The sequence below is a fragment of the Aptenodytes patagonicus genome, chromosome 8 (assembly GCF_965638725.1).
Source record: "Aptenodytes patagonicus chromosome 8, bAptPat1.pri.cur, whole genome shotgun sequence".
NCBI classification, from domain to species: domain Eukaryota; kingdom Metazoa; phylum Chordata; class Aves; order Sphenisciformes; family Spheniscidae; genus Aptenodytes; species Aptenodytes patagonicus.
The window spans coordinates 23,463,048-23,606,815 of record NC_134956.1 but is presented as its reverse complement, the minus strand read 5'-3'; the positions used below and the strand labels follow the sequence as shown (position 1 = coordinate 23,606,815).

Genomic DNA, 143,768 nt, shown 5'->3' with positions numbered 1-143,768 from the left:
AGCACCCAAAAGGATACAATTCAATCAAAAGAAGTTCAAAACTGTACACTTCGGGGCTCATACGGGGCAGTACCCCCCTGCTTGCCAGAGCAACCCCAAAGAGCTGATCACGAATCTGCTGACTTCAATAGCCCCGAGGCTGTCACCGGCAGTGCTCCTCTTCCCAGACAGACTTGTTTCCCATATGATATACCAGAGGTCTCGCACGAGCCTGAAACAGCCAACATTTTCCCAGTTTCCACCTCCATCACAAAAGCTGTTGGTTAAAATCACTTTTACCTCACAGGCAATAAGCTCTGCAGCCACTGTCATTAGCGTTAATGCAATCTTGATTACCAAGCCCTGTCCTGTGGGATGCCTGCTGTTTCTCAATATTTCTGTCTCGTAATGCCACCCCAGGAAAAGTTTGCCTTAATAAACGCTTACTACGACAGTTAAGAATAAGAAATCATACATCTCATCTCCCTCAGCCTCACACATGCATTGATTATAACCTGATGAAGTTTATAAAAATCAAGCTATGTGGTTAAAAATACTGACTAGGAAAACTCTCTGGAGTAATGATAAATCATGCTTCTAATGTCCTCATTTGTTTGCAAAAAAGAAATCATTCCATTAGTTGGGTAGCTCAATCCTGATCAGTCAAAGCTTCAGTAATAAAATCTGAAATTTTAAAGGCAATTAGATTATCTACTTTTTAAGAGTTATGCTGGTAAAACTGAACTTAACCTTAGGAGAGGAATGATTAATAAAAAAGTGAGGTTCTGTATTTTTTCCACAGATATTTGCCAAATCATTTCTCCAACCTTTAATCCCTGTGTCACAAAGCTAAGAAATAGAATTGCTATTTAATTAAATCTGTGTTAGGAAGGGAAGACCTGCTTTCAAATTAAAACTGGGGTATGCACTGGTAACTAGGACATGTATCCTGAAGCAGATGGATCGTGGTTTGCTTGAACAGGCTCATAGACTTATGTTGGCGGCATGAAGCTTTTCAATTTTAGGTGGCATCACAGTAATAAGAGCTAAGCATGAGGACAAACCATCGTTGCATCAAGCCTTGCTGTAGCACAGGGAATGCTAACCTCGTAACAACCGCTGCCTCTCAGCATATTTTGTCTGCGAGCCTTGTGCACGCTTCACGTATCACTCAGACAGCCCTAGCCACAGGACCCGTACATATATCACCTGGAGCCTCTGCCAGAAGATGCTGCTCCATAGCAGAGCTGCAAAAACAGACATCTGAGAAACACTGCCAAGTGTTGCTGAGAATGAGTGGAAAAGAAGGAAGGTTTGCAAAGGATAAACAGTGATTTCTTAAGTGCTAGAAAAGGAGATGTTGGAAGCCGTGTACTAATTGAGTATTTTACCTGGAAAAATATGAGAATAAATAATAAAATAGGATAGAGGCATGTTCAGAGTCAGGGAAGAGATAATAACCTCCTTACTTAAAATGTATAAATTAAATTAGAAAGCATAATAGCAAATGTATTTCACACTGAGTAGAAGAAACATGGATTATTGAGGACCACATAACTAATTATTTGTTTGTATGATGTGTGACTTTCTAATATTAGTTTTATAAAATATTTTGGTTAGGGACATTTGTACTGCGTCAGTCTGATCATTTCTAACACCGATAATAGCCAACAGAGGATATTCTGAGAGGGGGGGGAATCTGTTAAAAAAGAAAGCAAATATGATTTGGAGTGGTACCAGTATAATCTTTGATATCAAGCCAAAAAGGAATCACAGGGGTGAGCGGGATCTCAGGCAGTAAGAGCGGGCACGGCTGACTCCCTTCTCTCTGTCTCTGCCATTTCTCAGCTGAGCTGGTCTCGCTCAGGAGCCAGGACCCACACCCAGCATCCCTCCCTGTGGCTGAGGGTGCCCGATGCACACGGAGCGATGGAGCCTTCTCAAGTCCCTCTTTCCTCCACTCGTTCCCATTTTCCCAGACAACCCGTATACGCGTGCTTTTGGCATTTGGCTGGGGAGGGAAAAGGGCAAGAACATGCACCATCGCCCCCTTAGACCACCAAATAGAAAATTATACCAACCTAATGCTTCACGTGAGAGCCAGATCCACCTTCTGCTGAAGACACCTGCCTGTGCGAGCCATGATGCCGGAGTCATAAACAGGTGGGTGAAGGCTGGCTGCTGGTGCACAAATGTTGAGTAATTCAGGTCACACACATAAAGGTCCTGATCAATAAAGTCTTTAAAGAATACTGGAACACCACCTACGCTTTTCGTCCTCTAGGTAAGACAAAGACATCCCGTGTCTATGGTAGGATTTTCCTTCCCACTTTGGAGTTACATCAGTGCGGGGAATTTTCATTGGCATTTACTTGGACAACTTCACAGCAGAAAGATCTCGGGAGCTTTCTCCAGTGTTTTTTCTGAAATCATCTCCTGCTGTACTCATCACGACCAATTGTATATCACTTCCCCATGAGCAATAAAGCAATTCACTTCAGCCAGGCTTCCAAATTATATGGGAATCATGTTTATAACAAGTTTCTATTATTTGCATGCTTTTATTGGAACAAGAATATCACCAATGAAGAACACAGTGTTCCTTTAAAATCCTGCTTTCAGAGCAGCAAACTTTGAAGGCAATCTCTGAAATATGTAGCTTACAAAATTACTGTAATTGATGTAACTGTTATATTGAGAGGTGTATAAGTTCAGAAGCTTCCTATGTAACACATTGCTGTTTTAAAAATGCTATCTTCTCTTGAATAATGGAGCATAGCTAATAACCTGTCTTTCACCAACAACCCAAGTCAAGCAAGCGGCAGGGCCAAGTTGCAGAGCTTGTTGAACTTGTCATTTTCTCATTTGACAAGTAGATAGATGAAATTATTCAAATGAAATAAAAACTAGACCAAACCTTCATGCAGTCACCAGCCTCTTTGGAGGTGTGAAATTGCACTTGCCTTGGAGTAAAATGTTATGTTTCAGCTACCTGAAAGACCAAATAAGTGCTACAAATGGATAGAGATTTTCTGTGGTCAGGTGATACAAATTTATTTCTTTTAAGGAGGAAGCTCAGCACTCTTTCCATCATGCCTCCGGGAAGCGTGAAGAGCAAAGAGACCTCTGTTGCTACTACATCACTCTTAAATGGTTAAGGTTTAACAAATGTTAGTATGTGTCAGTAAAGAAGTGGCCACCATTATAATAAAAATTGTACCAGGCACATAGCATACACGCATAACAAACATTTTTATTTGATTTTTTTTGGAAACTACAGTCATACCTTTAAAACATTTAGTGAACTGGCAGATTTCTACTGTCAGCACTGTCTTAAAGATTGTTCAAAAACCTCTGCTGTTTGAAATGGCTGTTGTTCATTGACTTCTGTAAAATAATTGGCACTATAATTTTATACCTGTCAAAAATCTAATATACAGCATTGACTAATTGCTATTTTGTGTGCTCAGAAAGGTATAAAATCAATTTAACCACTCTGGAAACCAACAAATTCTTTGGTGAAGCTGCAGAACAGTAAACATAATTATGTTTACTACCGCCAGTCTTCATTTTTAGTCTTTGGGGGGGGACGAGATTTGCTTGTATCATATACAATCTTATAACAATTCTGAGGCCAATCTTGTGAAGTGCTTAAACCATGCTTACATTGCCAAGAGCCCTCGAAGCCTATTAGCTTCTACAAGAGTTTATGGGTTGCATGACTTCTGAAATGATGTAACCTCTCACCCCACTGAATCCCCAGTGATTTGCATTTTCCTCTCCTGGCCTTCATATCCTATGTCTAAATCAAAGAACTTCAAAAAACTGTAAGCTTTTTAGGATTTGTATGTGTGAGTATGTGGCACGATGCATACAAAGCGTGTGATTTGACAGGCTACTGAAAGAGATGCAAAAAATACTGAAAAATACTCCATACTTCTCGTGCCTCACATTAAACAGCCTCATTCAGTCTCACCAGCTGGCAGGTACAGAGCATGAAATGACGTTATTTTCTTCTTCCTGTGCCTCCTGTTGCCGTGCTCTAATACTGCTCCCACTGAAACAAGTAACAAAACTTCTCCTCCGAAAACATTTTCCATTAATGCCACTTTTATCAGAGCCTGGAAAGAAATGAAGGAAGCTTGAAGTGCTGCATGGAATTTCATGTCTTTGTTTCAAAAAACAATGCATCTGTCCTAATTTTACAACGTATTTGGGCAGAATGTTTTCATCTGTGAAAATAATGTTTCCAACGCTACTGACTGTGGGTTTTATTGGCAATTGAAGTGGATTCTTGTAGATGCAAGAAATAAAGGCAAAGAAAAAATAGTTACAAACTGAAATAAAAATGTTGTTATCAACAGGTAAAAAGAGGAAGGATGCCGTTCGCTCCAGAAAATGTTTGCACTGAGCAGCTGTGCAAACACAGATCTCCACAGCTTGCAATAATAATTTTGCAATAAAAGAAACGAGCAAGGGCACTAATGATCTGATAGCTGAGGAAAATAAATGATATGTACATTCTTAAATAAATTTTAAATAAAAAGCCCTTGCTGCTTCACTACCCAGTGCTATATATTTTTTAATATAAAGAAAGCATTTTACTGAAATGAACTCGAATTGCAAGGGCATAAACATACCTTGATAATGGAGGCCAAAGGATGCACCATATAATTGCTTTTGCCTAGATGTAACATCCAGCTTCATCAGTGGTCCCACTTGCTAAGAGACATTACCTGTTCCAGAAGGACCGGTCTTTAAGTAGAAAACCACATCCTTTTCTACTCTTTGCTATAACACAAAGTAATCTCTTCTCCTTGTATTTGCTGTCTTAATACATTTAAGCAATTAATCCATAACTTGACAGAGGCAGCATGAAAACAGACTTACAGCTTAGTTTTAATAAGCATTAATGCATTTATGCTGGTTTTGGCAGACCAGCCTTCTACTAATACTTGGCTTCCCAGATTACATCCATGAAAATTAATGATCTGTCACCAGACTTGGCTATGTTCTGATGAAGTAGTTAGCCAAGTACGAGTAAAGTCAGGTGTAAGAAGCTGCCTCTTCCCATTTGCCATAAAGCCTTTCTCCCTATTTTGCTAACAAATTAAAATAATTGAGAGTAAAAATTTAATTACTGTCATGCACCATCTTTGGTTTTGTGATCAAATAAGCGCATCTCTGTGAGCTTTGTAGTCCCTTGCTCTACTGAAATGGGAGAGAAGTAAGATAAACCTAGCTGAATATCAGAAAGGGTTTGTAATGATTGTTTTCTCCAAGAAAAAAAAAATATTGGGAAAAAAGTTTTATTTCTTTCATTTAAATAAAAAAGATTCTTTTAGCAGTCTGATAGCAGCATTGCCACTTCATGTCTAAAGCAGAGGAACACAATTATATCTGGCTAACATACTGTCCTTGAGCCGAACAGAGGGACAATGACTTAATAACAGAGGTCACCTTTCTGCAGAGGTCCACACTCCTAAGGATGTACTGTAGGAGAGCACGGGAGGATCGCAAGGGCAGTAACCTGCTGCTTAACACAGCCGTCATGCAACACCTGCAGCAACTGGACAGCAAGAAGACAGGGTGAAAACACGTCAAACAAAACAATCTGCAAAAAATATCTCCTCATCCGTGTCACCACAAATGTCTTACCTGCTGCTAATCAATTCCAGTCCAAATCTGAGTTGGTTTTAGGATTTATTCTACGACAGCTTTTCACTCACCAGCTATTTCTGTCCCTTACGAGACTTGCACCCCTTTCTTTCCCTGCCTGGGTTAGGGCTGTTTTGCTGACACCATTTCAGTGGCCAGATTAGAGCTCCTGACTCTGAAACTGCAGCAGCTCCATGTGATGTGAGCACAGAGAGGCGACTGAGCCTGTGAGAAGGGCTTGCATTTTCCAAGTGCAAAACGTAGAATGGAGATATTTGAATTATGCAGGAAAAGACTGAGTCTTGTTGAGGGACTGAGGGAAGTATGTCGGAATTAGACCTAACCATGGGCTAGTACACACGTTTCAGAGTAAGAGATCTTTACAATATAACTCATGCCTCAGGAGATTTCTGGGACATGCTAAAGTGCAGGAGAGAGGGGTTTTGGAGCACACCTGCTCAGGGCTAACGCGTTCAGTAACTGCTCTGAGGCAGAAATCATGCAGTGAGCCTGTCGTCTGCACCGTACCATCCAGCCGTTGAGGACTCTCACTGCCTGTACACTGACAGTATCCTAGCTGTTCATTATTTTGATATCAAAGCCAAAAAAACGTCCCCGAGGATCAAGAATAGCATCATGAAAGAGAAAATAATGTTCAGTCCTGTGCTGGGAAAAGAAGATAGAAAAATAGGTCTGAAAAGGGTCTGAAGAGGCCATCCTGCCCATGATGGTCTTGATTGGTTCATGTCAACTGGCAAGAAGCTCCAGCGATTGAGAGCTTGGCTTCCCCAGGATGCACAATCCGCACTTCTCTTGCAGAATGACATCAGCTGCATTACATACCGTCACTGCTGAATGCATCCTACCTACTCCAATTAAAAAGACTGGGACTAACGTTAAAAAAACTGACGTTAAACTGACGTTTAACTTACTTAAACTGACGTTTAAACGTTAACTGACGTTAAAACTGACGTTCAGTTTTGGGCCCCTCACTACAAGAAGGACGTTGAGGTGCTGGAGCATGTCCAGAGAAGGGCAACGAGGCTGGTGAGGGGTCTGGAGAACAAGTCTGATGAGGAGCGGCTGAGGGAACTGGGGTTGTTCAGCCTGGAGAAGAGGAGGCTGAGGGGAGACCTCATCGCTCTCTACAACCACCTGAAAGGAGGTTGTAGCGAGGTGGGGGTCGGTCTCTTCTCCCAAGGAACAAGCGATAGGACGAGAGGAAATGGCCTCAAGTTGCGCCAGGGGAGGTTTAGATTGGACATGAGGAAAAATGTCTTTACTGAAAGAGTGGTGAAACATTGGAACAGGCTGCCCAGGGAAGTGGTGGAGTCCCCATCCCTGGAGGTATTTAAAAGACGTGTAGATGAGGCGCTGAGGGACATGGTTTAGTGGGCATGGTGGTGTTGGGTTGACGGTTGGACTCGATGATCTTAGAGGTCTTTTCCAACCTCAATGATTCTATTCTATTCTATTCTATTCTAAAACAGAAATGAAGTATTTACTGCCTAAACACAGTACTCAAGAGAAAGCTTCTAAAAATATATTATTTGATCACAGAAATATAAATGCTCTAAACTTCTCAATAGCTCTAATACAATCACGTACAATACTAAAATACGGGCACTCCAATATAACATGCATGGTATCAGAAAGTCAGAATAAGCCAAATACACTCTACTTACTGTACGTTAAAATACATTATACTTTTCTTCATAATGAAGGGAGCATTTTGCACTCTTTTGTACCATTTTCCTAGCAATCTCACTTCAAAAAAAAAGTCCAAGCAAATCTAAAACCTTTAATTTCTTGCTCTATAATCCTGTGAAAATATTTTCTTTAAATCTGGTTTTCAGTCACATCTCTTAAACAGTCCCTGAAATCTCAGTCAAGACTTGTTTCCTGTGCTATGAGGATATATATGTAGCATAAATATATGCATGCCTTGAAGACCTCGTAGTTTAAACAGTTATGACAATCTGTTATTAACTTCCCTGCAATTGAAATCAGAACTGTTGAACTGTGCTGGAGCTAATAACAGCACTTTGCTGACAGACAGCATCCACAAATCAGCTAATCATGTAAACACTTTGCTTCCTAATTGTTTATGGGTGATAACACTTCTGCACACACAGAAAGATTGTCGCATATTAACCCTGATCCAAGACGTTTTCTTACAAATTTTGCTAATAAGTCTAAGGGCAATGCTAAGCTAAATTAACTTGTCACCTTAGCACAAAGAGCTATAGAGATGGGCTATGCCTTTCCCCTGCAGGAAGGGAGACGGCCACAGGTCACTGCGGGGTTTGCATCCCCTCCCACTGGTCCTGGTGGGAATGGGGACGTGCTGGGGACCTTCTCCCCCGCTGGGTGCCACCCTCATGTAAAAGCATGACACCCCTCAAACCTTCACGGCCGTGCTAATACCAGACCAAGTATGATGATAAACTCTATCCATTCAGCTTGTTGTATTTTCATAATCAATTTTTCAACTTATAATATGGCAGAAAATCTTCATGGCCCATGCACAGCTTTCAGGAAAAGTAGGGAAAATAAAAGGGATGTTGCATTACAGTCCTGGTAACTGATACTGAAGCTGCCAACCTACAGTGCATCAATTAACACAGAGTTTCTGCCTCCTGTTGCCGTTGGCAGGAGCTCACCGAACCCCTGCAGCATGGGCACAGCCGCAGGCAGGACTCGTGCAGTGTCACCACAGGTTGACCATGAAATGCTGGCCAGGGATGGTGACCACGCTCGGGGAGAAGGGCCGCGTGCCAGCAAGTGAAGTCGCAGGGGGAAGGCGAGGAGGGTGTCCTGCAGACCACAGACCTCTTCCAGTAACAGAAGGAAAGATGGCCTGATGGGCAGCACATGTTTTGAAAGCAAAACATGCGGGACCCACAGAGATCCCACCACATCCCGCTCCTGCAACTTCCCGGCTCCCATTACAGATAAACTCTTGAATTATTGGGCTACGGTCCACTGTGCTCAAAATCTAAAGCATTTCTCTCTACCTGACTACTCCCAGTCAGATCATACATCAAATAAATCCCCAGGGACAATCCAAACCCCATCAGCCTCCAAGAAGCTTTTTTTTCATCTGTAACAGCAAGATATTTCTGAAAGCTGGAAAAACAGTTACGCACTTCTCTGCACTTTTCCTCGCTCTGCTGTGATGGCTATCATTATGTTAATGATTTCTTTTTCTTTTTTTTTCCCCCAGTACTGATATGTTTAGCATTCCTCAAATCCTCTCTGCAGCACTAAGTGCCGTTTCGGATGGCAGAACTGAACTAACATACAACGGAGGAGACTTGGCGCGTTCTCTTCTGAAGCCTGTAATTTTATTTCCTTGCTTTCTTCATTATTTGTACTGGAAATGAAAAGTCTGGGCTGAGATTTGTGGGTTCTTCACATCAACGGTAACCCAGACATCACCATCTATGCGTCTTGATAATTAAAATAAATAAATAACAAATAGGGACTTTCGCCCTACTAGGCCATTGGAGGTTAGGTGCAAGAGAGTCTTCGGCAGCTGGGGGAGTTTCTTTTTCCTTAAATCCTGGATATTTTCAATACTTTGCTAAAATACATTAACAAAGGGCCCTTTTGTTCCTCATCTCACATGTCTACTTACCTCTTGACAACTCCAAGAAGTGCCTAATGACTTCAGTGGGCAGCTGGATGCACATCAGCAACAAAGCTCCAAAGCTTTTCCTCCGAGCCCTACGGTGAGCCAAACACTAAGCTTTTGGGCACTAAAATTCAAAACGTGCTCTGTTCTCATTGACTGCAGCCCGGATAATCCTGTTACCATTTATGTCTGTGATAATCAGCTCACCTGGTGACTGAAAATCAAAGATAGTCGAGTGCAGCAGAATAAGCAGATATGCAAAGTCCTGCTCCATCCCCACGGCTCAGCACCTGCTCCGGAGCTTTCCTTACGGTACGTGTCGTTCTAGCCATGCTCTGAATTCGTATTTTCCTCACGGACCTTTTTCTATGGCACTGATCATGACGTCATCTGAGTGTTTCATTTGCCAATACTACGTTTATTTGCACAACCACTCTGTGTGGTAAGGTAATAAATAGTATTGCCCCCACCAAAGCCCAGAATAAAAGGTCAAAAATACCCCCAAAGTTGGGTGATGAGTCTAAGGTTTTAACATACGATTTTTCAGAGTACTTATCATTTTGTAGTATGCCACAAGCAGAGTGCAGCATGCAGGTGTTTTAACTGAAGCTGTTGTGTGGAGGAGAGGACCGAGATAAACGAGTACCCGTTGCACAGACTCCCAGCATCGGGGTATTTTTCATTAGAGCCAATAGTAAAAATTACAGAGAACAATTTGAAATCAGCTTCTATTTCACCAATTCCTAGGGGAAGAAAACAGTCCAAAACCATCTCTTTTTTTAAAAACACCTCTCCTACCTTGAACAAACATCAGTTAATCCCAACAGGACAGCAAACACTCGGTGTTTACACAGCAGCAGAAGTGAAGCAGTAGGAAAAATGGGATTTTTAATATTCTCCTCTACCTCCAGCAGCAAAAGCACAGCAGTATATTTTTCAAAACTGCTTCTGTGTGAATATGCATGAAACGTATAGCAGTGTGGAATGAGCTCTTCTTTCAACGGGTAGCTCATTTTTCACACACAAAAGAAAAAAACAACATTATTTTTTTCAAATAGCCATAGTGCATACCATTGTCTTTTAAATTCAGGCAGAGTATATTGCCAAATATTAAACTTTGAAATCCTTAAATTCAGATAACCCTACCAAAGGTCATAGTTCCCACAAAGCCAAACAGCAATCCAGCAAACCGAAAAGTTAGGGCTAGATAATAGTATAAAATACACAACTTCAGAAATGGACATTTTTTTTCCCAGAATCTTCATCTTCAGGTCTCGCATGCCTGCATCCCTCTCACTCCCCTGGCCCTGGGTCTCTCGCCCGCTCGGGAGGAATGGTAGCCCAAGCCAAAGCAATGGGAGAGAGAGGAACCAGCTCAGATCATCACACTGCAAATCTTGGTGTGCCATTCAGAAATTCACAGGTTAGGTGACATAATTTGTTTGTAAGATGTCATGCGGTTCTTCCAGCTTTTTGCTGTTTCTAGGCACAGGACTACAGCTGCTCGAAGAAGACGTCCTAAATGATGCCCTGCCTAAGCTGTAATCATGTCACCAGGGTGAATGACACAATGATAGGTAACCTGTTGTTGCTTCAAGAAATATGCTTTATTAGCTGGATAGCATCAACAGCTCTGTTCCAGGCATGTGTTGGGGTTAGAAACTTCATTCTGTGATTTATAACAGTCATTACATCTAAAGCAAATAGTTGCCTGGATACATAAGGAAAAAAATCACATATCCATCGTAGTTCAATTATCTACTTTGCCTAAAGGACTCTTACTTTTCGCAATTTTCCTGGCCCCTCCCCAAGAGTTCTCCATTTAGCGTCCCACAAATTGCTTATTCCTTATACATTGTCATCCTGGACCACCGCTGGCTACATGACTTGGGGTTTTCCTTTCTCTTATTGTTCCTGCTGCTGTAAAATGGTGGGGGGTTTTAAAATTAATTTAAAATAAAAGTTCATAAAAAAATTGCAGGTCACCAGAACTCAGAAACTCAGATCTAAAATCTTTCACCTGTCATAGTACTGGACTCCCTGAAGCTTTCTCCTTCCCCTGCATTCGTGATTCCAGGCCAATCTTTACACCAAAGGTTCCTAAATACTACACCATTGAAGTCTCAGAGAATGGCATCCTGATGTTTTAATGTCTTCAACTTCTGCCTTTTCTGCTTCAGCCTCAAAGAAAGGTCTGTCCTTCAGCTCTGCCACAGGCCAGTTCCAAACCAAACTTAACTAACTGGGTACCTTCAAGGGTCCTCTGTCCTTCTCTTCGTACTCATCCTCATCATCACCACCCTCTAATACAAGAATGGTGTCCTTCAGCTCCCCAGAAGGTAAAGGTTGTGTCATCTGGTGGTTTTCCCCTTATCACAAGAATTTCTGGTAAGGAAGGAGAGCTCAGGAGAATAAACTCCACCAGTTTTATGAGTGTATGAGCTGTTTTCCTGAAAACTCTTTCTTTTTGTCACATGCATAAAAGAACATGCACAAATCAAACAAATAGGACATGAGTTTCAAGGAACATATTTTTAATGCCCTCTAATTTCAATCCCAGGTACCACATCAGGCAATTTAGCAGGAACTTACATAGTGTAAAGGGCCCTTAAATATTTCACTGCACATTCATACAGTGGAGTACATGGCCTTGATTTTTGGCCTTGATTTTCAGCTGGAATTGGCATAATGAGGGCAATGAACCAGTGTCTTTTCAGAAATAATCTCAGAAACTCTGGGAAATGACTTACTGGAAAGATTTTAGCCATTGTACTTTATCATATAAAGAAGCGTTCATGCGATTTTTAAATTCCATTTCATTTAACCGGTCATCTCTGAAAGGTGCTCTGAGCCTCTGCTGCCTGCCAGGGGGATGTGGTGTCAGTGTTGGCTGTTTAATCTACAGGAGCACAATCCTGGCTCTCTCCAGTGCCCAGGGAGGTGCAGCTCATGATGCCAGCCTTGTGTGCCATTTGCATGATCTTCTCAGTGTTCTGGAGGGAGAGGGGGGTGGTGGGGAGGATGTTCTGAAATGGCTTTAATGCTGGAAAGAAAATTAACCGGAACCACAGAACAAACGGTATGGAAGGAGCCGGGGGGGGAAAGCAGAGTAAGCTAACGGAGTCCTGCAGGCTTAAGTGCAAAACCCAGCTGTGATGCTCTGTCATGCCTCCCTGCACATGATCGTGGACTTTCTTAGTCACGGAGACTATTCTTCACGTGTCACATACTGGCACTTTGCAACCATGATGCAAAACCAAAATTTTTCCCTGATGTGGTTAAAAAAATCAGGCACGTCCATAAACCTGCAGCCCTCCCGCAGAGCTGCGGAACGTCCACGCCGACCACCCAGCCTGGCCAGCAGCACTTGAAATGGAGTCCTCCCACCCTGAAGATAACTATCATGTTTACCAGCAAAGTGACATATTTATAATCAAGACAGAACTGTTTTTTCTGTAATACACGCTAACCAGCGTGAACACCAGTGGGGAGCGGATTTTATTGAGGTAAGAGGTTTCAGGATGAGCTCTCAGCTGGTGACAAAAACCTCCTAGATCTCCTCCTCTGTAAGAAAACTTCCACATCTGCAGAAATCAAGTCATAGGTTTGGGATCTTGTATGGCCTCCCAAATAATACAGTTTCTCAGAAGGAAACTGCACTAAATCACAACGATTAGGCAACCAAATCAGAAATTTTTCAAAAGGATATTTTGACATGATTATTTAAACTTTGTTATTCATTTGTTAAGAAAGATGTTCAGTCGCTTTATATTTTGTAGAAAACAAATATTCCTTCATTGTTTCTTTTACTCAAACGGTGAAATGACATGTGGCAGTAATAAAGATCAATTTGTGCTACGTCTCACTGCTGTCGGCTGCTCCTCAGGGAGGAGCGAGGGGGGAGAGGGATGGGGTGTGGGAAAACATCCTGGAACATTTCAATAAATTAATTAACAATGGAATGCCAAAATCTAATTAAGAAACCATCAGCTCTGAATCTCATTTGTACTAATACTTACTTCTAGTACATTAAGAGATCTCAAATGAGTGGTGCCATTCAGGGTGATCCTGAATGTGGGCCCATGGTGTGCCCTCTCATTTAGTGACACATTTTTAGGATGCTGGTCCAGCCTACGATCAGGTCCTGTTGCTCTAAACTCTCACCCGCCCCTCGCAAGGCTCATCTCTCACAACAGGGATTAGGTGCAAGAAAAATAAACTTAATTATTGCTAAGCTGGGTGAATATTGAATTTCAGGCTGCGGATGCTGAAATGAGAATAAGGCACTTTTCAGAGCACAGACCCATGTGCTGTCAAGCTCTTGGGGGGTGAACTGGGCATCACAGCTGAACGGTACCCAAAACCATACCCAGGGTGTGGTCACTGCATCCCTGCTCAGAGGCCATGCAGCAGCCTGTCCCCTGTGCCGCCCGGCCCTGCAGCCCCAAGCCACAGGGAGAAGGAAAAGGGTTTCTTTCTGCTCATTGCGGGGGGGTTGGACTAGATGACCTGTAAAGGTTCCTTCCAATCCAAACCATTCTATGATTCTTTTATATATGGGCACCCATACCCACAGGGTCTGGATGTCTGCAGTCAGTGACCTGGTGATCCAAACCCAGCACCATCCTGGACCCTGCTCACACCTTACAGAGAACTCTGATTTTGGCATGTCCGGTGTGCCTCCTGATTTACACCAGAATATGCAAACAAGAATCAATTTCAGTGACACAAATTCAAACCAGGCAATGGAGGGACACACAGAGTTATGGGCACATGCTTTACACAGGGTTTGGCAAATCCAGAAATCCCCGTACAACACTAAAAAAGCCTTTCACTGCTGCTTCTGCTCCCCATTGCTGCATTGCATCACTCCCTCAGGAACTGATGCTTTTTATCTTGTATTCCTGTCTCGCACTCACTGGATTAACCTGCTCCCTTTGTTAAACACTAGACAGGTTATTGACAATCTGTATTAAATTTCTGAAAGTACCTCTTTTGTATCAAAAACCTTTGGCTTACTAACACAGAAAACATTTTAAAAAATCCTCTTCAGTAAATCTTAAATCTCATCAAAAAGACCAGAAGTATTTACTACCCCTGGTTTCAGCATTCAGTTCCTCCGGTGGCGATCTCAAATCTCCCAAGCCTTTTCAGTCTCACTCTCCTTCTTTCCAAGCACCGTAATTCCTTGCATTTGCTCTCCTCTCTTTCTGTGTTCTCAATGCCGCGGAGAGGAAAGCAAAGCAATCATTTTGCAAGAAAACTTTCCAACAGCTTAGGCCAAATGCTCCAGAGGTTTCTCTACAACATTGATGCAGTGTGGCTCGTTTGGAGGAGCATTATTCATCGTTTGGAGGTGATGACTCACCCCGGCTGGGGAGCCCCTGGCAGGAGATTCACAGCTGCTCTGTGGATGACGCCTCTATCGTGCAGCTTGCAGGGGAAGCTGTCTGCCTGTTTGCATAAGATACCTGCAAAGTTAGGGTCTGAGGTTCTTGGTAATAGGTATATGTAAGTGGAAATGGCTGCAGACAGGTGTATTAATAGAAGCCAGCACTTGCTTCTTTTTCGGATAACAAATAATAGTTGAGAAGCACGTACGCACCCCTGCTCCGGCGTCAGCAGCCCCCAGGACAGGGGAGCAGAGGACAGCTAGAAATGGTGTCCAGCGCACTATGGGAAGCCGGATTCATGATTAAACTCTCTTTTTGAGCATAGGGCATCACTGAGCGATCAATGGGAAATCCATCCCTCCTCACCTGAGGCTATCTACACACTCACCCGGCACCCACCACCCACCCCTGCACACACACACACTCTGCCACGCACATCCCCAGCTGGGCTCCCTGCGGCACGCCTGGCTCCATGGCCCAAGCAACACTTCTGAGGTCAATAACGTATCTGATTAAAACTCTGATACGAAAAAATTACTGGTGGATTTGTTGTATAAATTGTATAAAATTTATACAAGGAACGGAAATGTTGATTTATGCCTTTAAATAAAAATAAATGTGAAATCTAAGGCAGCCTTAAGCACATATCCTAGTCACCAGCTTTTTTCCAGTAAATAAACCGACAAAATCCTGCTGAATTTGAAGTGTTCAAATTGGTCGCAAGTTCCATGGAAACGCACAAAAGAAATGTCAAATTTAAAAGCATATTGAAATTGGGCATGACCTTCAGCCGTGCCTGTACTAGCAGCACTTGGACAAGACACACAAACTGGCATCTTGTACTCAAAAAGTACTCAAAATGTGGGTGCAAATACAAAGGCAAATACCACACCGCTACGTCCACACTCCTGCTGGGAATTCATTACAGTACTTGAGGCATTTCTTGACACCCCACTTCAAATCCGTGACCTACATGAGAGATGCAGGAGATAGATAGGTTGCAGACATGTCTGAATGCACACATGAATCGCAGCAATTAAGTAAATGAAATAAAAATGTTGCCCTTTTACGATCAGAAGCCATGGTTAGTTAGGAACTGTTGATTTCATTTCAATAAGGATTACATGTTTTTTAATTGAAATATTCATGCCTAAGTGGTCAAATGTTAATATTTTAGTAATCTTTACATACATTCCTACTTCCTCTGTGCTTTTTCAAGTCCACATTACCATCCATTTGGCCTCTTTTTTTTTCTATTATTTATCCTAAACACAAGTTATTCTGAAAGATCACCAGTAATTCACATAAAATATAGAGCTGTTACTTTTCTTTTCTTAAAAGAAACATAATAATTGCAAACTGTAACTACTGGAGCTGAAAATAACTCTCCAGACAGTTGCACATGCAGAATTAGATTAAAATGAGCTCATTTTTTTAAATGACCTGAAAATCTGTAGGAAAAAAAAATAAGTATCTAACTATTTTCATCAGTAGAGAATGCTACAACCCTTCGAGCAATGGAGAAGCGCCTTACTGCATGCAGATGAGGCAAACATGACCTAGAGCAGCCAGATCAAAATTAGAGGTTTGTAGACCATGTTGAAATAACCATAACTCTATTCTTCTATAAAAAAACAACAGAGGGGCAGAGAGTGAGACAGCTCATACCACTTGGTGGAGAAGAAATTCTAGAAAACCTGACACAAAACGTTAGGAGAAAAGGATGAGTACTTGAGGTTGCAAGCCAAGATCAGTCTTTTGTTCTCTCTCATCTTGCAAGAGCCTTGCAAACACCACAGCAGCTCGTGCGTGGCAGAAGCAGAAGACTGAAAAGTTTTCGGACCAATGCTTTTCTCTGACCAGGAGAGCAAATATGACCAAGATTTGAATTTGTTGGACAACTCCATCAAATTTCCCTCCACTAGCATCCTCAGAGCTCCTGCAGGTGCCATGAGAAATATCTGGTCAGCTGAAGGACAGAGCCCTCGCTTGTACAGCCTGTGTAAATCATGAACAAGAGCAGACAGGACCACCGTTATGTATATGAATGTCCTGATTACGCGAAAAGTATCAAATCACTCAGACCTCAGAAGACCTAGCTGGGACATAGCAGTGACTAGGAAGCCAGTTTTGTCAGTCATTAACAACTTGATGATTCTGGAGTGCCTGGTAAACCACAACATTATTTTGAGTAAATCTCCTAAAAGTACTTTGAACCAGGCTGGTGAGAAGAAACCCTTACTTTACTGAGCCAAGGAGCGCTTCCTGATATCTGGGAGACAATTTAAAAGCCAAATCCAGAATGAGAAGACAGACTGTTAAAATCTCAGTTTCCAGGTGTGCTGGTTTGGGCTGGGATGGAGTCAATTTTCTTCCCAGTAGCTAGTATGGGGCAATGTTTTGGGTTTGTGCTGAAAACAGTGTTGGTAACACAGGGATGTTTTCGTTACTGCTGAGCAGTGCTGACACACAGTCAAGGCCTTTTCTGCTCCTCACCCCACCCCACCAACGAGCAGGCTGGGGGGGCACAAGAAGTTGGGAGGGGACACAGCCGGGACAGCTGACCCCAGCTGACCACAGGGATATCCCACACCATATGGCGTCATGCTCAGCATAGAAAGCTGGGGGAAGCTGAAGGAGGGGACATTCGGAGTGATGGCGTTTGTCTTCCCAAGTCACCGTTAGGCGTGATGGAGCCCTGCTTTCCTGGGGATGGCTGAACACCTGCCTGCCCATGGGAAGGAGTGAATGAATTCCTTGTTCTGCTTTGCTTGCGTGCACAGCTTTTGCTTTGCCTGTTAAACTGTCTTTATCTCAACCCACGAGTTTTCTCACTTTTACCCTTCCGATTCTCTCCCCCATCCCACCGGGGGGGAGTGAGCGAGCGGCTGCGTGGGGCTTAGTTGCCAGCTGGGGTTAAACCACGACACCAGGGGTTAGGATAATGAATTACCATTGCAGCTAGGTACAACTGCTTGCAATAATTAATTCTGACTAGTTTTGTGGTTAACCTGTAGTATTGACAATTTACTAAAATTCCCTTGAGTAGGCTTTGCAGCTTTATAAATATATCCAATTATCATGTATTTGATGAGATTTAATTTCAATCTAGCAAAAAATATTCCCAAGTGAGTCATCTATTATTCATAACTCAGGATGAATTCAGCCTCCATATCCCAACTTTTCCTCCTCCTCCTTTTCCAGACCCATTGCTTCTACATAAATTAAATCATTCACTACATACATCCAAGTCAGATTTCCTTTTAGAAAGCCGTATTTTAGAGAAAGCAATTACATTTGGTCATTGATATATCACCCAAGCTTTCAAAGCCCCCAAAAAAGGAAGAGGGCTTCTGATGTTAATTTGAACAAATTTTACATTTTGATAATAGCTTGCTGTAGAAAAGAGGCTGCAATATCAGATGAGAAAATGGAGATCATCATCTGATGAAACGTAATTCTTTCAAGACACAATGATGAGAGGTTTGGGGCTGTAGAGTGAACAGGGCTGAGCTACAGACGGTGCCAGTTGCAACCACTCCCCATGACTGGAATGAATCATGAAAATTTGTGTCAGCAAAAGTTCCCACGTGAATCGTGAGCAACTCATTGCTCAACCTCTGAAGCATCCAGGTACGTCAGGGTGAACGGGCATAGCTCAGAGGTCTCCTGCTGACATTCAGGATCCTCCATGCACTGATCTCAGAGGTTTTATTAAAGGTGCAGCTCGAGAAGCCTTTGTTCTTCTGTAGAAATTCATATTTCACTTTGCAGCAGTAGCTCTTTTAGACAAAACCGCAATGTGTACAAATAACTTACAAGAAGTATCGTTACAGTACGGTCGCTGCAACGCCGTGAATTAAACTTTAGCACTACAGGAAAACACAACCGCATTTAATTGAGTTAGGGAAGAACTATTTATCAACTGGCTTAGAGGATACACACATCCAAATGAACAGGAAAACATGACTCATTTGAGAAGCTGCACAAAGCAGAAAATCCTGCTGATCTATAGCCTACAGGTTGGTTACATTAAATACATACTTTGCTGCACATATTTTGGGATGAAGAGACATATCATAGATGCAGGCTGCTTATCTGCAATCAGGCCAGAGGCAGGAGGAGGTGGTGTGAAGCCAGCAGCCCCACGTATCCTGAAGATCTGGCCTCACCTATGGAGGGGAGGGGGACAAGGAACAAAAAAGTGTTAGTTTTCAGTTAAATGCCGCAATACACCCCTGTCTTCCTCCTGAGACCTTTTCTTTCTCTTTTCCCTCTTCATTTCTTTGTGCTTTGCACATGCATTTCTCATTTTGCTGTTTCTGTGCCTTCTGTGACCTTGTTGTGGCTGCCTACACAGCCTCCACGGAGACTACAACACTTCTAATTTGCTTACCCTTGACTGTGGGGTTTTCTTGACTGAAGATCCCGTCTGCTTCAAACACCAGCCCAGAGCAAGTTAATTAACCCCAGTGCCCCTGGTTTTGTCTCTGTGATAAAGCTCACCTAAGCTGTGGGAGACGGATGGGTTGAGAGGATTTTTTATTATTATTATTTTTATTTTTATTATTATTTAAACATTGCTACAAATGCCTGGCCCTCAAGGAAAAGAATTGCTGTTGCATTCCTGCAGCCTGTGGTCACTCTGAATTTCATGCAAATACAAGGGGGAGGAAAGGGGGGAGAAAGGCAGGGGGCAGCCCCTCCTGCCCCTCAAGACAGCAGTGGGTTCAGCAGGACAAGCCCTGCAGTGGGGCTGAGGGGGACGATTCACCCACAGGAGATGGGGCAAATAAACACCTTGCTATTAAATTGTATTACAGTCTGTTTACTAATTCATTTTTCTGAGCTGGGAATAATTCTCACCTTTCCAGATTTCCAAATTCTTTGTTGCAAAAGTCCTTGCCAAATCCTCCATCGCCTCTCTGCGACAGAAGACTTCTCATGGCTCACTGTTCAGCTGTCCCACCGTCACGAGGGCCCCACATGGCCCCGTATGGACATGCAGAGCAAGGTACCATTTGAAAGGTTTATAGCCTTCACATAGCTGCACACAAAAGTCAGCGAGGAATGACTGTATAAGCGGGAGGAGTCCCTGCGGGTGCAATACGCAGGTTCCTGCCTCGGCATCCTCCAGCCCTGCTGCCGCTGGGAGAGGGGACAAGAGGAGTACCCATCAGCAGCGGTCACGTGAAATCTCACCACCGAGCTGCCGCAGCGCTGCTCTCCCCCCTGGCTCGCTCCCACGCAGGCTCTGCCCAGGGTGCGGGACCGTTGCGGCTCCGTCCCACCGGAGCCCCAGCAGACACGTATCCAGGCACATACAGGCAGCGGAGGGTTGTTCAACACAAGAAAACCACATTTCTAGCAACGTAACACAGTGACTCTTCCTTTAGTTGACTGTTTAAACCCAATATAGGTTTTTAAGTGTTAACAGCTGAAGTGATGCAGGGTTTCTCAGATGAACATCTGCATGGGGACGGACCTTATTCTGCAACCCATGGTGTCCAGACCACAGACCACATCGTGCTGCTCTCGGTAGACTTCAGCGCTCTGGTGATTTGCATGGGACATCGCCATCAGCAGAGATACACGATCACAGTGCACCGCAACTGGGTTCCACTGACTCAGATATAACCCAGACAAGTTCCATTTTAAAATATAAGAGCAGAGATACATGGATCTCATTAACATTAAATCACAAGTCAATTAAATAAAGGCAGAAACTATGTGCTTTTTGATGATCCTAAATCAGAGGTAATGATTCATTCTCAGGACCCTTCAGTGAGGATATTTAATGACATGATGGAAAATGAAGCCTTTTTGTATCGGGAGTGGAAACATTGCATTCTTTAGCAGTAGTTACTGAGTAATTAACCTGCACCCCTGTTATTACCTAAGAGTATTTGTCATTAACTCCAATAAGAGAGATCATATGAGGCATGGATGTGAAGAAGAATAATGAAAAAACTGTACTGCTTAGAGACCATATTACTGGTATAATACTCAAATTTCTGTCTGTGCCTAATATAGGATACATGGTTTGAATCATTTAACATAAACAGACAAAATTGTTTTATTGCTTATTTCAGCTTTGATTCTAGGGCTGAGAAGTTTGACATGCTAGTGCCGCCGTTAAAAGTCTAAAACAGGTGGCCTTCCACTTTTTAACTTTTTAACCATTAAGTTCAACTCATTTGCGCCACACTTGACCAGACACATTTTTTTTGTATGCTGCCAAGATTACAACCTTTTCATGGAAAGGAAAGCAAGAGCTAGGCGGGGAATGTCAAAGCAGTCAGTGATGATCGCTGACATATTGTAATAATGGCCCTTTGGAAGCAATCATCTCCTTCGGTCTGCAATTCACAAAATACACGTTAGTAGCTCGCTGGAGCAAAGGTGTCCTCTTCGCTTTTCCATAAACAAAGGAGTATTTTAAAATCACGCAAGAGACGACTTTGACTTATCTGGCCTTTTATCCACCAGAGCCTACAAGCCATCACAAGGAAAATTCTTTTTGTCATTGGACTCATTAATCTTTACTTGCTTGATTAAAAACAATTGAAAATCTTCCTGTCCTACTTATGCATTGCCTCAGTTTCAGGCTAAGACTTGGAGTTCAATACTACAGAACCATCTAAGAGTCAAACATTTTTCAATGTTTGCAGACTAAACTCAGTTATTATATAGAAACATACACGTGATTATTCAAAATAAAAATTAACAAATCCCATCAGTAATTATACTTCTACTTAAAAATGTATGCCAGGTATATCTTAGTGTGTTGTGTCATTCTGTGCAGTTAAGTGACCTTCAGTATCGCTGTTTAAGGTGGCCTGATAATTATTTGCTTATTATTTCATGCAAATTAAGAGTTACCGTTCCTAAAATAGCTGATTTTCAATTTCATCCTTACTTGCACACTGCATGAAACCATGACATTTTGGAGCTCTCCAGAGTCTTTTACACTGCCTGGCACTATTATATGTTGTTATCCAACTCTTTTTTCTTCTTAATTTATTTCCGAAATCATTCTTTGTTATTACCACAGCTGAATAGGTACATCACCTAAATGCACGCTATTTCATGCAACACAACGTTAGGAAGTGAATAGCGAAACTGCCCGGTCGCAGCAGACTCCTGGCCATCGCCTCTTTCCAACAGCAGCTCCAGGAGGGGGAAACAAAAGCGTTCTTGTAGAAATAACAAAACACCTTGAAAGAATGACAGCTGGCGACCGACCAGCACGGATGCACAAACACACGGACACACTCAGTTCATACCCTTTCCTCTCAGAGAAGTGCCCACGAGCTGGAGCATTACAATTTACATCAGTTCTCAAACTTGGAGCTTATTTTTAGAAATCTTTGGTTAGCTGCCTGTCCAGACCTCTCTTGTCTGCTGCAGAGCCTTCAAACAATCTTCTCACTGGACAAGATGAATACACGACCAAAGAAATATATCTGAGTTTTAATTATTTGAACATCTCCATGAGATCCTCTAGTAAAAATCACGTTTATCGTGTGTGTTAGGCTGCTGCACCTGACAGCAATTCAATAAGCAAACAAATTCTCAAATTCTTATGTCCATATTTTTTAAGACTTCTGTCACTTCTTATCACTTGCACTGTAAATAAAAGCTTTTCTCTTGTAATTCAGCCATTTCTCCTTATGGGTTTACTCCCCGATGCCTCTCACCTGCGTTCATGGCATTTTCCTTTTCCGTGTAGGAGAGTGGTACATCTCTGCAGAAGACTCCAGAGCCGCTTTGGGGGGCAGATGCACGGTCTTTGTACCAAGCTCCTTGGAGTTGTCCTTACGGAAATCACCAATTTGGAAGTTCAGGATCCACAAAATTTTAACTAAGTAAAACAGAAAACAAAGTAAACTAAATCTTTCTCCTCCCCTAACAGTAAGATCCACACGCAAACCTTCCCTGCCAAACTACTGCTCCTGCCTCGGAAAGCCACCGGTGCCAAGTGCTGATCAGGTTCTGGGGAGCACCAGGAGCGACTGAAGCTGAAGCTGCGGCAGGACTTGGAGATGTTCAGTATCCCAGTGAGACTCCAACGAGCAAGGCACTTAAACACGCAGTTACTACAAATAAAGTGCCCACTGCCTCGTCAGCAAAACTGAAATTGGTTCACCAAGAAAGCTGGCCCTGTAACCTCCATGCACATGGGGAAACAAATGCTCAGAGAGGTAGATGTAACCTGCCAAAAATTACCCAGCAAGGCCGTGGGAGAGCAGGGAAATCCCCGCCTCTGCTTTGATGCTCTAGCTTATCACCAAATTGTCTCAAAAGCCGTGAAATCTCATTTTTGAGAGAGCTAGTTAGGTAAAACCAGGGCTCACATTTGCTTTTCATAATTTTGAGAATAATCCTCTTGAAGAAGCACCAAAAGCCCACACTTACTCTTCACCAAATAAAGGTAAGAGAGAAAGCTTACTATAAGGACTACATAGAAACCTCTAGCATTAAAAGAGCTGGAAAACTGCAGAAAGAAAAAGTGGTGCAGGAGGTAGACAGTACTGTCCTTGATAATGCCCCTTCCTGAACATGATAATCCAAACAAAACAACGCAAATGGCAAGAGGTCCATCAAACAACACAGTGCAGATCTTCAGCAAAGCACTTAAACGCCGTCATCAACGTCTGTTTATGAAAAAGAAAGCCTTACTTTCCTACTCTTAAAAAAAAAGGATTAAGAGAGAGGCTGGGGGTCTCTGACAGTGCAAACAAAAACTGACTTTTCTGTACAAGGTCCCCAGAACTCAAAAGGAACGACTATTTAGGAAGTTACATCTTTTTCTCTAGGTTATTAGTATTTGCATAAGAATTCAAAATCAAGTAAAAGCTTCAAGGTCAACAATCTTTTTATAGAAGCAAAAGCCCATGAGGGGAATTTAAGCAATTACTCTTAGCCAAAGGAGCAGTCAGTTCAAATAAATCTATCAAAGCCTCCAAATTATCAGCAATAAAATCGTATGTCATCTAATAACGACAATGATGACAATAATTAGTAGGACAATGATTTAAAGCCCAGCATTTTTACAGTGCCTAATTTAACAAGTACAGGTTACTTATTTATGCCTTTCCAGACTAAAAAAGCATTTGTCTGGGTTTGTTTATTGTCTAAGATTAGAATTCTGGAAGACAAAGAATAGCTTCTAGAAATTACCACACAAAGTTCCTGCAGGAAGAGCTGCTGATGAAGGCACAATTTTAATAGGCAGAAAGTTTACGGATGTCAATCTGCATTTACAAAGAAAATGGAAGAAATAAGAGCAGAAGAGAGCAAACTTGTGGAAAACAAAGTCAGAATTTAGAAACCAGCTTTGTTTTCGGATCCACAACCAATCAAGTGGATTTCTTATGTGGAAGTCATTCAGATCCTCTCTCTGTGTCTCTCAGGCAGCAATATCTCCTCTGCCTTAGAGGAGAGAGCAGGGAAGCCTATTTACATGTGAGTAATACTAATATCTTTTACATCAAAGGAAATTCAGTGCTACAGCCCTTTTGTGGCTCTGAATGTACAAGCAAGATTCCTTAAGGGAAAGAGAGGAGGAACCGTGGCTTCAAACGCAGCTTGGTTCTCCCGGCTGTGAGCGTTCCCGGAGGACAGGACATTTCCCGGGGTAATTTCAGCATCTGAGAGATTGGTGCAGAGGAGAGAAGCACCATCCCATCTGCCCACGGCACCCGCACGGCCCCGCGGTGTCCGGCTAGCTCGGGCGCCTCGGTACAGCTGGTTTACAGCTAAGCGATCATTTAAGGCAACACCAATAAAATGCAACATCCCCCATACGTTTTGCTGGATCCAAACCGCAGCTTCAGGGGAACACCCAGAGCCCTGATTCTGTCCCCTGACGCCAGCCAGCCGCGTGGCACAGGAGCTGCGGCAGCAGGCATGGGGCTGTCGTGGGAGCAGCAAGTGCTCTTTCTTTTGATAGATCATCTGCTAATACCCTAACCCCCTTATTAAGTTTTACTCCCGATACGGACAAGAAATCTTTGAGACGTGGTCTAAGGCAGCAAGTCCGTGCCTTGACAGCAGCAAGCATTGCAGCAAGCCTGCAATAGTCTCAAAATCATGCCCAGGAAGTTTTTTTTCTCTGTTTTAATCTCTGCCATTTTTTAAATGAACCTCACTCAACAAACATGGACTTGAAAAGGCTTTCCCTTTTTTTTTGTTAAGCATGAGAAGTAAAACACGTTAAAAGCTGCAGAAGTTACCTCTTACTGTGGACAAGTAGAGAGCAAAGGAAGAATATTACTTTAGACCGATGCCGAAAGGTCAGCTTTTTGAAAAATCTGGAAAACACCATGCCCTCTGTATTAATCTGTGACCCACCAAAGCTCCTGGCACAAACCAGTGTTGTGATACCCATTAATCTTTCTCAAGTAAATTATTCCACCAACCTTTTGCAGTCAAATGATGAATCAACCAACTGTAAACTTCACTTCTCTCATCCACAGAAGAGACACGCTACGCAGGGGTGCATGTGTTCAGCTTTCCTCCAACTGTTCAGGGAAGGGGGAGGGCGTAGGCAGCTCTTATGTAAGGTCCTAAAATATAAACCAACATCACCTTAAGTTAATGAAGTCATCCCATTCACTTCAATAGGTTCTGGATGAGACTTTTTTCCCCCATGTAATTTAAAATAGCAAAAAGAATGAATGATACTGCATTTGTTGGGGTTTTTTAAGCCTGTGCACAGCGAGTCATGCCAAAGCTCCTAAAAGCTCTAATGCCATTTAATTATCATGAATTTCAAATTGCGTGCCTCACCCATTTTTAAGAGGGCTAACTAAAGCAAAATGTAACTGCACGTGCACACAGACCTCCCTAGCCCGCCTCGGTCTCACAACACGTGATGTAAATTTACACAGCAAACAAAAATATGAGGATCTATAACAAGAGCAGGAGAAAGTCTCTGTGATTATTAGGGAATCTTACTGTGTGCTACCATTTCCAGCGTGTCACATCACTGGGAGAAAAACTCACTTCTCCATGTACACAAGTGCACTGCGATTTGCTGGCAAGGACCAGATCCTGCATATTGCCATTTACCAGCTCCATAAAGTATACTGATTATTTGTTTACACCGATCATTTGTTTTCCATAGAACAAAAAGTTCAAGATGCGCTCTCTGATATTTGAGCTGAACTTGCAGACTCCTGTCCTCCTAAGGAGTTCGTAACAGCACAAACGTCTCGTTCATGCCAACAGAGATATTATTTTCTATGAATAATACTCACATCATAACAATTTGCAGGACAAGGCCTAACCCAGCCAATTTTTCAAAATATGAAGACTGCACCGTGGAGCACAGCTCTACCAGGAGATGTTGGTTCTCTTGTCTGAATCAGGACTGGATTCGACCTGTACCAACGTGGGAAGTGATCCCACTTTATGATTTACTGAACTAAAGGTTTACTTTTCCCCAGTAAAGCTGGAGTAGTGTATAACCTGCAATACCCACAGAGACAGACCTCTAACAAATTCTGTATAAATATTTGATACATTTTTAATATAAATCCACAACATGTATCTGATTGTGGGAATGAGCAAATCAGCACACCGTAGTACAGCCTGGGCATTTTCAAAGTGTCAGGTTGACACCTGTATATATATATTCAGTATGATGGCTGAACATGTACAGTTATTTTTCTGGCCAAGGAATTTAAGATTATTAACTGTATAGGTACCAAAATAAGGTGCTGTACAAAAAGAAGTTCCTAACTTGCCACTCGGCTTTCCTATTTCAATTGGGAAAAAAAAATAATAATAATAAATTCAGCTCTGTGTTTACATTTCTAAAATACTTGTGAGATGCTTGAAGTCAACGGAGCCTGCAGGTCACTCAGCATTTTTGCAAATCAGGCCACGGTGCCATATGTGAGAGACCAAATGAGTCATACGGTAACAGCATACATGGCCACAATTATTATAAAGGAAGGAAATGAATCTGTCATTGGGGAATTAATGCAGCGAACCGACTTTCTTTCACGAGAGCTATAAGCAACATTCCTGTAGTTACATTTGATATTAACAAAATTCATGCTGTCACCTAGTAGTTAATCTGAACAGTAATTTACCCGTCGCTCGTGGCCTTGAGCAGCCTCTCGTGGGTCCCGGCGTCAGGGAAGGGATGAGGACCGAGGGCAGAGCCTGGGTCCTTCTCTGCTCCGGGCGGTTCCAGACCTGCTTCCACCCATGTGAGTAAACGCAGAAAAATGAGAAATTATTTAATTACCATTAGTGGGATTGAACGTGTAGGGAACACAGCGCCTAAGGGGAGCTGCCCCGGAGCAGAGTGACCCGATGGAGCACCCAAGCATTTAACCTACCCGGCAGCCCACAGCAGCGTGGGATAGCACTCACCGGCATTTGCCGGCAGCTCCCAAAGCCTTTGGGGCTTACGCAGGTCCCCCCTGTGCAAATTGCCTCCAGGTGGGAAGCAGGTACGTTGCATTTTGTGACCAGAGCTGACAGCAAGGATGAGACAGCAGCAGGAAGGCGCCTGCACCGCCGCTGCGGGAAGGCACGGCCGGGAACCAGCCGTCCCCAACCTGCGGGTGAGCTGGAATAGCACTGGTGGGTTTTGCCTACCTGGGGCAGGTAAAATGCTGTTAGATTTATTTCATCCCATGGCAGGGTTGTTTCAACAAAGAAACAGGAGCAGAGTAGCGATGCTCTGTAACATCTGGGTTACGAGACGGCCGTTCTGGCGTGGGAATTCATACTGAATTTCACTGCAGAGGCACACAGCAACACATGTTCAGGAAGGATAACAGGCATAGGAAATTTAAAATAAAAAGTTAAACATTGTTATTACTAAAAAAGTAAGACACTGAGAAGTATGGCTATGAACTTCTGTAACGGTAAAAAAGGATTTTATAGCCAGTTTTTCTCAAGCCCAAAACATGTTTTACATAGAGCCATTTACCCACAAAGCCGCACCAGACATCTTCGTAGGAAAACAAAATCCAGTACAATTTCTTACAGCATGGAGTGTAAATGCAGTAAGTCTATGTGACTATCGACTCCAGAGATTTCTCAAAGCAGTTACTGGTAGTGATGAAAAATGCTCTTGTAAGTTATGTCAAAACAAAACCACAGTTCAAGCAGTTTGGGTAAGAACCAGCGCTGATGACACCAACGCATCTGGCTGTGGCCAACACGCTGTTTTCAAACACTGAATTGAATCAAGACATTTATTGACACCAGATCAGTATGTTTGCCTCGACTGCGAACAAATATTTGGCATGTCCTGAAAACAAGCTGGCTGCAGCTTGGCAAAACCGCGCAGTTTCTGTACAGAGAAGTTTTTCTGCTTCCTTCAGAAGGGGTTTTCTCAGCGAACATGTTTTCGAGTTGTTTAACTGCACAACCCAGCCCAGCTGGCAGGATCACACCACTCGTTTGCATGACATTATTCTTTGAGCAAACACTCCTACGGATGAATACATGTCTGCTTTTCTGAGGAACCACAGGAGAAGTTCTCATCATCAGCTGCTAAACTACAACTCTGCTGACGATGCCCTTAGAAGAAGCGCAGGTGGCTGCCAGGAGAGCAGGCAGCTTCCAACCAGTGACGAGTGACGGCCGTACCTCCGTCAGAAAACACTCTTTAAGCCATTCCTTGCTGATAAGGCAGGTGGCAGGGCCCACTTTTCTGTAAAAACAAGCAATTTAGTGGCAGTGTATGGATGAAATGTTTGCGATTGCTAATGAAGCAGAGCTTCACTACGACCACTGCGCATGTCGTACGTGCTACGTTCAAAACCTCACGTCAAAGCTTTCTTGGTTTTGTTGTATATTCAATACTTGGTCACTGAAGCACACGAAGAAACTCAGAATTTCTGAACCGTTTCCACACACTCTCATTATTTCAAAGCTCAGTGTTTCTAAACAAATGCTGGCCACCAGGGAACAGAAATTAAATTCAAATCCCTGTTTCCCAGTCCCCAAGAAATGACCAGACCAACCTGGCACTCCTGCCGTGCTTCAGCAGAGGGTCTTCAGCAGCTCTCGTCTCACCTAACACCGGAGACAACACCTCAGCCCTCATTTCAGCTCATTTACGTGAACTTCAGAATGCTTCAGTGAGAACATTTTCCTCATTTGATCTGAACAGGATACGACACCGATGTTTTTCAAAGAGATTTCAAAAGACCTTCCCACAGCCAGGCTGTCTGGGATGCAAAGTGGAGCACTTGCAGTGCCAAAAGTCCTCCGAGTCAGCTCTCCTGTTCGCCGCAGCCTTCACCCCTCTGGCTTCGCGGAGAAGCACTCGCATGTATTTTATATAATGTTTTTTGTTCTGCTCACAGTTTCCACTGACAGAAAGCACGCTTGGGAGGTTTCCTCCATCTTGCTCTTCAGTGGACGCCCACCTTGTACCCATCCCACAGAGAACACCACGCCACCACCTCCGTTGTGAGCACATGCCCAGTTTCTCCTGCATCTTCTATTGCCACCTTGAGGCATCATTTTCATCTCAACAGTATTTCTGTCTTTCCTTGCCCCATTTTTGATCTGAGTGAGCCACATACCCAGACACGCGCTCCCTGGGCTTTGCCTGGCCATCAGTAACCTCATTAAGCAAGAGACTGTTGGTTCCATTTGGCAGCAAACACCCTTCTACACCCGTTTCTTAACCGATGGAAATTCATGATTCCTACAAGCACTCTGGCAAACTGTGGCTTTAGTCGTGAATCATATGATACATTTCAAATCTTTATTTAAAATATAAATGACCGCAGCAGGTATGGCTCAGCAGAGCAGTAGGTCCAGCAGCAGAGACATGTGTCTGGTAGATGAAGGACGCAGCAGCCCTGATTCCTCCTGGGAAGAAAACTACCCATTTTAATAGTGGCCATTGTGCTCTGTAGTTAATAATTTATCTGAGGCTTAGCCAGCACTATTTGGGAAGGAGAAAATGTGCATAAAGGAGCATCAGAGGTGGTCTTGCAAAGGGGGATGGACATCAGAGCAAAGCCCCCATGGCCGGGAGGAAGAGAGCAGCTCACGTTGTGCACTTCTGTGCTGATGCACGTATCGCGCTCCAGAGTCGCTTTCCAAGCATGGACTGACTGCAGACTAATAAATTGTTAACTTCTTACGTTTAGAAGATACCATTGACATTAATCCCAGGCTGCATTTTCAATGCCTTTGGCACAACACGTCCAGGAGAGTCAGTTAAAGTGGTGTCTGTCACTTTTACAACCCAGTCGGCATCTGGGAGCCGCTCTTCCCCGGGCGGCACCGTGGCACAAGCAGGGCTGCGGGCACACCCGCAGAGCATCCTCGCGCGCTGGGAGGGCTGTGAGCGCCCTGTCCTGTATCCCTGCATCCTGGAGGAGATGTGACCCCCATCGCCGGATAACCTGTCATCCGTGGCACTTGCTTCTTTTCTTTCTTAATACTTTTTTGCTTCCCTGTAGGTTAGGATTTTTCTGAATGCTCAAATTACTACTCATTAACATGAAAAAATTAATTTCCATTTGGCAACGTTACAATGAATAAAACATCACCAATAACCACTGGGATAATAATCTGCTTGGGTCTATAGGTGCAGACCTTCAGAAATGAGGATGGAAGACCTTGAGTGGTATTCAGGACTGAAAAAAGACAGTGACTTCCAATGTTCCTCAGCTTGGCAGAGACCGGGGAAAATTTTCCATTGCTGAATATTCACATTACAGGCATTTTTGAGCTAATCATTCGGTTTCAGAATTTTTGCACGCTGACTGCCAAAAATAAATTACTATGAAAATGGGATGCTGTATATGTATGAGCTGGCATAACACTGCACATTTTGGAGGTCAGTGCAAAAAAGGAAAATACGAGCAGCCAGCCCAGACAAGGCATTGGCCCAACGTCAATCTCTGCTTATGGGAGGCATCCAGCGCATGGAAAGGAGGTGCAGGAATCTCACAGCAGGTTAAGGGGGCAGGGGGCTATCCATCCATTTAAGAGGTCTCACCTTGGTTTTTTGCAGACTGGTTGAACTATGGAGCTCAATATCTTCTCTGAAATATTTATTACTCTAGGTTTTCATACCACATAATTGCAATCCTTTTTTTGAGTCCTGTGTATTAGGATCTCAATGCGGCAGGAAATTCAGCTATTTGATCACAGCCTGTTTCTAATTAACGTGGCATTCTGATATTCTCCATGTGATCAGGGTCTCGGGTCCGTATTGGAAAAAGCTCAATCTCTTCACTTTAACTATAGCTTTGGTAATGACTTTCCTATTGCCAATTCGAACGGGGACACACAATTGCTTTTGCAATTCAAGACAGCGTACACAGAAGTTCACGCTCCGCTCCTGGCTGTTTGCCATATTTCCCTACAGCTAGTAACATTCTGTCTAGAAACAACCAAGCCGATAATTTGCACCCATCAACCTCGTGTAACATAACGTGCCAGCTATTTAGTACTGGAAAATTTATCACTCAAGAGTCAAGGATCTTGTGCCAAGCAATACTCCCACTTTCCAATTCCTGTCATTTCACTTGCTCTACACAATTTGCCAAAACATCTCACTCCCTAGTCTCTCCGCAAATTTAAGACCAGCATTTATATGTATTAGACTGGTCATAGAAAGCCAACTATAAATTTATCTATAAAAGCTAGCCACGCAATGTGTAACGGAATACTCAGATGTAATACGTACAAATGAATAGAAATATTGAACTTGGACACCAGAGCAATTAGACACTGTCACATTAAGAACACCGTCTCCTCCATGTACGGGAGGGAAGGAAAGGGGAGGGTTTTCTTTCTGTATGGGACTCTGGCCATTTGTCGTACGAGTGGTGCAGATGACCAGTAATAAAATGTGGGAGATTCATCAGCATAATGAATGACCATGAACGCAATTCCTTTTCATAAAATGTTATAATTGCTCTAACTAACTACCTGGTTGTTCAGTTGCGTACCATTGCTGTTGCACATAATCCATCACAGTTTCCAGTGGTAACAGCACGTTAAACACACCCTCAGCTACAAAATTCAGTAGCCTTAGCATGGCAGTGAGTTGCCAACATAACCGATCAAATGGTAATCTCTGCAGGAAAATGGTGACAAAGGCTGTGGCCTGAGTGCCCCTGCGTTTAAAAGCAGCAAAAGTGACTGCACAGAACTTCTTTTTAAAATTTGCAAGGAGAGGAGTCAGGGCCACTCGCAGCCGTGTGCCATGCGTCTGCCGAGGACTGGTGACTTCCAGGGGAGGAGGAGTCATTTCTGCAGCTCTTCTGGCCTGCTGCCGGAGCTGTGGTGGGCACGCTGAGCTCGGGGATTGGCGCTAGGAAGTCCAGATTCACGTTATGTTTCATAGCTATGCATGACAAGGGGAGGTGCCAGCCCTCTGGCATGCCAAGGTTACAGCCGGGGGACCATGTCCTCCCAGGGACCACCGCTGGGGCAGTGAGAGGGGCCGGCGGGGAGGTTGCAGCAGGCGCAGGCTTGTTCGGAGGAGCCCCAGGGGCAACGGGATGCTGGTGTGCTTTAGTACCCCCCCAGCAGCTCTCTCCGTAAGGACAGGCCATGTTTGTCCTTCACATATGCTACATAAGTCCCCGGTTGGGCACTGCCCATGGCACGCACAGAGCTGCCTCTGGAGGCGGCTGCACGAGCAGGGGCTGCCGCTGGGAGCTAAAGGATGCCCTGCCTTGCGTGATTGCAAATACAGTCCAAATATTAAATAATAAACCTTACCATTATAATAGAGGACTAATAGGTTCGCTCTAATGGATAGCACATTTCCGTGCTGCTCTGTATCATTACAGTCATATTGCTCCAGGCAATAAGAGCAATTAAGTTGTAACGAGCTGCTTCCTCTGCACACACAAACCTGATCCTGAATTTCCTAAATTAAACTGTAATGAATGATCCAAACTGAGATGGGTCAACAGGGGACAGCACGGGGGGTCTGTTGGGCGTAAATCCACTTGTGCTTTTTCCTTTATTTCTGGGGGACACTGGGATGGGCAGAGGGGCTCTGGGATAGGTGAGGAGAAGGGCTGAGGGATGTGTGTTACTGGCATGTCCAAACCACACCTCTGTCCCCACGCACAGCGCTGGAGAGCGTACCATCGAGGGCAGGGTGCTGCCACCGCACACGGGCAGCCAGGCCGGGGACCGCTGCTCGCAGCCCCAGCCCCTCCTTTCCTGCATCCCCATCTGCACCGTTGCAGACGCGGCAGTCCGCAGCGTGGGAAAGCACAAGAGAGTTCAGTAAACATTTTTTCCTTCAGGTAATGGAAAGAAGGTCAATGGCTTTTCTGTCTTACGGAGCTGCTTTTTTGTATTTCTACAACTATTTGAATTCTCTGTTTTCCATCTTTCCTGAACAGGGGAACCCAGTCACGCAACCAGCTGCTGCTACAGCTCCAATTTCCTTTGCAGCTGTAAAAACAAGCTTCACAGCCCATTTTTTGCCCTAATCTTATATAGTACTTCCATCTTAAGAGAATCTTGCATTTATTCTGATGAAAGGATTAACTTGGAAGAGAAATTTTAAATATCTCAAGCTCATGCACATCTGGTTTATTTTCCATAGTACGTCATTTCCCCTCAACAGGAGGAGTTCAACCCAAATAAATATCCAAGGGGTAGACAATAAAAAAGTAGGGATGAGAAGAAGATTGAATAAAAGCACACACAATACAGTTACATGATCACCAGGAATAAGAGTTGGTTATTGCAGACAAAAAAGATTAACACAGCAAGACACTGGATAATTACAACAATTGTCCTTATGCAAAATTCAGCAGATATTCCCAAGTGTCAATGCCAGACAAATTGCACCACCTGGTCAGCGAGATGAAGTCTTTTAAGAACTTTGTAGACTGAAGGTTCTCATCCATAAAAACAGGTCGTGCTGGTACACTATCATTTTCCAAATCGAGGGCAATCTACTCTTCCTCTTCTCTCCTACTTCATCCCAACTTTAAAAAGCACATATGGTGCATCCCCAAAGTGATACTGTCCAAAAAAAAAGGATTCAATCTTAACTCTCTCTTTTCTCACAGTGATTCAAAATTCCCTATTTTGCCTTATTCCAGATGCCAACATTATTGTTGAAAGACCATTCATCCTATTAGGAAGCCATATAAATAATAAATAAATAACAAACATATTATATAATAAATATATATGGTATATCTTAATAGATATGCTTTAACAATCTATTATTATATGCTATCATAAAACAATTGTATACTGTATGAATAAATGTAATATAATAAATAATTAAAATATATGTTGCTTTACAAGATGCAATGATGTCTAAACTATTCATGTAATTTTGACCAGAAGACTTTTTTATCTATTTGGAGTATCTGATATCTTGAAGGCCTTATTTGTTATGCCCATCGAAAACTATTCTCTGAACTGCCTTTGACTAACACAAACAATTTTCCTAATTCTCAGCAAAAGTGCTCTGCACAGGGTTGCTGCCTGCCGAGGCAGCTGAGGCTCAATCCTGCTGCACAGGATCCAGCCCTTTTTCTTTGAGGTTGCTGTAGGGTTTTGTCCCTCCACCTCACACGCAGTGTCTGACATTTGCGCATGCCCTCAATAGCATCATGATTTCCCAAATAGACTTCAGGGTGTCTCCAGCGCTTCTGAAGAAGAGCTGGTGAGTTCTGCTTAGGAAACATTTTGCCCTTTTGTATTTTTGTCGCTGGTTTAGCAAGAGGCAAGTCGAACTGTGGGAGCCACTGGGTGCAGACACGCACCTTCTCATCAGACATTACCCCTTGGACATGGTGGGTCTGGTCATCTGCTGCACCGTGCCCTCTGCCGAGCCACCACGCATGTGTGAAAGGCAAATAAAACTGTGCTCCATGAGCTGATAACACCATAAGAAAACTTTGCTCAGCCCTCAGGACACAAAGCATCTGGGAGGCAGACCACAAGCACGTGAGGGATTTTTCCAAGCCCACCCTAGCACCTCTTACATTGAACAGCATTATTAGAGGGGACCTCTGCATACCCAGAGGTGCTGGGCGCTCCCAGGCTGCCAGCAGCAGGGTCTGAAGCCCTTTCGGCACTACCCATGTAACTGCACGTTGATTTCTCACGCCATGTCTGCGAAACGAGCCTGGGAACCACAGGTATCCCCTCCCGTAAGACCCAATAAATGAGCCGTTTCAGGAAAAGGCAGAGGTAACCTTTCCAGTTATCTCAAGACAGCTGGAGCAGCCATTGATGCAAAAACCTACTCACCTTCCCATATCAAACATCTGTAAATTGGCCATTATTTTGGCATGCCTAGACATAGCTCATAGAAGTCGGCCAATTAGTGACAAGCATGAAGCCTTTACCTGAGGCGTTGATAATGCCAGAGTATCTTGAGACAGTTGTTCATAAGTGGTTGAACCTTCAAAATTCATTTTGAAGAGACGATGAACCAGGACTACATAATAATCTCAAAGGCTGAACGTCAGGAGCACTGCAACAAAAAGAAACAGCTTTGGGGGGGGAAGTTCTCCTGCGTCAGTATGGGTTCAGAAATCTAAAGGCTTTAATTACTGTTTTATACATAGTATTAATTCCCTTGATTATGCTGTGAAATCAAAACACCTACTGAAGACCTTTTTCCCCTCTAAAAAAAGCCCTCAAAGTAAATAAATATTCATACACATCTGCCCATTTGAAATGAAAGGAGAATGAATCAGTAATTTTCATAGCTTAGTAACCTCCCGCCAAGTGCCCTGTTACTTGAGATTTTTATGTGGAGTTCGCCTTTATGAAATTCTGTTTAATACAGGTTTAAAAGTCAGACAAGCATGGTACGCCAAATCAAAGCTGTTTTCTAAGCTATATCACATGGCAAAATATCCATCTGTTCTCTTAACACCACATTGCGACCTGGTATTTTAACATTCATAGCAGAAAGTTATTTTCAGATATCCAGAGTGCAGCTACAGCAGCGCCGTATCCGTTAAGACACCTGTATATATCCTCATTTCTATACGCTGAATAAGTTACTGTGCGTCGGAGGCCAGCCCCGTACACGACACGGGATTTGTTACCCCATTAGAGTTACAATGGGAAAGGCAATCAGATGATGAACTTAGAGATCTGCTTCAGATGATGTAAGTGATCTCATTTTTGCTGATGCGCCCCAAGACTCAGGGTGCAGAGAAGCGATATTTAAAGAGGCATTTGAAAAGAGAAGAGAGGCTACAGGTGGTGCTCGTATTTCCAGGCGCTGAAGGGTTGACAGGCCACGGTGAGTCAGGAGAGCGTAACCACTCCTGGAGAGACTCCGGGAGGACGTGAGTATATTTAAAGATTAATTTGTAGTGCAAATCTAACTACTCTTTGTCACACGCAGTCTTGTAATGGAAACGTACACACAGTACTGGGAATGAGAAGGAATAATCAGAAAGGTAAATGCCACTTGTGGCTTTTTTTTCTACTCATGACATTTGCAGCAGCTCGTGTTCTTCCTCCAGCTCAAACGTCCTGCTAGGGCAGGAGAAGCAGCTGGATATTCTGCGTGTCCAAGCTGCCAGGAATTCAGGGGGAATGGAGGCGGGGGGTCACTGCAGATAAGCAAAACATTAACGAAGCAAAGGACAAAGCCCACAGAAGCAGCAGGACCTGCAGATTCCCAGGGAAAGCCAACTCCACAGCACCACGTGCATCAGATGTCCTGACAACACATCACTGCAAAATCTTGCTGTAAAATCAGTGACTCTGCCAACGTCTCTGGTTCTAAGACAGGGTGATGATTTCAGGCAGTCATCAGTGAGCAGACTAATAAATGTAAAACCCAGAGCTTTACCAAGCAGAAACTCCATCTTGACCCTAAGTTCGCAATCAGAGGCATTGGAAAAAGTCAGTAGTTTCATGGTCAGGTTTATGAAAGCAATGGTATGGGGGATATATATACATATTTTATATAAATATATTCACACACATATATATCTCAAGAAAAGGAAAATCAGTCTCATTCAGAACCAGATGCCAGACATAAATTTATTAAGAATGAAGCTACCTCATTCAGCTTTGATGCCTGGAGGTTGAAAACTCAGGCAATCTTACTTCTCCCTGGCATCAAAGCGCTCTATTTCTCCCCCCTAAGTTCTCAATAATAATTCATGTCTCTATGTCACATTGATCAAACCAGTCTTTGAGATCCTATTCTTTTGTCTACATCTTCTCTTATAATCAGCTCCTAAGACCACGGGGAGGTAAGGTTTCTGGCAGAAAAGATAAGAACTTTTTATTGTACTGACCTTTTTGATTAATAGGTAGAGTTAGGTATAAAATCATTTTTATCGTGTGAACATAATGACTTGCGAGACAACAAAAGGGCATTTCAATTTTTTATCAAAACCTTTAGTGAGAGCGTAATCCCCCAAGGTGAACTACTTCTGGGACAACCCAAGTAGCCAGGAGTGAATAAATATCTTATAACTTTCGTATTAACCAAGAATTAATTCATGAATCAGCAGGGATCACCTGAAGGAGCCAGTCATTTCTTATCCCTGACTAAGGAAAGCAGTGGCTGGCATGAACCTGTGCTGCAAGTAAATTAAGTCAGGGGCTAGCCCTGTTTTAAGGGGAGTTCAGATCAAGTGGTGTGCAGAGAGCTGCGGCTCCATCGGTGCCATCAGCCCTCTCCAGCATCTCTACTCTCCCTGCCAAAAATAGCTGTGTGAAAGAGTACTATGTGGATTTACAGCACATCCAAAAAGTAAACAAATACGTGCAAGCTCGAAATAGCAGGAGAGGAGTAAGCAGTCCCTCCGCGAGAGCGAGCCGGGTGCCTGAGCTCCACCGCAGAGCAGGAGCTGTGCAGGGCACGGGTGCCTGCGACACGGGGCCAGCGCCGGGCTAGCAGTGAGGACAGGGCGCAGCAAAGCAGCAAAGCTGAGAAGGTGCAGCTCTGAGCAAGGTTTGATTTGCACCTCTTTTGTGCTAAGCTGGCGAAACCGTGAGCGGCACTGGTGAAATGCCCTGGGAGCTGGATGAAGGTGGGCGTGATTTGATGGGCGTTAATGCAGGCAATGTTTCAGTTTGCATGCAAAACCTTTTGGGCAAACTCAGAAACACTCTGGATTTTCTAAATAACAATGTTATCAACCATACCTCCACTGGGCTTCATGTTCTGAAATCTTTCACTGGAGCCTAATTAAGTAGACATTAATTAGATCACAGTAGTGTCTGACTGTGTATTAGACTCTAAAAAGATGATAGCAACCTTCCATTTTTCCCCACAGTACTGCATAAAACCTGTTTCCCAACATTTATCAGGTACAAAAATTCCCAGCGAAATCATAGAATTGCTTCCATCGACTCCTATGGAAACCAAATTAAATACGTACAAGACACGATTATACCGGGCATTTAATAATCCACTACACATAGAAGTTTTTATAAGTTAAAAAATACATTTTAAATCACTCATTGGATTAATGAGTACTCAGCATCTACTATAACACTTCCCTGGCTGTACTCACCGTAAGGCGAGAAAGCAGATCACCAAGGGAAAGGCATAGCATAGAGGGAGAGGCAGGGAAGGCAGCCACGGGCCACGAGTGCCCTGCATTATGATACATCTGCACCATTAAGCTCTGTGCTGGCACAGTGTGTATTTTGAACTGGAAAACGTAGGTATAGCAAAGGCTTGTATTGCAGTAGCGAGTTACAATCCTTTTGCTGACCTAAGTACATCTTTTACAGCATTTCCCTTCCACCGGGAGATGGCACAGGCTGGGGCTGGACCAAAACCCTGGGAAAGGACCGGTCTGTGACGCTTTTTTACTCTGAGAGATATTGGGCAATTTTTCAGAGGCGCATACAGTGTCATGGTTCCCAAACACCGTGCTGTTCTGCACAGCAATAACGATTCTTTCAAAAAAATGGGGCAACCTTGAAAGTACCCAAAACTGCACATCTTCTATCACGTTGGCTGCTATTACAGTAAATTGAAAAGGACAAAAGAAAGCACCCAAAGCGCTTGCGTTGCCAACGTCCCCTGATACCACCATCCCTGTGCAAGGGAGCTGAGGACAAATTCCCCAACAACAAAACCTGGAGCCGTTTTTCTGCAGAGCTTCCCAGGCTACGGAGAGGATCCATGTCACAGGGGAGAGGAATTGACTTGCACCTTTAACCAAACGTCAATCTCTGAGCTCCCACCAACCCACATGAACTCTCACTTGTATCCACTGAAACAACGTGCTTCACCAACAAAACCCCACAAGTTAAGAGCAGTATCTCGTCAGAAACACGCTGATAAGCGCATCAGGACCCAGCTCCTGACAGCTGATCCTCCACATCAAGCCGGAGAGCAATGCTTTGTCTTTGCTGCTTTGTAGCACGCAGCAGACGCTTTCTCACGATTTAAAAGTTGTTCAAAATTGACACTTCTGACCCAAGACCCACCAGACAGAAGTTTCTAGCTGAAGAGGGGCTGTGCGTACTGAGGGACTGAATTCTCCCAGACACTGGAAAACTCTTTTTCTGTCTGAGACTTAATTACCTTCCATTTTGATGCATCATGATTATATGAACAGAAATGCACAGACCTAGCTATGTAAGGCTTTAAAAAGTGACAATATTTTAAGGCAAAAGAGGCCTTATAATAACATTTTTAAGCACAGCGTGGCTGAGATTCCAGGCTGTCGTAAGAAAGCAAGGATCCTCTTTTAGCAGAGGGCTGTAAAGGACATCATGTCAGACAGTATTTTGTCATCTTTGTACCCATCAGCCTTCTAAAACCAGCGAGAGCAGATGATATGGAAAGCACATGCAAAACAAGGGCTTGCAAGATGGTCCGTAGGGGCGGAGGGGATGGGAAAGAGAGGACCATCCCCGGGGGTTTTGGCCCCCGAGGGTTTTCTCTGGTTAGAGGGTGCTGGGTGTGCTGGAGCTCAGAGCAACTCCTGGGGTAGGGAGGGACCACGCTGCCTCTCGTCCCCGCCGCCTCCTGTGCCCCGAGTGGTTTCCAAGTCTCTCCCACTCGGGGGCAAAATTATGACGACTTTGGAAATCACTACTCTCTGCCCGTCTCCGTGCATAATTTCAAATAAGCCTCCCAGGCAACCAGCAAGAAGGGCTCCATGGAAAACAGTGGCAAGCTTTGAAGTTCGAGCCTCTGTTCTGTTTCCAGAAAGATTTGGATTTAATGATAGATGCATACCCTGCCAGGAAAGAAATTTCGTAATGGAAAGCAAGTTATCTGGGTATAAATATAACCCAACTGCCGAGCTGCAGTGTAGAGCAGTCTCCAGAGAACAGGCAGGACTTTGGGTCCGGCCCAAGTGAGCTCAAGGCTGGGCTCAGCCACTCCCTCAGGCTAAACCCTGGGGCTAGAAAGTCTGCTTCTGTCTCATTTTCCATACCTATAAGGGTAGTAAAGATAGCAATAACCTGAGCACGGTTGTGAACCAAAATGTTTGTCTAAGTTGTGTGAAACACAGGTTGATGCCAGCAGTTGTGCTGCAGTCAGCCTGACCTCAAGCATTAATTTGCACCAGTTTTATTCCTTTCCGAGGACTGCATATATACATCTCAGTTATTCAGAACGTGGAATGCCTATAAGATGTCAGCAAATCATTTAATGGTTATTATAAGTTACCTTTTATTACTGCTTCAGTAACTATAAATTCCATTTTGTAACATCAATTATATTAATATAAGCACCCTTGGTTTACTCATTATAATTAAAGCAACTCCTAAACAACTAACTTAAGAAGAAAATGCCTTTCTTATCCCAAGGCAAAGCTTGTTTTTTGCCTCTCCCTAGGCACTCAGTCACTTTATTAAGCCATAACAAAGTACACAAGGCTAATTATGAAAGCAGTAGTTCCGAGAGGCACAGTTTTCCACTGTATTAAAACACACTGAGCAATCAGAGTCAACAGAGACTTCGCCTTTCGCAGCCTCCACCAGGTAGATCACAGTAAAAGGTGTTAAATGGGCGATTTGGGTAGTCATTGGCCACCGATGGCTTTAACTGAGAACAGGGTTTGACCCCATGATTATTTAGATCACGTTTATGTTGAGAGCCTTTCCATTCCCTTTCTAGGGGACAGCTGGAGACCATTACCTTTTTTTAAAGAACTGTGATGAAGGAAACAAAAAGTGCTGGTGGAAGTTGCAATGTCCAAACCAAACAAGGGTTAGCCAGGCTTTGGGTACATTTTTCACATCTGTCTTTAATTCTTCAGCTCATCTCAGTCTTGCTTCACCCTACCCTGGGGCTGGAACTGGGCTTATCGACTTTTTTTAAACTGCTTTTGCAGAGGGGAGACCACCAGTTCGTTTTGCCTCTGAAGCCAGATTTGAATTGCAGAATCCAGAGACAAAAGGCTGGTGCTCCACACTCAGTGCACAGCATCCTCTCAAAAAAGACTTACGCTCCCTTTTTCCCACACACACAAAAACATTTTTCACACTCCGTGACTTTCTGGTTGGGCTATTCTTGTCTCTCATCTGCGTTTCCAAAACCTTCACTCTACCCAAAGTCCCAGGGACCACAGGCTTGCTGAGGAGCTACTCACAGATTACAGGGCAACTGAACATGAACAAAGCCAAGAAAATGAAGCCAGATCTTTCCTTCCGCTTGCATGGATTTTGACATTATTAGAGCAAATCCCCAGACGATGCAGGGAAAATAAAATAATATCAGTATTCTTCACCTGAGCACCAGTACCTCTTAATTTTAACAGCAATTGAAGGTGAAGCTGTCTGTCAGATCATTGCTTTATAAAGGAATTTTTTAATATATACTCTCGTAGCACTTGTGCAGAACCCAATAGCTGGGACAGCCAGGGACACGGCAACGCAGGGACAAACCCCTCTGCACGAGGACTTGCACGCTGAGGCACGCAGCTGGCAAGCACCACCGGGCAGAGGCATCGTCCTCAGTGTCCAGTAGAGCCCCGCCGACCCCTCCATACCCCTCACTATTGCTTCTCCCTTCATTAGCTCCCCAGCCTTTTCTTGAAGACTTCGAGAAACAGAGATCTCACCAGGTTGATTGCAGCGATGAGCCCGCATCGCCGTTTGGGCTGTGCGCCTGCTTTCCTGTTCGCATTGCTCTGGTTCCCATCACAACGTTGATTCCTGTCAGAGGGATGGACCGGCATCACATCTTTCACATTCAGCTTTAATCACCTTTGATCAGCTGAGACTAGAAAGCTCCTTTAATCCATTTTGGGGGAAAATAGCCTAAGAAACTGAGAAACTACTTCAAATGAGCATCACCCAGCTGGTTTACACGAGCTGCCAGAAACTGGCTGGGAAGGAAACTCCTCTCCCGATTCCCCACGTTTTCCCCCGTGCACAATTGTGTGCAGCTGTAATTGCATTTGAGATGTGCCGGTGTAAAACCCACTTCCCTTACCTTTAAAGATATATCTTCCAGTTGGTGCTTGTGGTGCTGATATTTATCTTAAATAATGTCAGCAAAATGAACGCACCATGACTTTTATTTTTCAGATACAATATTCCCGTCAGCAGTAGAGAGCTTAAGTGTTCTTTCCTTTCATACCTCTTAGGTTGGAACAAGCTTTAAAAGCATAAATAACCTTCCCCATAGCATAATGAAAGACCTTATTATAGCCTGGGATTAATTTTTCTAATCTATTTACAAGGAAAGAGGTCAAACTCGAATTTGACACAGAGGAAGGGAGGCAGGACTCATTATCTCCAGAAAGACTCAAGGAAATCAATGAGCATAAACATATGATAGTTTTGGAACTTGAATCCATGTCCTAGCTTCTAATTAAAAATTTTCCAGCAAAGTACTGCATTGCAAACGTCATTAGCTACAGGAAAAATGAAATTCCTAATTACTAAGCAAAAATGGTTTGATCTCAAGAACTTATTTATTTTAAAAAGTCGTCTTAACTGCTCAAAAATGCGTTCCATTCCTTTTCCTTCTCCATGTAAAAACTCTGCATTACCCTTTTATTACTGAAGGATCAGTAGGACATAACCACACACAGAGCAGTTGTTCCTAGGAGTTGCATGAAAGGGCCCTCACAAACCTCATCTCACCGCCCATGAATCCCACCTAACTCCCCTTTTGCTGAAGTGCAGCTGTGGGCACCGCAGGCACCGAAGGCAAAGCTGCTTTAGCAGCCAGCCCTGCCAAGGCGGTACGAGCCCCGCTCGTCGGGCGATGCTCCAGCCCGGCTGCATGGACAGACAGCCCCGGCACAGGGGCAGAGGGAGGGGATGCTGCTACACGGCTGCTGCACACAAGCTGCCTTAGGTGAGTACCCAGAAAGGGCATTTTTGCAAAACAAATCTCACCCCAGAGATTTGGGAAAGGGCTCAGTTTCTGCCTCCGCGTGCCGCACACGGCTCAGCTGTTCCTGAGGCTGTGCCTCCCTCTCCAGGCAGCCCAGGAACTGTAATTGCTGCTGGTTGTCGTTTCATCAAACCGTGCTCCAAGCAAAAGTTAATTGACATGGGCTCAAGGTAGCCAGCAATATCTGCTGGACAGCCCGCACGGTGGCTGCGAGCGCTGATCGTTTCTGTCGTGGGTAACGATGCGGACAGCCTGCCAAACAGCTCTGATGGAAATCATCTCATGGAGCATGAGAGGTGTCATGCTGAGCTCCAGCTCAGGCTGCAAAGTTGCAGAATACCAAATACAAGACCACTACCAGTGTTTTTGTAACTGGGTATTTTTGTCCTGTGCTCATGACAGCTTTGCTCAAGTCTTTGGGATTTCACCTTGCGATGTCTCAATCCACTGCCTTCCCAAATCGTGTCCTCCAGGCCGTGCTCTCTGGAGGGTGCAGAGCAGAGGCACCCTCCCTCGCCCTCCAGCAGCCCTCCCGAGGCCACGGCATGAATCCTGCCAACACACACACAAATACCAGAATTCCTTCTGTGTTTGCCATCCCGAAGAATTCAAAGTGCCCCTGCGATAAGGTTGTCAATGCTTCCTTTCCCCTCCCGTGTGACAGGGATCTCGCTCAGGGACACCCACAGGGCTTTTCCCACTCATTTCTCTGAACTTTGCTTGTAGGACTTTACTCCGAATTGTATTTTTGCGAGGAAGCACAGCAGGGATTAGCATTTCTAGCCGTACGGCCTCAGGGCAAGCTCAGCCCCCCCATAAGCAGAGCTGCCGCTGCCAAGCTTGTCCATGGAAAAGCAACCCTAACTCATTCCTGGTCGTGTCTGGAGAGAAGCGCTCTGCAAACACACCGGTGAATAACACTTAACAGGTACTAAAATATTCTATGAACATGAAAAAAAGAAGTTTTGTAAATATTACTCATTTTCCTCGACCGGTGGTTAATAATACTGAATTTTGTCCTGCATACAGTCTTCACTGCTCCTTAAGAATAACGCACATTCTTAAAAATGTGAAAGTGCTTTATGCTTTGCCCACTAATACCAAGGACTGTAATAACTCTGGGATAATCCAGCAACCGAATAAATCAAACCCCGCTTGTAATAACGCCCCTCCCAAAGAGCACTCAGGGGCATGTTCACAGCCAGCGCGGGGCTGCACCACTTGATAGAAGTATTTGCATTACTACTCCCCGAGTAGCTGACTACACTCCTTGGACATCAGAGGGAGTCAATGTACAGAGACTGTACGTGTATTCAGTGTGTTAACTGTATTGGTATGTGTTTATTGCATTTATGTGTACACTTAATGTATTTATTTAACTCTATGAAAAACGTGCCTGGAGATTTTTCGGTTTGTATCCATCTTCACCAAATGTAAATAAAACCAACCTCATTATGAACCCTGCATAGAGCACTGTTTCCATTCATACTAAAAAGTGATGCTGCCAAAATTGATATTATCTTATTTCTGCCACAAGAATCATATGAAATTTTGTTGCCTAACAAAGCAAGAAATAAATGTAGTGTGAAAACAGTGTCCAGTGCTCCCGGAGTTAGCAGAACAGCCTGTGCAGAGCCCAATACACCGTTGTATACAATTCCTACCATAAGAAATATGCAATATGCCACTCATTTTTATGAGATATTTCTTACCGGTGTCAGGCAGAAGGATGTGGCTACTGGGAGCACGGAGGATGCAAGTGCATCTCATAGTAAGCTGCATTCTAGGACCAATCTAGGGAATCATATATTAATATAAACCTGTTGCTTTTTATATTCTCCTTTTTAATACAAAGAATCACTTTTTATGCATTTGAACAGCTGATTTTTGAAAAGGACAGGAGAGGGTGGCTGGGTCTCAACTGCTTTTTGCCTGAGAAGTTGAAATAAGGACCATGAAGCAAGAAATCCTACAGCTCCAGTCGTAAGAGCTTCTTTGCTCTGTCACTAGGGGAAAATCAATACCACCCTCAGCTGGAAAACGCAGCCCATACGCAGCAAATCGCTCATCTCCTCAGTCTCTTCCAAAATCCACATTGCTGCAGATACCGAACGTTTTGGGGGAGCTGAAACACACCGAATAGACTAAAATGCACTAATCCACTACAACAAGCAAAACCATAAAATACCCATTTTACAGACTGTGGATATGTGCTTACATGGGATGTCTCCTTCCTCCTGCGTTCCTCAGGCTCTTATTCCCTGAGAATTCAAGTACCTGGAGAAAGAGATGAGGAGTTCAGTAGTTAGTCCTCTGGCAGTCATGTTGGGTTTTATTCTAAATAGCTCTTGCAATTCCTTAATGCCAAAGAAAAGGGGGGGGGGGGAGAAAACCAGGCATCATGAGGACTTTTATGTCCCAGACTAAATAAACACGCAGGATTATAGGCACTGCCTGAACCGAACAGGCTTCCTGCCTGGGGCAGGGAAGCAAAGGAAGGTGAAAAAACTTTGTGCAGCACATCCAATGGCATAAATCGGAGCAGCTTTTAGGTACAACCTGTTTTTTCAGGCACCACACGTCTCTGGAATATTGAGTCTGGCCCCAGCGCCGCTTTGCTGGGCATATAAATGGGGCTATCGAACTACCGAGCCAGTTTTCTGGATTTACTACAGAAACCGTACTTTTGAAAACTTCATCCCTGCTGTGCGCATAATCAAGGGATAATTAGGACTTAGTGAAGCCCACAACCTTTCTGCTCTCGCTCTTTCTCTGCTTTTCATGAAAGGGAGAAGATAAGAGCTTGCACAGCATGCCAAACTTTTCCTTTATTTTTGTTATCACCTTGTTAACTACTTTGTGATTTCCAAATCAGGCTACAGAAAAAGGCTCCCTTTCCACCTCCTCCCCACACCCTTCCCAGAGCACAGTAAAACTCCGCAGCAGATTTCTTATGATTATCACTCTTTCACTTTCTAACATGATTATCAGTAAATGGCTCTCAGTAACGGTTTGAAAGCATTTACAAAATTTACTTTTAAATAAGATTTATAAAGCCCATAAAATTCCTTCCCAAAATCCAGGCATCCATTTATGAAAACAAGTCATTTCTGAAATAGCCTGTTATCACTGTTTAGGTCTTCATTTTTTGACTTCACAGCTCATTTTTTGACTTTTCTCCCACGCCAGCCAAAAGAACCAAGCCCAGCAAGCGGGGCCAAATGTGGTGGGACCGAAGGAAGCAAAAGGACCCAAAGCTTCAGCCCTGAACACGCTCAACAGATTAGCGGGGCATCATTACATCTCAGCAAATGCACCTTTCCTCTCTGTTGGGCTTACTAGCACCACTCGGTGACTGAAGATACATGCTGGTGATTAAAGAAGCGGTATCGGGGTGCAGGGGTGGCCAGGAGTCGGGGACCCCCGGACATCAAACTCCGAGGACTGCAGCCCAGCCACAGGCGGGCGCGGATGCTGGGGCGTGCGGGAGCGCAGAGGCGTCCTGGAGCAAAGGCAGAGCTATTACCCAAGCAGCTTGCATCACTTTACACGTGTCCTTTCCAGCAATCCTCTCAGCTATTCCAGGCTGTTAGGGTGGCTCATAGGGTGTTCAAACAGTTTGGCTGGGTCCTCTGGATAATTATAATGAGCTACAGCTTACCAAAACCCCCCGCAAAATGTGATTCTACTCATGCTGACTTATCTGACTGCAGCACTCATTCTGTCCCCTGGGAATATTTACAAGAAGCAGGGGACCTCTTGCCAAAACAGGGGAAAAAAAAGAAAAAAAGCAGCCAGTCGTCGCTGTTGCTTGCCTTTCCGTACGCCTGCCTACCTGACATCTCCCACTTCAAGTCACAGCAGTGTGCCCTGCAGCAACACATCTGCCGTTTATACCAATTAATTTACTGTAAAGATCCTTTTGGGCTTGCAAATACTGAACGTAAAGTGACTATAAATGTGAATTATTCGACTTTTATAAGCCTGAGCTCTCTGTATCTGCAAGTCACTTCTCTGACAGCCGCTGCCAGATCAGTACACAGGTCAGGGAGGGTTTGCATTCATTTTGCCCCTTGTGCTTATCCCCGCTCCTTCGCAGCAGGGCTGGATTTTCACTCCGGTTTGCCCGAGATGGCTGCTCCATCTGCTGGCTCCGGAGATGGGATTGCCTCCTTCCCCTTGACGGGGAGGATCAGGGCCGGCTGCTCGCCGCCAGCCGCCGGGCTCAGCCCCACTGCAAGGCACCAGCTGCAGCATCTCCCCAGCCCGGAAGAAAAGTGCATCATCCTCCCACCACAGTAATAAAACAAACTTTAAAAATCCTCCTGGGTGGGTGGTTATGCTGCAGGAATGGGGCTCCAGAGGCACCAGGAACAGCGTGATCCCCCGCAGCGATGCCATTTCATGAGAGCTTTGCTCCCACCCAGGCACTGCTGCTTTGGGAGGAAACTGTTTTTATGAAACGATCACTCAGCTTACACTAAGAAACATATCAACAGGCTCTACTACTGCTTAAGATGATTTGGACTTGAGCTTTTCCATGGTGTGCCACCTGCTTATAGCCAAGAACCCAGAAGGGACAAGAAAACGTGAAAAAGGTGCAGGATGCTGCGCAGTCATCTCCTACAGCAGAACTGAAATGGGGAGCGACTTAGCTGGCCAGGACCAAGAAATGGCAGAAAGATCTTTCTGCGATGGCAGGGAACACGAAAGGACACATGCAATGCCACAGGACCGGTAAGCAGCACATCCTGTGCAATGGTGTAATCCAGTATTTATTAGTAGTAGTATTTGTATTTTTCTAGAAGCAAATGTAGACATGGCATACAGCTGGGGACAAGGATGGCGTTGAACTAAGTACACCACCGTCATTAATGGATTTGGCTGGCAAGGCACTGAAAAACAATTCATCAGCAATCCCTATCACCATCATCCTAGGCCAGCTATAATGACTATCTTACTACAGCAAAAAGAGCAATCCCATAGATGCATGATATATGAAGTACAAAATGTGTTTTCCTAAACATCTGCGAGGCAGGCAAGCAACAAATTAATTTGTTGTAATTAAGTCTCATGATGCGATGATTTGAGCATGGCCTTTGTAAAAAGGGCAAAAAAAAGTCTACCATCATTCATTAATGTTAATAAAGCCGTTGAGCTCTTTACTAAATAGATGTCCATCAAGGGTACATTGCCAAATTGCTACACAAGTAGTCTTCATTAGTGTCTAGCAGGGCAGGTCACGCTACACGTGGGCTATATAGCAAAGAAGAGTTCAGTTTTAGGCATTAAGAATTGTATTGGTGTGGGACAAGATGAGAGCTTCACTGGTTTGTCACCCAAATCCAGATGGAAGCAGCTGGGGTAACCCTCCACAAACACCCCCAGGACAAATTCAAAGGAGACAAGGGGAGAGCTGCAGCTCAGAGGAATAGGAAGTAATTGCGGGAGGGGAGCAGCGCAGGGTTTTATGGAGGTGGCACCATCCATCCAGTGACCAAGCACAGCCAGCACTGACCCTGGGCAAACAGAGCTGCTCAGATTCAACAGAAAGAGCCTTCGCATTTGCCTTTTTTAAAAACAGATGGGACATTATTTAAGTGTGTCACAGAGCATTTTAAGAAGAGCACGGACATTACCTGGACCTCTCCTATTTGCTACCCCTGTGGAAGATGCCGGCTTCTGTAGCAACCCTCCACGCCAGGTGGGGACCGAGACCCATAAGGAGTGGGCAGACAACCCAGCAACACCGTACACCTGTGGGAGTCATGAGACCACCCAAAAATAGTCTGAAACACCTGAAATTATGCCAGCAAGGCACCGCCACTTCAAGCTGCGTCTTGATGCTCCTCGCTGCCCTTCTCTGCCAAGCCCGTAGCACAACACTTGCCAGCATAGCAACAAAAACAGACGGTATAAAAAAAGCCGTCTCTGAAGTGTTGCTTCACAGCTCAGCTCCTCATTTTTGGTGCCTAGGGCTGCTGGCGGCTTCAGCACCAGAAGACTGAACTTTGCATTTTGCATGCGGAGCCCAGCCAGAAACCATGGATTGCAAAAACTCAGGCACCAACAAGAGACACCACAGACCGGTTTAATTAACGGCAACGTCCTCTCTACATTAGTCAATTTTGTGGGACCAAGGTGTGACTTAAATCATGTTTAATGGGTGAATAACTAAGGAGAACTACAAAGCTATTAAAAAACACCCCAAACCCTTAGCCGTGCCCGCTGGCACCCCGGTGCCGCAGAATTACGATCCGCAGCGAGCGCACCACGCCGGGGAAGCAAAAGGTGTGTTGTGAAACAACAAAAAGGAGGACATTAAATCACGCCTGTGCTGCAGAGGGTTTGTAAAGCCTAATTTCTTAAAAAGTAACTTTGGCTGGCAGAGCAGATACGTGGCCGCATGTCTCTGATAGGAAAGTTCTCCACCACGAACTCCCCTGTCAGAGTGATCGAATATTTGTTACTTGCTATTACTCTCATTTTCCTCTGGCATTTCAGCACAGGGCCACAGCCTTAAAAAATAACGGGGTTTACGGCCAAACTTGAGAGTGCTCTCACCTTCTCTACTGCTAGATTTTTTAATTTTTTTACTGGAGAGGGAAGGAAATGAAGGTGGTGGCATTTACAACACAAACACAGCACTAAATTCACCTGAGAAACACACCAGCCAGGATGCTGGGCTGGCGTCACAAGTGGTTTAAAGTAAGAGTGAGGCAACAAAAACAGCAAAAAAAAAAAATTAATTTTGCTCAAAATGAGAAGACAGACATTCTCTAGAAATTGAATAGGTTCACATCCTCAGGCATAAAACAAGAACAACTTTTAAAAGGGTGCTTTGATGTGTAAACCTAAAATATATCTAAATTACTTTTAATTATTAAAATTATAAATATATTTTACTGTGTTAACATAAACAATACCTTACCCTAGAGGGCCCCTTGGAGGTCTAAGTAAGCTAACTTTCATTATCCTCTCTTTTAGAATGGTAACAGGCATCTGCTTTCTAATTTCCACAGCAGAAACATGACCAAGGCCAAGAAACTACCTGCTGCCCAGGAAGGACCGGAGCAGCTTGAGCTCCCAGCTGCCTCCCTGGGGCTGAGCCCCGGCACCTTCAGCACAAGGTCCCCACTCCCACAGGGCTGGGGTGTGCAGGGGGTGCAGACCCTTCTTTCTAATTTAAAAGCAAACCAGGTTTCGGCTGGTTTTCTTAACCCACGTTCCATCACCGTGGGAATGCCCAATTCCTGTGCCGTACCCAAACACCGAGGTAAGGAGCCCATTTGCTTTTTGCCTTGGAAAAAACCAAAGAGAACACTGCAGATTTCGAATAATTTTTCGTGGCTTGGCTGTGCAGGCTTTACCCCCCCCCCAGCGCCCGGGGAGCTACAGGCGAGGGGGTCTCAGCACAGGCGGGCTCAGCAGCTGCACCTCCGCGGGAGGATGCTCGACTGCGTCCCTCGACACTTTGTGGTGCTAAGTACAGCACCGCTGCCCGCAACCAGAACGGCCCCCGCTGAAGCACGCAGCAAACTCTTCACTTCGCTGGCTTTCATTACAGCAAATTTCCAGCGACAACCAAGACCCCCAAACCACCTCATCTTCGAAACAGCCAGAGGCCAAGAGGTAAAATACAAACATTGTCAAGACAGTTTGGTATTAGCAGTCTAACATCATTATAGCGCTAAGTGCTAGGGAAGGAATCCAACGAGCCATCTGCAGAAAGAATAGGTATTACACACCCCTAACAGGCACGGCCAGTAAATATATTTATCAGTTTAGAAATGCTAAATGAGTCTATGGGTCTGTTCCATTTAATTTCTCTCACAGAATAGTTCTCCAGATAAATACACGGAGGTTGAAAGCTTTTCATCTTTGCAGCTTGTTAGGAATCTAGATTAAAAAAAAAAATTAAAAAAAATCCAAGGGTCTCTGCAGGGTTTTTTTCTAAGGCTCGCTCACCGTAGGAAAACGCACACACAGCCCTTTGCTTTCAAGTTCGTGAAACATCTCCTGAATAAGCTTGTTCATTGTTATTAGGATTCAAAATAATTTAAGAAAAGAGGGCTGTAGCCCTACACCCTAGTACAGACAAGGTATCTCCCAGTTCTTACTGAGACCTCTCCTCAGGCACAGTCCCTATCCTGGCAAAGAAGTGCTGTTAATGTAACTACGGGTTTATCATACTCATCCCCAAATTCCCACCTGCCCGTTCTCTGCTGGGCTGGCCAGGGTGGCCATGGTGTCCCTGAGGTCAAGGCCACCAGCAGCTCTGTGCATGGCACCAGGTATCTGATTTCACAGCCCGCTTTGTGCCGGATCAGCACTAACACTTACTTTGCTGTTACGTCAGGAATGAAAGCAGCAGGTATTTTATGGCTTGTAGAGGTTAAGATGCTGCAGACGTGGGATCATGTCTCCTCCTGCCCTGCGAGGGAGCTGGGGAAGGGGAGGGATCGTAGGGACGGTGCAGATGAGCTCAGTGCCGCAGGGCTGGAAGGCGTGAAACCGAAAACCCTCGGTTGTGTCTAGAAAATGCATGAGCTACACACTCTTACAGAAATGAAGTTGTGACGGGCAAACATCCCAAGTCCAATATCACGTAGATACCATCACATTTAAGCGTCTGCCTCACCTCAGCTTTAAACCTCCTTTCAAGCAGCGTCAGTGGAAAGGAAGATTATCTGGTTTTATGCTGGCAGAGATAACACATATCCTTTCTATTTATTAAGGTTCAGTAACAGTTTGAGCCGCAATGTTTTTTATTCATAAAGTGATCTGCCTTTGTGGTGGGTTGACCCTGGCTGGGCGCTGGTGCCCACCAAAGCCGCTCCATCACTGCCCTCCTCAGCTGGAGAGGGGAGAGAAAATGTAACGAAAGGCTCGTGGGTCGAGATAAGGACAGGGAGAGATCATTCACCGATGACCGTCACGGGCAAAACAGACTCGACTTGGGCAAAATAAATTTAATCTATTACCAATCGACTCAGAGTAGGGTAATGAGAAATAAAACCAAATCTTAAAACACCTTCCCCCCACCCCTCCCTTCTTCCCGGCCTTATCTTCACTCCTGATTTTCTCTACCTCCTCCCCCCCAGTGGCGCAGGGGGACGGGGAATGGGGGTTGTGGTCAGTTCATCACACGTTGTCCCTGCCACTCCTTCCTCCTCAGGGGGAGACTCCTCACACTCTTCCCCTGCTCCAGCGTGGGGTCCCTCCCACGGGAGACAGTCCTCCACGAACTTCTCCAACGTGAGTCCTTCCCACGGGCTGCAGTCCTCCACGAACTGCTCCAGCGTGGGTCCCTTCCATGGGGTGCAGTCCTTCAGGAACAGGCTGCTCCACCGTGGGTCCCCCACGGGGTCACCAGTCCTGCCAGCAAACCTGCTCCAGCGTGGGCTCCCCTCTCCACGGGTCTACAGGTCCTGCCAGGAGCCTGCTCCAGCACGGGCTTCCCACAGGGTCACAGCCTCCTTCAGGCATCCACCTGCTCCGGCGTGGGGTCCTCCACGGGCTGCAGGTGGATATCTGCTCCACCGTGGACCTCCATGGGCTGCAGGTGGATATCTGCTCCACCGTGGACCTCCATGGGCTGCAAGGGGACAGCCTGCCTCACCATGGTCTTCACCATGGGCTGCAGGGGAATCTCTGCTCCGGCGCCTGGAGCACCTCCTCCCCCTCCTTCTTCACTGACCTCGGTGTCTGCAGGGCTGTTGCTCTCACATATTCTCACTCCTCTCTTCGGCTGCAGTTGCGCAGGTTTTTTTTCCCCCCCTTCTTAAATATGTTATCCCAGAGGTGCTACCACCATCGCTGATGGGCTCGACCTTGGCCAGTGGCGGGTCCGTCTTGGAGCCGGTGGCATTGGCTCTATCGGACATAGGGGAAGTTCCTAGCAGCTTCTCACACAAACCACCTCTGTAGCCCCTCCGCTACCAAAACCTGGCCACGCAAACCCAAAACAGCTTTTCAGATCTGTCAAGCAGACGGCTGCGTTAGTGATCCAACCTGCTTTCACCGAGTGAAGGACAGGGGCTGATTGCTCATCCCCAATATTTTCGCAAATGCAAGTATTTATTGTAAAAGACGGTGAGAAGGGAACCTTTTAAAAAGAGTTGTGGTTTATTTTTTAACTACTTTAAAGCAGTTTGTCCCCAGAAAGAATTGTTTAGACATGGAGGGCATAAAAGTAATCATATTCTTATCCATTTTTTCTTCAGGAAATGATTACTAGGACATTAGCCTTGTATTGGGGATAGAAAACTCCCAGGACCCACAGAAAGCATGTTTCCTCACCCTTTAATTGTACTTGCCTTCCTAAAATTGCAGTGTGAATGCTAGACAAGTGCTTGGTCCCACATTGAACCGGCTCTATAATCCCCAGCACCCAATATGTCAAGCAGATGGTCTGGGGTGTCTTTATTCTCAGCCTTATAAATGATTGATTTAATTCATTTCTAATACAGCAGGGAAAACTCGAGTTTCGCTTGTATGATATTCATAAATGATGCATCAATGCAATTCATGATTCATTTCTACATGCTTTTTACATACCTATCCATCACTTCAAGCATCGCCGGGCACGGAAGCCACACAGCCTCCCCAGGGGAGTCCCCCAGGTACCTCCAAAAGGTCGGGCAGCTGTAAATCAGGTGGATGCTTTGCCCTGGGAGCTCGCTAGTTCGTTCAGAGCCGCACCGCAGAGCTCTGAGCACAGGAGCGAAGCGAAGGTATGGTTTTCAAAGGAATCTGAGCAAGTCGTACATCCAAGCAGGATTCCCATACTCGCCCTCCCTAAGTTCCCAGCCCAGGTGCTTAGATCCAGCTGCCCTGAAGCTGTCACCCATCGCTGCCGGCAGCCCATGACATACAAACCTTGTCAGACCAGGCGTTGGGAGCTACCATGCAACAGCCGTGATAGCTGTCTGGTACGTTATTTCACTTTTCACATTGGTAGTGGATGAAGGGTATGTGTAGCTAATGATTTAAATCTGCACCGAGCTTTCTCCTCTCTTCTGTTACCTTCCTAGGGAATCACAGGACAAGATTCACACGGTGAAAGTCTGCGTTTCCACCTTGAATTCATTCACTTCTGCAACCAGCTGCCATTTTATATGCAAAGCTAGACAAAACACAGCATAAAAGGAAAAATCAGTAAACGCTAAATTGACTCACAATTCAAAGGCTGCGAGAGAAAAGGGTATGGTCCTATGATGAGGCACACGTCCAAACCTCTTTCAGAAATGCATTCGTTTAGGTGAGTTAAACCATCTACAAGTGATGTTAGTAAGTCAGCCATGTTCTTGAAGTTACTTAGGCACTGGGTTTTGAAAATTATCCCAGCTTAACTGAGATATTTTGGGAAAATTGTATCATAGAGAGGGGCAGACCCCTCTCCGGGTGAGAGGGGAAGCCTGTGTTCCACCAGCACGCCCCAGCTATGGCTGCTGATGGATGCTATGGGCCAGACCGTGAATGCATTATCCACATCACTGGGAACCACTCACCAGAGTCTGATTAGGCCAGTTTCACTAAATCATCAGTTTTACCATCATTTACTGCACTAATGACGGTGCAGTTTGGCACCGTCATTAGTGAGCTCTGTTCTGAACCGCTGCCGTGGAGAGCCAGGGTCAACCGGACCCCACAGACGCTGGGCCAGGAGCCGCCCCGGGAGGGGACGGATGCTTCCAGCTCCTCACACCACAACCAGTTCTTTGTATGCTCAGTGCTTTTTGAAACATGGACCCAAATAATCCATTTCTGCAGAAAAGATAAGCCTACATAATTATCTGTCCTTTGCACTGCCAGGCAATGTATATTAAAATGTTTCAATAGAGAATACTGCAATAAGTCCAGTTTTGATTTATTTTTTGCCTTCTGGAAAGCGTAAAAAATAGAAGTGAATAGAATAACCAATAAGAGATAAGAATTCTCGTCGTCTTTCTTTTAAATTGAAGTTTACCTAAGGTACACCAATGCAGCATTTTAGCAGCACCTTTTACACTTCAAAGGATTTCTATGTTTATATTAAAACCTTGATCAGTGGGATTTATTATTTAACTAACTCCATTTGCAGGAACAAACCAGAGATACAGCAGTCTTCATTTTAGTCAGTTTTTCTTTGTAATATGTTTTCCGTTTGGCAGGCAGAGGAAGGGAAACCATCAGTCACCAAGCCCCGCAGTTCATTTTATCAAACTCACAGAGCTCTGACTGAGCGTGGACTTGTAACACGCTCTTCCCACATCCCACCCTGAGAAACACTATTGCTAAAATTACCAGGCATGCAACGTCCACCGCACTCTCAGCACACAACTTGGCTAACTCAGTGGAGAATCGCATCCAGCTCGTGCAGCTGTTTGGGCTTTAAAATTCATACGGAATAAGCAGAGCTTACACGTGATGCACCGATAGCCGCCACGCCGAAACAGTCCACAGCTTCACAGAAACAGCATTCGAAATTGCCTGCCCCTTCTTCTTGCAGATCAACAGGAACATCCCGATCCTTTGCAAAATAAGTAGCATTTAAAAAAGGATATTTAGAAAAAATGCACTTGAATGAACTATAGTGTTAAGAGTTTATCCACGTGTGTCAGAATGGAGGTGCCAGTCGGACGACGGGGCAAACCCCTCCGGGTCTGCAAGTCCTTGCAGATGAATGTTAGAGAAGCGGTGAAGATAAATTCATACAGAATGCGCTCGTGCTCTACATACTCCAGTGTGGGGAAGCAAGTCTGTCTCACAGCGGCCCCGCTGCCGGGCCGGGGTTGCAAATGTCGCCGGCGGTGACACGGTGTTTAGCATTCATGCCCAGCATAGTTAGCACTGTACAGTTTTGCTGTAATTATATATTTGAGGAAATAAGCCCATTATAGAGTTGCTTCTTGCTTATACTAAGCTTTCTTTGAATGGACGCTTTTATTCTGACATAATGGTATAAACACGTAACAATTCTTATTAAAAAAAAAGAGCAAAAACTACATAAACCAGAACTTAACAGGGGTAAGTCAACATAGCTCAACTTAGTGCAATTAACCTTACTCCACTTGCCAAGGCTACTGTTAACCCCAAAATGACCTGTTAACCCACTTTCTCAAGCAGGTTGTCAAAAATATCTGAGGGAATGAAGCGCTGAAGTTTCCTGAGTCTCAAGTCACCCCTATGCTCCTTTCACAAAATTAGGCTATCCCCATTACTGGATCACCCAAGAATAACTTGTGATGAAACACCAACATTTAATTGCTACCTTGGTCAGAATTTACCTCTTGGGAAAGCATCTTCAGACAGGATTTGCCCATGGAAATGTTGTGCACGTGCAGAAGTCCTGCACAACGGTCCCCAGGAGGTGGGCTGGCACTCATTCCCGTAGTCATTAACAAATGTTTCCCTTGTCCTTGAGATCTTTCCATTAAATACACCCCTGTCTCCTGCAGAAAGCAAGCTTGGCCTTTTCTCTAGAATTAAGAGCCAATTTATTGCATATTTTAAATTTGTAATGAGATCAAAAGGGATAATACTAAGATGACCTGGAGATCAGCCCAAGACATGAGAGATAATTGTTTCCTTAATTGTGACGCCTGAATTAAATTACTTTTGCACTCTGTGTACTCAGGTGATATGTAAAATGGAGGTCTCGGCAGCCCCTGGTCATTCATGCTCCGCTGGCAGCTCTTGCAGGAGGAGGGGAGTTAACCTCTCGGCTGCGGTTCAGGCAATTACCTGCCTGCGTGTCTACGCTCCTCGCCGGCTTGCAGACACGTACCACTTTCTGCTCCCAGCAGCCGCTCACCGGTGCGGCCACTTGTGCCAGAGCCACCAAATCCCAGCCAGGCACAGCTGCATTTCGTACATTCCTAGTAGTTAAATTTAATCCAGACTTTGCTCGGGTGGGGAAAGAAAAAAAAACATACATCCAGCGAGAGGTGTTTAGAGAAGGACCAGAGGCTGCACCCGTCTTTGCTTATGAAAGAAAATTTTTAATCTGAGAGTGACATCTGAAGCCATTCATTTTTCCTTAGAAAACAAACATTTTTCTTAAAAACAGCCAACTGCTCTGTATCAGGAAAAATAAGCCACATCATTGCTTGCAGGGAAAGTTTTGTTCAACAATACAGATAACTCCCAGAGAAACCTATGAATTAGGGCTTATCTAGCACCCGCAGGCACAGGGACAGGTGCTTGCTTGATGTAAAACCAAAGACATCAGGCTTTACAAAAAAGGTTTACTTTATGAGGACTTGATAAATTATTGTCTAAGGTTTTAATGAGTGGGAAATCGATAGTTATAGGCTAGCTGGGTGCTTATAAATGATGCTAATTGGTAAGCAGGCGTCCTGCTATTGCCCTCATGTCCCTCTGTAGCATGTAGCACTCTTGGTAATGTATTTATAACACCTATGGATTGTTTATTAAGCACTTGCAGTTATGTTTTGTAACTCTACTGTTTGCCCAGTGAGTGTTTAATATACAAATAGGGAGTTATTTACTAATCGAGCATAGACAGGTCGTACTGGCTGAAACACCCTATCCTGGGATACGGGGCTCCAGCTCCAGGCATCACAGTCACTGCGCTTCGCTCCATCATTCGAAAGCTGCATCTTAGAATCACAGAATCATTTAGGTTGGAAAAGACCTTTAAGATCATCGAGTCCAACTGTACACCTAACACCGCCAACTCCACCACTAAACCATGTCCCTAACTGCCACATCTACACATCTTTTCAGTACCTCCAGGGATAGTGACTCAACCACTTCCCTTGATCTTTTGCAGATATCTTGATCTTTTACAGATATCCTCTTTCCAAACTATAGTGAAAAACTAGAATTATTACACAGAATTGCTAGTATAAGCCGCCAGCTAACCATGACCATTTGTTCTTGAAATACAGGTTAAAATTTCAAAACGTACCAGGAGATTTTGACTTGAGACCCCTGAAGAGTCCCTGATCGCCAGAAGCAGAGGCAAAGCCAAGATGTTCCTATTATTAGACATATTTGGAAAACGCTGAACGGTGTTAATAGCACACAAAGACAGACAGGTCTCACTACACCGCCCCGAAACTGCAGCGAGTTGGAGTCACAGACATTTTATGGTATTGTCATAGAGGCCTCTGGTTTCCTTTCCAAGCCCGCGCGCGAGCGCTGGAAGCAGCACCATGCTCCTGAAAGCGTCACTGGGTCCATCCCCCCGTTCCAACTGCACCAAGCGATGCCTGAAGACGCCCGTGCCAGCGAGAGCCTCGGTGACGGAGGGGGCTCCCCGGCAGGCTCATGCTGCCAGCTCCCGGCTCGCAGGGGAGAACAGGCAGATCAGAGGCACAGCCAGGCAAATAGACACGGCTGTGCAAAGCCACACGTACCACTGAGCTTTCCATGCTCAGTCCCGATTCATAACTGCGTGGTGTTTCTCAGCTGCTTTGCCTAAAGAAAAAACTTCTATTTTCCCGAAACGCACATTTTCAAAAACAAGGCTACACAATTTGTCCTGTTTCTTCCATAATATCAGTATGCTTGTAATTAAAAAAAAAAATTAATTAACCAACAAATTCCTACCAAAAACCCACCAGGTTCAGATCCACACGAAACGGCTCCAGCGGGCAGATCAACCACCCTGCTACTTCCACAGCAACAGGCAGACTCCCACCACGAACCTGGCAGCGTAATTCTCCCCCAGCCCCAGCTAAAAAGTTGGATTTCCCACTGTCATTATTCCAGGCATCTCTGGGCTTGCTGACTAATTTAGACATATAAACTCTACTGCACCTCTGGAACAGCGCGTCATTATTTACAGGGGGAAAAATTAAATTAGATTGAAGCTCCCCCCAAAAACAGATTTTATCACTACATCCATTTTTTATGAGCAAAGCAAGCATCTCACCAAAAGATGCTTGCATTTGCAGGTCATCATTTGAGTACAGGCTCTAAAATGGAAATCCCTCCCTCCCACGGGTGACTCCAAATCCTCTGTCACTTGCCCTTTTCCTTAATCGCTCTGCTTCCTCGTTTGTCCTGCACATCCCCAGTCGTTTACAGGACAGGCATCTCATGCACTGGTACAGCACCCAGCACAGCGAGGTCTCAATCCCACTTGGGACTGTAAGTGCCACTGCGGTGTAAGCAATAGCGTGGCGTTTTTTCACGCATAAATAATATATCAATGGCCATTTGCCGGCTGATGGTAGCAAAGTGGTATTTTGAAACCATTCATACTAAATAATTAGCTAATACTTGTTGAGCCAGCAGCGTAAAAATTAGATGAATTGGCTTCATATGGAAGTCAGCCCTCTAATCAATGTGCTTTAGTTCATGCAATTCATACTGAATTCATAAGTACAACAATAACTAGTGAAGATTATGGCTCTGTGACAGCTCACAACAGCTTTACAGTAATAGAGCTGGGGTTTGAATAACCTTTTAAAAACAGCCCACTGCTATCCTCTTTAAAGAGTGAAGTAGCTGCAAGAAGGTCATTATTTCTCATCTCAGATCTAATGATCATTTGCACAAGAGCAGATACAGAGCAATGAACTATTTGTCCTGGAATAAATATCCTCCCCCCGTTGGGGTGAACAGGATCACAGTCACCCCAGCAGCACTTCCTTCACACCACGCATTCTCCAGAGACTTGTCATAAATCCCTGGTGACGTGAATTACTTGGCTTCTTCCAAAAACTTGGCTTCCATTACCAAACGTCCCAAGAGTTAAACAGCCACCCCAAAGACCTACGGTCTCCGCTTTGGCTGCAGAGAGCCACAGCTGGACCAGCCCAAGAGTTACTGCAGAGCTTTGAACAACATTAAAGGCTTCTGGACCTCATCCCAGTTGAGTCCATTAAGAGTTTCCTTTAGTTACAGAGTACAGAACAGCATCCTTGCTAGGTACCTGGTGGTGACTTCTCTGAGACCCAAAGGGGATGTCAGTCCTGAAGCAATTTCTTCGCAGAGGCAGTAGAAGCACCCTTTTCTCTTCTGGGGCAGAAACACTCATTTCCTTAACTCACCCCCAGTTTCCCTGTATGACGAGAAAGCAACACGCCGGCTGGGTTTAACGTTCATTTTGACAAGAGGCTGCTTCTGCTCAAAATCTCTTTCAATGAGGGCTGGGGGATCAGCGCAAGACTCCTTTAAGAGTCCTGCAGGAAAACACTCAGCATTGCTGCCAAGTCCTACCTTGCCTTCGGCATTAAAGCAAAGACAAGCCGTGTGTGTCGTGCCAATCCTGAGGCTGCCAGGGAGCGTCTGCAGCCACTGCATCGTTCCATGTCGGTGATGGGGACGCCGGCCACCACCATCACTGGCAGCGAGGGGCAGGAGAGCATTTTTCACGGTCAGCTTCACCTTTGTCCACAGCCCTCAGCACAGGTTGCCGTGAAAGGTGGATAGAGATCTTGATATGCTTATTACATGGTTTTTTATACATTATTTATAAGTGGTTAAGAATTTAGAGCTGTTATAAACATAGGCAAATGTGAATAGCATTAATTTTAAATAGTTTGTAATAGCTATCAAGTGGTTACGGCTTTTATTATAAATAGCTTATGGATTTGCGGAGTTCTCTAACCTGCAAAAACAACTGATCATTTCATAAAAACATTAACGTGAAGCGCAACTGCAAGTTATTAACCTGAATATGAAAACCTTATAAGAAGGTCCAATTAAAGATAGAGAAGACATAACAGCATGTCGCTGTATTTTCAGTATAGGTGATTCAAAGAATAAAGAATTAAAAGATAACATTAAAATGAATAATATATTAGCAACCTCTTGCATATGCCAGATTCCAAGCTCGCACTGGTAGGCAGCCAAATTAAATCTGCTGAATCGCATCAATTTACACCTTTGCAAGGGGTTTGGCCCCAGCCAGATGCAAATAACTTCACAGGCCTGTTCTCATGGCAATAGGAGTGCCGGGGTAGATGAATGAGCTGTGTGGGAAGTTATAAGGTCAGGCAGAGCCTCAGGTGGGAGCTGAGATGAATCTTCCAGGCGGGGAGAGCTACAGGGGGGTGACAGCCCGGGGGGGACTGGTTGTTTAGGTGGCTACAGACAAGAATACAAGCACAATAATGGGACAAAAAGGACCAGTTCATCTTTCCTTATACAACAGCACTTAAGTAGGGAAAGGAGTATTTTTTTTACTGAAAATATAGCCATGCAGGCTTCATTTAAGGTACCAGCGTCCCACAGCCCCGCTGGCAGAGCACGGGGCGGCGTGCTGTCGCGGGCGATGCAGCTGCGGCACCAAGAGGCCGGTGGAAACGCCAGCTCGGGCAACATGAAAGAGAAACTTGTTTCATCTCCCCCTTGCAGCTGGGCTCACCCAGCACAAGACCCCTTTGGGAGGCAGACACGGCCTCGCATCGTCTTTGTGTCCATGACATTGCCGCCTGACGGACCGGGGACGGAGCGAATCCAGTAACACAGGAGCAACTGGCGGGGAGCACAGGTTTAGCAGGAGAAGCAAGACCCAAGGCTGGCATCAATCAGCACCGCTTCGTGGAAGCCAACAGAGCTAATCCCTGTCACCTGCTGAATACTTGTCCCCCTAAACGTGCCCATATAAGAGCGTGTGTGAGCACAGACGGCTCCCTCTCTGCCGTGCACACTCACTGTCTGCCAGTCACACCTTACACTTTACAAATGCATTGAACACATGCAAACTGCAAGCAAAAATTACGTAAGCTGTCCTTTTTCTGCTCAGAATTACATTTTTATTCATTTTCTCTAGCCAAAAGATACATTTTTTATACACACAGTGGTGGGAGCACACACAGACGTGCGTGTTACACGTTCCCACCCACATGAACTAATGAGAAACCATTCAGATGGAAACAATGAGATTGTATCTTACAGCTAAATGGGTGAATGGCATGGTGTGCTGAAACCTGGAATAATAAACCTGGAAGCAAGGTATAAGGATGAATATCACGTAAATTAAAGGGTTTGTGGGAGGTTGATCGGAAAAAAAAAACACTCAGACAATTACCGTCAAAAAAAATCCCCAGTGCCTCTAGCTAGAATTCCAGCTTCAGTAGAGGAAGATGAAATCAAAACAGAAAACAGGATTGGCGGTTGTAAAGAGTGGAGAAATCTGTTATAAATCAGATAAAGATGCTGAGGTCCCCAAGAGGACGCTCTCTGGTAGCATTCACCTACCGCAGGGAGGAAATAACTGCTTTGGAGGAGGTCAATGCAGAGCACTCAAAAGCCCATTAAACAGTATAAACCTCATTAAAATGTGAAGCATCATCAGCCCAGGTGAGTCGGATTTCACTTCCACAACCAGGATTCAGAAGAGGGAAGACACGGGTCGCTCCAGGAAACGAAACGCGAGGTCGCCGGAGCGAGCAGCACCCGTCCCGGTGCTCCCCTCCGGCCCCCTCCTGCCAGCGCGAGCACGGGGAAACACACTGCTCAGTGCACCCGCTGGAGAAGTCCACCCCAGCAGGCAGTTTTACGCCCATCTGTGTTATCTTAGTGCTGGAGAACTGCAGCCAGGACCTGGGTCTGCCCGGCGGAGCCCCACAGTCCTCCCGCAGCATCGTTTCTTATCAACTGCATGCAAACCCCCCAAAAAGCGTATTTTCCTTAAGCTGCATTTCATGGACCCTGCAAAAACAAGCAGTGGACCCGCCGAGTAGTTCACCACACCGTAACCTCCAGTACTGGCCAACAAAATGCAGCTTCAGTCTTTAGCCCTCTCTCCTACAACAGCATGTGTAAAAGACACATAAAAATTAAAAATAATCCCTAAATTTGAAAGCAGATGTGCAACTTCAACTTCATTCAGGGAGCAGAGTTAGGCGCACACATCATCTGCGGTAACATCATCTAATTTTGGTCCATCTGCATTTGCTATGTCAAGAGAAAAATTCTCTTTTTCAATAGATTTGAATACTTCGTCCGCAGCGTATTACCTTGACTGCAAGCTCCTGTCCGCATGCATTCACTTTAAACAAGTCTTTTGACTCCACAGAGGAGCAGCTCCAGCCGAGTCTTCTAAGACCTGAGCTTCCTCGTTGATCTCACTGCGTTATAAATAATTTCCATAGAAACTGGAAATATTCCCTAAACCAACAGAGACTTCCTTATTTCCAGCAATTATCTTAAGGTCTGATTTGCATTTTAAATGTCACCTGTATAAATTAAAACTGTTTACTGCTAACACTGTCATTATTCTGAGTCATCTGGCAATAGCCAGCTACAGACTTCCTTTGTTTCCTCCAGAAAGCTCTACCACAAGTACATCCCCCAAAACGCTCGCTGGGGCTGTCTCCTCCAGACACCAGCGCCTGGCCCCTTCTGCAGGCAGTTAAGCTATAAAACATACCGTTTTTCCCTGGTCCCTTGCTAATTCTGGCAACGCAACTATTTCAGAATATCACTTGGGACACGTTTTTAAGCTGTTGCTGCAGATGACGCAGCTGATCTTCACTGCTGAAAGGACATACAGGTGACGAGTCTCCGGTATTTTCAGGCGCTGGTTTGGATTCTCCTACAGTCATTTTTTAGGTTATAAATAAATTCTTTCCTTATGCTAAACTTTCATGACAAACAGAAGGTCTTCTCCCCGTTTGAAAAGTTTGAAAACCGCTTAACTAAAATAAGTCAGGTAACCGGCAGGCTGTGCTCCTAACGAACAACTGTCAAACCGGTCGGCTCCCAGCTCAGACTGGGAGCCCTCTGCTGATCCACAGTGCACGCAGGTTAGATAAACCCTGAATTACGCCCCGTTTCCTTGCCAGCGAGGCTCTGCACCCTGGTTAACTCCCACCAGATTTGGCCCGTGGACAATATTGCTTCTAATTTCGAACACTAAAGCCCGCGAAAGGCAAACCGTACACTGAAATCCTACTATGCTCAGACCAATATTCTGTAAGCTTTAGGTGTGGGGAAAACAGAGCCCAACCACGTCCACCTATATCACACAGATAAGAATAAGCAACGGTGATGATTTGCAGTTATACAACATCTTTTTGTCCTCTGACCTGAAAAGGGGTTATAAAAATGAGAATGCATTTAGTCTAACCCAGCCCGATGGCAGAGACGGGGTCAAGACCTTTCATCTAAACTTGTGCGATGCCCTCACACCCCTGAGCGTAAACCAGAGCACGTTTCCCCTGCAGCCTCAGACCCCTACTGCTGAGGAACATCTCCCCAGCGTTCCACTAACAGCAAAGTCCCTTGAAGACAAGGGAAGCTAGAAGTGTCGGTCCTGACCACCCGCAAAGACCCTCTGATGACTGGCTGGTAATCACATTCCCCATTTTTTATTATATCATTGTAACAACTTGCAACATTTTTCTTCAATTATTATTCTGGTTTTTTCCACCCTTCAGACAAATTCTGACAGTTTTGCCTGTCTGCACCCGAGACTGAAAACTGAAGAGGAGCTGCTAAAATCACAATTCCTTCCTGGAAATTAAAAACTGGGAGAAGAAAAACACTTTCCTCAAATATTCACAAACCAAATCTTTCCATTTAAAAAAAAAAAAAAGGAAAAAAAAAAGAAAAGCAGAAACATTGAAGATCTTGGAGACCTTCCCATACGGTCTGAGACCCACCTCCGCATCCACAGCTGTGCACATGTGCTTCGGAGACAAAATGTTCCCACTCTTGTTTCTAAAAAACAACAGCCACACTTTTTCATCTTCCTTCTCAGATGCAGCCTAAGTGGGTGTCAGAGCCCCACAAGGTTACTAGCTGATGTCCTTCAGCATAATCGTTCAGGAAAATTATTATTCTAAGGAAGTTTATGAAATGATTATTTTGTCCAACTTTCCAGTTCAGCCTAGAGATCAATCTAGGTGAACTAATTTCATCTCCCTAATGATTAAATGCTTCATATTAACATAACCCTGAGAAGGCAAGTTCAAGAAGCCTGTTTTTTCATTCCCTGGAATAATTAGATCTTGAGAATGATTTTGTACCTCCTTGGCTTTCTCCAAATTCGTTATTTCTTTAAAAAGCTTTCCTGCACCTTCTGTTGCCATCTGTCCTAAAAGGCAAAACAGCATTTTAACTCTGGGTTTACAGAGTAAATAAACTAGAAAAGCAATGAAGAGCCAGGCTCAGAGAGCTGAAGTGATTTACACCAGTATCACTCGGCAGGGCCAGGCTACAGTCAGAAACATACCCCATTCTTTAACAGCACATTTGAAAATAGCGAAGTCAAGGTCGTTTTCTTTGCCATGTAAGTCATCAGGAGAAACAGATATTGCCAAGCAGAAGACAACTTTCAATAGATATGACCTTACAACACAGCACTTGCTGATTTTCCAGTGATGCTGGCGAAGCAGGGCAGAGCATGGTGGCTCTCAGAAGATGTCTGCCGACCTGCGTCCCTGGTCCCGACTTGGGACCAAGCTGTGAGAAAAGTTGCTAAACCCATTGATGTTTTCAGAAGTTAGGGAAATTAAATGCATGTGAGACTACTAAAATTAATGAAGATCCTGTAACAAGCTTGAGGCTCTGGGGCCCCATGCAGAGCAGACACCTCTCCACCTACAAACGCCCCGCACACCAGCGCCAGGGAGGTGGCCTTGTGGACCCAGTGCCTACAAAACACACCGGGACTGCTTTTGTCAATATCAGAGGACTTTGTGCAAAGCCCTAACTTAAAACCATATCCTTTCTCAGGCTTTTATTCCCCTTTTCCTAAAGCTTATGCTGTAATCTTGCACCACAAAGTCTCTGAATTTGCCTTCATGGAGGATGTTTTTGACCGGTGGCGACAGGGGACTCTGTCGGGGCTGGAGGACAGCATTTAGGGTCTGATTGGACTCAATTCTTCAATATCTGTTAACATGAAAACGTCACTTAAAGAGAAATACTCCGCTCGTCATTAATGAGTCCCTGCAGACAGACCAACACCTTGCCAGCAACCCTTGAAAATATCGCTCTAGGGCTTGGTCCTCCAGCAGCGCCCAGCCTACAGTGCCCTGTACAAGCCAGGTAACCCAAGCATGACCTTCACATTAAATACAGCCCAAAGCGGCAGCCGAAAACAAAGTGCTTTCCTTTTAACCCTGCAGCAGCCTGCCAGCACTGAGCCCTGACTGTGCCCGGTGAGGCGGGCAGCAAAGGAAGGGCAAGGACAGCAAGGAAACTTTGCAGAGTGATGCTGCCGGTCTCCGCTATGTCTCAAAAGCATCCCATTTTAGTTTTCTTTTTAAGCTATTAAAACTGATACAGAAGTTGTTAATTATGTCTTTGTTTCCTTTGAGGGCTCTCAGCTCAATTAATTTCTATAAAGCACCAAAGTTCCAGTTCAATCTTAATGACAAGGTCTCCCTTCACATACCACCGATTCCAGCCAGCACTTAATTTTAATGATAGTTACACGAGGAAATGACAGTTATATACTGCCCGCGCCCTGCTTAGGAAGCACAGTGTGAAATTTCCACTGTGATTTACAGCACTATGGATCTTGTCTTTCTGACCTGAAGCTATGGCAGTGTATAAGTTGGCTGCACTGATTTCTATCAGGAAATATTGCCGAGGCCCTGATGGGAGCCGCTTTGTTTCACTGCCGTTCACACGGAGATATCCTGCATCACAAGTCCAGCTTTGTGCTGACCTATAATCCCAGGATTTCTTAACACCTTCACTTGCAGGAAACACGACTGACAGTTCAGGAGTTTTTCTTTCAGGAGTCTGGGATTAAATCTGTGCATAGAGATAAGGGAATAGCAGGGCAGAAATCCCATCTTTCATATGAATCGCCACGTTTCTTCATGGTCTTTAATGGAAGAGAGCATTAGGGTATGTTGGTCATTATGGTCTCAAGCCTGTTTTGGGTTTTTATGCATGACCAGGACAAAACCAGAAGAATAAAACAAAAAAGAGTATCAGATATTTATTTATGCTCAATTAAAAAAAGCTTTTGAAGTCAACATTATGCGAAGTTCACTGCTCCCCTAGGCAAAAGGAAGATACCCTTTTGATATCTTCCGAGTTAAATATATCAGATCATTTGTGTCACCTCGCAGCACCTGCTCTGCTGAGGTTTGCAGCACAGCGCAGGGCTGCCGCGGCCTCCCCACGAGCAGCACGCACAGCCCGCACCAGCCAGAGCGCTGCAGCCCTACTGCAACGGCGGCAAGAAATCAAGCTCACACCTTCGCGCGGGACACGCAGCACTGAACACACCAGGGAGGCCAATGCCTTTCATCCTCATTTATAGAGCAAAAGCTGTTATTATTTGCTTTGAAATAGCACCTAGGAGCTCAGCGCGCTTCCCCTCCAGGGATCAGGCTGCACGGGGCGATGTGATGCTCTGGCCGTAGCAGGGAAAGCTGCTCCCTACGAGTACGCGGCTCCCTACGAGTACGCTTACGGGCTTATATGGCACCACGTTTCCCCAACAGCTGCCTTTGCACGGCAATGCATAGGTTTATAAAAATGGCTATACGCACCGTTTAAAGCAAGAAGCAGCATGTCTAACTCCTCTGAGAAACAGGAGCCTCCCAGGTGACCAGTCCGAGCCGCAACCTGTGCCCTGCTCGGAGCCAAGGCGGCTCCAGCCCGTGTGTTAGGGCACTGCCCTCCGCGGACACGCCGGGGCGCGGGGTGGTGGGTGACAGCGGGGCCGTGCACAGCACTGCGCTGCCCTGGGACACCCAGCAGCAGCACTGCCGCAGGGGCAGCCTCCGCGGGGAAAACCACTGGAGCTCCTCTTCACACTTCTCCTCTTCTTTCTTTCCTTTTTCTCCCTCTCTTCTCCTGAGCAATTTTCATTTTTCAAAGCTTTCATAAATCTGGGTTCAGAAGCTCTCACAGCCCCCGCTCAGGGCTTGCAGCAGAGCTAATTAGGATTGCGTTCATTGAGCTAAACCGCATGATTCTTACAAACCAGGATTTGCACAAACTGCAAGAATCTAAGGTTAGAGTAGCCTTATCGATTGCTGCTTTACGGATAAAACATCATTCTACATAAATATATCCCACACACATCACCCGTGTTGAGTTCCAACCCCAGGATTACCTCCCCCCTCCTCAGGTCCCAACAGCCATCCCTATTTCCAGGTCAGTTACTGAGCCCCGCAGCCGCAGGAGCCAGGGCTTTCGGAGGGGACCCCTCCACTCACCTGGCTGCTCCAGCAGACCGCGGCACACGCGTTTCCACAACAGGAGCACATCCCAACCTGCAGCCAAACCAGAGGTGAACACTGCTCCGTTTCAGTATAGCGTGCCTTAATACGTTTTTGTTTAATTTACCTTTCATTTTTACTGTTATTACAAGGCAATGCAACTTTCTCAACCATGCGTTCATTATCGTTTGAGTTACCCCTCCAGGAAATTACGCTGGAGAATCTGAGAGCCAAAGATAAATTACACGTTGTAATTACAGCGGCAAGCTCGCTGCTACAATAGCCTGGAAGTTGCAACAGGGAAGCTATAAAACAGACACAGGGTAGTGCTGCTCGTAGCCAAAGAAAATAAGATCAGACCCCAAAGCCTCACTACTAGGAAAACAGAAATAACAATGCGACTGTGGTTCAACAGGAGTCAGAGCATCGCACTGCGAAGGATTACAGTTTGTCTCTCTGTTCAAGAAGGATATCACATAAACAGATCTAAAATTAAATTGCTGTTGAGTATTTACTCCGAAGGCCATTCTCATCTCTTTGTATATAATGTCATCCAGTGCAACTGAAACAAATACCCAGTCATCAGGTTTTATGTTCTTTTTTCAAGGTTTGAGTGAAATGTAATGGGTCACACTGACATTTTCTCTAAATTCCCTTGGTTGTGTCATGCCTGCTAGTACCGAGACTAGCAGACCTCCTCCGAAACCGGCATTTCCCCATCAGCACCGGGAGTGTAAAAGCAATAGAAGTGCTTTTATGTGCAAAGAGGCATAAGCTTATCCCCAAAGCCTCTTCACTTACCTGCCAAGAAAATAAACCCCTCCTGCTTTTAAGCTGTAGTTGATATTTAGAATGCAAATGATAAAAGGCCCAAGAATCAAAAGTAAGGGTGTAATAACCGGTGCAATTCAGGAAGGAAAAGTGGCTGCAGGGCTGGGAATTAAACCTCCTTCCAGGGACCAAGAGCTGCCAAAGCGGCCGGAGGAGCAGGAAGCCACCCAATCTCCCGGAGGGACCCGGGTTTCCGCAGGGGCTCTCGATGCTTCCTTCTGCTCAACGGCGGTAGCTGGAAATATAGAACCACCTTTTCTTTTTGACCAAGACAAGTATCAGTAGGAAGACCTCGTGACACAGACCTCAAAGTAGTCCTTAATCTAACAGTAAGGTTTAGAACAGCATTTAAAAACCATAACCACTAAATTAAAAAGGCGAGTATACACAACCTCCAGCATTGATTAAAACCCCACAGCTTTATCACCAGGTAATTGCTTCGTGATTGGTTTTTCAGCAGCACAAGCCTCAAACTTCCTGAATAGGAAATTTTAATTTCAGGGTACCGCTAATTTATTGTGCCTGTTATTGCTGCATTACAAAAGCTAACGCACTGTCTCTACAGGCACGACATTTTTCCTTCTGGGCTTCGGCTCAATTCATTCCCCCATTTCCGAGTGACAAAACCTGCATTTCCCTGTCCCTGCGGTGCAGTTCTGCATTTACGCTGCTTTGCGCTCTCACCGCCTTCCCGACACACCTGAAAAAGTTGCTTAATATAAAGGGTCACGTGGAGCACCGCGCTCCTGCCCTTGTGACCGAAGCCCCTCCAAACCCGTGCTCTGCCTCTGGGGGCTGACTGCAGACACACGACAGACCAAGAGACTCGGGAGCGTTTCCACGTGCTGCAAGTTTGCACGCACCCGTTACACGAGATTCACAAGCTCAAAGTGATGCTCAGCAGTCGACACCACTGCAGCGCTGCCCTCAAGAGTAGAAACAGCAAAGAAAAATCCCTTCATCGTGTCAGACATCCTTTACGCTTACAGACACCCGTGCGGCGACGGCACCAACGCTTCGCTCTCCCAAGCAGTGACGACGGGCAGCGACTGCCCAGCCTGGCATAAGTGGTATTGGAGGAGAGGAACTGGTGGAAGGACCTTTCCCTCCATACAACCATTGGGCAAATTACAGTTTTCAGAAGCCTTAAATGTGCATTTGTTATTTACATGTCTTTTTATCCATTTCTTAATGAATCTGGGTTTCTTAGCAAAAACCATTGGTTCTGTGATGGTAACAATCTGAGGGCTGTAGCATTTCAGCATTACTATGGCATTTTTTTATACTACAGAACAGCTTACCCAGCAATAACATCTTTTGGTTTGATGTTCTTGATAACTGGTGACACAATTACACTAATTTATACAATGTTGAGGGGTTTAATTGTTACTTTACACTCGTTTACCTTTACTTTAAAACTAAGGCGGCTATCACCAAAGGTGATTACTCAGAAATAAATGTCAAGCTGCCTAATGACTTATTATTTTTTTTATTTCCTACAATATTTTCCCTTTACACAGCCAAGCCCAGGACCCAGTAAAGTCAATAGCAAAAACACCCGCTGACAGCAAAGGGGGATGTAGTTTGTAAAACTTTATGCACAGTGTCATCAAGATTATTTTCCTTGGACCACCATATGCCAAACCGTAGCACTAAAGGAAAATAAATCTTGCTATTGCTTAGAAAAGTGATCTCCCTCTTGAAAGAGCAGTGATAAATTATGTAGTACCCCCCTCCCAAAGCACCCCTACCTGAGCTCCGAGGTTTGAAACATCTGTCTACGCCTGCACCGCTTTTGGTTTGTACCAGCCCTGCTGTCACTTGCTGGTGACCATCGGCAGAAGCCACGGGGCGAGGAGGGATCCTGCGTCTGCGCGCAATGATTAATGTCATTGTTCCACTATGGATTGCCATTAGAACTGTTTTTGACTTCTCCTGGGGCTGGAACACTACTTTCATCTCCTAGTTTTTTCTCCTTTTTATTGTTTGCATTTATCTTTTTTTTTTTTCTTCCATGTTGCATCCACTTATATCTTTTTAATTATCTTTTAAACAGAGGTTAGAGTCTCCTCCTTTCCTCACAACTAATTCAGCTGCAAGCTGTTGCGCCACAAGTCAGGCAAACCACAGGCTTAACCTAAGGAGTCCGCTGCAGCACTTACCTGCCCTGTCACCTGTGTCCCCCTCTGCCCCCAGTGAAAACAAGCTCCTGGCTTCAGCCGGGAGCCGGTGTGCAGCGGTCGGTCCCCGGGCCGGCTCCGGTGGCAGCAGGTGCCCTCCCCGTGTGCTGGGCTGCACCGGCAGCTGCCCGAGCTCATCTCCAAAATCCCTCCACGCTTTCGAGCTACAGCCATAAATGTTTTGACGCGAGAGGGTGAAACACATAAAAAGAGATCCTCTGGATCCTTTCAGTATTAAAGCCTCAAAACTGCTGCTGCAAAGAATTCGCTGAACTTTTATCGCAGCAAATCCCAGTGAAATCCCTGGCCCCAGACAGGAGGAAGAAAAGACTAAGGCAGCACACTGGAAAACAAAGCAGAGACTTGTTTTATCACATCCCTCCCATAACACACGTGGCAGCACCACGTTAGTGCTCCATCCAGCACTAACCTGTTCAAAACCTGTAGGGACCAAAATAATTACGCACCAGAAAATATGGGGGCAGGAAAGGGATGAATGCATTCAGACTGTGCAAATTCTTCAAAACTACGTCTTTTTTGTACAGCGCCTTTGGGATGGAGGCAGGTGTAGTCCCCACCCGAGCCCCCAGCCACCCCAAGCCAGGCTGCCCAGGGTGCCCGGCCCCAGGGACGGGACCAGCTCTTCATCCACAGAGAAGATTCCGACACCACCCCCCCCCCCCCCCCGAAAACTGGTATACAGTGTATCAGACTGGATTTTTTTTAATAGTAATACAAAATGCCTGGAACAAATTGATTTTGCTGCTCCTGCATTTATTATGCAGGAAGAGTTGTCCCTAATTAGATAATATTAGATTTCTTGGCTCACACAAAGCAGTTCAGAAATAAGGCTCTCGGTATTGACGGGACAGACCATACAAGGAAACCGAGCAGGGTTTAATAATGCAGAAAAATATTAAAAGGAGAAAGGTTTTAATTCTTAATAAGTAGATCCATGGGTTTCATTAACCAGCATTCAAGATTTTTTTTTAGGGTCACTTTTATTAGCTAATTAATTAAAGCCTGACCAGTAAGATAGATTAATCTAATGGAATCGCATCTTGTATTAAGAGCAATACTAATTAATCACCAAACTGAAACATGCCTCACTCGCTGAAGAGAAATCTTTCCGGTGTTAAGCTAGAGAGACCACTGAAAAAGAAAGGGAAAGGATGGGCTGAGCACATTTTTCTCCCCCAAAACGTGGTTTGGGGGGAGCTGGGAGGAGAAAGCAAAGCTACGGCCCTGCCAGCGAGCGGGACGTGTGACGTGGGCTGTGACATGCGTGTGACATCACGCCCCTGCCATCGCACAAAGGTCTAGCATCACCCGCAGCGGATGAACACAGCCAGCCCAGCTGACAAAACCCAAACTTCAGGGTTTTACTGTTTTGGAGTCTCCAGGGCTTTTGTCGTCGGCAAAGAAGACAAACCTGCACACACAGACGAAGGGGGGGGATGGCTCCTGCGGAGCGCCGTCACACCTCGTCCAATCCCCCTCTGCGTCCCAACAGATCAGCCCTACAAAAGCCATTTGCTTGTTTTGCTAAGAGGCAGGCAATCAACATATAAATATGCATTCAGTTCGGGATCATCAGGATCACATTACAGCACAAGTCACCCATGAAATTGCTACTGTATATTTTTAGGCCCAGTGCATGCTAACAGGCAAGGCCTGTGTGTTCTTCTTTACCATCGTACTGATTACTAAATCGCTTCCTTGGTTCAAAAGGTTCTGGGGCTCATTTGTGTTCTGTCAGTAGCGAAACAAACTCAGGTGCAGTAATCCTCCAAACCTAATAATCGTGCGTCAACAGAAGTGAAAGGCTACATTTTTCACATTATGAGTAATACATTTTTAATAGCGCTTTCATTTCTGAAATTTTAAATGTATCGTCTTAAACCCCTTTCCAGGGTCCCATCCTTGCTCTGTCCCTGTGTGTTATGTCTCAGGGCAAACGCACTCCCAGGATGAAGGCAGCCACGGGTAAACCAAGACCGCACTGAAACACAGGCGACCCTGTATTTTTTTTAAATCACTGTAATCTCCATTCACACACGAACTGCCTGAACTTCAACGGAGCTCAAAATTAACATCAGACCTCCTTTCTTTCTCCTCGTCGCCCATTTTCAGCCAGCACCAGATGCTGAGATTTCAGGATGTTTTAAGACGAGAGCCATTTCAGGAGCTGAGGAGTCATTAACCTTATCAAAGCGTCCCCCGTTAGGAGCTGCTTTACAGCAGCTGCAGAGCCACAACACCCATTATGCCGACGTTTGCAATTAAAGCAGGTTTTGAAGGATTCAGACCACTGCCGTCCTGCTGCAGTGCCTGGGGCTGCCCCGATGTCCAAGGAGACCATCAGGCTCAGATCCGATCCCTCCTGTACAGCCAGCACCACCCACTGCAGCCTCCCTGGTCACCGTGAAGATCCCAGGCTGGTCGAGGCTGGAGGCGCCTCTGGGGGTCGCCTGGTCCAACCCCCTGCTCAAGCAGGTCCACCCAGAGCTGGTTGCCCAGGACCGTGCCCAGATGCTTCTGAGCATCCCCACGAATGGAGACTCCGCAGCCTTTCTGGGCAACCTGCGCTAGTGCTCAAAGAGGAGGAGGAAGGTGCCAAGCACCCGTGCAAAGAACCGACCTAACTCATACCACTGATTTGCACTGGGAAGCACGGCCCCACGGGACCTCCCAGCTGCTCACACTGGATTTTACATCTTCGTTTGCAATATCCTCCAGGAGCACGAGACGAGGAAAAGGGTCATGCGCTCACAGGAATTTTCTAACGAACAGGCATTTGTCACATCGACGGGTTGAGCACGAACAGAGCGTTTCCAGCCCCCAGTCTGCCGGTGTTTGATCAAGGTGCCCCGTGTCCTGCTCCCACCGGGTGACCACAGGTACAAAGGGTTGTACCGATCAGGTATTATTCAAGGTTTCTTCTAGTTGAAGACTGGGACGCTGCTATTGTTTGAGCTTCACGTGGGTTTGGCAGCTGCCGAGATCTGAGGAGAGGTTTTGCGAAGGCTGCCCTTCCAGCTCCCCCACAGACAAAGATGATGAAGCTGAAAGCCAAGCTGTAATAGAAGCAGCAGGGAGAACCTTCCACCAACTCCAAGGCACAATTGCGTCCGTGCCATCATTCAACTATTTTCAGGAATTTCACCCATTTTAAATGAAAAGCATCGATTCCAGTATCCTTACGGAGCTTTTCTCTGAGTTTTTTGCAGGTCGGTGCCCAGCGGCTCTGGCTGGTGGCTGCAGCAAGCAGTGATCAGCGCGTTGCTCCCACACAGCCCGAGAAACGTCCGGAGCTTCCCCGGCTGAGCCGCGGGGTACAGGGCACTGCCTCATGCCCCGCTCCGCAGGTGGCAATACCAAAGCCTCTCATTTCCAGCGTGCCCCATCCCACCAGCCAGCATCTCCATCTCTCACTATCTGGGAGAGCAGCCGCCCAACGCCAGTGACCTGGCAAGCATAGAACTGCCGTCAAAGTGTCGCTGGCTTATTACTGCAGCTTTGCATAGTATCATGCAACCCGCTCTGCCCTGGCAGGCAGCAAAGGACTTCAGCCTGTCAGTCTCCAATCACTGTGCAATCAGGTGCAAAATGCACTGGCTGAGGCTTATATAGTGGGGGAAAAAAAGAGAGGAAAAGAAAGAAAAAAAAAAAAAAAGAAAAAGGCTGGGAAAAAAACCAATCCCAACTCTGTTGGATCTGATTTTTCTTTCACTGAATTATGGATTAATTATTCTTACTACACTCTGCAAAGTACCATACTGCTTAATGACAGCACATTAAAATGGCAAAAAGCCTGTTGATGTGCATAAAATGCAGATCCAGGCTCTGCTGTGTTGTATCAGTGCTGCACTCAGCAGCGGGTATGGAAGCGAAAGGAAAGGAGGAGTAATCATTTGCAAAAAAAAAAAAAAAAAATCTGTAGCTACCGCATAATTTGTTTTTTCATTAAGCAGCATCCGAGAGCAAGGGGATATTTGTTCTATTAAAAATGCTTATTTAAAAACTCCTTTTAGAGTTAATTTTTCCTCCTGAAGGCTGCTTTAAAAATCAATCTCCTCTGTAAAAGAGGAGGAAAAAGCAGTATTTTTTTCTAAACAGAGTTTTGTATTTCATCTGAAGTTAACAAAACACAGCTCCTTGACAAAACCGTATCATGCCAGATTGCTAGCACTACCGTTACATGATGAAGATAACTGATTCATGGTAATTTTCAAGAGCTATTAATGTTAAGAATTACTTATTCCACCAAATGAACATTATAAAAAATTAATAGTATGCAGACTGCCGTTATTGCGAAAGCCTCTGGGCCTTACAGGGCAAGTAATTTCAATTATTCAAAAATATTAATACTTTTTTTTTTTTTTCATTTTTCTAATCTGGTTTTTCACGTTTTTAGAGCACCGGCCTCGAGTGTGCAAATGCCGCTGCGTTTTGTGATCTGCCTCTAAAGATGTGCAACAATGTCCTCCAAGGAGAGGTTTGCCAAGGGAGCCGTCAGTATGATCTCTGCTCTCCCCCCCCAAGGGCAGGGGAGGTCGCTGGGGCGCTCCCAGCCACACTAATTGCTCCTCGTGGGGACTGGAATACGGTGCCGAGCCGCAGCACACTCAGAAAGCTTCTTTACACGTATTTTTCATTTGAAGCGGACGGTGAAATCATTTGAATTTAAGTATCCGCTTGATGAATGCTTACACTGAGGTTGCAGCAGAGGCAGAGACTTCAGACCGATTTACGCTGCAAGACCGGGCTGAGCCGCACGGAGCTGCCTCTCCGGGCGGAGAGAGAGATGGACAAGGAGCGGGTAAGGTCTAAAGTTCCTCCAGCTCCTTCCCCAACCCGGTAAAATCCACACCTGATCAAAAAGCACGGACCGTGGCTGGTCCCAGCTCTCCCAGTTCACCCAGCCACCGCGGCAGCTCCTACCCCCGGTCCGTCGCCCAGCGCCATCGGTAGCGTTCCTGCCTGCGACTTATGCAGCTCGCAGGAGGTCGGTGCCTCTTCACCAGTTACGGGCTGGGACATACAGGTACCTTTTTCACCCTTATTAGCACTACCTAAATAAAAAATGGCTTTACAGAACTTCACAGAGTTACTATTTTAAGAATCAAACCTGCACTCTCCTCCTGGAAAACAGGAGCAACCAACTCTCGTTCCTGCAACGCCAAGCTGTGCTAATGAGGCTACAGCAGCTCTCCCAAGCTGTCATCTTCTATAGCCATGCAAAATTTAAGGCAACAGAAATTGCATTGTCTTGGGGGGGGGAAGAAAAAAAAAAAAAGATGCTTTTCAATATAATCTTTGCAATCAAACGGCCTTCTCATCAGTATAAGTTAAGTGGGGGACAAATAAGGCAGCTTTCTGCGAACGCTTGCTGATCTCTCTTAGGTGAATAAACGATACGAGTGGTGATCAGCGAAACAAAATTTCTCTCTAAAAGAAGCAAGGACAAAGGTAAACGTCTCTAGGAACTAGAAGAGGTGATTTTTCCACACCCGCGGGGAGAAGCACAGCAAGGGAGCGGAGCGGCTGGGATGGGCTGCTGGCAGCTCAGCGCATCTTTGCCTTTCACACTCATCTTTCCTTAACACTTTGCAGCTCCCCCCAGAGGAGAAGCGGTGCTCCACAAAGCTGTGAAACTACATTTTCCGACACTCCACCTTCAAGATATTACTGTTGTCTTGCTGCTATACAACATGCAGAAAACCTTCAAACAGTGGCACAAGAGTGGTCTCTGGTGGAAGCAGATCAGATCTACAGCATTGCCACCAAATGCACAGGAACCCAAGCCAAAGACCTTTGTCCACAGCTACCAGAAGTCACTTCTTTTTAGCCTATGTAATACTAAGTTAGCCTGATACACTACACCCTAAAAAACCCCGAGTTCTCACACATGCTTTTGGACTTTAGATCTTCTATCACATACGGTCTTACCGTACTCAAATCTGCCAGAAAACCAAGAATGGGAAGAGTGGCTTTTCTGAGGTATTTTCTTAAATGTGGACTTAAGAGAAACTGCAAATCAAAACACTCAGTCCCCCTTCAGAGCTGTAACACATTGACCAACCATCTGACAGCAGATAACAACGCAAGACAAAAATAAGGAAAGACAGAAAATAGTAGCTCGGGGCAGCGACACCACTAGTAAATGTGCAACCACAGTGAAAACATTAGAGCTCTGGTTCTTTCCCCAAAATCAGGATTTCAGCCCACTTACGCTTACTTCAGAATTGAGACTTCGAAGTCTGAATCCAGCAAAATAGCATCAGATGGGCAAAAATCTCATCCTCCAAAAATTCAGAGGAACTTTAAAAACATTACAAAACTCCAATCGCTCACGTTCAGTAGACATTTCCTTGTAACTTGGAGTTCGATCAAGACAGACAACAGAAAGTGCCCTGTCAGCTTCAACGGCCTTTGAATCAGGACTACAAAACAGCAAACAACAGAAGAGATAATGTAAATCAAAGAGAAAACAAATCCAGGAGGAAAAAAAAAAAAAATATCAAAGTGATGGTCAGATAGCTTGTTTCCACAACCCTGTTTTTAAACACAGCATGAGCTATTTCCCAGGGTACAGTTATCCATAGACTGGAAAGAGCCCAGCAAGGTTCTCGGTGCAGAATTCCCACCTGCACTAGGTTCTTCACGGACCAACTTGGAGAAAGCGGTATTAGGGAACACCAGCAAGTAGGTCAGTACTTACTTGGGCTCAGCTACCTGCTCACGAGGCCAACACCTCGATGACACCACACTTCATTTCTTCATTCCACGTCAAATCACTGCTTTCAGCGCAGGCTGCCCCTTGAATCATTACGCAGGGAAAGGGAAAGGGGGGTGGAAGAAAGAAGCTTTTTGTTTTGGAGGTGGGGTGGTTTTTTTATTTTCCTGCAGTAAGCAGCCATCCCGTGTTCTAATTAGATGAAAATCCAGCATACACAGCATACATAAGAAGGCATCTCATGTCTAGTAACCACGGCAGATGAAGCTGGCAAGAAAGCCCTCACCAGAGAGTAATCCCTTCTCCAAACCATTAACTTATTTTTGTGTGCTATTGCAAAGATATAGTTGAGAAGTCTCATTTCCCCCAGGGAAAATAAAAGCTATTTCTTGCACATCTCAATTATACGTTCTTGAGCTAACCAGGTCTAAGGCAAAGACAGAGCCGAGTTACCCTTGGAGACAAAGGACTGTTAAGTTCTGGCTGAGGCAGTCTTTTCCTTCCTCCCCAAAATACCCAGCAGTATGCCCAACCTCCAAGAAAGCAGAGCAACGTGGTATTTGCTGTAATAGACAGCAACGCTCTTAACAGCATCAGTTCATGACTAAGGCTGGCTCACAAAAAAAGTGAATGCCCAGCCTACCCTCTTTGGGGCACACAATCAGAGACTTGCATTCTCCACACACAACAAGACTCCCACAGGCACCTGCAGCAGAACTAGAGAACTGACCGGGGACTTTCGGTACTGAAGTCAGAGGTCTTGAGCTCTTCAGATGGGCCAAGTCACGGAGAACTTGAATGACAGCCACAAATCTGCTTGAACACAGACTTCAGATATGTTTTCCTTTACTCACCCCTACTCCCCGGTCACCCTCAACTGCTGAAGTTTTCCTGCCTGGAGAATGGCAAAGATCAGGTATACACAGCTCAAATTCATCTTTTCCCTGCGTTTGGGAGATCACCTGCAAGCTTCATGATGGCCTTACAAGAACCACACTATAAGAAAAACACACACAAAAGCGGTCAAATACACCATTTTTAATGCAGATTTGTAAAATTTAAGCTCAGTTTTGAAAGTTCAGGACATTTCATGAAAGAGCATTTGGTCCTCTTAAAAATTTCCCACCCCCAATTAAATACTTTATGGAAAAAAAAAAAAAACAATTAAGCATACATTGTATTTTTAATTAGGAAAAATTTATATTGCACATTATACCAAGAAATACAAAAGTCTGTTTCAGCAAGTTATTCCAGCAGTGTTATCAATTTCATTTTGATATCATTGACTTATACACAAGTTTTAATTTTAGTGCATAACGTGCCCTGTCATTACAGAGTAAAAATGTATCAAAGCATTTTTAAAACAAAGAGGAAGAAAAATTGGCTCCTTAAAGAATACAAAACCTTTTACCACATAGTCAGCACCAGTCTCCTTGTAGACAAAAGCCATTCCTATGGGAAGATGACTGTCAGATCACCTTGGCAACACAAGTTTCAATGCAGTTTCCAACGAGAAGCTGACCATATACTATTTGGCACTGTAACTACCGGTCCAAGTCACTCAGGGCTGAAAGGCTGCAATACCTGCCCATACCGCTCCCATTCTACAGCCACCTCTCGCTCTATTTCTGGCAATACACAAGAGGGAAAAGCACAGTGGCAGAACAGTTGTGCAACTTCATTATAGTCGTGCAATTCTCTGAGGAAAACTCTGAAACAGATTTCTGCGCGTAACACTTGGCTGGAACCCCTAGCAGGGTTCAGGTGCTTCAGAAGGCACGAAACACTGAGAGGCAATTGCAAGGTATATAACGCACGTTCGGAGAGCTAAACTGCCAGGCAGGGAAAAATCACTACCAGAAGCAGGCACCGACACGCCCAGGGCAATGTCCGTCCTGGCATCTGCTGCGCCATGATTTTAAGTGGCCAGTTGTGGAATGCTGCGTTCGGCTTCCACGCTGCCAAGCGCTCCTCCTCTCAGAGCTACAATCAGAAGATCTGGCCCGGTAGCAGCGTTTCAGAAAGTCCGGACGTTTTTCCTTTCTGCCTCCCTCGGTCGGCAGAAAGCACTCCCTTTACGCATCCTCCTGCGCTTCTTTACATGTTTACAAACTGAAGCATACCGGCATGCCCAGGCAACGTTTACTGGTTAAGAAGCTATACCTTGAACCTCTCCCAATACCTCTTTGGATCGTAACACTTGGATCAATTTATGTTTTGCTTTGAAATAGGCAACTAAGACATTCCAGTAATAGGTTTGCAAAGCCAATTCTACAGGGGTTGGAATTGCCAGCTGCCTCAAATATCAAGGCAACCGATTCTATTGCAGTGTTTTGGAAAATCTTAACATACTTCCCTCTCTCCTCTCCAACCCTCCCCCCCCTTAAAACACACACAGTAAGACTAAGAAGACAGGATTTTTTTTTTTTTTTTTTTTTGCCTGAATACAAGATCCAACTATCATGGAATAGAAGATTCTACAACAAAGTCCCTGAGATGCATCTGTATACTAAAAGATTCAAACAATAACCTCTTCAGCACTAACTTCATATTTATTAGAAATGTTTTGAGTTGCAACACATGGTTTATGAAAACCAATGTTGTTATAAGAAGGTGAAAATACAGCAGATCAAGTTTGCCCTTATATTTAAGCCTTAATTTAAAAATAATTAACCCAACAGTAACATTCAACTACTTCAACTGTAGTCAAAAGTAAAAAGCATGTAAGAAATGGGGAGCCATTGGGGGAAAAAAAAAAACCCACAACAAACTCTTAGAGTAAGTGGTTTTGGCCTCAGCTTGTTTTCATCCCTCAACAGCCCTGCCTGAATTTAACTGCTTTCTTCCTGAAAGCTCACAGACAGTTATTCCTCAAACATATCTGAGCTGTATTTCAAGATGGTGGGATGAAGCAACAGCGTTTTTTCACCATCCCTCACTGGAACCAAAAGGCACAACTTACGGGTACAGTTCAGCACTACAGTCAGCATCACTAGCTGCCGCAGCCGTGGCCCCGTTACGACGGCATGTACCAAACTGTCGTGTGGCAGAGGGAAGTTAGCACGCTGCCGGCTCAGACCTCTTACGAACGCCATTCCCAGGGCGAGGCAGCGGCAGCCCCGTCACTAACTAAACCGACACCGAGAATACATCCAGCCCACAAGTACTCTCTGGGGTGGGCACAAGCAGTTGATATTCTTCCAGTATCTTTAAGAAAAAAAGAAGTCATCTCATAGGTAAGTTACTTTTTAAGTTACTTTGGGATCCGCTGTATTTTGCGGCCAGCTAATCAGAAATACTTTATCCACCTTCCCAAGCAAGCTCAGTTTTTCCTACTAGTGAAGAAAACTTAAGGCACTAACATATTAATGCTGTCAGGAATGTGAAATAGTTTGTTCTTCATGTATTGTTATACCAGTTCTTAGCAGCATCTCTCCTAAAAAGGCACTAGATACATGGCAAACAACAAAACTTTTGGAACTTCTGCTCAGCTAAGCTAAAGTTAGCTGCTTGACAGCTGAGTGGCTTTGCAATTTCCCCTTCCCTCCCACCCATTCCCTTACAAAAAAAGGCACCTGATTTGTTTTATTACTGGTTTCTGTAGCCACAGGCTCTTGTGACTGTGCAGTTCTATACAACTGTGTATATGAGGGTATCATGACTATACTGATAGCTTCTTATATGATCAGGAGTTATCTTTTCAAGATACTATTCTAGATACAGCGTTTTTGTTTCAGCAAAACCCATTACCAGTGGGTTCCTACCTGAGTAGTACTTAAGGTTGTGTATTGCTAGTCAGAATAATTCAATGATTAAACTTGGTGTAAGAAATTGCACTTTCCCATTCCTTCCCCAATCCCAAGATCATTTCAAATTAAATACTAGACCCTTTTCTAAAGGGACATTTGTAATACAGCTACAAAGAGGTAGCTAAGTGGCACACGCCAATTTTCTTTTCTTTTTCTTTTTTTTTTTTTCTTTTTTAAGTATATTCAGCCTTCATTTGCAACAACATTTTTCATAGGAAGTCTTAAAACAAGAAATCTCTATTCAGGTGGCACACGGAGTTACCGCAGTTCAGAAGACAGAACTCGTAAGAGAACTTGGATCTCCCTTCATCTCCGTAATTGAAAACTAACAAGCACGGGTATACCCAAGTGACTCAGCGTATGCAGGTGCGTAGCTGAAGAGGAGAGGAATGTCTACAGCCAAATCCCATGCTCCTCCTGACGTATGATAAAAGTTACTCTGAAGAACCATTCAGATCAAGCCCACCATTTGATCAATCTGTCTCATGTAGTTACTCTTCAATGGCAGTAAGTATCTCCTCTCGTCAGGAACCCTGTTACACTGTTAACAAAATGAGAATATTTTTAAGAACTCAAATACAAAAACAGGCAATCCCACACCCTCTGTAATCTAGCAGGCGTTTCAGCATCAGCAACCACAGATTTCCTCCCAGTACAGAAAATTGTACCCAATAGCACTTTTGGTCCCGACTCTCCTTCGCTCTTTGCAAACTTACAGCACAAACCACATAAATGAACAGCAAGTGTTTCCCTAGTGCAGGCTGCAAGCTTCCAAATACACGCCAAACTACTGCAGCTTGTTATTCAACTGAGACTTCCTTCACTATGACAACTGTGAATGTGTTTTAAAATAATGCTCTTTTTCTGCAGGACTGGGGGGAGGAGGAAAGAAACCACGCTAGAACCTACTAGCAGAGATTTTTTTTTTTTTCTAAATTGTTCTGTATTAAAAACATATCTATTTTGGTTGGTGATAGGCACTGGATCCATAGCTCTGTACTCAGTTGATGCCTAGCTAAGAAAGGTCACCTTTACATGTCTCAAAACCATTCTGAGGAAAAAAAGCCCTGTTTAAATGACGCTCTGCTTTTCTCTTTCCCCATCACAGCAACACTGGAAGATTTTAAGGGCAAAGAAAAGGGGAAGGGAAAAATAACTGGAAATAAATTAACAAACTAATTGCTGCAAAATACTTAAAAGGGGACAGGTTTCACCCTCAACATAACAACTCTCACATTATCCTAATCCATTCATTCCACTACTGAAAGTGTTTTTCACAAGGGAGCTTCTCAGATAGTTGACACTCATAAAGGAAACACTGCAGAGCCCTAAAGTAACACTTCCAAACGGCTCTTTTTCTACTGCCTAACCCAGTTCAGCATACATCCCTTCTCCAGCAACACAGCCAGGAACGCTCTGTGTATTCCTTACATTAGAACTGAAGTTGACTGCCTTTAATTCGTTAGGTTTAATTTTATCTGCGCTGTCCTCTTCTCCAGGGAGGATGTCTTGCCACAGTGAGTTACGGAAACGTTCATCCACAGACACAACATGTCCCTCAGTAGTAAACATATACTTATTTCCAGATTTATGCAGTGGATTCTCTTCATCAAACAACTAAACGAGATGAGAGAGACAGCTATAGTATGGGTGCAACATTCTTCATGTCCCATCAACAATAAGTTAAAACGCACGCACTCACGCATTTGAAGGATCACACAAAAAGCATACCTTTTAGTGCTAAATGGGTAACTACTCTTAGAGCAAATGGAAATAAATAGTTTTAATGCAAGGGATTTATTTTAACAGTTAAAAGAGGAGAGCAAAAGAAAAACTTCGCACACAACTTAAACTGCCCTTATTTTTCTAAGCTGCACTATGCAGGCATTTCCAGGCTGGCATCCACTGTTCCCATTCAGTCATACATTTATTTGGTTTTCTAGACTAAAGGAGATTGAGGACAGTAGCTTAAGCAGTGTTGGCTCAAATGCTTTCTCCTGTGACTGCCAAAGCCTGATGGGGAGAAATCGGAGGCTGCTGTGAGGCAGGCAAAATGGCTACAAGCAGTAATTTAGCTCAGAGCTGAGCAGCAGCTTCCTTCAGTCTTGCTTCCTCTCCTTTCCAGCTCCCCCCCAAAAGAGCTGCCAGCTCTCCAGCCAGCAGCTGCCCAAACCTCCAAGATTAGGGCAGGGGCAAAGAAAGAAGAGCAGCGCATTCTCTGATACACTCTGATACCTAAACCCCTCTCTTCCCCAGGGCGCAGCACAGGTTCTAATTAACAATGTCCTGCCTCCTCGCTGTGCCATGTCTGTGCACAGCGCATGCAAGAGAGTATCTTTGAAATGAAGAACATATACGTACCAGGTACAAATATTTACATGTTTCACTGAGAAAAAAGCTCTCCATTCTATCTTCCTTTGTCTTCTCTACAACGTGGTGTAATGTGGCATAGCCACACCTGCAAGATTTAAGATTAGTTTGGGTTTAGCTCCCACGCATTCTGATCTCGAAGCGCTCCCTAGATATTCCTTAACTTCAGACCATTCCAACTGTCACTAGGGGTGAAGTTAAAAATGAAACAAGTCTCTCTTACAAGTAAGCACTGATTATTGGTCTCTGGTATTCTGATGAGACTGTAATCGTTGACCCTGTGGTTCACCTATTCCATCGTGCAGATTTGTTAAGAGTTTCTCAAAGAAGCAAGATACTCCCAAGGCACCCCGCACAAAACAGGCCATTTCCCCATAACGAGCACCTGAGAAACCCAGGTCTGGCAGCCTGGTCTCATGCAAAGGTTTCTTCCCAAGCTACCTACTCTTCCCTCCCACCAACACTTAACAAATGACGAAGCTGCAAGCTGTCACACAGTGCACTCGTAATTCTTTCAGCCAAGCCCCTACACAGCATCTGAATCCCACTTAACCGCAGAATGGCGCAGTTTTATACTGTCCTATGCTTAGTACAGACTCGTCTACAAAATCAGTAAATGCCAATAGTTGAATAAAAATTCGCTATCTTCCCTCTGAGTCTTGCAAAAAGTTCAGATACTCAGTATTACAGTCAGGATTCACTGTTACTGTCTTGAGACGAAAGCTGATATGCAACAGCATCTATCTTAGAGGCCATCCCTCCAGTTCAGTTAAACGCCACGGGCCCATGAGGTTAGAAATATTTTTGCAGAATCCATAGAAAAAAAAAACCCACACCTACTAATTTTACCAGTTTTTAGCAACTGATCATCAACAATGCATTTTGAAAGGCAGTTATAACATTCTGAAGGCATAAAGTTGTCACTGGACTATAATTTCATTTTCAGATGAAAAAGAAATAATTGCTCAATAAATAAATCATCACTTGTGGCTTTCATGGAGGGTTGGGTTTTCTGGTTTACCTACATTTGGCAGATTGGATTCTATATATTTACATAATAAAATATACGTATATAGCTGTGAGAGAAGACAAAGAACATTGAAGACTGACTTTGCTTTTGTATATTTTTCCAAACTCTGCAGAATATCCATTCCCACATGAAGGTAAAATGGGTTCTTTGTGGCCTAATAAGGAAGACAGACAAGAGTTAGAGTCAGCAATTTCAAAATCTTGTAAAAATAACACAACAAAGGCCTAGTAGTATCAGATTCTCGTGTATTACAGTAAACTTCTCTTTATAGGAACACGACTTAGATTACTCTGTGCAAGCTTCTCACATTTGCTTTAGTGCAAATCCTAATAAAACCTGTACTAAATTCAAACTCTGATAGCTTTCTTGAAGCCAGAAAGTTATTCTACTGTACCTTCTGCCAGTTGGAGACTGTGCCTAGACAATATAGCAAGGAAAGCTATTACATTTACTTCAGCAATTTCTATTAAGAAGTCACAGGTCTCTACCTTGTAAAAATCTGCCAGCTATTTTTTGAAAACGTTTAGTCTCATTTTTGTCTGTCTTATGAAAAAGGCTATTTTTTTTTTTAAGCAAACAACATAGCAACTACACTGCGTAACAATCTAGTGCCTAAACAGAGACCTCCGTCTAAGAACAGGCAGGTCCAGAGGCACCAGGTTTTAGCAGGCCAGAGGCTAGGGGAAGAAAAAGTGACTTTCTGATAGAAGCTATTTTTGCCGAAATATGAGCTGTAAGCTCAGAAAAGTCAAGTACCTGATAAAGAAGGTATGTGGATTCCACTAACTCTGGCCTCAGGGGATAAAAGGGAACATCCGGTGCTTGCAATTGCCAGTTGTATCTTTCTGGGAGAGCTCCGTATCGTTTCCATATGGCATAATAAAAAGCATGGAGACAAATAGCATCTTCCACGTCTCCTATCAACACCTAGGCATAACAACAGCCGTAAACATGCACGCTTAATACCGCAAGCCAGCAAATTGCTTTCCGCTCCATGTAAGAACATGCCATATAATAAAACACACCCCTCATAAGGAGAGACAAAAAAAAACCCCAACCCCCCCCCAAAAAAGCGAATGTATTAATTCCTTCGCACGAAAAGCTTTAGCGGAGCTCAGCCTCACAGCATGGTATACAAATACTGAGGTTACACGAGAAAAGTTAAAAGTATCTCAAATCTAGTAGGCCAGGCCCTCCAATACTGTTATACTGATGCAGAAGCTGAACCGCCCTAAGACTCTCTTACCAGAGCAGCCAGATGTAAACCCACAGGTTGAAGCTCATCTCAGAAGAGATGCTTAGACTCGTTCACAGCCTAGGATTAGAATGAGCCTTTCTCTACACCCCTTTACTGTGTCATTTTGTCTTTAACAGAATGAAAGCTTACCTGTAGTCCAGGAAAAAAGGCTTGCAAAGAGTCAATCCACGTGTTCATCAGCTGTCCTGTGAACATGTTTACGTTAACGTACAGAGGAGGGTCACCTTCACCTTCATTGCAAGCTTCTCGACTGCCAAGTAACAATAAGCATGTGTAAATATTCACTATTTTAGAAGAACGCAATGCACGTTTCATTTCACAGCACTGCCACCAGCAAAGAGAATGAGCCACAGATTTGTCGTGCTAGGCTCAAAGCCGCTTCGAAAAGAACCAAAACGCCAGTCATGCTCTCAGAAAAATTAATTCATAAAGGTATGTACACCATATCCTAAAGTTATGCCAGCAGAATCTCTACCAAAAAGTCACGCTAGGTAAGATCAGGCCTTAAGAAGTACTAAACCAGCCAATTTAATACATTTCCCTCGCAGTTTTACAGCCTTCTCTCCGCCTAACGTTTACTAACTTGGACGGTAACCAGTTTAGCTTCTTTGCACCAATAATGCTATACAGATCAGTTGACTAAGAAGTGAAGGGAACGTTAAAATTTATTTCCACGGTCACTACCACGGAAATAAGATTTTGTTTTTTAAAGAAAAAAGAGAACACAGATTTTCTAGAGCATGACACAAAACACTATACAATCTCTTATATCTTGCTGGAGTACTCATCGCTTAAGGAATCGATACTCATATGAAACAACATACCCTCTTCTTAAGTGGTTCTGAATGTTCCGATAAGCATCATTGAACATATCCAAGTCTTCCTTTTCTCCAAAGAGGATGTAAGACTTCAGAAGGTATTCATAGAATGAATCCGACCCTGCTCCCAATCCACTTTGCTTTCCGACCCAATGACCAGTTTGAATATTCACAACATTTCCTTTCAGAACAGACAAAAAGTTTAGACTAAAGCTGCCAAGTACATCAGAGAAAAATAATCAAGAACCAGAACTTAGAAATATTACGTCTTCGAAAAGTCTTAAGGAGGAATGATCAAAGATCACTATCAAAATAAAGTGTTACAGTGCATTCATCCAAGGAACTAGCACACACATGCAGTTGTTTTAAGTACTTTTAGTCATCTGCCAATCTAAACTATATTAACGGGGATACAAATGCAAGAACTTCAGTCTCATTTCCCAGTTACATGAAAAATCTGTCCTTGGAAACCTGTGCCCTAAGAAGTAATACAGATGCTCCATTTTTCTTACGAAATTACAAAGTGCCATTTGGTCAACACGAACCATGAGTACGCAAGGAGAGCATGACTTAACAGCTACAGAGGAAGCAGATCAACAGAGTTTACGATACATGAAAGAAACCTGTGGCATGATGGCATTCTGCTACAGGAGACTGAGGTAGGTTGAAACATGGAGCCAGTCAATATAGCATCACCTCAGAGGAGATTACCTAGCAGTCCGGTGTTATTGCTCCTGAGACTCCAGAGTGCTTTGACAGCCCTCCTGGCCACCCATTCAAACGTGGAATCGCCAAGCAGCCTGCTAAGGATGCCAAACTCCACCAGCAAAGAACCGGCTCCTGCAGTACAAGTTTCATTATTGCTGTCTGGAGGTACCCCCTTCTTCAGATTGACCTGTGAAGCAGGCAGAGAGAGCGCTAACAGCAAGAAGGCAGGCTGCACCTCATACAGCTGTGCTCTCATCTGCAGTCTTATATTTATTATAAAGCCTTTTTATTAGTTTCTGCAATACGTAGCGTGCAATGTGTGTATAGTTAGAAAGCCAGCATATCGCTGCTTGGTCAAGAAGCTTTCCTGAAGAACTCCTGCAATTCATCTTCCAGCTTTATAACATCATGCTCAAGGTGGGCAACCCTTATTTTGCTACTCTTATACTTGTTAATCCTTCCAAATTTCAGTCCACTTCTCCACCATTTCTACTAAACATTCAGGTTCTTCCAAGGGTGATGCAAGTACTGCTTCCTCTCAGTTAGTACTCTTGAAATCAAGAGTGTCCTCAGGGAATGCTCCTCAACTTCCCCGCAGAACAAAATGCTGAAGGGAAGTTACACCACCCTTCAACCGCCTCACCAGACTCCGAACAGAAGTGAGAGTTCATGTTTCTACAGCCTGACAGGTCTGGAGGAAAAGCAGTGCTGCCGTCCCCAGAAATTAATAGTCAGGCAAGTGCTAATTAGTTTTACAGTTTAGAGTTGTTCCACTAGAACTGACATCCTTCTCCTTGCAAACTGCATCTGCTTAAAACAAGAGGACGCAGTATTCAAGAATACTGCAGTATTCTTGAGTACTCACTGAGCAGTATTCAAGAAAATTACAAATTCCAAGCTCAGTATGACAAATGGTTTAGATGAGTTTTATCTTATCACAATTATCTCAGTACCAAGTCACCAATAAAGTCACCTTCCTAGGCTATTTGCCTTTACAGTATTTCTTGTTAACCTTCTTAATGACGGCATTGTTTGTTGCTGCGTGATATATAGGAAGAAAGCGTGGGGCAGGGCACGTTCCAGCCAAACAGCATGGAAACAGATGACTACTGACCCGTACGAACAATATATACAGAGTGAAAAAACAGCCTAAAGAAAACATTTACTAGACATAAGGAGCAACTTATATGTCGTCCATATCACCATAACTTAGCGCAGTTTTCCCCCCACGCCATTTTAATGTAACTTAGAGCAGGTTCAATACCCCAAGTGCACATATAAAGGCACACACAGGGTACAGAATTCGAGTTGTAGGACAGGTGAATTACTACTTTTAGATTATTTCCCCACTGCGTTGGTGTGCTCACTTACCCGAGGATATGGAATTCCAGTTTTGGTGTTCTCAAAGGCTGGAAGTAGTCTCACTGCTAGGTCATGAGCCATATGCAACAGCTCATTGTCATAATCCTTAATGGTCATATCACCAAAAGGCTGTTTGGTATCTGTAATTATTATGTGGGCAGAAAGCAGGCTTCCCAAAACCCTGTGGGAAAAGGAAAAGATCTTCAGTTTTTAAATCTGATCTGAACCTAGTTCTTCAGCTAAACCCTTACCAGTACCATGTTTAACAGAAGTATTACTCTGTGCACCTTACAGGCACTACAGAAAGAGATCTGCTTTTTCCCCACCAGTAGTGAAAACATCTGGAAGTCATGTTGCTTGTCAGCCACAGTAATCCCAAAATCCAGTTCTGCAAAATTTACCTAACCCAGTAGCTCCTTACAACATACCAAGTCTATTGATGAGTGAAGACCTCCTTGCCCCTGCAAATGGCAGCAAGGTTGTTACATAAACTCAGAAAAAAAGAAAGCCTAGCCAAGTTAAGCAGCAATTGAATAAACACTGTTTAAGACATTCAGGAAATGAAGCCATTTAAAATCAGACAGTATCTTAAACTCATCTCCAAGACAGACAGGCCTGTTTTTCATCTAAAACGAAAGCGAAAGCAAGCAGAAGGTCCATGGAAGAAAACCAAAACGCGGAAAACCTGTCAGCAGGGTTGTTTGCTGTGCACAGATCCGAGTCTCCACTGCAAGAGCGACAACAAAAAAGTAGCAGTCTGCAAGCCAAACACAGTTGAGACTACCGTTGTATCACTGCTTCAAGTCACATGTGACTCATTAAAATTGTTTTAATTATGAAAGGATGGAATATTTTCATAAAAGGTTAAAACACAACTTACTCAAGGAACAATTATGGAATAAAGCCTACCAAAGACATCCTTATCAATGATTTTACTTTGGTTCTCCCGTATATGCACACCAAGTCTTTAACCTTGTTACTGTTTTAAAGACAGAAACTTAAGAACGACATACCTGATTGTTGCCTCAAAAACTTGGACCGTTGAGTCTTTATCAAATGAAACCGTCTCGATCACCAGCTTCACTGCTTTCTGGAATTCTGAGGAGTTTCCCATTACCTTTTACATAAAAACAAAGCTATTTTGTCTAATTGTTGCTTCAGAAGAGGGTTGGGGAAAAGAACGGCAAGTTCACATTTTAGACCAACGGTCATATTAACTAGATACAGAACAGAGTACTTCAAGCTCCTGCTAAAAAGACTTTCCGGAAAGTTACCCATCCTACTGACATGTAAAAGTGCATTTTTTAAAAAGTATGTTAAAACAGGGAAATCCACAAAGATATATTTTTGTCTGTTTTACTAATCTATGCACTCATGTATTCTTCCACCCCAACATCAGCCTTCTGGGTGATCTCTTAGAGCAGGAGTCTAAAAACCTCTTAAGATGTAGCGCACTGAGTGTTTTAACTGCTTAAACTATCAGTTTAAGAGCTAAGTTTAGCTTAAAAGGTAACACAACTTGCAGAACAATGAAGTCTGATTTGACATTTATTTGACCAGCGGAGTCCAACCTTTCGGGCTTTTGACTCCACACTGCACGCCATGCCCAGGAGTTCCCTCACGCCAGTTTTCCATAGGCATACCTTAGCACTTGATTTCCACTATATCCAGAGACAGACGTAAATTCAGCCCCAGCTTCAGGGAAGCAGGAACGTGGACGGAAAACACAGGTTCCCGCTTCCATAAGTTCACGATAAGGCTGGGAGTACAGGGAACCTACCTAGCTCTTTAACCATCAAAGCACCATGTGCCAGCCAGCCTGCTCTTTCCATTACCCAGACCTAGTGGGAAAGCATTCACGTGCTTGATCTGAGCGGATGAAGAGCAACATAGGCCTTCTCTGTGCAGAAGCTTCTGAAACACAGGAGAGTCTAGGAACCAGAAGTTTTGTATTCGAGGGAAAAAAAAGTTATGTACTGCCCCAAAAGGTATGGATAGGACACTGAGCCACTGCTGAACGAGGACAGGAAGGCAACTGTTTAGCCATCACACCATCAGCCACGCAGCACGGATCCCTAACTGCTGTTTCAGTTAAAACCAACGTTTTCCTCACTTCCTGCTTTCAGCCCTGTTCATCGCTGCCGCGTTCGGTTACACAGCTGAGACCTCCTCAGCACAGAGCTGCGATTCCCTGTTCGCAGCGGGAAGTACTTTACACAACCTGAAGCACGCATACAGTCCTTGCACACACCACCTTCTGCACAGGAGGAGAGAAACGCACCACAGATCCAGTGCGTCGGGGGGCCCTGACACTCCAGAAGGCCAAGAATCTGCCCTGGCTGCAAAAATGAGACTCTGAAACCTAAGGGGGTTTCTAAATACGCACAAGGAGTTCAAGGAAGAGGCTCTTCTCCATGATACCGTACTACTAACATAAAACTGAGTTGCTTCTCACGTTATCTTCAAATTTTAACAAACAGAAATGCATATGATAGTCTATTTCAGCAGGCGAGAAGCAGCTTTACAGCTTTTCCCCTCCTTCCTTTCACCGCTCTTCATACAGACTTACGTGTCAGTCAGGCCGTCTCTGCCAAGCGAAACAATCAGAGCTCTTTCAGTCATCTTGAATAAGATGAACTCTCTTCCTGACACATCTCTCCGCAACCCATGCAGATTCCAGCTCAAATCCACCCTTCCTGAACACCAGAGTACGGCCATATTCCAAAAGAGATCTCACCTGAGCCTCGGGGAAGATCATCTCCAAAATTTCCTCCGCCTCTTCTGGAAATCTCTCCTGATACACCCCCACGTACTCCTGCCCTTCCCTGCCTGTGTAACGCTGCTAGCTCGTGATCCAGCTGTTAGCAAGTATACACCCAGCAGCTTCTCCTCAGAAGTGAAGGATTTAATAACCTCTCACTTACAAAATATTACACCCTTCTACTTCATATCGCTGAACTTCATTACAATTTTTAATTGGATCCTCACGATGCCATCTCACCTTCTCTTCCATCTTAAGAATTGATCTCTATTTCTGTCAGCAACTCTGCATGAAACATTAGCACTTTTTGCATTAACAGCATTAACACACAGAGGCTAAACAGCATTTGCCCCACGGCAGGTCCTTAGAAAACACCGTGCAGTAACTCCCTCCAGTGCAAAACTTCCTGTTGCCATCTTCCTTCAACTTCTCACCAAGTTTCTCTACCAAGTACCCCTCTTCCTCAGCTCCACTAGCTTTTTTTTTAAATTATTTTTAAACACAGAGCTGATTCAAGATATCAGAACTACTGTTGTTATAAGTTCAACCTCTGAGCAAGGGACAAGATCAGTGTTGTTCAGTACCAGGGCAGAAGAACCCAGCAAGACCCATCTTCAAGAGAACGCTGAATAAATTAATGCTGTACTACATCCTCATGTCCCCCATTAACTCCTTCCTTCAAAGTCCGTTCCAGCAGCCTGCCTGCTGCCAAGGAGACAGCCCGTGACCACGCTCCCAGCTCAATCCAACCATCCCGCAACCGAGACCTGCACCTCCACAGCCCTCCTAAACGCAGCTCTGAGCCCGACAGCGAGCTTTGACTCCCGGTTTCCCGCACCAGGGTTGGGAATAAACCAGCCGGTGAATGGCAACAGGCGCCCGTTTCGCTGCTAACGGCCGGACTAACAGAACAGAGCAAGCGAGAGCCGTGCGTGTCCAGGAGCATCTGGGGTTGAGCATCTCTCAAAGCCTCGCGTCAACCGACGTCAGCCTTTCGGACGTTAACGTCCGTGTCCTGCTAAGACGCCGCCTTCAGAGTTTAATCAGCAGAAGAACCTCTCTCTGGCGACACACCCCAGCTACGTTAACGTACCTTCAAACTCATTTGCAAAATTCGGTTTGCTCATGCCGGCTGCCGACGCGAACCTCCCCAGCTTCCCTCCCGATTAAACCTAACGGGGCGACGCGGCAACTCCGCACCCCACCACCGCCCCCCCCCCCCCCGTCCAGCAAAGCGGGGCCACCGCAGCCGGACGGATCCACGTCCCCCTCGCAGCACCGCCGATCGTGAAGCTCAGCCGGGGTGCGGCGGGCGCCCCGCGGCCCGGGCAGGTTTCGGAGCCCCCCCCACCACCCCCACCCCGGGCCGTCTGCCCCGGGGCCCCGCCGGGGACTCACCGCCAGCGTGTCCAGCGCGTCGATCAGCGTCAGCGAGTAGTTTCCCAGCACGTCGTTGATGTTGAGGTTGGAGCTGGAAGAGGAGAGACGAGCGTCAGGCCCCGCCGCGACCGGGCCCGGCCGCACCCCACCCCCCCCACCGCCCCCGGCGACTCACGGGTCGTGGCGGTCGGGGCCGCGGCCGCGGCAGTGGAGGGGGTCGAGCTCGTCCCGCGGGAAGGCGTGCCGCATGTAGCTGTCGTAGCCGAAGACGAACATGCCGCGGGCGGCGTCGCGCAGCCGGGCCCGCAGCTGCGGGGGGAAGGCGCCGCTGTACCGCCGCTCGTACTCGTCGACCCCCGCCGCACCCCCCGCGCCGCCGCCCCGCCGCAGCAGCGAGCCCCAGTGCGAGGAGCCGGGGCCGGCGGCGGCGCCGGGCGGGCCGAGGGCGGCGGGCGGCGGCGGGAAGGGGAAGGGGAAGCGGCGGCGCAGGCAGAGGCCGGGCGCCAGCGCGGGCAGCAGCGCCAGCAGCGCCTGCAGCCCCAGCCTCAGCAGCAGCAGCCCCAGCACCAGCGACCGCCATTGCATGGTCGCCCGCGCGCCGCGCGCATAGTTTAAAGGGGGCGTCCGCTCCCCCGCCCGCTCGACAAGCCCCCGCCCCGCTCCTCCGCGCCGCGTCTCCTTTAACAGCGGAAGGGAAACGCGGAGGGCGGCCGGCACAGGGCCCGCCCCGCCCTGCTCCTATTGGCCGAGCCGATCCGGAGGCGGGACCAGCCGTCGGTCATAGGGCGCGCGGCGACGCCACTCAAGGGCCGAGCCCCCGACGGGCCTTAAAGGGCCGCGGCGCGGAGGGTGCCCAGGGCTGTCGTGGCACGGCCCGCGGGCGGGACGTCGAGAGGCGGCGGCGGCCCCGCCCGGGCGAAGGGGCCAGGCCTAGGGCCGGGTCTGTATCTAAGCCGGGCCTGGCACCCGCGAGCTCAGCAGGCACCCCTCAGGGAGGGCGAGGAACAAGAGTTTTTCCGAAGAAAAACGCGTTCAAGTAAACTTCGTCATCCGTCCCTCCTGCTGCGAGCACAGCCCAGGCCCGCTCACCCCACCGACGGCACCGCTGCGACCGGCGGCGAGGAAACACGGCTGAGGAGCGATCCTCCGTGCCGAGGGGAGGGCGAGCTTCCCTCCCCGGCTGGGGGGGGGGGGGGGGGGGGGGAGGCCCGGCAGCTCAGGGGAAGCCGTGCCCCGCTCTTGGGCCAGGAAAGCGGGGGGGGGGGGGGGGGAGATGGACGCGGGGCTGCCCTTCGCCCAGCGGCAGAGCCGGCCGCTGAACCCCCTCCCAGGGCGAGATGGGAAAGGGAGCAGCGCCGAGCACATGGCGAGCCAGCCTGCGATGCGGCGCCGGGGGAGAGCACAGAACAAGCTCCAAGGCAGCTGGAGTTTTCAGAAAGCAGCAGAAATAGAAAAGCTGACAAAAGCCACTCGCCAATTGTAGAAATGAAAGTGAAAAGAGAGTCGGGCAGTGCTGGTAAAAACAAAACCCCTCCAAGACAGCCAAAAGAACAGAAGAGTCAATAAACTGCAGCTGGGGGGAGGTAAAGAGGAGACACACCTCTCCGAGCCACCCCAGAAACCTTAACAGCATCACTAGTAACTGTGGTTTTAAGCGTGACTTGCTTTATCGCCGAACTAAGGACTGGTGTTCACTCCAGCGTTGCATCCTTTTAGCGAGGAACTGCATGATTCATTAGGAAGAAATTTGATAGAAATAAAATGAAAAAAAAAATTTTTCAAGACTTATCACGCATAGACAGACAACCAGACAATAATGATTTGTCTTCAGCCTGTATTTTATACTTTCTATTTCAGAAGTCAGATCTTGCTCTTTGTTTTCCATTCATTGCAACAGAAACAGTAGAACAAATAAATCTTAAAAAAAAAAATAAATAATCACAGTTCGGTGGTCCATCGAGACTTCTGTATGCTGACTCCTGTTAAAATCCTCTAGCCTGTTCAAACATAGCAGCCTGAGGTTGCTCTTTCAGTTCCTTTCCTCAGTCTGTGGCATTCATGCATCTTTTTAATGTCTTTCCCCTTATGCACCAGAAATATTATCCATTCACGCCAAGAAGGGGATTCTTGACTCTAAAAAAATGAGGAAAATTCCTCATTATTGAAAAGACTGAAATATCTTCCCCCATCCCAAGTTAATATAGTTATACAGAAGCAACTTAGCAGTTTCACTCTGAGACTCTTGCAAGAATCAAGTTTAGCTTTACATTTCACACATCACAACAGCTTTTTGTTTCTCTACTCAGGTATTTGCTTTGTTTATTGAATAATATGGTTTATGAACTTCTACCCAATAGGTCTTTTCAGAGAGAAACACAAATGAGACCAACAAATGGTTTCAGCATCTAAAGCAAAGCTGTAATCAGAGATGATGAAGAGTTTCACAGACCGACTACCCAGAAAGTTGTCCCCTGCTGAGCACAAGGCCTACAGTCACTCTGCTAACACACAGCACACACTGACCAAGCATCAACCAGGCAACAGCATTTTAAAACAAAAACATGAAATTTGGAATCCAGTTAGCATTAGCCTCATTCATATACTCAAGATCACCGTTTTATGACAGTGTTTAAAACGTGAACTTTCCTAATTAGGCCAGGAAAGACTTCTTGAATTGACTACTTGAATGCATCTGTCTACGTGGAAGCGATACCACCTACTCTCTTCACTGTTAGAAGAGCACTTCGAGGAGTCAACCTGTTTGCTCCTCTCACAGGAGAAGAATTAGATTTTAGCATAGATGTGTTTAGTTTAGCTTGAGTCTAACAATGTTTCCCACAATTTGGTAATGTGGGCTTCTTGTATATTTCTAACAATAATAAAAGCAGCTGTACTACTACAGATGAATATGCAAAAGAATGGTTTTCAACAACACTTTATTGAAGCACTTCAAAAATGATCACAATGATAGATGTTGCCTTTAACAGAATAAAACCTGTAATGTCATAATTAAAAGGCACTAATCCTGGCACAAAGGTCTACTTACCCACCTTCCACTGTGACGGAAATAAAAACATCAAATATTTTACTTCTCCTTTAGAAGAGTATGTGCACACCCCCTTTGAGTGCCATTCCGTGTTTGTCATTTAAGTGACATGTAAAAGAAATTCCCTGATGTTTCACCAAGGCATACTTTAACGTTCAGCATCTGTAGTCCTAAAACAATAGGCTACTCATTGAAGGTTTATGATTTAGTGAGACAAGTCATTCTACACTCATCTTTTGGGAATAAAAGTCCTGAAGCACATACTAGTCTCAGGCATTCACGCATTACTTCTTTAACATGATTCGTTGCTTTGCTGTTCGTGTTATCGGCAATGCACCGCTCTTAGCAAGACAGCTTAAATAACCTGATTTACACCCCCCTATTTAGAATTCACACAGCTCGCTCTGGTCAGGGTCAGTGCAGAAGCAAGCCAGCAGGGAGCAGTGCTGGGGCACGCGACCGGGAGGAAGCACATTTCTTTCACATTCAGTAAACACGCACAAAGCAAATCATGACATGCCATTGCACAGCCACAGTAACTACAAAATTAAACCTTAGAAAAGTTAAAAGCTTGATAATCCAGCTAAGTCATACTTCAAGTTATTATAGATCCCTGCACAACATTCCTATAACCGTATAACCAGAGAGACTGTTTAAGGCATTTTCTCTGGCCTCCTTTCTTCTACCAGAAAGTGAAGATTATGCAGCTTTATATGTCAGCATCCAAAAAGGACCGTCTTTCCAACCTGTTTCCATAAAGATGCAAAGAGAAGACACAAATCGATAAGAAACTAGATTATTAGTTCCACAGACTATGGAACAGCTCCACATTTGTGCATTTTTCACATTGCCAAGTGGTAGGACCTAATTGCTCTGTGCAAGTGCTGAAGACACTCAGCTGCACTCAGGGTGACGATGAGAATTATGCTGCTCTGTAATTGCACTTAAAGAAACCACCATCCACACTAACGTTGATAGGACATTAATACTCCAAGGAAAGCTTTCACACAGCCCGGTGCTGTGGGTGCACGCACAAACATTTCTTCCTAGTCTAATCTAGAGACGCGCTGCTCTATGATCAGTAAGAGCGATCGCTCTTACTGAACAAAACCGACAACGAGTATTTAGAGTTGACAGCTATTTTAAATCATCGGGACACCACACAATACCAACACATCATGAGGTCATAAAGGTATGACCGGTGTCTAACTTGCATGCATATTCATGACCAAGAGTTCTCTCTGGCTCAGTATTTGCCTTTTCACAAGACCCAGTTTTCTTAATATGCTAACGGTCAAGGCCTACTGCAGGTACATCAGAAGAGAGTTTCAGGACTCTCTTGATGTTTACAGTACAGCTGTTGATGTTTAAGTACAATAATTCTTGTTACTAAAAAAGCAACTTTTGTTAAGAGAATGGGAAATTTCATCAGTCTCTTTTTACTGTCCAGGCTCACTACAGAGCCTGAGACAAGCAATCATCATGAGAGATTAGATTGCCCCAATAGATTTCTAGAAGCAGAACACAGCTATAGCATCCAAGTTCAGCAGACAACACTGATAATGCCTATCTTAGCTCCACACCTTTATTAGAACGGAAAAAGTTTAACCTTGGACTTAACTGTGCCAGATGAGTGAGTAGTTTTTTCAGTCCAAGGCTGAAAGGTGGCGAGAACAGCCTCACTTCTCTGGAAAGACTTACTACACTTCCCTTCTGTTTCAAAATGAAGGTAGTTGGAAAGTTAATCAAGCCCTCAAACAGAAAAAGTGTAATCCTCTGCACTGGATTCAAATAGTCTCTTCAAGGTCTACATTTCTGCCATGTGAGTAACTAAAGGCATCTGGGAGAACTGCACAAGAATAGCTGTGAAAACCTAGGTGGAGTCATTTCGTGAAGTAATACAAATGTACTTTTTAGAGTACGCACATCATAGGTGGCCAGTGTAGCTTTCCTTGCTATTTACATTCAGAAGTAGAAACTATTACTTAAATACCACATCAAGCAAACAGCTGTTGGCCAACTTCACACCACAGCTGATTTAAGTGATCGGTACTGGTATCAGACCAACCAGGGTGACAAATCTTACAGCAGTAATACTCTTCTCAGATTTTGCAACTCGAGGCATTTTGCTTTGAATGTTAACTCCAGGTAGCTTGTTTGGCATGCAGGAAATCCCATCAACTGAAGAAACATGCACATAATCTTTTACTCAACAGTTCATTAGTCCTTCCCACCAGCCGAGTTACACATGAAAGATGCTAACCGACCAGTAGCCAGGCCTAAAAACCAACCTGTTACAGCTCTAAGTTTGAAAGCTTACATGGAGGCAGGCTGTGAATAGAAGACATCCAATTTGTTACCATTACTTGGAAGATGTTGACATACGGTCCTGTAAGTTAATCAGCGACCCAAGAGAAATTAACGCCACAAAGCATTTGGGAAGAACAGTGGGTGTAACTTCGGATTAAAATCACAACAAAGACTTTGTTCAAGACCTCAGTCAATGAAAGCCTCACTTTCCAATGAGACAAGAATCTTTATGCTTTAATTGGTAGTGAATGATCAGGCACTGCTAGATCTGACACTTCTGCTAGAAAAGCAAAGGTTTTACTCTAGGCTTGATGACAAGAAACAAGCTTGTAGACACATGCATTTTTCTCCTGAAAACAGAGCTCCAGAAGGCTGACCCTACTTAAGACCCTTCAGCTGACCAGTGCTTTTCATAAACGTAAAAAAGCACTGAAGTCTGCTGAGACTGACTAGCTAAACTTGCTCACGTAAGCTGAGAAAGCCCCAGGCCTGAAAGGTAGTTTTATAAGCGTTTCACTTGAATAGTTGAACCACAGAACATAAAGAAGCTCAGGTATTTACCGAGCCTTCTTCCCCAGCTGTAATCTTGTGGGAGAGGAGACAGACATCCCATAATGTATTTCCATGAGTTAAGCCATATCAACTCAAGTCAGTCAGTTAAGTGTCAATACAACCCTCAAAACATAAGTTTATTGAATAAAGCTGAAGAGCAGTAAACCAACATATGCATCCACCTAAATAAAAAAATTCACGTATTTACAAAGTTCAGTAATTGTATAAGTTGTTCACATGCAGAGAGTAATGCACAGGTTAACAATTGGTAGTGTTTGGATGCCATAAACGCTGAAAGCAGTGAAGTATATAAACACCAAACACATCAACTTTAGCTATAGGCCAGTTAACTAAACAGTGACCTGGTCCCCCACAAAGATTCACACATTCTAGTTTAGTTTCCTTATTTTAGGCACAAGCAAGTTTGCTAAAGAAAAGTAACTGTAGCAGTTCCTGGTGAACTAGGGACTACAGTAGCAAGTTAATATACCCTCTCCTCTACAGCACCAGAGTATGGATTAATTGAAATCATGCTTCAGAGAACTGAAAGGGGACAAAAAGTTAAAATGCAAGTTCAGACTGAATGCAGGCAGCACGTAGTGTCTGTGCAACAGTGCAATAGTTGGTACAGAACAGTAAGGCCATGGCAGTCTAAATTAAAACTGGCTTGTCGTAACTGATACGGACTAAACAGTGTTTCCAACCAAAGACTCCGACATAATGCAAACTACATTTAGGTGAAGAATCACACACAGTGTGAGGCAACACAAGCAGGTGTACCATGTATTTGCATACACTAGTAAGCTACACTGACATTACTGTATGAACAAACCAGTCTCAACAAGTCTGTCCCTTTAAATATACTGAAGTCATTGAGAAAGTAAAGCTACAAAAACATTACAATCTTTAGTTCATATATACTTCCCTATACTGTAGGAGCTAGTCAAGAAACAGGATCAATCTGTTGGCTCTCTTGTGCTTTGACACAGTAGAACATTTCATCTCGCAACTTACAGACTTTGCACATGGTTACATCAAGAAAGCAGGCAGGTCTAGAGTTGTCACAATAGCCTAGATATTCCATAGCACCAGGTGAAACTGTGCCCAGCCATTTCATGAGCAGGAGAGACACTACACAATTACATAGATATTGTGCTAAAGGTCAACGACTGACTCTATACGAAAACATCAGTAATTTAAGTGTCATGCAGCTGCTCAGAATGTGTGTTCTGGTTTCAGATAGAGACCACTAGTATCTGTAGATAGAAAGATGTATTTGAACGAAGTCTGATGTTCCTAGCAATTTGTTTTCATGCTGGAATACTCCAATTTTTGAAAGCTTGACAGAACAGTCCATTCCCATCCCCCACACAAATGTTAAACAGAAGCAACAAAATGATTTTAAACAGTTGACTCTCTCCTAATTCATCATGAGAGTTTTCTTTTTCAAGTGACAGGATAAGATCTCAGCTGTAGATTAGTGATGCTGATCTATGCCTTGTGCTCCCCTCTGCAAACAGTTTCCATTTCTCTGCTTACATACACACATCACATGCATTTGTGAGATAAATCAGTATCCCACAACTCACGCTTAAATGTTTTCTAACTACGGTATGTGGCATCTTACAGAATCTTAATGCTGTCAAGCATCAGCATCTTCAAGCCACTAAACACTAGAAATAAAACACTTGCTGAAAATCATATAAAAACCTGGCCCTGAAAAACCAGAACAGAGTGTACCATCATAGTTAACATGGTAGAGAGATTTTTTTTTTTAAAAAGACCCCCCACAACCCTCCCACCATAGATGGTTGTAAAATAAATATTTGTGCTGACTTTATCATGACAACTCTAGTTGTTTTGTGACAGAATAGGAATACAAGTCTTCAGCAGTGCACATGAGAAATGAACCATGAAAAGGCAGATTCTTGATACAGGATTTTTGGATAATATCTCATTATGGAGGGAAGTGGACAACTGAGATTATGGCCAACTGGTACTGGAGATTCCAGGAAGACTTCAGCTTCTTCTAGATTTTGAATGCTGAATAAGCCACTGAAGCGTGATATCTGAAGAGAGAGAGAAGAGAAGTTCCATATTCAAGTGTCTATCTGTATTTGTATAGCTGGCATCGCTTTGGTATGCCAGTGTCCCCAAATACACAACAGGAATATCCAGCCCTTCTCTAGAGGATGGTCCAAGATGGATCAATAGAATGATTATTTGGAATGCTTGCTGTCTGTGCTTTGGTCCTGTAACTGCCCAGCATCCTTTAAGTAACATTTAAAGGAACTGCCCCAGACATCCTGGTTCCTCAGTCAGCTACACCTCTAGGAAAAAGACATTCCTTAATCTGATACTTTGGTATGGCTCACATAATTAGTTTTAGATCAACACTGCTCTATTTAGCCAGTCTGCCCCTCCTCACTTGATGAGAACAAAGTTAGTTGAGCCCTACAGCACAAGGCATCAAGCTCCTCCATGCTTGAAAGAGGGTCTCCTAAGGAAGTGAAATGCACTAACATCATACCAGCCCAATGCTTCCAGTAGCACCTTCCCTATCGCATCAGTGATGCTCAGCTGTGCTGTGAGCCTTGTACAGGAGGTATGACAGAAGGGAGTATCTGCTTCTCCTATCCACCATATTTGAATCTTTAACTGATGGTAAGGTGACAGGGGCTTCTTGGATAAGAAGCCAGAAGAGTTCCACAGGCTGTTCATTTTTCCCGGAAAGAAGTTGAGTCCTTAATATAAAGCAGTTCTGGTATCCTCTATAGCTTGTTCCTGTGACCACCAGCCTGAAGTTTCCCTCATCAGTAAACTCAATGAACCAGTGTTAACCTCATGGCAGCCACAAGAAGGCATCAGGAGAAGGATGGCAAGTGTTGTTAAGTACTGTGTTTTCATTCAGTTGAGATTACTCAGTTTACTTACAATACTAGTGTCAAGTACTTGGTATTACACAGTATCATGGTTTCTGCGTTTGAACTCCAGAAATTCTAAAGCAATTGATGTCAGCACCAGAAAAATTTACTGTTTGGCTGCACGGAGTAGTGACTAGCATAGGCCACAACATGAACCACTTTGATAAGACAGCAAGGGAAGATGATTATTTCAAGGGAATGACTGTTGAGGAAAAACTTGCTGCAAGTACTTGCTAGCCTCATGAAAGTGAGGCAGAGTTGAGAGTACCGGAGAGAAGTATAAAATCATTTAGGCCAAGCTAATAGTGAGGCTAGTCAGCTATTTGCTGCAAACTAACTAAAGAAAGGCAGAAGATTTCACAGCAGACTGACATATGTTTTGATAACTACAACCAGTCAAGTTTCCTCACTGCCATCAGGAGTTATACGGAACTTAACCAGTGCACTTACACATTGTTCTTTGATTTGTTACAGGCTTCCTGACTTCAGGAAACTGGTGTTTAAGAAGTTACAATCCCCCAATCCATCCTCTGACAGCTCTTCATAATGCTTAGCATTTTAGGTTAATAGTTACCTATATTATCTTTCTCTTTGCAAGAAATTGAGTAGCAGCAGATTTCTCTGTCCTGAATAGCAGCAAGGTTCCTATGAAAGAGAGAACATTTCAACATACACTTCACTTACAACAAGGACACATACTGAGAATCTAAACTGTTCCCCCTTCATCTCCTCCACCTAACTTGTTTCTACACAATGTTTCAGCTACCTCCTGTTGCTGGGTTTTCTACTTACACATGCAAGCTTCTTGATCTAACAACCCTATGTACATGAATTCATTTATTGAGTTAAAGTATCCTTTCTTAGGAAGGGTTAGACTTACATCTTTTCAATTAGCTGTTTCTCATCCAAAGCATTAGGAAGGTCTCTCTTATTTCCAAGTACTAGAACCTGAAATCCAGAGTAGAAGGAAACGGTTGCAGCTTTGTTTTTTTTTTTTAAAAAAAAAAAAAAACAAAAAAACCACCAACCCCACCACAAACAACAAACTTCAGGGGAGTCTGACAAGCAGTCTGCACTAGGCTATTAAATCCAGCAGGATGAGACATTCACTATTAAACCAGATCAAGAAGGAAGATTGACCTAGTCACAGGGAAAGAAGGGGTACAAATAAACTGTTATGTGCAAAAAACAAGCACGAGAACACATCAGCTGATAAAACTGAGAATAATCCCAGTAGACTTTCAGCTGAGATTCCCCAAACTTACTCTATACTTCTGTACTATACTCTGGTTAACCTGTACTATAGTAGACTCCAGAAGAGAGCACAAACTCATACTGTGGAATACTCTACTCTAAATTACTGTTCCAATTTTTTTTTGTTTTTTTTTGTGGGCACCGAACAAGAATAAGATCACTGAAGGATTGACCGAGGTCAACAATTTGATTTAAGGCACTGGGGGTAGGGCAGGTATTGTTCATGCTTATACTAACCAGTGAGGTTAGGCCTTAGACTTGACTTAAGAGTTCAAGCCAGACTTCAGAGTTGCTGAAGTTATGCACATTCCTCAAGGAAATTTAATACCGTGTAAGGCAATATTACTTACAGGGATTCCTTGTAACTGTGGCTTATCTAGAAGGTTGTGCAGCTCATTTCGAGAGGCTTCTATTTTTTCACGATCTGCAGCATCTACCATGTAGCTTTAAAGAGAATTTAAGGTTAGGTCAGTGAGACTGAACTACTTCAGAAACAGCAGTGTTTGCTTTACACTGTCAGTTTTGAGCACATTCAACAAGGCTTTAAACAAAGCTAGGTCTTCTGAGCAAAGAATTTGGTTCTTGTAAAAAGAATTCTCTATGATCAGAGTAGATGAAAGATTCTTTCAGTTAGACAGCACTGCCACCCAGTTCAGACAGGAAGTAGTTAGTACTCCAGATCAGACACCGATAAGAAAATAACCCACCTTGAGCCTTGAACTTAAGGGTAAAAAAAGGTCAGTAAGGTTGCAGTACAGTTTCAAAATTAAAACGAGTACTACCGAGTCAAGCATGCACTGTTAGAAAGGCTACACACAGAAGAGAAGCAAACCTGAAGTTAAGTACTAGCTGAAGGAAGATGACACTTACACAATAGCATTAACTCCTCTGCAATATCGTTCCCACATGCTTCGGAATCGTGGTTGCCCTCCTATATCCCAAATCTTAAGGCAAGGGGAAAAGGACAATTTAGCCACACACTATGCTTAAACATGTCGTGCAAAGACAAGAAATCAAAACACAGTTTTTCCTTTCTCCTCGGGCCAGCTGCAGGACCTCTCACATATTAGAACAGGAATAATCCCTTGTACAGCTGCTCAAAGCTTGCAGGCCCAATAGCATAAGATGCAAACTAGAGCATCTTACACCAGATGCAAGAACACACCCGTGTACTAAGTTTACACACTGTGGTATACAAGAAAACAAAATAAGATATATTGACTTAAAACTTTGCTTTTGATGTAAGCCTTCCCTTAAGCAATATTGATGAGCAGAAGAGGAAGATCTCTGGGCCCTACACATGTGAAAATTAACTCAGACTAAAGCCAGACAGCATTATCACAACATTGCTTTAACTAGCCCATGAACCTGGAAATCACACACAGATTCTCATTTAAGAAACCCCATAAATAAACATAAGTGTATTCTTAAGCTATTTGACAGATTTAGCTGAGCCTCTTCAGTTTCCTGTATTTGTCCCAATGGTGGAAGAAAAACAGAGCAAACATATAACTTTTAAACTAGAAGCTGAAGACAACCTTGCACAGGTTTAAAAAGAGACAGTCAACAATGGTAACATACCTTTATTGTAACATTACCCTTTGTAACTTTTCTCATGTTGAAGCCCACAGTAGGAATCATATCTTCACTGAATTGACCTGACTGGAAAAAAACAGAGAGTTAAATTTAGTGCTTATCTGATGCAGCTAGTTTACATAGTAAAATATCATAAGCTTTTTCTAACCGTTTGCCTTCCAACCGAAGGCTTTATAGCCAAGAAGTCGTAGATATTATATTCCTGTGTATTGAAGCTTGTGTGAAGTCAGTCAAGTCATTTCTTACAAGCACTTAAATCATTTTTCAAGCCTTGAGGCAGTCAGGGGAGCAAAGTTACTTGGGGAGAAGTGCTTTGCATAGCTTAACAGATGGACAGCCAGGGCAAGTAAAGGAAAAGAGCCATTCACCTACTTCTGCTGGAGCCAAGTTCTGTACGTCAGGATCTCCTAGCTACCTGGAAGCTAGAAATATCCAGAAGATTTTCCTCTGAGGCAAGCTACTCTATGGACAACATTTACAGTAATAAATCACTTCTGTGGAGTAAGCCTCCAACCCACAGGTATGGGTTAACTCCCTGAGGAGTTTTAAAAGGCTGGAAAGCGGAAGGACCTGACAGGTCTGCTTCCTGCTAGGCTACGCAGCGTCCAACTTGTTCAGCAGTGGAAGAGGCAATCGAAACGCAACTGGAGAGTATTTCAGTCCATTTCCACCAGAAGTTCAGCATCGCTCTAAGCTCTGGCATAACTGCTGCAAAACAGTGTTGTATTAGAGAGGTTCTCTAGTGGCAGATGTTTTACTATCTGTTACACTTTTATCTGTAACAGCTTGAAAGTCAAGTTCACAGCTATCTCCTGTAGCTAACCCAGGAGCCATAACAAGTGTTATCAACAGTAGTACAGATTTCTCCCATGCTCCCTCGGCTATTTGGCAGAAGGTGAATCTCAGCCACAGCGGTCATTATGTATCTCACTACATCCATTATGTGCAATAGAACCAGACAAGTCAACCAGATTTGGAAAAAAGGTCAACTCAAATGCATTCAGTTGTTTAATTAGGGTTCGATACCATAGCAGCAGAAAGTCTGCTTCTCTCCCCTGATGTTGCACAGAGAAGCTAGCCCGAGTTAAAAGTTCTTTAGGATCTATGAAGCAGATGTCACATCACCCTATAGAGTTAGGGCCCAACTGCTCACAAGCTGCAAGTAGTAACTAAGTCTGACCGTACATGCTTGGAGTACATGCTGTTCAGAGCTTGCAACCAGAAGATGGTCAGCTTGTAATACCAATGCTTTGTCATTCAATTCTATGCCTAGAAGCCCACTTTCTTCAGCTTGTTCCCCCCGCCTCACCGCCCAAAAAAACCTGTGATCTTCCACTAGCAAACCAAAGCTGTAGGCTTCACGTAATACAGACTCCAGTATAACGCTGATAAACTTTAGAAGTCAACTGAAAGCATACAGATGATAGCAGTCTCATTTGGGCTTATTTGGCCAAGTCCTTCAGTTAAATGGCATGTTGATCTTGCTGTTGACCTCCAAAACAGAAATACATCCAGAGCTTGGATTTGAAGCCAGCAGTCCCCTGAACAGGTGGTGATGTTTCACATTCAAGATCTGCCTTCCAGATGCATGGCTATACAGACTAACAGTCTTTTAAAAGGAGTAAAAAAAAAAAAAAACACTAAGTCCTTGAATCCAAGGAATGCAACAGTAAAAACAGAGATGACCTTAAAAATGGACAGCTTAAACCTCATTAGGCAGGTGTTTGCATTCTCTTTTGAAAGAAGTTTCAACTGTTGAAGCTACACAGAAGAGCATGTATCAGTCTCATGCAGCACTATTTCAGAAACTACTCTAACCTTTCTGCTAACTTAGCAAGGTAGGTGCACAACCTGAATGCCTGTTCATTAGCTTCCTGTTCCTGCCCTGAAAGCCCAGTGTATGAGTTGCCCATTTCTGCCAGTTTGATTATGTATAGCTCAGCAGCAGAAGGTAAACTGTGCCTTCCACGTCTGATGCAGTTCAGTTCAGCTCATAAAGCATGCATTTGCCAATCTTGCCTTTGAAGGGTCAGCTCACCGTGGTTGCTCAAGAACCACTGCATTCCTGCCTCTACAGTCACACCCTACACTCACATCTTCCAACCAAACGTCTCCCAAGCACTCCCTGAACCTCCATCTCTTTGTGCTACTTCATATTACGCCATATGCTGTCAGCTATTCCCACTCAGATACTTCCAGATTCTTCACTCGAGAGCTGTTCCTATCAATAGTTCATGCTCTCTCACCACTCTTTTAGGGTACGGATTCCTTCAGATTGGAGCAGCACCTCATTTGCCACGTGTTTAATGTAATGTTGAAGAAATTACTGTGATCCACCACAAGGAAGCTTTTACAGAATCTTCAGAAAAGCTGCTGCACCTTATACTACTTTCCAAGTACTCTCTACCCACGCTACGCATCCAGGTGCCATAAAAACTTGTTCCGACTTGCTTAAAAACTACACTACAGAGTTGCTCAGTTACAGCTTGAGTTTCAGCCTTCTGTACTCTGCTTTGTAGGCGAGACAAATCAGCGCTATCTGACATACTTTCTGAAGTGTCAGAAACAGAAGGAAAGGGTAGCAGGTGCCTTCACTGAGCTGCCTCCAAAACACAAGCACGCCCTTTCTCTCTATAGGAAGTTTGGAGGCTGTGGATTCTGAGGTGAGGTGGGCACTTTATAGCTTTGAGGGGCACACCTGTCTGCAGGTTTTGAGCATATCGATCAACTTAGATCTTCATCTGAAAGACCTTACTCTGATATAAGTGTGGGTGTTCCTCTTCACAGTCAGTGTACCTAAAGCAAGCTACTGGCAGTCACCTTATCTTTTAAGACAGGTCAAAAAAATGGTTAAAGCAATTGTAATGGATTTTGCTAGCAGGCAGTGATCTCCTTTGATAGGTTCTGCTATTATATCCAACTGTCTTGGCCCAGAAACGGTTCTCTAAACCCAAAATTTAGAGGTCTTTTGTTTACTACCTCTACAGAGGAAAAAAGCCAGGAATTCAGCTGCATCTTAGAGTATGCATATGCAAAAGCTACTTCCACAGCAGAACAAGAATATGCTTTTATTAGTAGGCAGTTCTGTCTGAATCAGACTTCCCTCTGCCCCGCCCCCCGAGCAGATTACTCAGCCCTATCACTGTGTGTTCACAATACGATGCTTTCTCCTTCTAAAATAGGCATCAGCTTTAAAACAAGTTTGATAAGCACAGAAATATTTTCAGTTCCCGACCTGAAAGTGTTTGGCTGTTGTCATACACAGTAGCATTGCTCAAACACTCATCAAGGACAGCAAGAGTAGTTGCTTACAAATCTAGCAATACCATCTGTTTTCAGCACCTGTGAATATTCCAATAGGCAGACACTGTACTTCATCCAGGTCTCCTAGAAGCGGTTATGAATTAAGCCATTAGCTCTGAGGTCATACAGACCATACAGCATTAATACAAACTGTTCACTGAAGGTCACAAAACAAAGTTAACTCTTGCCCCTGTGTGAAAGATAAGAAAGAGGGAGGCTAAAGGTCAGGTTGGACGGGGCTCTGAGCAACCCGATCTAGTTGAAGATGTCCCTGCCCACGGCAGGGGGGTTGGACTAGATGACCTTTAGAGGTCCCTTCCAACCCAAACCATTCTACGATTCTATAAACAGACCGAATTTCAGAGACCACATGCAGAAAGAACCTGCAGGACTAGACTTTAAGCCTCCTGGTTTAAGAGATGCTCCATTTTTAATACTCCAAGCTCCTGGAGAACCTAAGCACATGACATACTAGTTTAGGGCCATCTGATTCCTAAAGTCAGGCACAACAACGGGCAGTGAAGTTCCACAGTTCATATTAAGGTAGTTGAAGATTAGCATTCAAGTTTAACCTGTTTAATGGAGGACAGTACTAGTCACTGTTGCAGTGACCAAGACGAGTTGTACAGAAATGCCCTCTAGTATATATTCTTCACATATCTGGATACTGTATCATGACTGCATGTTTGGCATGTTATGGATAATGGGCATACAAGCCCTCTTTTGAAAACTCACAACGGACTAGAGTCATCCCCCTCTTATCTGGGCCCTGGTGCAGGAAAACAAAACCTTTGAGCTTCCATATGTCGCTGGGACTTAGTGTGGAATTGCCCAGTTAAAGCCTCCCCGGTCCAACAGATCTTATATTCAAATCACCCCCAATACTAGACCTGAAGCACTTCAAGATGAAGGGGATTACTAGCTAGCTAAGCAGACAACAACAGACCAGCCTTACATGATGTTTGCTGACTCCAGCAGTTATTGTAACAAGCTGGCAAGTGAGACACAGAGATAAGGTTGTACCATAGGGCAACATGAACCCATTTACCTGCCTGAGTACTGGCTTACGTTGGGTAAGGATTATTCAGAGGAGCAAAACTGTTTCCAGACTGGACTAAGTCCCTGCACTGTATTCCAGTAATGTAGGAGTACAGGGCCAACACCCACCTGCATGAACCACTTTGGGTTCAGCTCACCTCGTATCTAGCATTAGCACTAACTCTTGCACACTGTAGCACTTACAAAGCGCGCTCTCCATCTCACTGCCAGATCCAGGTCTGGCCCACCTGCTACGCACCAGCTAACGCTAGCTTTGGTGTATGCTCTGAAACACCACCACGCATGCCGAAGCGCAGCCGTATCCACAAGCACTGCTTTTTAGCTGTAACTCTGGCAGGCTGCCTCTCCGCGTCTGCACCCTCTCCTTCAGCCCACCAACAGGCCAGGGGCAGCTTTGCCAGCCGGCACCCGTATAAGTCTTGCCTCAGGAATGAGCCGGCAGCGTGCCAGTTACAGGTACCGTTCATTTCCCAGAAGGGTAGGATGAGAAGACTTCAGACAAGCGTTTAACTTACCAGCACCTAACGTTCCAGAAGTGTACAAAGGATGCAAGTTTAGTCTTTTTTAATACTTAGTTAATATTGAAACAAGCTGCTTACTAAACCTAGCATTTCCAGTTGTCTTGAAAGTCAAAAAAAGCAAACCAAACCACACTCTGGCTACTTTATCTACCCCTCCCATAGCCATAAGCTACAGCCAGAAGACTGCCAACTTCTAGGGAGTTATGCTTACCAGACTGTCAGCGCCAAGCCCTAAGCAGCTTGATCAAGTAATTGAGCATAAGACTGGAATTCCTGCTTCCTGTATCTTCCTTAAAAATTCATTTCAATACATTAAAGGAACCATTAAAGGCAGAACTCAAACTGCAGCAGTAGAACCGGTGTTCCCTCTTCTTTCTTTCCAGCTAGAGCAGTAGCTCTCTCCTGCTGGCACTGGAACGCATGCTGCCTACATGGTCCTCAACCACCAATTCACAGCTACGAGATTTTGATTCCACAGCCTGCACAAGGACATTCTTTGTATCAACAGAAAAGGTCAGGGCAGCCTTTAGATTGCATCTCAAAACTAACATGATTCATTACCATTATAGGACAAATTTCTTCATATAGGCTTTGTTACTACACAACAAAGATTTTTACCTTTACTCGTAATATTTTTCATCCATCTAGAAGAGATCACGAACAAACTTAACCAACTAGGAGACAACATCACTGGAGTGTGGATTCCAGTCAGGACACTCCCAATCCACCTGAACTAGCATACTACCTTAAGCCCTGCTGTTCATCACTAAATTTCTTTCTGTTCACACTAAGAAAAAAGCCGCATCTCTCAGAAATCTCTTCTTAAAAAAAAAAAAAAAGCAGAGTCATTTTAGCATTATATAAAGCTACCCCTACACTAAGCCTCCTCTGCAACATTCATAGCTTCAACCAACAAGTGCATCATATATGGACAAATCAACTCTCTAGTTTCTGTAGTCTGGCTTCCTTCTTGAAATACTTCAGTGTTTCAGCTACTTGTTGTGATCACATCCAGAAGCTTGAACTCTAGTTTAGAAGCTTGAATCCTTGTGATCTAACAGTCTCTTGAAAGGCTTTACAACAGCACTTCCATGAATGATTGCTGCAGAAAGCAAAATAGCTTAATCTGACATGAAAATGCGTTTTTATTTCCCCAACCCTGACTTCAATGGAATATTTGAAAGGACATGGACTGCTTATCATGTAACTACCACACAGCAGTGAAACAAGACCTAAAAAGGCATATTTCTATCTAGAAGTCAGTCATGTAAGACAGGACATGTAGGACATTTCATGCCTCTGATAGCCATGAAAGCACCATTCTCCAGGTGTTACCGCTTAAAGCTCTTCCATTGCTTAAAGAGTGCTGCTATACAGGAATTTAAGACCATGATGGAAAAAGTAGATTCCGATTTCAGTCACCTGTTTCAGACCACCTGGGGTACAGCAAGCAGGACCTCAAAGAAAGAATATTAACTGGAGTACGAGTCACCTCATATTAGCTTTATTACCTAATGAAGTGAGGCAATCCATTTCAAGAGACTTCTGTGATTAAGAAACACTTCACTTAAAAATGTATCAACCTTCTCACTTAACTATGCGTGAGAAGTGACAACATACGCTATTTATGACCTACCTGGGTGTTTCAGAAGGCACTAAAGCAGCAGCGAAGCTCTTTAAAGCAATCTTTTCCCACACTTCTCCAGCATGGCTTCTTTAAGTCAAAGTTACTTGTAATGGTCACGAAGACGGAACGAAGTCACAGCTCCCAACTGGCCAAAGGAATCTTTTGCTGAGAGGCACTTAAAAAATTGCCTCTCTCTAGAAACCAAGGCCTCATTCAAAGGCTTGTCAGATATTCCAAAGTTAAAAAACAAACCACACTAATTCAGGCTTTGACACAAATCCTAAAAAAGGGATCTTATTTATCTTATCACCACAAACAGAACAGGTTGAGTTTAGCTCTTAAACCTGACAACCATATCAGGAAAGCCTCTCTCCCACCCCTGCAGTTCTCCTCTCCCGCCCGCTGACAATCGGGCTATCGAGCTTCAGTGTTCCAGTGCCAAACGCCTGGATCAAGGATCAATCTACCAGGCTTCAAGCAAGACTTCACAGTAGGAAACGCCACTCTTCCATGAAGTACTTCTTTGAAACTGGACGAGCGTCCCATTATTCACCAGCATGCACCGCCCGCAGCCTGGAAGCAGTCAGTTTACTTGAGTCATGTTTCAGTTGCGTCACATGGCTGTGGAGCTCGGTTGCCTCTCGTACCTCCCCACACCAGCATGGCTGGGACTCGCAGCTTTGACAGCAAGGCTGATGAAAGCCTGTTCACAGACAGTAGCTTCAGAGATGCAAACGACAGAAGATACTGCAGACTCCAGTAAATAATGGGCACTTCAAGCCCTCAGATAAGCAGCTAACAATTCAAGATGCGATACAGGGATGACATGCAGTTTCTCTGAGTAAGAGCCATAGGCCATCTACATTATGGAAATTAGGACCAGGAAGAAATTATGTCCTCCCTTGTGAGCAAGTTTACTCACACACATGGAAAACTTATGCTTAATATCTAATTAGAGACAGTGACTAATACGGAGCCTTAGCAAAGCAGAAGCTGCATTAGCTGTATCCAGCTACAACTAGATTTCACTGCTAAGGTTGGTTTTTAAACCTTCTAGTCAAACTAAGTTTGGTCTGATTACAAACTAAGTGCTTGCTTACACTGGAGGAATAAATATGATCCAAACCAGCTACCAACCTAGAAAAAGATTATTCTAGAACTGGATTGTCTGCCTTTCACGGCCTTTCCACTTCAGTGGCAGCCAGACGTTGTATCAAGCCTCCTGTACAATTGGCTTGAGTTTTTCCTCTAGTTACATACACCTGATTTGATTGGCATAGATTACATTAGAGATTTATATTAGGTTAAACTCACTGTTGTCAAGAGACTGGTAACAGCCCTTTGTTAGACAGAATGCAACCTTATAAGCCATACCAAGTCCCCGGTATGTAATCCAGCTTTTAGAGCTATTCTATAGGACTAGCATCTTGCTGTGTCATTCCGTTCATTTTAGTTTTATGGAATCCCAACGCTTGACAGCTACATCCATCCAAACCATTAACTGGCCTGCAGAGAGCAGTTATTCTTTTCCGGCACTCATTTCCAAATGCATACTCTGAATTAGTCAGTCAATGAAGCAACTAACAAGAAGTTAGCTCTTCATGCCATGGACGGCACTACTCCTTCTGTATTGTGCCGATAACTGAAGCTCATGCTATTATTTTTTTAAAACCAATAATAAAAACTGAGCAAGTCCCCTCACTCTGTTTTTTGTAAAGAGTCACTAGATTCCCTAATTAAAAACTTCAGAAATGTGACTTGCTACTTCCAAACCTAAAACAGCTAACTAGGCTGTGTCATTATGCATAACAACTTCCTTATTTCACTCAGTTTTGCAAGGCTATTTGAATGACACTTACTCAGATAAATTTCTGGGTGTGATCCTAATGTGCGGTTGAAACCTTGCAAGATTCAACCCCTAGCAAAGCAAGCTGGATACAGATGTCAGCTCTACGTAGGAGTACCTTCACCATTTGAGACAACTTAGATAGACTAAACTGGCGTGCAACTATTACAACAAATCTGTACTACTCCACATATCCGCAGCACGGTTTCACAGATAACTCCCTGAAGGAGCTGTGCTGCTGGTACTATACAGACAGAACGGTAAAGCGGTACTTTGTCCAATGCCATCACCATCCATGACTCCAGGAGACAAAAAACCTGCAGAGTAATCTCAGTGCCCGAAGTTGCAAGAACACACCAATCGGTATCAGCTCAACGGCCATAGACCGAGGTTGTTCAACAATTTCAGAGTTCCATTTTTAGAAATCCAAGCCCAGAGGTAGCAGCAGCCACTACTGCGTGCGAAAGAACAGGCTTCTGGCGTTCTCGGGTTAGTCCAGCGACTTTCACCTAACATAACCAGGCTGAGGAAGAGTTACCTTTTATGAGGGCGGTCCCATTTCACATGATTATCATGAAGCCCACTGAGTGCTAACATCCTCAACTGCACAAGAGCTTGGTTACATTTTGACAGCTAGTCAGTGTAACGAGGATTATGAATAACTGCAAGAAAATGAGACTTCTTTTCCTATCCAGTAACTCATTCAACTGACACTTTAAATAAATACATTCATAAAAGTACTCAGTAACATTAAGGAGACAGCCTCAAAAAAAAAATAAGTTGAAGGTCTGCTCAGGTCTGAGGTTGAAGACATCAGCTTTCTCATTCTACGTGCACTAGACTCAAGTCAGTCATGCTCCCTGCAAAACCAAAAGGCACCCCGGTTTCCCATTCCAGTCTCCCTACAAGGGCTTCCAAATTCCAGCTTGTCTCTTTGAATGTTTTGCCACATGCATCCGCAGAACAGGACACTGATGAAGCTGAATAAGCCATATAAGCAAGCCACTCTTTATCTTGTTCAACAATGGAAAAGCTTCACGTAGGAGGATTCCCACACCCTTCCTTCATCTGCTCCAGGCAGATCATCAGATAAGCAGGCCCAACTTCAGCAGTCTGCTGCTGTTAGGCTTGGAAGTTGTAGTTCTTAGCGCGTACCTTAAGAAAAAGTAGATTATTCGATACAGGTTTCAGCAATCAGGATAAACAAAAATCTGAGAGAGGAACGGTGAGTGGGAAACATTTAAATCATTTACGGAGGACCGCTGAGAGAGTCAAGTGGGAGAAAGCAGCGGAAGACACTCTTCACATTATGCTAACGTGAGCCCAGGCTCACTAACGCGCTGACCGAAACAAGCCTTCAGCGCACACCGCAGGGCTCTGCTCTGGTACGGCTACCGGTGCCTCCACGGGCCCCGTTAGCACACAAAGGCTGGCGGAGGCACAGCACGCTACCGCGGCCACACACGGCTGGCTCTGCCGCCTCCCCCACCAGCCTACAGACGCGCAGGGCGAGGGCAGACGCGCCTGCTGCCCATCCCAGGCAGCCCGGCGGAACACCTTCGGCCCAGCGGCGCAGCTCAGCTCAGCTCAGCCTACGACGCGTGCGAGGTGCGACCGCGGAACGGGGGGGAGCCCGGGCAGGCCTCAGCCACGGGCTGCCGCCAGCGAGGCCGGACACCAGGCCGCTCCCCGCCCGGCCCGGGCGCTGCCTCGGCGCCAGCCCCCTCCTGCCGGGCCCGCACAGGCCGCGGCGGCCGCCAGGGCCCCGCCAGGGCCCCGCCGCCCCCCGCCGCGGCCTGCCCCCGGCCCGGCGCGGCCCGCTCACCGCGATGACGTTGACGAAGGTGGTCTTGCCCGAGTACTGCAGCCCCACCAGGGTGAGCTCCATCTCCTCCTTCCAGAAGAGCGAGCGGAACCAGTCCAGCAGCCGGGAGAGCAGCGCCAGCATGGCGGCGGCGGCGGCGGCGGGCGGGCCGGGGGCACTGCGGGCTCGGGCCGGGGACTGGCTCCGGCGGCGGCGGCTGTCGGGCACCCGCGCGCTCCCACACGGCCCGGCTCGCCCCCGCGCCGCGGTCACATGACGCCTCGCCACGGCCCGCGCGGCGCACCAAGAGAGGCCGCGCCGCCGCCAACCCTGGCGCCGCGCCGCACCGCCCCCTGCCGGCAGCCGCCCGCACCGCGCCCGGGGAGGACCGCCGGCGGCGGCGGCGGCGGCGGCGGGGGGGCGGGGCGTCTGCCGCGGGGCCTCGGCCCCCGCCGCCTCGGGCGGGCGCGGGTGAGGGGGCGTCCGCTCACCCCCCCTCGGCCCCCGCCGCCTCGGGCGGGCGCGGGTGAGGGGGCGTCCGCTCACCCCCCCTCGGCCCCCGCCGCCTCGGGAGGGCGCGGGTGAGGGGGCGTCCGCTCACCCCCCCTCGGCCCCCGCCGCCTCGGGAGGGCGCGGGTGAGGGGGCGTCCCGGCCCCTCAGGGCTGCCCGGGTGCGGTGCCGGGGGCCACGCCTGACGGCCCAGCGCTGCGGCCCGCCGCTCGTGCTGCCGGTGGTCCCCTGGCAGCCGTGCTGCGCTCCCGGCCCGCACCCCCTCGCCCTTCCCCAGCCTCCTCCTCCAGCCGGCCCCATGGAAGTGCCCCCGCCGCCCGCTGAGGCCCTCGGAGCCACCCTGGCCGCCCTGCCACCCAGCAGGGCGGGAAGCGGGACTCCCCCACACAAGGCCGGGCGGTGGGTTGAAGCTCCAGTTATGAAGGACGCCGGTTGTGGGGGCTCTTCGTGGTGCCTCCTCCAGTTCGTTAGTCTCTCGGGCCGGCCATGTGGGAGCTTCAGTTTTGTCCCCAGAACCACTGAGCTGGAAGCCAGCCTGCAGGCAAATCCTGGACTTGCAGAGGACTAGGGGTTAAGAAATATGAACCGTGATACTCTCCCGTGACAACCCCGGAGTATTGTTTAAGCAAGTGAAACATCTCATAAGGCCTTGCGTGTGCTCTTCGAACTTCGAAAAGCTAAGGGTCAGCCCCCACGACCTCGTTCTTCTCAGTTATTCTCACGTAACCGGCCATTCTCTAGAAGTTTCTGCCAGGAATCCATGCATCTTGCATGGACTTTTTCAGGTGATTTACTGCGGACCTTGCCGCTGTGCCGGTCAGGTAACTGTAACTGGATATTTTCATTCCCGGCCGCGTTAAGCCTAGTTCTGTACAGTACAGCCAATAGCAGGTGGAGATTAGAAATCTCTCAACTTCAACAGCAGCATGAGAAAGCAAAGTAATGCGCGCGCCTGCATGTTTTTTGAAAGGAAAGGTGATTGGAGTGACGCAGATTTACAAGCTCTAGACATCTTCATTTACATAATAAATTCCACACCTTCTCTAAACATCTGTCCTCCAGAGAGACGCTGCTGAGGATCCCAGTGTTTGTATCGTTCATAAATCATGTAGCTCCAGCTCTCCGGGTAGTTAAATGGTGACTTTTGCGGTGTGAGGCCAAGGCAGGAGGGACATGAGCTGAACAAATGAAGATGCAGCTGAAAAAAAATCGTGAGGAGTCTACAAGACACCCAAGGAATAAGAATATCTCCCTTCACCTGAAGTACAATCTTTTTCCTCTGGATTTCATTTGATGTCGCAGAAAAACTTTCATGACTGAAATGAATCATCTCCGTTAAGAGATATTAACGGATATTAAACAGGATTTGTAGGCTGTCGATAGGTTGGAAAACAGCTACTGTTTTGCACTTGTCTGCAATGGCTTTCAAAATATTTACTAAGGACCTAAGCCACTTCCCAGTGTTGTATGAAGAGTGGAAACAGAGTCAAGGCTCTCTGCCATGCTTTATTAGCTTGCTGCGGTTCATTAATTCTGCAGCATTTTTCAGGGCACCACGATCAGGCTGAGGACGACTTTCCTCCCTAGTGAGAGCTGAGGTGCAAAGTAGCCCTGCAAAGCTGGAAACCTTCTGCCTCCGGACACTCACTGACTCCACGGCTGTTGGGGGCCCCAGCCCCAACCCCGCAGCCTCCGTAACCCCGAAGGACTCCCCCAGTGCAGGGGAGAGGCCCGGGCCCCGACCCCAGCACCGCGCTGGGAGAGGAAGGACCAGCACGGGCCGGGCTCCATTCCCCCCTTGCCCCTGGCCGAGCTACCTGGTTACAGACATCCCAGCTTCACGGGGAGCAGGGGAAGCAGGTTAAGTAGTTTTATGGAGGCTGAATAATAAAGAGAGAGGGGCCAAGCAGCTCAGAAGGTGCCGAAGAGCACACAAGGAAGCAGTACGATCAGTACCTGGGAATTTTGGCATTTTTCGGCATTGCTCATATTTGCAAAGAGCAGCAAATACAGCACTGGGTATAACCCCGTGCCAGCAGAAGTTAACAGGCCTTCTCCTTTTTTTCAGGGGAATGCTACGGCTTAGCTAGCCCAGTCCCTGGCTTACAAAAATCACATATAGGAAGTGCTTTAAACACGGGCAGGCCATGCTGCAATGAATGCAACTGGCAGATAGTCTTTCTACTCCTGAAGAGAGAGCAGCCGCGTGTGCAGCTGATGAATTTCGGGCAGCCAAGCGCTGCACGCACTGCCCTCCCGAGGTTCCCCTGCGGCACCGCTGCTCCGCTCTCCCCTCTCGTGCCTCAGGATCACAGTTCGCCCCAAACACGCGAGAATAACACGTTAATAGCCGAGACCGACCGTATTTTGAGGTAGAATCAGTCCGTCGCAGAGCTGCGGTTCCTGCGTGGCTTGCCTCCGCGTGCCTTTGCAGGCTTTCCTCTGGTTTGCACTCCTGCATTGCCAGCATTAATGAAGTAAATGCAGCCATAATTCTTGCACATCGCAAGTGTGGATTTTAGCATGGACATACACAAGAGGACAGATAAAACATGCAAGGAACATATTGGCGTATCCCCGTACAGTCATCACTAATCATCGTTATCAACACAGGTCTCATCTGAAAAGACACTGAGCTCGTCCTGGAGTGCAAGGCACTCGTCAGCTTGCTGCAGGAGGCAAAATAACGGGTGGTTGTTTATATTTCATTCCTCTTCCGAGGACCTGCCATCCCACAATATTCTTTATTAATTGTTTGTTACACAATTGCACAGGAGAACAGTATCTCCAGAAGTCCCTTTCTGACTGTGCTTTGCACTTGCATGCGTTCAAGATTTCACGGAAGGTAGAAGCTATGCCAAGGCACTCAGACAACAAGAGCCGGCTAAGAGCCGGTCTGCGTGGTCAGTTGCTTCTGTGTGTCCGTCATTATTTCAGAGGGAAAAGCTCCCCGAGGTACACGTCGTAGCTCACGGCAAACAGATGTGGAACAGGCAACAGCACATCTTATACAGCAGTCATGTTTTCCATGAAATGATAAATGAATATTTTACTCCTGGGAGCAAATCCAATTTGCTAATTCACCCACTAGAACAAAATAGTGCGAGAGGTACCGAGCACTTTTGTAGCTGAAAACAACAACATGATGCCCCCTCTCCCTGTATTGCAAAGATACCACAGACACTTTCTACACGGGCTGCAAATTCTGCGCAGAGGAAATCTCTTCTCATATGTGGCGTGTTTTCAGGTGACAGGCTTGCGATTTACTATCAGCTACTTCCAGAGCCAGCAAATGGGGATGCTGTGTCTGTTCTCTCAAGCCTGGTGAAGTCGCAGGGTATTTCAGGTTCTCATATGTCCGTATTTGAACGCCGTGAATATTTCTCCCAATAAAATGCTGCTATAACGTGTAGCATAACAAGAGCTGTGTGTCTAAACTCAAAGGAATGATAAAACTCATTGCATGAAGTTAACAGTATGTTCTCGGCATTCACCTCAAATTATGGGACTCTCCAAAATGCCTTTCACTATGATCAGAAAGGCAGCACTGAGCACTAATCTGGGTACGTAATTCTGTTGACTGTTCCACACGGGGTTTCTCAGGTCTTTAGATTTCAACTCTGCTTCCCATTTCCACCGTCAGCTGTCTGCGTAAGCACCCTGGGAATCTTTGCACTCATTAGTGCAGCAGTGCAGAGCACTTAGAGCAATGCAATTACTGATGCCGTGGCTTGCAGGATATTTCTGGCACCTGAGGAGGACCGGTCTGCAGATGGCCATATCAGAAGAAGAGAGTACATAAAAACAGGATCAATCATCACTTTCTGTGTCTAGACATTTCCTGGAAATTCTCTGGAGGTTAGAGGTTGCACAACACAAGAGGAGAACCACTGGATTCACCCAGTGATACATCCTTCCAAATGTATTTTGAATGGGTACACAGTTTGTTTGGCATTAGTTTAAATTACAGATTACCTAAATTATCAAAGTTCTGTAATACCATGAAATGGTGTATTGCTGTATCCTCAGATGAAACATAAAAGTTCATAATGTTTGGATAATGAAAGAAAAAATACTCTGTTACTGCTACTAAGGACAAAAGCTGCAGATTTTTCCATGCCTGCTCAGGAAAATGTTGACATCACAGAAGGTAGTAGGGAGTATTTAATCAGCGTTATACGGTGCCAAATCAGCGCTGACCAGTAAGAGGCATATGTGTGTGTGTGTGTATATATGGGATGTTCTGTTTCACCCGGTAACCTTACGGTCCCAAGTCATCGCAGTGAGCTGTTTGTCGTTGGGATCCTGCGACCCAATGCTACGTGCCGCCTCTGGGACACCTGCAAAGGGTTCTCCTTCTCCATGACTGCCAGAAGGAAATTTTCTAAATCACACTGCCTTATTTTTCTGAGCCAGTGGGTAAGAAAAGGGGGGGGTTACAGACCAGTTTCGAACAGGTGCCAAAAAGCAACTAGAATGAGATCGGTATAAAACCACTGGGACCGCACGCTAGGGCACGGTAGTCTGGCATCGGCTATGCCGGCCACATCGGGAGGATCCACACCACCCAGACTGGCCCTTTATCTGCTTGGCAGCTCCCCTGACCTTGCTGGGAGAGCTGTACTAATTGGTTTCTCTCCGCAGGGCGTTACGCAGGAGGAATGCTAAGTACTGCAGGCAGAGAAAAAAACCCCGTTTCTGTCCTTCTCGGCTGCACGGGCTGCACGGCATGCTGTGGAGCGTTTGTGGAAGGTGCCTGCCATCAAATGACACTACTCTGTGGCACCGAAATTAGAAATTTCCCAGCTCCCCAGCAGCAGGGAGGGCATCCGTGCATGTGCTTTTCCACCCCAAAACATGGCTTTCCTTTGTATCCGTAAAAAGCCAACTAATACACTCCTTCCAATTAAGCTGTGATATGAACTGCACTTTGAAAGTTCTTAATCCATTTTATGGTTCATTAACTCAGAAAATTTCATACCCATGGTCAGCCGTATCAAAGAGGATGGAATGCCTGGCACAAATTAGTTCTAATAATGAGCTAAATTGTGCACAGATTTCTGAGTCTGTCGTCAGTGTGAGAAAATAGGACAGCTCCTCTCAAAATAGAATATCGTACTGGACGTTTCTTTAATTTGTCTTCGGCTAAAGACTACTCCCGCTAGCTGATGCAGACAAAGAAACTGATCGATTTGATGAGTTACAGAACTCTGCTGTGTGGCACTTTCCCCTGCTGCTGAGCAAGGAGCCATGGCAAAAGAAGAGTGTCAATCTTGCTCTGAGATTTTGCATTTCTGCTTGTTCATGTTTCGCACTTTAAGGCGGCAAATACACATGCCCTGTTTGTGCCGTCAGTTCGCTTTGACACTGATTTTCTTTCAAGAAGGATTGAGCAGGCCATTTGTAAAACGTCTTAGGAACTGCGGGTGCCTTCCAGGTCAGGCATCCTCCCTTGCCGAGGGAGGAAGAAGCTCTCTGAGCTGGGGAAGCCAAGGAGGACTTGTGCGTACAAACTGGCCCTGGCTGGGAGCCTTGCTCCGCAGCACCGGCAGGTGGGGTCTGTTTCCAGCTCTGCATTTTCAAGTCCCACTTAAAATACTAGCAAAAGAAACACAGGCATACGGTAGCGTATATGAGATATGTGTCATCCTTATGTTACAAATGCTTAAAGGAAAGGATAAGATTAGCAGTCACCTCTAGAGAGATGGACATTAAAGTAACCGACGGTTCCTAATCTACCACACAGCCTATAACACTGTGTCTTCCCGCAGTTTTAGTCAGGGACTTGCTCTTTTGCAAGACTTTTGGGTACTGCCACAGTATAAATACTCACTAAAGAACCTGAAGAAGCAAAGGAGGGATTTCACTGTGTCTTCCCCACAGCTTTCCTGAAAGAGGAACGTGCCTATTGTGCTATTATTGCTTGAGCTAAACCAGAAATATTCCTTTGCCATTAAGCGGGAGACACGCCTTGAAAACTAAAACATTACTCTTACTTTCTTAGAGATGTTTGCATGCTGCTAGCATGCCTTTCAGTTCTGCCTCTTTTCTGCAGCCCAGGACAGCATAAAGTCTTCAACACGCTGGGGAGGAGAGACACAGAAGGGGAGGGAGGTGCCAGTGAGGGAGGCACAGCCCTGCTTCCCCAGGAACCCCGGGGGCTGCAGGCAGCAGCATGACTCCCGCATGAAACCTGATGTGAGCAGAAGTATCTCATTTCCCAGTGTCTTGCATGTTTCTCTGAGAGGCAGACTGGTATGTCAGAGGGGTGCATGCTTGGACCCTAGGTTTTCCAAATCTCTAAGGGGACTGCCTATAGGTGAGCCCAGGTGAAAGTCCACAGGCTGGCATGCCACTGAGATGACCCGGTGCCGGGTTTGTTGGGAGGCATTACCTTTCATGCACCTCCTCTACCTTCTGCTAGTCTAGCAGACTGGAAACGTGGCAGCTACGAGGCTGGCAAGCTGTAAGATTTTCCATCACTGACAGTGAAAATATAAATTATCACAGTCGGTTTAGCATTTTGATTTGGTAGATGCTGGCAAACACTTTGCAGTGTGAGCTGGTGCATGCAAGTGATGACCTTCAGGAATGCTGGCGTCTCCCCGTGGCGAAGCAAGCAGGAGCATGAATCAGCAGAAGGGAGAGGGGGAAAAAATGATGGTTAAAAAAGAGCCTGCTGTTAGCAGTAACTTAAAAAAAAGTTTCCTCCTGGTCCTCCAGTCAGATTTATTAGCAGAGACCTTGGCACTTGCACAGACCCCTGTGCAAAAGCCAGGCCCCTGCTTGCAGATTTATTGCACGGTCAGGGCCTTCGCCAGCTCAGTCACAGCATTTCACCCTTTCTGTAATTTAGATTTAAAATCCAAAAAGAAACAAAACCGTTCTTCCAGTGTTAAGTCTAAGCACAAACAGTCTCCAAGTGAGCCTCTGAAAGAAGGGCATAAAGCCCTGAGCCTCCAGCTCTGTGCAGACACGTGTACTACCAAATTTAGAGGAAGCCAGCACCAAGGGGAAGCCCGTAGCAGCAACCTCGTAGAGGTCCTCGGTTAGGCTGAGCCATGAGCCGCCCACCCAGGCACCGTGCACACAGAGCCACAGTGACGAGCCGCTGCTGCTGCCACAGTCACCCACCTTGCTTGGGGCTACCACGAGCCCTGCGTCCCAGCCCGCCTGGGCTGGCAGAGAGGAAAAAAAGAGCTCCAGCAGCAGTCCTCGGGGTAGGGGAGCTGCCTGCCCTCGCAGCCCGATGGGAGAGGGTGCCAGGCCCGGGGGGAGCTGCCTTTACACAAAACTGCCTCCATACAGCCGTGCCTAGAAATGAAACTCCCCCCCCTGCTCCCTGCCGCTGCATGGAGGACAAGAGGTGATCCACCGGGATGGGCCAGGGGAGGCATTTTCTCCAGCCTCCGGTTTGAAGTAGGGCTCCCGACCGGCTGCTTGGCAAGAAACCGTAGACAGCTCTGCAGCACCCTTGCTGACAAATTTAGGTGCCTATGGTTCAGGTTTCCTTACATATTTAAGTCCCACCAAGGTGTTTTGCACCTCAGTACCCATCAGCCATGGCCCCTCGGCACCACCTGGCCTACGAAGCAGCTTTGAATCCAGCATCAAAGCACTGACCTTGTCCATGCAATTCTGCTTAGCTATGCTCCCGATTTTCTGGCTGCTGTCAGAGCCCACCAAGTAGTCGGGACCTGCCTGACCCACGGTGTCACCCAGCGCGGTGTCCCAGAGCCCTGAGCAGGTCAATCCTACGGGGACACCCAGTGCCCAGCTCCTCTCTGTCCATCTCCCCTCTTGCTGACCAGCGGCTGTGTGTATTTGCCGGCAGCCAGCATCGCTGCCCCTGCCCCGCTTGCCCGTTCCCATGACCGGGAGTGGGATTACACCTGGCACAAATGGGACGCGGTCCCATTTCCACAGAGGGCCTGATCGTCCCCAGCAAGAGCCCTCTCATCGCGGATGGCAGCGGACGAACCCCCAGCTACAGATTAGGCTGGCTGCCGGCGATGTCCCCTGCGGACCCCGGGGGACCGGGGCTCACTTGCTTTCTTCGCACATTTATTTCCTCTTTTTCTCACCCGTTTTCTCCCTGACCGGCGGGTGCTCGTCTGTCTTTGCTTGGCTTTTCCAGCAGAGGGGGATGCAACCTCACCAAAACTGTTCTCCTCGCCCAAAGCCTTCAAACATGCCCTCACCTTTATCCTCACCCTCACCTGCACCCTCACCCAGGAATGGGCTCCCTGCGCAGCATGGCCCCCCTGGCCTGGCAGTGCCGGCACCCACACCCCAGCGCTCCCCGGGCACATGGGCACCATGGGGTCCAGCAAACCTTCTTTTTTATTGCACTTAATAAAGGGATTCGATCTGCGGTAAGCTGTTAAAGAGAGACGAATGAACACAAACAGCAACACGATGCCCACGTGTCAGCCCCAGCCTCCACGGCGTGAACGTCTTTGGGGTTTTTTTCCCCAGTGTTGTCACGGACAAGGGGGGAGATTATCCTGGGAACTGGAACACTTTGAAACGGGGGAAAAAGAGGGATGTTTCTTCCCAGCCACAGTGGCTGTATGATGTACATCAAGCCAGAAGGACGAGGCGGTCTCATTTAATGCTTTTTAATCAGTGAAATTCAAAGTGCTTCATAAAGTGTCGTACAGTCGGGGAAGCTGAGGCAGAGACGGGAGAAGCGATGTGCCCAAAGGTAGCAGGCAGCCAGAGTCAGGCGCAGATGCCAGGTGTTGGGAGCTGTAGTTTCACTTGCAGGCTGCAGACCAGATACTATGAAGCGCTGCACAAGGAGGCGTGAGTCCTTGCTCAGGTGTCACTCTCTGCTGCGGTCCTACAGCATCAGCGTGGAGAAGCTCCCCGCGCTCTTGCCTTGCAGTCGGGGAGTGTCCGACTTGCTCCAGGTGCGAGGGGCAAGTCCCAGGCAATGTCTTTGCCTTTGGTGGGGGAAGAAGCAACACACCTACAGGTACAAACATCCTCACATGAACCAAGTCAGTTGAGCTGCACTGATTTACACCAGCCAAATACTCGACTCATTGCCTCAGCACCTAGTAGGAGTCCTAAACTGAACAGGAGGAACTTCACGTATGTCGATGCTGAAACCGCTTCTTGATCAGGAGCAGAGGAGCAGAAGGGAGCGCCCAGCCCGCTCTGCAGTCTCTCTTGCATTGGATTCTGCATGCTCTGGTTGTCTTTATTGTCCTTTGTCATCTCCTCTGGAAGTTACGTTCCCTGTTGGCATTTCACGGAGCACGGTCATCTCGGGAAGCTGGGCACCTCGCATGCTGTCATGTCAGACAGCTGTGCTCCAAGGTTATTTCCTATCAAATGCTCCCTCTTCCAGCCATCCAGTTATTTTCTCCTTGGCTAAATCATCTGAAAATAGAAATAGTCTGCAGCCATCCTCGTTCTTCCTGCTTTATATGCATGAGCAGGAAAGGGAATTTAGGATTTTACTGTAATGCCATACACAAAAGCCTGCTGGAGAGCATCACTCTGATTAGCTCTTATTCTACAACCAAGAAAACAAGAAAGAATAAAAATAAGGGAGAGCCCAGCATGTGGCTTCTGTGCCTCGCTGCTTCAAGGCTCCTCAGAAAATCTGCCCGGTTGCTCAGGTCCCTCGTCAATGGCATATTTGGGCATATCCCAGTAATTTGTTGGGTTTTATCCTCTTTTAATAATGAGGAAACGAAGTGCAGGAGCAATGTAATCATTTGCTCGCTATCACATCAGAAAGCTTTGACTCCATTTGGCAATAAACCAACCCAGTGCCTAACCTTCAGGCCTCCCCTTCACTCGGTCGTTGCTATTGCAGGCAGGTAAACACCTCCGACATCTCAGCGTGCAATACAGGGCATAACAAAGCCGGAACAGCTTCATAACTGCAAACAATGCATCCCAGCTTGTGGCAGTCTGAGATGGAAAAATTTGATTTGGATCTGGGAATTAAATTAGCAAAAGGGATGAAAAAGAAGAAAAATACCTCACATCCAAGCACGCATCTTTGGCAGAATTCATTGCTGGAAAAAAATGTTAGGATGTGAATTTTGCAGATAGCTCTGATGCACAATGGACTGGACCGAACTCCTCGTTCTAAACTCCCTGAACTTTGAGGATTTGATGCAGATCCAGATTTAAAATTTCCACTGGGACCTTTCTCATTAAAACCAGAGGCAGAAGGATCTCATTTCCCTACTGAGGCTGTAACAGATATTAATTTGCCCCTTCTCCTTCTGTGTACTGTCCATCCCCCTTTTTATCCTTTTTCAGTTTATGTGAGTCTTGACATAGGGCACTTAACAAACCAAGTGGTCTTGCTTCTCCCCAGACATAGGGCGCTCCGGTTTCTGAAAAAAACTGGGCTGCAGAATTTAGTGCGGGTGTCTGCATACGGATTTTTTTTTTTAATAAACTTAATCCCAAATAAAGCTCATCCGAAGCTGTGGGCACTCAGAAATCACATTTAAAACCACAGGAGCACAGAAGAGACAGAATGCCAGCGATGCATCCCTTCTTCCCGCCCCGCTAGGCGAGCACCAGTCATGAGACTCGCACAGCTTAAATCCCGCCGTTACACTTTCCCACCAGACAAATCCTGCTTTATTAAACTAAAGTGCAAGGGAATTAGCAAAACTGCCTGTTTCCTTCACACTATAGTATATATAAGCAACCTAATCCATACGCCAAAGCTCCTACCGCTCTTGAAACCCCTCAGCTGGGAATTCCCATCAGCAGCTCGCGGTTTCCCTCCTGTCAGCTCGCAATTACCTTTCCCTTCTGGGGCACGGGAAGGAGAAAAACGCCTGGGCGCCTGCCAGGACGCATCCCTGCAGCTCTCCTTCCACGGCGTCTGGGTGACCCCCGCCTGAAGGAGAAATACACGGCCGGGGTGCTGGGTCAAGGAATTAGACACCAGACTAATTAGTGCTCGGCTTTGATAGTTAAAAAGGCTCGTTTGGCTGACCTGACCAAATCTTTCGGTCCACCCCGCCGCTGCTGGGTCTGATCAGCTGCCCCGGGGAGGAGGGGGATTCGGCTGATCAGACGGGGAGGGATCCCCAGTCCCGCTGCCTGACCTGCCCTTCACCCCCGCCTGGCAGGGGCAGCCCAAAACTCTGATGAAAGAGAAAGGAAGTGCGAGTCAGTGTGAAGACGGCGTTTCATTTACATGAGATAAGCGCCTTCATGTAGCAACTAGAAATCAAGGGTAATTGGCGTGGTTGGGAGACTGGTGTCTTTTGTTACACAAGGCGTAATGGGCCTCTTTGGAGGGAGCAGAAACCAGCGTTCCCTTGAGTGAATATTGCAGCCTGGAATAGCGATGTGCTACATCCTATTTCTCAGGAGGGAAGAAGGAAGGAAGGACACGTGAAAAGAAAAGTAGCAGTAAACGATCCCGCTTCATCATTTTTTTTCCTTGTAACCCTTCTGGCCTTACAAACAGGAACTTCATTTTAAACTAAAAATAAAGCATGATGCCTATTTCACAGTTGCAGACGGGTGTTTCCAACTGCGCTGCTAGGTTTCAGCCCCTTTCTATATGCAGCCTGAGCAAGGCATGGTAGGAAAGTGCCTCGCTTTGCATTTGCTATATTTACATATCATCAGTTATCAGGAGAACAGGATGTCCCAGGGGATCTGAAATAGGATACGCCGCACTCTTCATCTCCTGGTCAGTTCAGCCACGGGCCAGGTCCCTGTGACTGATATTGTTTGCATGTCTGCCCGTGGCTCCGGTACCACCGGCGGTGCCCAGGTGGGTGTTATCCATCCCCAGCCCGGCTGGCCCGCAGGCCGAGCTGCTCTGGCATCCCCAGCCTTCCTCCAGACCAAGTCTGACACGTGTGGCTGAGGCAGAGGAGAGCCGGGGCGGGGGGGGGGGGGTGGGAAGCTCCTACTCTGCTCTTTCTGCCACACCTTTTTTTGCAAGGGCAGAGGAGATTTATTCTGCCCTCAACAAAATCTTCTACACTTCGTTTTTCGTACAAAATCCTCAGCAGCCATCAGGAGGGTTTCAGTATGGGGTGATGGAGCGCAAGCAAGCCATTTCCCAGGCAGAGCGGTGCCGGGGCATGAGCAGTACCCCCGGCACAGCTTCCCACAGGCCCACAAAAGTCTCACAGGGGTGCAAAGTGCAGAGTCGGAAAGGGTGGGCGGGCAGATGGAGGGGGTCGATACCCAGTTCTCTGCTGGAGAGGTTACACCTGGCATTACAGACCCCGCAAGGCAACGAGCTGTCTGCCTCGGAAGCAGGTTGGATGACCTGCCTACCTTACCACCTTGGATTTAAACGCGTTTCTCACACGTTGGGCGTAGCTGCCAAGTATTGTGCCTTCCGTACATCACTCCACCTTGATTTCAAACCACTTTAGCTTGTGTTTGGGAGTGGTTTCCAAGCATTCAGCTCACCCATATCTTATCCACACTGGTTTCCTTTATGAGCTGCACCCACTACAGGTCCAGAGCTTTAAATGCAAACCCAAACAAATATGTGGTAGTGCTTCCCATTCCCACTGGTCTGGCCCGGAGTGGGAGTGGAGTGAGTCAGGAGTACCATAAAGGAAAGTGAAATAGATCCACCCTGAGCAGACGATAGGATCAGGACAGATTAGTAGCCTTGGATCAGATTCAAGGGTCAGCATAAATCTTTAATCTTTGCAAAGTCCTAGAGACTCCCTCCCCTACACTCTGTCTCACATGCATACACACCAGGCATGACTAAACAGCTCTCTGCGGGGATGGCAGACACTTCAGAAACTCCCGGCTGGTTTTGGTTTGCAAAATAAAACAATAAAGCTGCTCTCTGTTCTTTAAACGTGAGAACTTCCCTATGCAGGCAGATCGCGACTGATGCAAGCCCTGCTCTCGAGATGCTGCCCGGGGACTGGTGTCGCACTGCGGCCGCCGCTCCTGCCAGCAACTGGGGGCTCTTTGCCGACAGGTCCCCTCCAGTTTGCTCCGATCTCATGGTCAGACTGTAAAACATTCGCCTGCTTAATGCAGTCGGGTGAGAGCTAAGTACAAACCCGCGTTGCGTCTTATTAGGTCCTGACAACATGATCTGCCAGGACGTCATTACTTACTATTCCTCTATATTTGCTCCCCACTGATGCTGTGCTTAGTGGACATAACCTGGGTAGTTCCCAGGTTTCACGTGGAGCTGCAAGTGGTTCGCTTGGGGTAATCAGGGTGGGGGAAACGCTGGGCTGCCCTGGGAGAGGGCAGTCCCGTGGGGATGCGCTGGGCTCCGTGGGAGCGGAGGGGCTGGAGAAGAGGTTTGTGCCAGCTTTGCATCCAACTGATGCACTAAGGGAAAAGAAAGAAAGAAAAAAAAAAAAAAAAAAAGGCAAAAAGCCCTGGCCTACTTTTTGTTTCGCTGTGCTGGGCTCAGGCTCGAAGGATGTGGTTTGGTGGTCAGCGCATAAGACAGCAAATGAAAAAAAAAAATTCCTTTGATTTAATCCAGATCGGGTTTGTGCATGCTCTTCCTGCGGCCATCGGGAAATCACACAAGGGAAAACCCGGCCCACGCTGCCTGTGGCTGGGCGCTGAGGGACGTGGCGCAGGTCCCGTGGTGGCCCCGTCCTGCTCGGCGGGGTGCTAAATCCTGCTGAACGAGGTCTCCCGCCCCGGCGCCTGGAGGACCTTAGCCCCCACCGGGGCTCCAGGACATCCATCTCCTCGCCATGCGGCGGGCTCCATCTCAAGCTTTCTTGATAGATTTATAACAATTCAAGTCACTCTCACCACCACTCTGTGCACAAAGGGCCAGGCAAGTTCTGTATAAGTGAATATTTATATATTCCCATAAACATTTTTAATGGGAAATTGCCTAATATGTCTTATTAAACGGAAAGCACGAGCAGTTGTCCGAGGGCGCCTGGCAGTGCTGCTGACGGTGAATGTGTCGGTGCTGCTGCACCTCGCAGCTGTAATCGTTTCAGGAATCCTTTGACTCATCTTCCGAGCGGCTCCAGGATGTGCAGGGAGATCTCGATCTTGCCGGTCTCTTTAAAAAACACCTTTGCCTCACTCCTGGGTTCAGAAAGCTCGTGTTGCAAATACCTCCTGACCTCAAGTGCCCAGGTGTTTGCCAGAGCCTGGCTGCAGCTGGAAAACCCTTCTGCTGTTAAAGCCTCACCAGCATGCAGCAGCCGGGGCTCGTGCTCGTCACATGCGTGGCAGCGCCTGGCTTTGCCAGAGCAGGTGCCCGGCTGACCGCCGGCATGGCGTTCGCACCAGCGTGCCCCGCGAGCCCCAGCGTGCAACCACTTGCTGCGGGCACCAGGGACGAGCATCTGCCACCAGCCCTGGGAACAAGCCTCCGCCACCAGCCATCCCTCGCCCCTGGCAAGCTCCTACCAGGTCCTGGGCAGCCCCATGCCTGCCCGGCTGTGCCATCCCCTCGGCCGGCAGCTTATGTTTGCTTTTCCAGGGCTGCAGAGAGAGACAGTGAAAACTTGACATGTTCTGAAGCGCAGGAAAGCCATCCCCAGGCTCATGTGCCCCACCAAGGTGTTGGGGTACGGCACGCCCCGGGGTACAGCCTCGGGGTCCTCAGTTCCCGCCCGGGGACCAGGGATGTCACCAAGTGCTGCAGTGCCAGGCTGCTCTGTTACTATGGGGACGAGCACCGCGGGGACGACAGGAATAAATGCAGAAAAAATCCCCGGCAGCTTTGCTCTGAGGGCAGCAGCGGGGATCACTGGGGTGCCGTAACCTGCCCTCCCTCCCCGCCCCCTGCCCGGCTCTGTGGCCGCCCACCCCTTGCGACACCTGGCTCCTTCGTATCTTTTCCCAATCTGCGAGGCTGACAACTCAGAGCTTTACACGAAGTTGTGGTTGCGCTGGCCCGGAAACGCCTCGTGGCGGAGGCGGCGTGCCCGCTGCCCTGCCCGCTGCCCTGCCCGCTGCCCTGCCCGCTGCTGGGGACGGGCCACGCCGGCTGCCCGGGGAGCATCCCTCGGGGGCCGTATGCTGGGCGAGGGGCCTTGTGCAAGGCACGCGGGCTGCAGGCACGGCACGGCAGGCGACACGCGTGCTCCACGCTCTCCGCCGGCGCAGATTTTGCAGCGGCTGTGTCAGCACGGGATGCAAAGTGCCCGGTGGGTTTGCACGTGGGAGCGGATTGAGTCAGGCATCACACACTCACTCCTTATTCATTCGGCTATGCGAGCCGCTGGGCAGAGGCTAAATTCTCCATGACCTTTGGACACTCATTTAAACCATGGAAAGGGTGATGGGCAGCCAGCAGGCAGGGAAAAGAGGCAAATGGCCTTCGCAAGATGGCAGTGGATGCTGCCGTCAGAGCCTCCATCCTGGGGTGTTCCCCGAGTTGGGGCGAGTGCCTGGTGCCTGGCACAGGGTGGCAGGGCTGACCACCACCCTCTGGCCTTTCGTCCTCCAAAACCAAGCGGTGTGGCTCGTGGGACAGCTCCGTGCTGGCGGTCACTTACCTGTCCCTCCTGGGGCAAGCCCCTGCTGTGGTCTGCAGACCAAAAGCCGGGCTCAGACCCCGAGCTGAGCCCCAGCCTGTGGCCTTCAGGGGCTCCTGCACTCCTGGACCTGCTTTTGCTCATCAGACACTTCCATCCAGCCAAAGCGAGCAGAGATGCTCTGGTAGAAAGGGGCCTGAGAAGAGACTGAGACCAGCTGTGCTGCAGGGAGGGAGCCACCGCGGCACAGCCGAGGCCAATGACAGCTTTCCCGAGGGCATCATCTTAGAAAGCGGCTCTTCGGAGGCGAGGTGATTCAAGGGGAAAGCCTGCAACAGTCATTCTGGGAAGTTTCCATTTGAATCGCTGCAAAGAGCAGTTTTTCCATGATAAACAGATTGCTTCAGTTCCCCAGCAGCACTGGGGGGGGGGGAGTCACCGCCACCCCCTCCCTCCGCGGCCCTTTCTGCACGGGGCCCTGAGTCATCCTCCACCCAAAGGCTCGTCCGTCGGGGCCGGGCGCACGGTGGGGACGGGCATGGCCCCGGCGGGATCCACGCCTGCAGCCACCATGGTGCCCTCAGGAGCCCTCCCACACCACAAGGGGAATTCAGCCCCAGCACAGCCGGTACGGCTTTGAGGTCAAACGCTTGTTTGAAATCAAGAACCAGCGAAAACCCCTCCCCAACTGACTCCTGAGTGGAGTGCGCAGAGCCAGGGCCTCCTCCGAGGCTCCCAGGGCGTGCTCGGGCTTTTTTATTTGCGAACTGGGGCTCTGGCGTGCTGGTGGGGTCGAACGCTTTGACTGTACAGGCAACGCTTACGGGAATCCGTGTCTCACCGACGGCAAGCGGAGCCTTCCCGCCTGCCTTGTCCCCATACCACCCAGGTATGGTCGTTCAAGGGGTGTTGCCCAGGTATGCTCTGGGGCTGCCCAGCACCTCATGTTTAACCTGCACCCCCAGAGCAGCACCCCAGCCTCGGCTGACCTTCGGGAGCGTGATATTTTGGCACTGCTGCGGTGCTGCTCGTACAGCTGTTGCAGCCGCCGCAGAGGAAACACCGCTCGTCTCCTCCCTGGGTAGTCACCAAAACCAGGTCGGGTACCTCACGTCCCAACCACCTCCAAGACAAACTTCTAAGCGGTAGAGGTCAGCGAGGGAGAGGAATCCCGCTCCCTGCACCGCTTTAATCCTATGGAATAATGCATACTATGAAGTGAAATCTGGATCTGGTCCAGCACTCACTGAAGGCAATGACAGACCTCCCACTGATTTCAATAGGAGCAGGAGTGAGCTGGGGTTTTTAATCAGCATGGTACCAGCAACAGTAATAGCTCGTCAAGCCCCGGCGTTACCCGTGCGGTGTAATGCAGCTAGAATACTTCAGAATGTGGTTGCCTGCGCCCATAGGTCGCATTTCATCTCAAATCACACCGATTTCGTGATGACACGTGCTAATAGCATGCGATAATCATCAGTGACTGCTTCCATTCGGGATGAAATATTACCCCCGCTGCGCACCAATCGATAGCTGAGGTAAAACTCTGCCGGCAGGTTTCCAAACCCCTGCTGCAGCAGGAGGAGAGTGCTGGGAAAGGCCCTGAACCTTATTAATGATTCGGCGTCAAGAATAGAAATAAGAGTTAAATCTTCCATAAGCTGCTCAGCTCCACATTCATGTTGTATACATCCTCAGGCTAAAGTGCAAATACGAACTCCGTGCATACCCCGTGACAAGGATAAGTAATATTTCAGGCCTAACTGTTTGCATATTCATCAGTACTTTCAAAGCAGAATATATCTTTGCCTTTTTTCTAGCTGCCTCTGAAAGGAGGCACGCAGCGAGGCTACCGGGAGAGCCCCGCACGGGAGAGGGGAACATTGCAATACTTCCAGCAGCACCACGGGCCGAAGGAAAGATAAAGCTGTATTGCAGAGAGAAAACTAATTACTCCTTGTGTGGCAGCTCTGGCGATGACAGACCGCTGCCACCATTTTTTGGCCTGAGTTGTTGTTCAGAAAACAATAAAGTGGCATCCTGTCCTGGGTAATGGAATAAAAAGCAGAGGTCGGGAGAGTAGATAAAATGGACCTCTGGGGACAAGCCCGAGGCTGCAGACGGCTGACCCGGCTCTTCCCCAGTCGGCATTTTCGCCCCCACAGAGTGGGCTTCCCCGGCCGCAGCCCGGCGCAAAGGTGGACGGGCGCACACGGGTGCGGGGCAGTGCTGAGCCAGCCGAAGACCCGGCGTCCCGCGGCAGACACCTACCTGCCTTAACCAGTTCTGCCTTAACCCGGCCATGCCACAGGACTGTTGGCAGCCTGAGACCCAGGCAGGATTGCGGCTCCGTGTGGACGTAACGAGTCGGGTACGGGGAGGCCGGGAGCAACCAGCATGGGACAGACCCTATCCAGGTCCCATTTGCCTGAAGGCAGCAGCATGCACGAGAGGAGACTGGGGAATCTACCTTGTTATTTTCAGGCATTCCTCAGCATTGCTTCTTGCAAACTAGTCCCAAACTCCTCTGTTTTCCCTCAGCTGTGTGGCGTTACCCAGCCTTCCCCAGTTTTGCAGTTTTTAACAAGGCACATGCAGTGAAAAGCCCTTCCCAGCCAGAGCTTTACTGTTTTGCCGTTTCCAAAGGCACTGGGCGTAATGGCAATAGCTGACTCCACGGAGTGACGTGGCCAGAGCAAAAACACACCCGGGAGAAAGAGAAAGGTATAAGAAATAAATTATTTCAAAATGCCAGGTAGAAGTATTACCCTCTGTTTCTTAAAACCCCAGCATGGGAGTGCGGTGCCCTGGGAGCCTGGGCAGAAGAGCGCAGGCACCCCCTCCATCGCGCCCGCTGTTTCTAACGGTGCAAAGGTCCTGCTTGCCCGGCCATCGAGCCCAGGGGCGGTAACGGACATATTCAACGTAGGGGCCAATTAGCAGTTTTTACCTGGCCAGCTGCCACTGAGAGGTATTTGGATATTTCTCGAGTGCCACGAAGTGCCTGGAGAAGGGCGGTGGGAAAGGTCTGGAGCTTTGCGGGGGGGGGGGGGGGGACGGGGACTGTGAGAACCGCGTCTCCTGGCTCCGGCAGCACACCGCGAGTCAGGGTTACAAAACATGAATACCCCATGTCGCATAGCGAGGGGCAGTATCACCGGCTCCGCTGGCTACAGTTACGCGACCTGAACCCAGCAGAGTAATTTCGCCTCCAGCCCTGCGGAGCTCGGGAGCGGTATGCAGCACCGGCTGGGCTCATCCCGCCTCTGCCCCCGTCTGCCCGGGCATTCCCGACCCTCTCCTTCCATCCCGAGCATCACACCAAATGTCTAAAGGGAAAAAAGACTTGCTCAATACCTGCTGCTTTTTCCACGATGAAGCAGCTAAAGCAGAAACAGCAATTATCTGGTTCAGTCTGGTGCTGCTGGCCTGGAACATGCCATGACAACGTGTTTCTTGTTTCAAAGCCTCTTTTGTACTAGGACACAGTTCAAGGGATCTTGCAATGCCTGCATTTGTAAACACGCGGCACTTGCAGCTACACGCTTTGCAGATGAAAGCCAGGGCAGAGCAGAAGGGCACTTCTCCCCGCCATGGCCGTGTCACGGCCGGGGGGAGCGCTCCCCCTCGGCTCGGTGTCTGCAGGCGGACGTGCTGATTCAGGGACTCGGGAGCCCTGGGGCTGGTTAACCATGCGTGGTCCTCAAAAGTCACGGCACGTTCAGAAAAATGGAGTCCTGGAAAAGAAAAAAAAAAAAATGGGAAAAAAAAAAAAATCACAGCAAAAAATGTGCGTCACTGCAGATTATTTTAGGCCCTGGTCCATGCATAATGCAAATAAGCAGCTCCCGGGGTACATGCCTGTAAAAACCATCCAGTCCCATAGCAATCGGTTATAGGAGCTTTCCAAACAGGTGGTGAAAAGCTAAAATGATGTGTCTCTGTGTCCTCACCGGGGTTGGGAAGGGCCCTCGCTTTCAGGAAGGCTCTTACCCTACCTCCACAGGGCCGGTATAAAACAGGACTGAGACATTAAAAAAGCCAAGAGCATTTCTTTCCTTTTGAGGCAATCCCGCGCTCGTATTAACCAAACCACGCTCAGCATCTCCACGATCTCCTTTGATCTGCTCCGAACCGGGCTGCCTCCTTGCGCTTACTTTTCACGCACGCTGGCTTTATTTTTTGCTTTTTCTAAAAATCATTGTATCCTTGCCTTACTTCAAGGAGTCGCTCGGGAAGCCCTATTTATGGGTTGAAATGCTGCTGAAAGAGTTATTGCCATGTTATTCAGCTGTTGTGCCAAGCCTGCATGGAGATCGGGTTTCTGCTGAAAGGGTGCCAGGCACGTCTTTTTCCAGGAACCAGCAGCCGTATTTAGCCTCCGGCTGCACATGAAAGACTGCAGTCGGAAACGTGACATTGTGTCAACATTTGAGGCAGGTCAGAGCTGGGTGAGACCATGAAAACAAGTCCGGGGAACTCAGCACGCCCCGCCGGCGCGGTGCGGCGCGGCACGGGCTGCCACGACCTGGCGCCATGCCGGGGGTCGGCCCCTCCATCGCCTTCCTCCCTCGGCCCCCGTCCGCGTTGCCCCCTCTCCTCTTTGCACCGGGACGGAGCGTGACGGCTCTGCCAGGCGGGCGACGCCGCGGTGGGATGGCGGCGGGGCATTCCCGCAGCAGGCAGAGGCAGGGCAGGGGGCTGCTCGAGGCGCGGGCAGCCCCGGTGCGGGGGTCCGCAGGCAGGGCATCCCCCACTCAGTGCTGCCGGTGGGCGCAGCCCCTGCCCCGCGGTGCCGGCCGGGGATGGCCGAGGGCCACCGGACCCTGCTCTGCCCCAGGGAACTCACCTGTCCCGCTGGCGCCCGGCCAGGGCGGCAGAGAAAATCCCCAGCTGTAATTAGCCTTCACCTCCTGTATAAACCTTCTCTCTTCCACTTTTTTTTTTTTACAATTTCTTTCCTCCGTGACTGAGGATCTGGAGCTTCTGTGAGTCCTCCCACCATACGACAAGGTGGGTCAGAAGATGGAGACCGAAGGGGAGCGAGAGCCGTGGAAACGAGCCAGAAATCCAGCCGCTAACGAGGCTGTAAACACTGCTGCGCTGAGCACCGAATGCTGTCCCCAAAATGGGGTTACTTACAGTCGTCTTCAGTGAGATCAATATTTAGCCCTAATTAAAACAAACACAACATAAATGTGAGGAGGTATGGAGGCTCCAAATAAATTAATACGAGCAGCCCTGTATTTTTCTCTAGCATTACTTAAGCTGACGGTACTTTAAGCCAACGCTAACCATAGTCTAACAGCAGCCCCCGGGCACCTGCCTCTCCTCCAGCGGGGTCCCAGAGATGCTGCAGCCCAGGACCGGGCAGCGCTGTCCCAGTCGGGCATTTAACCTCTCACCACGTTTTGTGATTCATCTGCATTGTGAAAAGCTGAAATATCCCACAGAAGTGCCCGTGCCCCATCCACACGTAGGCAGTGCCGCCAGGAACCCGAGTCCTCCCACCCGTCCCTCCCAGGCCAGAGCCGCACTTCGTCCATCTTTCGCCTTTGGGAAGAGGTTTGGGTTCCCCTCCGTTCTGCACGGAGGCCAGAAACGGTGCGTCGTTGCTGGAGAGGCGGGGAAGGAGCCCGTGTTCAGATGCGTGCCATATTCCTCGAGCCTGTTCTGCAGCAGCATGAGTGCAGAGGCACCAGGCTGCTCGCCACCGCCTGCGGTGCCGGCTGAAAGTCCCAAACCTGCAAAACAGTCACAGGAGCACATGGGAGAAGCGCGGCAGCGTGATGGGGCACGCGGGGGGGGGGGTGGCACGGGTTCGTTCCTGGCAGAGGCAGGATCCGGCCCTGCCCGGGCGCTCAGCGGCAGCACGGTGGCCGTCCCTCCCAGCCGAACGGGCCCACCATGGAGGCAGCCGGGGCTTTCCCCGGCAGAGGCGGCGTGGGCTGAGAAGGGCGTCCCTGGCCCCCGGCCAGCCGGGACAGACGTTGTGCGAGGAGCCACCCCAGGCCTCACACGCCCCTCGGCCCTCGAGGGGAGGCAGTGCCTTTGCGAGGCTGTGATGCAGGGCTGAGGGACGCTGGCAAAGCGAAGCCCCTCGTTTGTAAAAAGCCCATTTTGCCTCCAGATAGTGGGCAAAGCCTGCGGAGAAGATGCATCTTCCGCGGCGAGGGGCTGCCTCCTCCTCCTCCCTGCTGCGCTTGGGGCAGATGAGCCAAAAAGCCAGGCCCAGAGAGCACGAAGCGAAATAAGAAGCAAGCAGAAAAGCCAGCCGGGCTCTCCTGGCACCTTACTTGGACTGGGAAGGAGCAAAATCCCCGAAGGTGCCAAGGGAGTTAAATAAGTAACCCGGGGACATGGGTAATGGGACCCTGAGCTGCCTTCGGGCACTGGTGGCACAGAAGCTGCCGGGGGAGCGAGGAGAGCCCCGCTCCGCCCTGCACGCTGCTCTGCTCGCCATCGGCTGCGGCATCGCACCATACAAAATGACCCTGCTCAAATATTTAAGAGCACAGGAGGCAAACCCTTATCTTCCACAGGAAAAGAATTATTTTATTAAGTATTTTTAAACAACTACTTAACATTTACTCAAGATAAAAATATGTACAATATCCCACCTCGAAGAAGGCTCCAAAATATAAACACTGTACCTCTCCCTAGAGAAAAACAAAAAAATTCTTCTCTTCAAAAAAAAAAAGACAACCCAGAAACAAGAATACATTCATATTTCTCACTTCTTTATGCTCAAGTAGTTATACAAATAATAGACATCTGAAACGTTTTACCTTTTAATATATTTATATAATATATATAACAGGATTTTACAAATAAAGGCAACAACTGTATACAAAAAAAAAACAAAAACCAACAACAAAATAAACGTTAGAACACAATCTGCAATCAAGCATAGTGCATCTCAACAGCTGGTGCAATGGGAGGGCCAAAGGAAAATCCATACAATAGGGTTTCTGGACACGAGTTCTCAAAACCAGTAAGAAAAAAACCCAGCACTGCATTTTGCAGTGAAGTTTTGGGGTTTTTTTTAAATTAAAAAAAAAAAAAAAGTCAAATTGGACATGATGTTCCTGTGGAGAAAGACCCTCGCAGTTTTAATGGGACGTGTCAACACCCTAACCCTCGTTCTTTAATACAGTAATGTGGGCCAGGGTTTGCCAAGGAGACTAAGGAATTCAGATGCTCAAACCCCACCGGGATTAGACTCCTTTGAAAATCCCAGCCTTTTAATTTTTCAAAGGCACTCACAGGGGCACATTCAGCGGGCATCGTGCTGTCGACTTCGGCCGAATTGCTCCCTCTTGCATGAAGCTCTCAACTCGCCCCGGTCGGGAAGCGGCTGCTCACCGGCTGGGCCCCCGCTGGCGGGACTCGTAAAACCATTTCGATTTCCAACAGACTAGACCTGGCGAAACTGTACAGCAGCAGCAAGAGAGAGGCCTGGAGTCAGGTGCAACAAGCAAAGTGATCCTTGGGATATTTTCTCCCCTACCCGGCCCAAACTAGCAGCTCAAGTTACAGGAAGGGGTGCGTGTTAATTTATTTATTAGATGTATGCCATGTAAAGCTTCCAAGCAGCATCTACCTTTTATTTCTTAAAAAATATATATATATATAAGCAAAGGTGTGGAGAGAAACCCGTCTTAAGTCTACATGACTGTGCATGACCAAGCAGTGACCGCTGCTCTGCTCCTCCTATGCTTTCAGTGGCATTGCCACCACCGCCGCACCGCGCTCGGGGTGGCTGCGCCGATCGCTCAGACACTGGCGACGGATGGGGCACCGAATCAGTTCGGCTCAAACTACTGGCGGTGGGGCCGTTGCCTTAAAAGCCCTTACGAGAAGTACCGTATTTTTATATTCACAGACCCTAAAACCAAGTCTGCCTAATGGAGTATTTTTTCACAGCTTTGCAATATAGTCGCAGCTGACCGAGTCAACTGTTGTTCTGTAGATGCGGAGGGAAGAAGGTAAGGGGTAAAGCACAAAACCCTTTTTTTTTTTTTTTTTTCTTTTGGAAGCAGTTCTGAATCGCTAACCTGGGCGCATCCTTCATCCTTCTCCAAGCTACCTGACAAGTCAGAGAAAGGGGGATTTAGCTTCCTACGTGCAGTGAACCTTATCCCCACACCTCAGTCCAGCCAATACATAGAAGTGAAACAGTCTCAAACTAAAAAAAAAAAAAAACAAAAAAAGGGGGGGGGAAGGAAAAGAGTCACACTGCGCTTAGTCTTTGGTTTCCAAGTTCAAAGGGGGAATCTGCTTCAAGGCTTGAAGCAGAGCCGAGGAGTCGATAGGAGAGTGGGCTGGTACGGGAGAAGGGAGTCTCTGGGGCATCAGCAGAGGCGGGGAGATTTTATCGGGGTTCATGAACCCCGTAAGTGCTGCGGCAGAGGCTGGGAGGCTGGGGTACAAGACAGGTACGGACGCCGGGTACCAGCACTTCTCCAGCATGGGCAGATAGGCTGTCGCGGATGGTGGGATCAAATAGAAAGGCAGGCACAAGGGAGGCTGGTGAGCGTGGGGGCCCAGGAAGCTGCTGGAAGAGCCCATCATGTCGCTGCCAAAAGGGCCCTCGTCCTCCGGCGACTCCAGCCTGCTCCTTTTGGCCGGCGGGTCCTCAGTCTCTTGCTTAATAGAGCTTATTCTCTCCTGGACGGCGTACTTGAGTTCGGTATCCTTTTTGAAATACTGCTGTTCGGATTTGGAGTCACTTTTCTCCAGCTCTCCCCCGTACCCACTGTCCGTGTCTGTGTCGCTGCCGCTCTGCTCCCCGCTGGAGTGAGCAAATGTCCTCTGGATCACAGGCACGCAGTTTTTCCCATGTCCCTCCGTCGCTTTGGTCAAGGAGACGGGTTTCTCTTTCAAGTCCACCATTTTAGGAGGGATGTCTCCGGACTTGCGGCCGGCTCCGCCCTGGAGCACCTCGGAGGCCATTCGGTGCAGATGGCTGACCAGCTGGGACGACTTCAGGTCCTTGCCGTTCTCGTGCTTTGCCAGGTATTGCAGCATTTCCTTGGCACACATCTGGAAACCAGATCGAAACATTTCCTGGCTGGAATCAAGGTTTCTTGATGACAGGTCACCTGAGGAAACATTAACAGAAAGAAATTAAAAATTAACAACGTGCTAAATAGTTCCATTACCATCTTCGAGGTAGACGCTATTAAACTTCGGTCACAGCACAGCTCGAGAAGGGAACTTGATGGTCAACCTGAATTTTGCGTACATTTCCCCGATTTCTGTGTAAGCGTACGTTTTTATTTGAGCATCCGTCTGTCCGCTTCTACGTAGTAACTTCAAGCTTATTTTTTAGTTCTGTCTATGCCACCTTCAACAGGTGCTGAAGTGCGGAGCAAGGGAGTGAGTCAGGCTGGTGCCTTCTCTGGGAAACACCCCGGGGAAGGCAGATTGCACCTCGCCCTTCACCTCCAGGCAGAGAGCTCCTGGAGCACATCTACCCGCCAGCAGCTCCGCCAACCTCGGGCGATTTTGCTTCGGCTTAAAGCTCTATTGCACTCCCTGTGGCTGTCGGAGCAGTGGAAGGCTCTTCAGATAAACTAAATTTTACTTTATCAGATTCACGTGAGTGCCACATGTGAAAACAGAAGGAGGAAGTGCATCTAAAGCCTGATAAGCTGATACACCGGGTCCCCTCTTCGCCTGCAGAACACAGGCTAGCTTGTTTATAGAGAGACCTAAAAAAGGGGTCTATAAAAAGCATATTTATATGTATTTTCAGGAAAAAACCCCAAACAAACGAAACTGGGTTCGATCCAAAGCTCACGAATATGATGGGAAGATTCGAATGGCTTTGGAGAAAACCTCACAGCAAACCCGGGCTTTAAATAAAACTACTCAAAATCCAATTTAACTTCAAAGCAAATCCACAGGGCACTCTACGCTGACCATACTGAGAAATGCAACTTTTTTTGCAAAAGCTCATAAGCAAAGCGAGAGAAAATGACGGCGATTAAAGGCAAGAACTCCTGCCTGCTCCCTTCTCAGGAACAAAGTGTCACAACTGCGTTTCAAAGGCTCCGAGAGAAAGTCCATCAAGCACACACAGGTTCTCACACGATACGATTTGAATACTCACCCGCTTGTAAACCATTCTGCAAAGCAATTATTTTCTGCTGCTGCTGCTCGATGAGATTGGTTAGTGCTTTCACATGCTTCAAGGTGAGCTCGAGAACCACAGCCTTCTCCAAGTGACCTAGAGTCTGAAAGCAAAGGGACAGGTTGGCGTCTGCCGCGGGGTCGGCCACGCACGCAGGAGCCCGACAGGGCTGCCAACGTTTTCCGATAAGAGAGGAAGGACCGATGCAGTTTGGAGAGGAGGCTTAAAGGCAGTGCCTTGATCCTGAACAGTACAGGACTATAAACGACCACATTCCATGAAAATAAGTTAAAAAGCAGGCTCCAGAGGAGGCTATCGTGGAACCCTATGGGTATTTTCGGACCAGCTGCATAGCCCGAAGAAAAGTATTTTATTTATCCGTTCTGCTGCCCCTGCTGGCACCGTGACCCTAGCGCAGGGGAATCCGGCCGGGGGCTCCTCTCGGCCGGCAGCGGGAGGGCGAGGGGGGCGAGCCCCGCGGGCAGCTCCCGCAGGAGCCCCGCGGCTCACGAAGCCACTCGAGGACTCCGCTGCTCCCGGGAAAGTTTGGGAGGCGATTACAGCCCGCCTCGGGCGTGCGGCCACCATGGGGCGCGGGACGCAAGGCGGGGGGAAAACCCCCACCCCAAATCCCCTCTGAAACGGCAGGCAAAGACCCGGCCGCGCAGGCACCGCTGCGGCGGGCGCCTTTGCTCGAAGGCGCCGGCTCCGTCCAGCCCCGCCGGCAGCGGCGGGTCCCCCGGGGCCGCCCCGCCGCTCCCACCTACCGTCAGCTTGAGGTGCTCCGGCAGCAGGTCCTTCAGCTGGGCGATGCACTCGTTAATCCTGTCGCGCCTCTTCTTCTCTATCAGCCTGTGAGGCAACTTGTAGGTCTCCTGCAAAGCCAGCGGCAGCGGGTCAGCGCTCCGCGGCGGAGGCGGCGGCGGGGAGGGGGGGGGGGGGGGGCGCGCCCTGCACGGCCATCGCTCCCCGCTTCTTGTGTCGTCGCCCGTGTCCCCCCGTCCCGTGTCCCACCCCCAATAACGGCCCAACTCCCGCCGCCGCCCGCCCGCTCCCCCGGCCCAGCCCCGCGCGGGGGGGCAGCCCGCAGGCAGCCTCCGCCGGGAGACTTCCATCCCCCGGGCGGGCAGCCGCGCAGCCCCCGGTTTACCTTATTGTCCTCGCTCCTCTTTAACCCCCTCCTGGGCTTGTAAACTTGGTACATGTGCGCGAAGTCCAGCCTGCACGGGCGAAACGAAAGCAGCGAAATTATCCCTGTCCCCGGCGGCCGCGGCGGGGCCACTCCTCCCCCCGAGCCCGCCGCCGTCCGCCGCCGCCGCTTACCCCGGCACATCGCCGCTCTCCAGGGCGGGCAGCTTGCCCAGGCAGACGGGCGGGGGCTGCGCGCTGGGGATCCGCTCCATGGCGGTGGGGTGCGGAGCGCCGAGGAGCGGAGCGCGGGGCGGGCGGCGCTCAGGGCGGGCTGCTCATGCCGCGTCCGCGCCGCGCGGGCTGAGGAGCGGCGGGCGGCGGCGGGCCGGGTTAAATGCGGGCGAGTGGGTGGACGGGAGCGACGTGCGCTACCCTGTGACTGCCGGCACGTCTGGCGGCCGCCGGGGCGGGCGCGCCGGCCCCCCCCCCCCCCCGCGTCCCCGTCCCCCCCCCTCCCCGTCACATGAGCCTCACGTGTCGGCAGCGCCGCCGCCGCCGCGCAACGTGCCGGGGGGAGGCGGGGCCGGCCCGGGCGGGGCGGGGCTGGGCGGGGCACCCCGCGGCGGGGTGCCGGCGGCAGCGCCCCCCCACCCCCCCCCCACCCCCCCCCACCCGCCTGCGCGCGGGTCCCGGCGGGATCCTCCGGTGTGTCCCCCGTGTGTCGTGTGTGTGTCCCCCTACACCCCCCCCCCCCCCCCGGATGGGTCCGGCGTCCCCAGCGGGAGCGCGGGGCGGGTTGGCAGCGCCAAGAGCCCGCTGCTGGGGCGGCGGGAGGGGAACCGGCGCGGCCTCGGCCCTGAAACTGTGCCCTGGGCGCGGCGCGGACCGAAAGGCTTCTGCCGGCGCCGCTGCGGCGTCAGGGGCCGCCGGCTCTTGCCGATCTCCTTTCGCAGGCTGAATAAAGAAACCCACCCCCCGGGCCGAGAGAGGCACAGACGCAGACCCCACGTGGGTCTGCAGCCTCGGGACTCTAGAAACGCACACGGGGCAAAATGACCGAGAGCCACGAGGAAATGGCTGTAGGTAGATGCCGGTATCGCCCAGAAGTTGAGGACGTTTCGTGCTTTTGCAAAGCATCTGCAATTCTTGGATGCCAGCCGTCGCAAAACGCTGAGCACGATGATAATGGTGTGTACCTGCCAAAGCAAACCTCTTCCCTTGAAGGGCTATGGTCATTTTCCCTGCTGAATGCTGAACAAGTGGAGGCAAGCTCATCAGATAAAAGGCGCGTTTACCGAGATAAGGTAACAGCAGAACTCCAGCACAGAGCCTCTGCTGTCGCTTCGGAGAGTCCTGATCCGCTCCACGTCGGGAGGAATCT

General features: G+C 46.7%; 3 protein-coding genes and 1 long non-coding RNA gene across 6 annotated transcripts; all 4 read right to left on the bottom strand.

The window, feature by feature from the left end:
* Positions 1–81,380: 81,380 nt before the first annotated feature.
* Positions 81,381–93,931, bottom strand: EDEM1 (ER degradation enhancing alpha-mannosidase like protein 1). Its single transcript, XM_076346706.1, has 12 exons — positions 93,489–93,931; positions 93,332–93,404; positions 90,186–90,289; positions 89,182–89,353; positions 87,814–87,997; positions 87,109–87,283; positions 86,414–86,534; positions 85,783–85,953; positions 85,107–85,180; positions 83,988–84,084; positions 83,058–83,243; positions 81,381–82,167 (listed from the first exon to the last, which is right to left on the bottom strand). The coding sequence occupies exons 1-12, from the start codon at positions 93,896–93,898 to the stop codon at positions 82,078–82,080; spliced, it is 1,857 nt and encodes a 618-aa protein (XP_076202821.1). The 5' UTR covers positions 93,899–93,931; the 3' UTR covers positions 81,381–82,077.
* Positions 93,932–96,232: 2,301 nt separating this feature from the next.
* On the bottom strand, positions 96,233–115,385 carry ARL8B (ARF like GTPase 8B). Its single transcript, XM_076346705.1, has 7 exons — positions 115,177–115,385; positions 104,981–105,061; positions 104,270–104,343; positions 103,750–103,843; positions 103,026–103,093; positions 102,720–102,790; positions 96,233–101,290 (listed from the first exon to the last, which is right to left on the bottom strand). Exons 1-7 carry the CDS (start codon positions 115,297–115,299, stop codon positions 101,241–101,243), a joined length of 561 nt encoding a protein of 186 aa, XP_076202820.1. The 5' UTR covers positions 115,300–115,385; the 3' UTR covers positions 96,233–101,240.
* Positions 115,386–124,271: 8,886 nt separating this feature from the next.
* On the bottom strand, positions 124,272–136,819 carry LOC143164274 (uncharacterized). Of its 3 annotated transcripts, none has more exons than XR_012996045.1 (4): positions 136,656–136,819; positions 135,968–136,290; positions 134,476–134,855; positions 124,272–125,056 (listed from the first exon to the last, which is right to left on the bottom strand). It is a non-coding gene; the product is annotated as an uncharacterized LOC143164274 (long non-coding RNA). The 3 variants fall into 3 exon arrangements; XR_012996046.1 differs by lacking the exon at positions 124,272–125,056 and adding an exon at positions 125,087–125,192; XR_012996044.1 differs by lacking the exon at positions 124,272–125,056 and having other exon boundaries at positions 132,730–134,855.
* An 828-nt stretch (positions 136,820–137,647) lies between these two features.
* BHLHE40 (basic helix-loop-helix family member e40) lies at positions 137,648–142,805 on the bottom strand. The gene is made up of 5 exons (XM_076346703.1): positions 142,580–142,805; positions 142,407–142,476; positions 142,024–142,131; positions 141,236–141,359; positions 137,648–140,222 (listed from the first exon to the last, which is right to left on the bottom strand). Exons 1-5 carry the CDS (start codon positions 142,657–142,659, stop codon positions 139,363–139,365), a joined length of 1,242 nt encoding a protein of 413 aa, XP_076202818.1. The 5' UTR covers positions 142,660–142,805; the 3' UTR covers positions 137,648–139,362.
* Between the last annotated feature and the right edge of the window lie 963 nt (positions 142,806–143,768).

Coding starts and splice junctions, on each gene's coding strand:
- EDEM1 (XM_076346706.1), bottom strand. CDS start 93,898: ATGCAATGGCGGTCGCTGGTGCTGGGGCTGCTGCTGCTGAGGCTGGGG. Junction 89,354..90,185: donor GTTTTTGAGGCAACAATCAG/GTATGTCGTTCT, acceptor CTTTTCCCACAG/GGTTTTGGGAAGCCTGCTTT. Junction 83,244..83,987: donor CATGTAAATATTTGTACCTG/GTACGTATATGT, acceptor CATCTCGTTTAG/TTGTTTGATGAAGAGAATCC.
- ARL8B (XM_076346705.1), bottom strand. CDS start 115,299: ATGCTGGCGCTGCTCTCCCGGCTGCTGGACTGGTTCCGCTCGCTCTTC. Junction 105,062..115,176: donor CCTTCGTCAACGTCATCGCG/GTGAGCGGGCCG, acceptor GTTTTTTTCCAG/TCAGGTCAATTCAGTGAAGA. Junction 104,344..104,980: donor AGGGTAATGTTACAATAAAG/GTATGTTACCAT, acceptor CCTTGCCTTAAG/ATTTGGGATATAGGAGGGCA.
- BHLHE40 (XM_076346703.1), bottom strand. CDS start 142,659: ATGGAGCGGATCCCCAGCGCGCAGCCCCCGCCCGTCTGCCTGGGCAAG. Junction 142,132..142,406: donor AGAGGAGCGAGGACAATAAG/GTAAACCGGGGG, acceptor CTGGCTTTGCAG/GAGACCTACAAGTTGCCTCA. Junction 140,223..141,235: donor GCAGAATGGTTTACAAGCGG/GTGAGTATTCAA, acceptor ATGTTTCCTCAG/GTGACCTGTCATCAAGAAAC.